General features: G+C 33.1%; 6 protein-coding genes and 1 long non-coding RNA gene across 10 annotated transcripts; 3 read left to right on the forward strand and 4 right to left on the reverse strand.

Annotated features, from left to right (window-relative positions):
• Window positions 1-8,392: 8,392 nt before the first annotated feature.
• On the forward strand, window positions 8,393-30,631 carry LOC128182822 (uncharacterized). Of its 2 annotated transcripts, none has more exons than XM_052851575.1 (7): window positions 8,393-8,670; window positions 25,831-25,881; window positions 26,020-26,376; window positions 26,512-26,859; window positions 27,586-27,717; window positions 28,919-29,018; window positions 30,127-30,631. In XM_052851575.1, the coding sequence occupies exons 1-7, from the start codon at window positions 8,628-8,630 to the stop codon at window positions 30,401-30,403; spliced, it is 1,308 nt and encodes a 435-aa protein (XP_052707535.1). In that variant the 5' UTR covers window positions 8,393-8,627; the 3' UTR covers window positions 30,404-30,631. The 2 variants fall into 2 exon arrangements, with proteins under 2 accessions (XP_052707535.1, XP_052707534.1); XM_052851574.1 differs by having other exon boundaries at window positions 8,395-8,670; window positions 28,913-29,018; window positions 30,127-30,628.
• Window positions 30,632-31,771: 1,140 nt separating this feature from the next.
• On the reverse strand, window positions 31,772-39,812 carry LOC128185700 (beta-1,4-N-acetylgalactosaminyltransferase bre-4-like). The gene is made up of 6 exons (XM_052855329.1): window positions 39,392-39,812; window positions 37,327-37,739; window positions 36,953-37,140; window positions 33,828-33,950; window positions 32,076-32,171; window positions 31,772-31,965 (listed from the first exon to the last, which is right to left on the reverse strand). Exons 1-6 carry the CDS (start codon window positions 39,570-39,572, stop codon window positions 31,830-31,832), a joined length of 1,137 nt encoding a protein of 378 aa, XP_052711289.1. The 5' UTR covers window positions 39,573-39,812; the 3' UTR covers window positions 31,772-31,829.
• Window positions 39,813-52,998: 13,186 nt separating this feature from the next.
• On the forward strand, window positions 52,999-71,788 carry LOC128184138 (E3 ubiquitin-protein ligase listerin-like). Of its 3 annotated transcripts, none has more exons than XM_052853487.1 (32): window positions 52,999-53,067; window positions 53,182-53,373; window positions 54,737-54,940; window positions 55,291-55,389; window positions 56,554-56,784; window positions 57,204-57,256; window positions 57,461-57,641; window positions 57,984-58,157; window positions 58,717-58,907; window positions 59,164-59,308; window positions 59,619-60,323; window positions 60,508-60,727; window positions 61,348-61,490; window positions 61,892-61,973; window positions 62,198-62,348; window positions 62,573-62,720; window positions 63,031-63,249; window positions 63,549-63,667; window positions 63,910-64,011; window positions 64,364-64,506; window positions 64,949-65,087; window positions 65,351-65,495; window positions 66,193-66,409; window positions 66,728-66,965; window positions 67,231-67,299; window positions 67,698-67,887; window positions 68,380-68,524; window positions 68,876-69,005; window positions 69,279-69,366; window positions 69,764-69,958; window positions 70,208-70,375; window positions 70,786-71,788. In XM_052853487.1, the coding sequence occupies exons 2-32, from the start codon at window positions 53,320-53,322 to the stop codon at window positions 70,843-70,845; spliced, it is 5,148 nt and encodes a 1,715-aa protein (XP_052709447.1). In that variant the 5' UTR covers window positions 52,999-53,067; window positions 53,182-53,319; the 3' UTR covers window positions 70,846-71,788. The 3 variants fall into 3 exon arrangements, with proteins under 3 accessions (XP_052709447.1, XP_052709448.1, XP_052709446.1); XM_052853488.1 differs by having other exon boundaries at window positions 53,000-53,016; XM_052853486.1 differs by having other exon boundaries at window positions 53,001-53,016; window positions 53,151-53,373.
• On the reverse strand, window positions 53,694-54,593 carry LOC128184141 (uncharacterized). The gene is made up of 3 exons (XR_008243698.1): window positions 54,161-54,593; window positions 53,930-54,045; window positions 53,694-53,820 (listed from the first exon to the last, which is right to left on the reverse strand). It is a non-coding gene; the product is annotated as an uncharacterized LOC128184141 (long non-coding RNA).
• Window positions 71,789-72,469: 681 nt separating the features above from the next.
• Window positions 72,470-77,872, forward strand: LOC128184139 (uncharacterized). The gene is made up of 4 exons (XM_052853489.1): window positions 72,470-72,627; window positions 73,750-74,054; window positions 76,355-76,607; window positions 77,520-77,872. The coding sequence occupies exons 2-4, from the start codon at window positions 73,920-73,922 to the stop codon at window positions 77,726-77,728; spliced, it is 597 nt and encodes a 198-aa protein (XP_052709449.1). The 5' UTR covers window positions 72,470-72,627; window positions 73,750-73,919; the 3' UTR covers window positions 77,729-77,872.
• A 131-nt stretch (window positions 77,873-78,003) lies between these two features.
• Window positions 78,004-79,308, reverse strand: LOC128184140 (uncharacterized). The gene is made up of 3 exons (XM_052853490.1): window positions 79,071-79,308; window positions 78,438-78,721; window positions 78,004-78,103 (listed from the first exon to the last, which is right to left on the reverse strand). The coding sequence occupies exons 1-3, from the start codon at window positions 79,236-79,238 to the stop codon at window positions 78,004-78,006; spliced, it is 552 nt and encodes a 183-aa protein (XP_052709450.1). The 5' UTR covers window positions 79,239-79,308.
• A 4,349-nt stretch (window positions 79,309-83,657) lies between these two features.
• On the reverse strand, window positions 83,658-86,791 carry LOC128185461 (serine/threonine-protein phosphatase 6 regulatory ankyrin repeat subunit B-like; the record flags this gene model as incomplete). The annotated part of the gene is made up of 1 exon (XM_052855051.1): window positions 83,658-86,791. A coding segment is annotated over one exon (3,027 nt), but the record flags the coding sequence as incomplete, so codon positions are not given.
• Between the last annotated feature and the right edge of the window lie 57,388 nt (window positions 86,792-144,179).

Here is a 144,179-nt window from a genome sequence, read left to right on the forward strand (position 1 = left end):
TGTAAATAACATTTAGTAAAGTAATGGGACGCCAATTTTTCAGAAATTGTTTAGGTTTTCCAGATTTGGGAATGCATGTCATAACACCTAGTTTATTTATTTCTGAAAAGTTTCCTATTTGAAAAGAGTGGTTTATTGCTCTTGTGATAAATATTCCTAAGTCTCTCCAGAAGAATTTAAAGAACTCACTTGTAAAACCATCAGGGCCAGGACTTTTTTCATTTTTCATTTTCTTAAGGAAATTCAGAATTTCTGTATCAGTTAAAGGACCTTCCAGGGTATTTGACTCTTCACTATTAAGTTTAGGACACTTAATTTTTTTTAACTTTTCATGGAAACTTTCTTCATTTATAATTTCTCTTTTCTTATACAAGTGTTCATAAAAAGATTTAGTTTCTTTTAATATTTTCATTTGATCGAAAATAACCGACCCATCATCTTTTTCAATATTTGGTATTTGTTTACTTATGTAGTTCCTAGTATTTAGGTTAATGAAATATTTGGACGGCTTTTCTCCCTCGTCAATCCATTTAGACTTTGACCTGATACATTGACCTTTTAATCTATTTTTTCTTATGTTGAGAAGCTCATCTTGTTTGTTCGATAATAAATCTAAGGAGTTTTCCGTGAAGTTCTGCTCAAGACATGTAATCTCATTTTCTAATTCCTTTTCTCTTTCATTTGATTTTTTTTTTCTTAAAAGCAGAGTATGAAATGGATTTACCCCTTATTTCAGTAAGAAGAATATCTATAAAAAGTTGATCATCAATTATAAATTGGATATCTTCATTTCTTATATTATCTAAATTATCTATATTGTATATAGGACAAACATATTGTCTTTTTGCTTCCCTAATTATTTTTTTTATAGAGTTATTATATGTTGTATCAACTAATAGGGAATTGTTGAATTTCCAAAAGCCTTTCCCATTCATAAATTCATTTACTTTAAATTCAAGAATTACTGGGGAATGATCTGAACGATAGCTATTTTCAAATTGTACATGTGGTACTCTATTTGTTAGAGTTTCAGATATAAGGAAAAAATCTAATCTGGCTTGTTTTATAGGACTTTTCCTTCTCCATGTGTATCTTTTTAAATTTGCCTTATTTTCCCGAAATATGTCCACAAGATTAAATGTCTCCATTAATATCAAAACTTCTATTCTTGCTTTTGGGTTATTCAGATGTTTATAATTCATAGAGTCTAAGTCTTTATTCATTACTAAATTGAAATCACCTCCAATTATAATATGTTGTGTATTAAGATAAGAGTCAATTTTGTTCCTTAATTCTGAGTAAGAATTTGGTGTATCTGAATTTGGGCCATATATATTTACCAGTAAAAGGTACATAATTTCAACAGTAGTGTCTAATATAAGATAATTACCACTATCATCTTTATCTATGTTATGTACTTTACATTCAAAATTGTTATTTAAAAGAATTGCCACCCCTCTAGAGTTTGTTCTGAATGAGTTAAAGAAAGATTTAGTTCCCCATTGAGATTGTATCAACATTTCATCTTTTTCACTAAAATGTGTATCTTGCAAGAAATAAATATTGTGGTTTTTTATTTTAAGATTTCTAAAAACATCTTTCCTCTTATGGAAGTCATTAAGCCCTTGGCAGTTTACTGATAGTATTTTTAACTTGTTTTCTTTAAGTGCTTTGTTGTCCATTAGGATTATTTAATAATACTTTACCCCTGCAGAAGACAGTTAAAAGAGATATATAGTGAATAGAAGAGAAAAAAGTGCTATGACATAGCAAAGGTGTTGATTCGGCGCATGAATTGGTTTTGTTTATCATTTGTAAACATTGGCATGCTATACAGCTGCCGATAAACCTGTATATGTTAAAGTTATGTTCAGGTAGAGGTAAAAAAAAGTTTGAAAAATTTGAAGTATAGATATGTTTATCAAAAATAAAATTTTAGCATGAAAAATAGTTTAACTTTTTCTTTTGACTATTGAAAAAAGATAAAAGTATATTTTGCGTTTTTAAATCGACACAACTTGTCAACATTAGGAACAATTTACTTAAATGTGGAACCACGTCCGTTGATTGGAGATAACCATTTCAGAATTTCTAGAAAACTTCGTACAATAGACTATCTTTGGGAATTCATATTTTTCTGTTTAAGAAAATGAAAACTGACTCAACACAGAGTATAACAAGGCCAAAGAATCGTTCAGTATGAAAATGATGTCCATACAAGCTTGGTTATTTAAACAATAACTTGCGTTCTGTGTTTGTTTATAGGGGTATAAATTCAGGTAGCGAGTTAAATAAGGTTGAAAAAAGTCCATGAGTCTTGCCAGTTAAAATTGATCTAAAATGCATTTTAATCATACATGTATGGTTGTTGAAAAAATTGTCTTGTGATGCATTAATAAACATATATACTGAAGCTCAGCAGTTTAAAATAAACTAAAAAAAAACAACAAACAAACAAACATTATCACATGATTAACATTATCAATTGTTTCAGACTTTGTTTGATAATTAACGAAAACAAAGATTCCTGTTTGGTTCGTTAGATAAAATTCGTGACACAGTGACTTTATAACATTCGTAATGTAAAAGCCCTGAAAGATCATAAAACAAAAATATAATTTATACCAAAGTAATACATAAGTACAATACATGTATTTCCATCACGATAACATTTTTACATTATCTTTTTTTGTACTTTAAACATTTTAGCAGAAGGTAACTCTTATAATATAAATGAATTACATTTCTCCAAAATAAGTCATAAAACATATAAATAAGATAAAAATATTCAGAAACACTTTCTCACCATTCTATGGGAATTGATTTGATTGATTTGAACATCTTTTATTGCATTATATATTACAATGGGATTGGGCACAAGTTATAAAAACTTAATTCGCCCTCTCCCTATATGTAGAAACAAATACAATATTATTGCAAATACGTCACAGTTTGTACTTATAAAATAAAAATTACACCAGTACGTAGATAATTGATAAATGTAGTAATTCTAAGAAAGTCAAAGTTATCTAATATTACATGATTGCAAGGATGAACTAGATAAATAAATAAAGATAAAAAAGATATTATCAACAAGAATAATCAGATTTGTGTTTATTCAAATCTACCAGTACCTTGAATATAAATTTGAACAATTGAAAAAAGGTATTTATTTTCATCCACACTGAGTGAGTCGTCTCCCCAAAGTAAGGAACGAGAGTCAAGAATACGAATTTTGCCAAATCTAAGAAATTTATTAAAAAATTCTTCCCTGACAGTAGCATACTTAGGACAAAAGAAAAAGAAGTGATGTGCGTCTTCAATTTTCCCACATGAACAAAGAGGACTTGATATAATATTACATCTATAAAGATCTATGTTTAGCGCACAATTTTGACGGAGTCTTGTGTGTAAAATATTAGTACGTCTTTTCCCATAACTGAAATAAGGAGGAGCTACTACTGGAGAATTGGAAATTTTGTTTTAAATAAGGATAATGAACTCGAATCTCTGATATCCAAGGGTAAGGAATTCCATTCATTGACCACAGATGGAGCAACTGATGATTTATTAATTTGCAGTCTACTCACGGGTATATTGTAGTTTTGTGAGTTTCTCGTATAATAAGCAGATGCATTACATCGCATATCCGGTACAATGTCTAACAGATATTCAGGTACTAAGTTATTATGGATTTTATACGTTATATTTAACCTTTGAATTTTGCGTCTTGCATTAAGTGGTTCCCAGCCCGTTTCAAAATACAAAGATTCTCTAGAAGCAAAAATAGTTAGCCCAGTAACAATTCGGGCTGCTTGCAATTGTAGTTTCTCTAGTTTTTCAGAATCAAAAGCATGACACCCTCCCCATACTACTGACGCATATTCCAACTGTGGTCGAATAAACGAGGTATACATAAGTGAAAGAGTTTTACGATTAGCTTTAAACTTTAGTTTTTTTTAGCAAACCAATTTTCTTATAAGCGTTATTCAGTAAAATTTCTATGTGAGACGACCAACTAAGGTTTGATGAAAATGTAACACCCAGATGCTTATGAGTTTGAACATATTCTAACTGACTATCTTGAAAAATAAGCGTCGGTGGTTCTAAGTTTTTTCTCGTATTAAAAAATATAACTTTAGTTTTAGAGGGATTGAACTTTAGTAACCATTTCTTCGACCAATTTTCTAAAACATTTAGATCATGATTCAGACAATTTTCAATAGTTTTGATACATTTTGATGAGTACTGCAAACAGTTATCGTCAGCAAACAATCTACAAAAACTTGACATGTTGTGTGCTACATCATTCACATAAATCAAAAATAGTAGTGGTCCAAGTACGGAGCCTTGAGGTACACCGGCATGAATTTGTGCCTTAGTAGAAAATAAGTTTTTGTACATAACTCGTTGTGTCCGATTTGCTAAATAACTTTTGAACCAAATATACATCTTTCCATCAGTACCATACATTTTTAATTTATATAAAAGTCCTTTGTGCCAAACACGATCAAAGGCTTTGGATAAATCACAAAACACCATGCAACATGATTTCCCGTCATCAATTCTCCTAACAATATCATCATATGTTTCTAATAATTGAAAAACAGAAGAATGGCCTGGTAAAAATCCGGCTTGATATTTATAAAACATATTGTTACTGTGAAAATAGTTATATAAATGTTTAAATACAATGCGTTCCATTACCTTACCAACACAACTTAATAATGAAACTGGTCTATAGTTTGACAACACCGAAGGGTCATCTTTTTTTAAGAGTGGAATAACGTTAGCTTGTTTCCACATAATAGGAAAAACAGATTGATTCTTTAAGTGAGCGATTAAACAATAGAAATAATGGTTTGACAATGGTAAGTTTAGTAGCTTTCAACATTTTGTGACTAATAAGGTCAGCACCTATGGCCTTGTTTACAGGAAGAATAGATAGTATATCAATTATTTCTTGTTCATTAATACACATACTGTCAAATATACTGTCACACATAAATATTTCTTGAGGTAATACAGAGTTATCATCAATAACACAGGCGATTGAAGCAAAATATTCATTCAGTGAGTTAATCTTATCGACATCAGAAAAAGCACAAGAGTTACTATCTGTGTATTGTAGAGGAGGAATTTCCGAGAGTGGTTTTGTTTTAAAAGTGTCCCTAAGAATTTTCCAGTATAATTTTGTGTTGTTTATATTGTTGTCAGTGATTTGTAATTCAATGTTGTTATGATAGTTTTGTAGTGCATGTTTTTTCATGTTGTTAAATTTATTTCTAATGTGCTTGAATTTATCCCAGTCTAGAAGAGAATTACTTTTGAGTGCTTTATGTCGAAGTCTATTTTTTTCCCCTAAGTGTTATACGTAAGTCAGAGTCGAACCAAGGTTTGTCTTTAGGTCTAATCGTTACCGATTTTTCAGGTATACACTCTCTAACAAGTTCCAGATATTTATCTGTAAAAAGTTCAGTAGCCTTTTCAGTAGAAAAAGCATTACTTATAATTGAATCCCAGTCGGTATTTTCGATAATAGTATTAAGTCTTGTAATATCCGCATTCTTGTAGTCCCAAATTTTTCTAATATAACATTTACTTTTTATGATAGCCGTTTTTAGAAAAATATATGTAGCTTTATGATCGCTCAATGTATTGTCTGTGTTTATTACGCCTGAGTGGAGAGACACAAGGTCAGTGCTTTTCAAAATTGGGTCAATAAGGGTGTTCGTCGTGTCTGTAGTTCGCGTGGCTTCGTGGATAGTGTTTGTGAGGTCGTAATTCATCATGATATCACTAATGGGATATAAACGAGTATTTTCTAAGAAGTCAACGTTCAAATCACCTAAAATAAGGAATTTACTTGAAATATCTGACACTTTATCGAGTGACCACGAGAGTTTGTTCCAAAAGGACTTATCACTGTTAGGAGGCCGGTATACGCAACAAAGAAAGAAGTTACAGGTGGGTTCACATATTTCTAACCAAATACACTCAACTGATGAAGGTTCAAGGTCGAAACGTCGAGAAGCTTTAATAGAAAGGAACATAAATGAGAATACCTCCTCCGTGTGAGTAGAATAGTAACCGCTCAACAAAATATCATTATCACTAGCATTAGAATCTAAATGTGTTTCAGTAAAACAAAGAATGTCAAAATCCCAGACAAAAGTTTCTAAACTTTGTATTTTGTGGCGAATACTCCTAATATTGAGATGAAATATATCTAACGTGTGTATTTGACCCTCTGTGGCACTCGGGTTTAATTCAATGTCACCTGAAATCATATGGATCAAATAAAGAACTTGAAACCAAAAATGTAAATATGTAATATTTTCAACTAAAGTTTTCTTTATATTTAGATGTTTTAAACCTTTTTTACAAAACATTAGGAAAAATAAAAACAAATATATGACATTGAAGAGAGTAAGCACTTCCACTTTTAAAACACCCCTGCTATTACAATAATAAATTCCGATTGCGGCTCTGTATTGTACAATAGTGTTACCTGTCATTAAATAAAGTGGTTCGGAAGAAGTGCATAAAAGGATGTTTGAGCTGCAAAGGAAAGGTAAAAATAGGAGATTTGTGACGAATTGGCGCGAAGAGTACAAAACTGTCTACGTATGTGCATGCAAACAATAATTTGATTAATAAACAAAATGTGAAAAAATAATAAAATAAAACAAGGTGCGGTGGCCCCTGAGATGCAGTCACGAAGGGGTGACTGATTCTAATAAGGGAAGGGGACGGGGAAATTGCAAACAAAAATGAAACATGAAAACATAATATGAAAAGGTAAACTAGGTACCATAACGGTAGCCTATGTGGGTCAGTCATTGCTGACGTATGTACAAACATCTGTAAGATACCAACGAGAATAAAGAACCGAGCTTAAGAGAGAATAGATGTATGAGTCCACAATTTTGTAATAATAATAACCATATCAAAAATACTATTTGAAACAAAGAGCAAGCATAATTGTCTGTGTATTGGTATACATGCAAAGTACAGAATGAGAGTCTAAGATATGTACTTTATCTGTTGAGAAGTCTATTGATTTCGTCAAGAGAGGTGACTTCAAGTTTTTCACCGTTTTGCTCCATCTTGATATAGATACGACCGTCAAATGTCCAGAAGCTGAGGATTGATGTCAATGAAATCATTTATTCATGACGCTATAAATACCGCATAATTCATAAATGAGTATACCGGTGTCACCCCTGCGAATGTTATTGTCATTTAAGTTTAGACAACGTGGTTTTATTTGACCCCTTCAGTTTCGCGGTAAAAATCGTGCTTTGTGTTTATAGTCGATTTTCCTATAGATTAGAATCTATAGGTACTTTTAGTCACTTATAAAATCTAGACGTTTATTGACTTTAAACTTTTGCTTCATTAATTAGAGTATAAAACGAGTTTTAGAAATAAATTTGACAATAGAAAATATATGTTTTTTCTGATATTGCAACAATTAACATGCTTAGTAGCGGCACCCCTTTTAGGATTAATTTTGGATCTGCGCCTAACCTAGTAATAGCACCAATAGTGAAATAGAGTATAATATTTTATGCATGATGTTCCTTGAAAATAGCTCGATATACTAAGTTTTTATACAAAACAGATACCCATTCTTTTTTTTAAAAAAGCATGGTATTGCACGCCAAAAGCCTCAAACATGGTTATGATTTTATTAAACAACCCAATGTTTATACTTTCAACCACGTGTAAAGTGGTTGAACACGAACGATACCTCTGGTTTGAATATCATCGTTTAGTTTAAATAACCTTTAGATGATGGAATAAGACATATATCTTAATAAATTTTCATGTTTTACAATAAATCAAGGTAGGATGTGATATGAAAAATGACCAGTATTTACGTATTTTGAGAATATTATCCGAACACTTATACTTCCGCTCGAAATTTGACAGGAACTGAACAAATCTCGGTAAAGTCTCGTGAACTTTCATTCGAGCACTTCTGGATTTATTACATACTTAGCAATAATAAAGAAAACATTCTGAACACATTTGCAGGGATGTGTGTGAGTTCCTAAGAACGACGTCTTATTCTAACATTAACTATAATCTAAAAAGATTAACTTTCATATATTGTTACACACACAAAATAATGGATGCTTTTGGAAGTACCACATTACAAAAAAGTACGAAATATCTTTCAAACTTGAAAGGGGGTTGAGGATAGGGTGGTTGTTAAATTATATCACGCAAGGGTCTTTGTATTTTATCAAACCTTTTAAATCTTTGTTGATTTTTTGTGCCATAGGTTCTATTCAAATGAATAGAGAAATACCCATGAGGTGGATTGTGTAACCGTTCTATTCAATGACTATGATAATGCAGTTTTCAATGAATGGAACTTTATTTGACGTGTATTATTAATCCTTGTTAAAGGTCACATGATTGGTGTTTAAATGTAGACCAGTCGCAATAAACATAATTTTGAACTACATAAAGTAATGGAATGCGTATTTGGAACGGAAAGTGAGATCTGAACGACTGATTTGCTGGAATGAATGTATGAACGTTAAGGAATTTCACAAAATTAAATTTTGTGAAGATTTTAAACCAGTCTTAACCTTATCACATGTACAAAAAAGATGCAGCTGTTTGTCGCCATTCTTCTCATCTCTTTTGCAAAAGGTCAGTTTTTTTTATTTCACGAATTGATGAAATCATTAATGCAAACTTTTAAAGTTTTGGTGATTGCAGTAAACCAAATGGAAAGCAGTTAGAGTAATTAACTTTTAGTTGTCAAAAGGCTAGTTGGTAATGGTTATATTTAAGCTATGCAAATACGGTCTCCTTACGAAAAAAAGCTCTGTTTAAAAGCAAACGAAAACTCTAAAATATGAGTATGAATGTTTTTTTCACTTGATTATAGTTTCAAGATAAAATATACTTGCAACACTCTGCCGGATAATTATGCCATTGCCAAGGTGGCATTTTTGCACCCGCTTAAGATTCAATATAGTGTACAAATCTATTTATACCAAACAAAAGACCAAAGCCTAAAATAGTTTAAAACCCCTTTAAATTGTTATTTATATATCTCATCTGCCAACAGTGAGTGATAAAGATATACATAAAGTACAAGGGAATCCCCTATAATGAAGCTCCATCTCTGCTGCTCTAAAGCTCCATGTTTCGTTTTACAAACAGGCGGAAACTTAGTCGGGACTAAATTTAGGTTTAAATCTACGCCTACTAATGGGTAGGCGTCAGTTCTTAGTCTGTGTACAAAACTGGCGAGGGTTTTGTTTCTAAGGCTAAATAAACAGAGAATTTTAATTTTCGGGTTATTTTACGTATTATTAAGGAAAACACTCGCATTTATTGAAATATTTGTACATGTACGTATAACTTAAAATACCTACTGTTCGATAACTGTTCCTATTTCTAAATAAATTAAGATTTAACCAATTTTGAAAAATAATGGGCTTAACTTATTAAATGTATGTACAATGAAATATACATTACTACTCGTCAATGAAATTTACCTTAAGTATGAAGAATTAAAGATGGTATACCCCGATAAATGATCTAAACACAATAATTAAAAAAGATGCTATAATTCTAAATCAAACATGTATTACACAACAAGATAGATGCATGTATATAAGTACGAATAGCTTATTGATCTTTCAATAAGATCAAAAAGCCCCCTTAAGCATAGACTAGAATTTAATGTTTCTAATCAAATTTGCACCTATGAAACGAAACTGGTTTCAAAATATTGAGAATACGCTTTTAAATAGGAGCAACTCAAAATGTTTACATTGTAATTTTTCCATCTGTGTGGCTGTATGTTCTTTACCTATATTACTTACAATTTTACAATACATATGCATTCTCTTTTTCTTTACTCCTTTACAAAACATTATGAACTCTACATGTTATTTGAATGTCTATGAACTCGCATTTAGATACAATCAATTTTTGTTTGTTAAAATATTTCTTTAAAATATGTTTCAGATTGCAGAGTGTGTATTAATTTTAGGTCTATTGACTAGCGTTTGTTAAGGTTCTTGAAGATTCAAAAATTGCACATGCACACCTCCTTGAATATTTGGAAATCAAATTCATAAATCTTATTAATTTTCTAGGAATAAGTGATCAATTGCGTTCATATTTAACATCGATTATAAATCTCTTAAATTAGGTATGGTTTACTATCAATGATCTTTGTGCATATGCCTATGTGTCGATTATTTTTACTCATTTAATTGAATTCATCTTTAATTACTTCATAATTCAGAATAGTTGTGCTCTCGTTGTCGACTTGCAATACAAAAGACGTTGCTTTAGCAGTTTTACAACAGTGTTCATCATATACAAATTAAACTAGCTAGCATTTGGATACACCCCACCTCAATAACCCAAAAGCAGATAGGGAAAAAATAAGTCTCAAATGTACTTGTTAAAACTGCAAAGATGGAAATGTCTTATCCGGAGAGGGATAGGGAATTTTTTGATGCCTTTTCTATTAAACTGTTCGAATCCTTTTATTTATTCAACTTCCTTCAAATTGGTACGGGGTTCTTAGATGACTGCTTTTAGATCTATATTTTAATCAAGATACTGTATGCAGGGTGTTTTTTTTCGTCCTGTGTAATTTTCGCCCTTCTACACTTTCAGTTTCGCTCTCTCGTGAGTTGGTACTTCATTACTTAATATTAGACTTTGAAAATCTACAAGTCCTAAATTCGCCCGCTGACAATGAGGGTTATATGGTTGAATATTAAACGGGGCGAATAATTCCCTGTATACAGAATATATTACTTTCAATCCCCCGACCCCCGAAAAAAAACCCAATTAATTGAAAAAACCAAAAACAGGAAAGGGAGTAGGGGAGACCCTGGCCTCAAATGTTGATAATTCCTGTGTTGTTAATTGTAGACAAACTCTTTCAAAACTATATTATCATTTGAATCGCCGAAAATCAAGAATCGTTTCCAAGTCATTGTTTACATTCTTTCAATACTGGAACAGAGGATGGAACTTTTCTGCCCTCTGTAGACATAGACAAGGTTCATGTGATATTTATACAGTAATAATTTAGATTTCAGTTGGTTGCTGTTTAACTCATGGTCATATCATTTTCTATAAATACATGTAATATTGTGATATCATAAAAAAGAATCAAGCCTTATCCCATCATATGAAAGTGTCTAAATATCTATATGAAGCATTACTTACCATTCTGCATATGTACTGAACCCTGCCCCTGCATTCTAGAAATATTTGAATTTTACACGAATATTGGAGTTAATTTCTATGCATTGTTTCGATCAATTAATATGTACAATATTATGCCTCAATATCGTCAACAATACATTTAATTGTCACAGTCATAAATTTGGTTTCTGAAACTTCTTCTTATATGTGCCTCTTTCATATCAACTGTAGCCTACATGTATTTTTTAAATATTTTATTATGTTTAGAAGTGTATATCCATTTGTTCTACCTTCATTAATATACACTCTTATGAACAACTTGAAATATGCACATTCAGTTGTATAGCATACTAGTTATATGTGTACTTTCGAGTACATGTGCTATAAATGGGAAATATGTGCATATCGTATTTTGTTTTGCTTTGAGGCTTTGATTATATGTGGTGGATCAATTGTCCAATTCATAATTCATGTACCCGAAAGTACGCATGTTATACTTTACCATTGAATGTGCATAGTTCAAGTTGTTCATAAATTTTTATAAATGATAGTAGAACAAATGCCTATACACTTCTTAACATAATGAAATTTTTATAGAAAACAATTAAAGAGACAGTGCAGCTGAAAACACATGTGTGAATAACTTCAGATTTACCTATTGTATAGTTAGGAAAAAAGAAATAACGTTTATTGTAATAGTTGAAATACATGAAAATCCCTTTCACATACTTAATTAACGTAATTATGAGCTTCCGGGAATTCAAGGGTCGTACAAACCGGAATAATCTTATATCGTTTATTTGTACCACGTGGACTTTGATTGACAGTAATTAAAACGTGCTGAAAACTACAAGATCTTCGTCCCACTACGGTTATCATGAAAAGCGAGGTTAAAGCGATTCTCTAAATGAAACACATCCTTACTTACTCGATAATTTATAAATGGTTCACCAATTTAGGTTCATTTTAAAATGAAAAGACATAAATATGTCAAATAACCCTTCAAGGGGCCTCATTTATGAAAATAAATTTAGGTTGTAGCAACTTCTATGATAAACACGAAAAATACATGCTTACAAAATAAAAATTGTGGTTATATTAAAAACTTTGAACAGTTATTACCAATGAGAAGTAGAAAAGACATATTTTTATCAACAAACCAACAAACCTGTCCAGGAAATTCTTCGCGAGCCCTGCATGTGTTTTGCTTACAGTAAATACGCATGCGTAATAGTATAGAAGGCTGAACCCCGAACACGTTGCGATGTATTTATGTGATATGTTATAAGTAATTATCAATTTTAATGAAATAATTAGATTTATTGCATGGAGAACTTTATTTTTTTCTGAAAGTTTATACATTCATGAGTAGTACAAAAATACCGAACCCGATCGGAAATTTTTTTCAAGTCGGTGTTTTGATAAGATCCGCCGTACTGTCTCTTTAATATGAAAGAGGCATATATAAGAGGTTTTCAGAAACTAAATATATGACAATTGAATGCATTGTAGATGATATTGAGGCACAATGCTATATATTAATTGAACGAAACAATGCATAGAAATTAACTCCAACGTTCGTGTAAACTTCAAATATTTATAGAATGCAGGGACAGAGTACAGTAGATATGCCCGCATACGTTTGCAGAATGATAAGTCATGCTTCATATAGATATTTAGACACTTTCAGATGCTGGGATAAGGCTTGATTTTTTTTATCATATAACTATATATTATTTATAGACAATAGTATGGCCATGAGTAAAACAGCAACCAACTGAAATCGAAAATATCTACAGTAATTATAACATATACATAAACTTTGTCCATGTCTACAGAAGGAAGAAAAGTTCCATACTCTGTTTCAATATTGAAAGAATGTAGACAATGGCACGGAAACGATTCTTTTTTTTCTGCGATTCAAATGATAATAGTTTTGAAAGATATTGTCAACAATTAACAATATACAGGACTTATCAACATTTGAGGCCGGGGTCTCCCCAACTCCCTTTCCTGTTTTTTGGTTTAATCGATTGATTGTTTTGTTTTGGGGGTGTTTTTTTTGGGGTGGGGGGTGGGGGTTGAATGATTGATATATACTATATACAGAGAATTATTCGCCCTCGTTTAATTTTCAATCATTTCACCCTCGTTATCAGCGGGCCAATTTAAGACTTGTTAATTTTCACTGTCTAATATTAAGTAGCTTAAATAACAATCATGACTGGGCGAATTCACAACATAGCGAAACTGTTTGCAAGTGTAGAAGGGTGGAAATTACACGGGACGAAAATAACCCTGTATACAGTATCTTGAATAAAATATAGATAAAAAACCAGTCATCTAAGAACACCCTACATTTTGAAGAAAGATTTATAAATAAAAGGTTTCTAAAAGTTTAATGGAAAAGGCATCTAAAAAATCCCCTGTCCCCCTCCGGATAAGACATTTTGCATCTTAGCGGTTTTAACAAGTACATTTGATACTTATTTTTCACCATCTGCATTTGGGTTATTGGGGTGGTGGTGTATACAATTGTTAATATAACTAGACTCTTGTAGCAAAAGCAACAAAAAGGTCTTCCGTTTTGATATACATGTATCAATTTAACTGTAAGACATTGCTTCTCTCACATAGAAAAAAAAGTGGATATGATAATTATTGTGAATGATATATCCAGACGTTATTTACATGTAAAACATCGAGAATGAAAAAGAAATCAATTTTTGAAGTACTTTCTGTGACGACTGGAAGTAACGCCGAACTAAACAAAAATGTTAACCATTTGTACAATCATATGTCAATCTTTCCTCAAAGTTTTGTTGTTCACGTCTCTGCCAAGATCTCTTTGAAACAATATTTTTTGTCTCGGGACCGAAACGGACGAACGAAAGTGATTAATAAAAACAAAAGCTGGTATTTCTCATACATTTGCTTAATGTACATCACTGTTTATCAGGCTAGATGAAATTCCAAGAAAGTCAAATAAACTTGTTAAAAACAGGATTTGTTTGAACCCTTCCGGTAGGAACCGGAAGTGACAGTTGACAAAATTAAATCCGTTAAACACATCCCCAATCAAAATTCTATCAATCATGAAAGATTCGTGTCTCAATCACTTACAATGACGAAAATCTCGCGGACATCAAATTTGTAAAAAGGAAAGCTACATAGAGATATTTGAGATATCTCACCGGAAGTAAAATTTATTTGCCAATTTAACATTATATAGATGACATATGTAAGATTGTATACTGATATTTTCATTTTATGTAAAATGAACAAAACAAATTTTTGAAGTGCTTCCGGTGACGCCGAACAAAACAAAATAGTGTATACACATGTACATTCATAGGTCTATCATCCAACAAAGTTTGATCGTTCAAGTCGTTACCGTTTTTGAGATCTCCAGGAATCAAGGTTTTTTGTCTCGGGACAGGAAACGGACAAACGGTAGTGCTCAATGTAAATTGTAATTAATATTTTTTTTGTACTTGCCCTTTCTACTTAATTTTTCATCGACTTCACTACAAATATCAAAGGAAAACAGTTAAACTGATAAACAGCTTTATTTGTTTGAACTCTTCGTGTGTGGACCGAAAGTGACGGAAGACAAAACGAAACCGGTTAAACACATCTTCAATCAAATGTCTATTATCCATGAAAGTTTTGTGCTTTGATCACTTATAGTTTCTGAGATCTTGTTTGTACAAAACGTGTTTCAAAAAAGCTACCATAGATTTATACTTATATATTTATTTTATGGAAAAGGAATTTTATGCGAAAAAGTAGTTATTTTTGAAGTGCTTCCAGTGACTACCGAAAGTTACGACGAACAAAACAAAATAGTGTGAACACATCTACAGCTATATGTTTATCATCCCTCAAAGTTTGGATGTTCAAGTCTTTACCGTTTCTGAGATCTTGTTGATACAAGCTTTTTCAACGCGGGACAGGAAACGGACAAACGGAAGTGCTCAATCTAAATTGTATTTAATATTTCTTGTATACTTGCCCTTTGTACTTCATTTCTCATCCAGCACACTACAAATATCAATGGAAAAAAGTTGAACTGATAAACAGCTCGATTTGTTTGAACTCTTCCTGTGTGGACCGGAAGTGACGGAAGAAAAAATAAACACATCTTCAATCAAATGTCTACCATCCATGAAAGTTTTTGGGCTTGATCATTAATACTTTCGAGATATCATGGGTACGAAATGTGTTTCAAAGTTTCTGAGATCTCGTTTGTACAAAATGTGTTTCAAGAAAGCTACCTGAGATATTTGAGATATCTTACCGAAAGTAGAATTTTTTTGTTAATATAACATCGCATGCAAAACCTATGTATAGATTTATACTTATATATTTATTCTATGGAAAAGGAATTTAATGCGTAACAGTTATTATTTTTGAAGTGCTTCTGGTGACGACCGGAAGTTATGACGAACAAAAAAAATAGTTTAAACACATCTACAACTATAGGTCTATCATCCCACAAAGTTTGGATGCTCAAGTCTTTATCGATTTTGAGATCTCGAGGTGACAAGCTTTTTCAACGCGGGACAGGAAACGGACGACCGGAAATGATTTTTGACAAAATGAAAAAAAACGCCTATAGATATTGTCATTATCTTTCATGCCAGAAAATATCACAAAAATCTGTCCAACCATCTCTGAGAAATCTTGTGGACAAAAAAAAAGGGAAAAAAAAATAATAAAAAACATTACAATCACTATAAGGTATTCCGTTGGAAACGGAAGACCTTAATAAGTCTAGATGAATGTGTAAATAATGCACACGGTTGTAAAACTGCTAAAACAACGCGTTTGTATTGCAAGTCGACAACTTTGAAATAAAAAATAACATCCCTTGATATACATACATCTTAAATATGAAGAAAAAAACTATCATGAATTCAAGTAAATAAAGATCAATTCCGTTCAATGATACAAATAAACAGCACATATGCATACGCACGAAGGTCATTGATAGTACTTGTAAACCATACCTATTTAAAAGAATTACAATCGATGTTTAATATGAAGACAATTGATCACTTAATCCTAGAATTAATACGATTTATGAATTTGATTTCCGAAAGTTCAAGGAGGTTTGCATGTGAAATTTTTGAACTTCAAGAACCTTGACATACGCTTGTCAATATATCTAAAACTGATACACACTCTGCACGATTCTAAAACATACTTTTAAGTAATTTGTTAACAAAAATTGATTGTACATGTATCAAAATGCGAGTTCAAAAACATTTAAAAAACATATAGCTTTCATACTGTTTTGTAAAGATACTAGGAATAAAAAAATGAAAATGAGAATGTATACGTGTTGTAAAGTTGTAAGTAATATAGGTAGAGAATAAACAACTACACACAAGGACAAATTAAAACTGAAAACGTTTTGCGTTGCTCATATTCAAAGGAGTATTCTCAATATTTTGAAATCAGTTTCATAGGTTCAAATTTGATTAGAAACATTAAATTCTAGTCTATGCTTACTGAGTATGGATCTAATAATCAATAATCGATTCCTACTTATATATACATCTATCTTGTTTAATTTAAAATTATAGCATTTTTTAAATTATTGTGTTTATATCATTTATCAGGGTATACTTATCTTTAATTCTTCATACTTAAAGTAGATTTCATTAACGTGTAGTAATCTTATGTATATTACATGCGTTAAATAAGGTAAGCCCATTATTTATCAAATTGATTTAATCTTTATTTAGAAATAGGAAGAGTCATCGAACAATAGGTATTTTTTAAAGTTCTACGTACATGTACAAATATTTCAATAAATGAGAATATTTACCTTAATAACACGTAAAACAAACCAAAAATTTAAATTCTTTGTTTATTTTGCCTTAAAAACAAAACTCTTGCCATTTTTGTGCACAGACTAAGGACTTTCCACCTTTTTGTGAAACGCAACTTAGTCTGGTTTTGAGGTTTAATCCCTGATTTAGTCCGGACTAAGCTTACGCCTGGACGTAGGTCTTTTTGAGAAACAGGCCCAAGAGGTTGTGAGTTCAAGCGCCGGCTGGGTCAGAGATGGAGCTCCATTATTGTGAATTTCCCTGTGCATTATGTTTATCTCTATCCTTTCCTTTAGGCAGGTATATGTCAATTTGAGAGCTATTGCAATGTTTGATATATATATATATATATATATATATATATATATATATATATATATATACCATTTTTGAATAAGTTTTCTCGTTATGTCACAAATGAGATAATTTTATTACTATGCCCCGAAAATTGCTGAATCACACAGGAAACAGTTATATTGCCCTCCCGGAAACAGTTATATTTCACAGGAAATAGTTATATTGCCCTCCCGAAACTGTAATATCACCATCGCGTGCACGAATTCTGCATATTAATTACGTCGGGTTCGAAATTCAACGAGCCAGTTGCTAAGCAAACGTAAACATATCCGCGAATTTTAAACATGTCAGGCCAAATCTGCGGTTGGTTCATCTAAAATCAGATGAACTCGATAGTTCAATTGATGAAAAAAATTCGGCAAATACGACAAAAGTGATAAACTCAAGCGTGAGTGTTTTAAAAATATTTGCCTCTGCCTTGTGAATTAAATAAATATGTTGATAACCCGAGTTTGATTTGTTTAAAATAAAAAAATAAGTCCAATGCTCAAACAACTTTTATCTATAGCGCTTTCGCCCTACCGGGCTCTTCAGTAGATTTAAAAACAAAGTAAGCAAGAACATTATGACGCCAATCTCGTGACGTTAGGTAGGCAACGTTATACAAACAAACTGTTGAAGACGTGATTATGACGTCAAAACATAGTGACGTCAAAACATTATACAGTGCATAAAAAGAGTCAACACAATTATAATGATAAAAGTCCAGTGTCTTTTGTACATAATTATATACATGTATATATATGCAGATGTTAAAAATACAAAATATTAAGAATTTAACTTAGGTTTTAACAGTTTAACAAAATGATTTTCTTTAGCTTTACGCAATTGTTCATTGTTTTCGTTCACTTTATAAAAAGGGAAAATATAAAACATTCCCTTTCCGCATATATCGAAATGGCCGCTGCATGGTGTGTTCCTCACAGATGGGTCTCTAATCTGCATGCTGCTTGTGGACGCGCACTCTATCTGCGACTTTGGTTCCAGTTTGTCCTATATAGTTGTCACCACAAGTAGGGCACGTCATGCAGTAAATCAGGTTCTTGGATTTGCAATTCATTGTTGAATTAACGTTGAAATGCATACCGTTCTTGAACATTATGGATGGGCCGGTTTGTAGAAAAGGACATGTCCCGCATCGTGGATCCTCGCATTTAGATACAGTTGGTGTTACGGGGTTTGAAGTGAATTTGGCTTTGGTAAGAATGTTCTTCAGATTTGGAGGTTGCCGTCTGCTGTGAAGAATATCATTAGGCTGGATCAGTTCTTGTAAGTTTTCTGATTGTTGTAGAATAGGGAAAAACTATTTGGCTGATTTAAACATGTTGCGATTCCTCGGGTTGTGGGTGAGAACAAAGGGAATTTTGGTATTGCTTTCCTCACGTTGTTTAATTGATCTAATTTCTGCAATTGGTGTTTCTGTCGCCTTGCGTATTGCTGATTCGATGAGCTGTATAGGATATTTTTGTCTGGTAAGAAATGTTTTAAGTTCGGACAGTCTTGTTTTCCTCCGTTCTTCATCTACACCGATGGTACAGATTCGCCGGGCCATATTAAAAGGGATGTTTCGTTTTGTATGAGAAGGATGACATGAATCAAAAATCAAATATTGGTGAGAATCTGTCTTTTTGTAGAAAAGATCCGTAGTAATTTTCATTCCATCTTTTATCACTAAAATGTCCAAAAAGGGTAATTCTTTTTCACTAATTTCTATTGTAAATTGTAGGCTGTCATGTAGAGAATAAGGAATTTTGTGGAAATTTTGTAAGTCGTCCAGTGATTTTGTCCAAAAAATGAAACAATCGTCTAGGTAGCGTTTCCAGTTGTTTTTGATGTATAGGGCATTTTCTTCTCCAAAGATGTTTTTCACTCTAAAGTAAGCTTTTCTTCGAGGTAACCAAGAACCAAATTGGCGTAAGTGGGGGCGACCTTTGTTCCCATGGCTGTTTCTTTTGTCTGTAGAAAATATTTGTCATCAAAGAAAAAATGATTATTTTCCAGCACGAGTGTAATTCCCTCAAGAATAAATTCTTTCGAAAATCTTGTTTGTAGAATGCTTTCATTTTTGTTTATCCAGTAGTCAATGGCCTCAACGCCAGGTTGTGAGGTATGTTTGTATATAAACTAGTTACATCGAAACTCACTAGATGTGTATTATCTTTGATGGTATTTGGTATATGATTTAAAAAGTCCATGTCATCCCGAATATAGCTCGGTATTAATTTACAGAGCGGTTTAAGTATAATGTCTAGGAAATTGCTAAGTCTTTGTGTTGGATAGGAAGGACCAGCCACGATTGGACGAAGTTTCAAGTCTGTTGGACGCGGTACTTTAATATAAGGTTCACATAAGTTTTGTATTCCAGTTTGAATTTGTTTCGACTTGTGGATTTTTGGTAAACCGTAAAAGTTCTTGCTTACTTTGTTTTTAAATCTGCTGAAGAGCCCGGTAGGGCGAAAGCGCTATAGATAAAAGCTGTTTGAGCATTGGACTTATTTTTTGTGTTTATTCATCCCCTGTACCAAGAAAAAGGATTTATTGAATATATATATATATATATATTGAAACACAATAAAATCCACAGTGGTCGGCGAGTTATAGATAAAAATTAAATAAGAAAACACGAAAAACGTTCAATATAGCTTAAGCGCTTTCATTTTAAAATCTTCAGAAGCTATATATATATATATATATATATATATATATATATATATATATATATATATATATATATATATATATATATATATATATATATAGGGTTGGTCTGTCATTTAGGGACGCGGGTTATTAGAGGGACGATGTAAATGTATTTGGTGTAGGGAATACTACATGACTGTACTAATCTCTTTACACTTTTTAGCTCACTGAGACGGAGTCGGGGCAGCTTATGCTATACCCCCGGTGTCGGCGTTCGAACCATGTAATAGTGTTGTTGCAGGTCCCGTATCTAAATTATTATTTGTCCTATCTTCACTAAACTTGCATGGATGATGCATCTGGACCTACTTATGGTCTAATAAACAGGGATGTTGAAACAGGACTATGAATAACAGCTGCTTGAAAAGGTTAATGTTTTTGGAGCAGGTTAAATTTTTTTGAGCAGGTGCCCGTTGATAGCCCCTTGAAGTTACTGCTGGTCGTAACTTCACCAAACTTGCATGGATAGTGCGTATATTGATGAACTGACAGGCTTGATACTGAATTTTAACTAAAGGTTTCGGATGCTGGAGGAGGTTAAGTTTTTTAAGCTGTTTTAAGTTTTTGGAGCAGGTGCCCTCTAATGATTATTATTATTATCTTGGTTTGCACTGGTCCTAGCCTAACTAAACTTGCATGGATTGTGCGTCTTATGATACTAATACTATTGACAGACATGAATGCTGAATCAGAGCCATAGGTTTCGGGTGCCGAATGAGGTTAAGGTTTGATAGAGAATAGTACTTTTTTAAACATGCATGGTTGAATAACTAAGATATAATTTATATGAATCGCAGAAGTAGCTTTAGATACAGAGCCTGTTCTCCATTATCAAGGATGCTAAAAAAAACCCTCCTCCCCTACTCAAACTTGCTTGATAGATGTGTTTGTTGTTAAATTATATAATATGATTCCTTTAATATAGTATGATATGATACACTATTGTATGATTTGATACAATATTTATCCAATAATATTATATTGTGAAAAATTGTATGATACAATATATGATATTGTATCAACTTATTTTGATATATTGATATGATATTGTATCCTATGGTATTGTTATATAAACTATTGTATTTTATGATACGATACTGTATGATATAATTTTTTTATATTCTTGTATCGCATAACAATGTATCAAATGATACTGTAATATATAAAATTATATCATATGATATAATAGTATGTTACATAATTATAATATTTATCATATGATATTGTATTGTATAATATAAATTGTAGTATATAATATATTTTGAGTCGCATAAGGTTGTATCATATGCTTTTGTAGTATGATATATATAGATTATTACGTGGCAATTTTAATATCGCAATCTATATTAGCACGAGGTTGCGGTATATCAGCCGAGAGCCGTCAGACTAGAGGGCTGATATAAAACGACCGAGGACTAATATAGGATCCGATATAAAAATTGTTATGATTTTTATATCATATACTTATAGAAAATATTAAAGAAACAATAAAAAACATCATGTGATGAATGATTATTGTTAACAAATCGCTCCGTGTCTATATATTCCATCTCTGATAAATTTCTATGAAATTTTTGCGCCAGCTGTTTGAAAACCAGGTTTAAGTCGACGTGACTTTTTGACGTCATACTCGGAGATTGGAGTTGAACGACGCAGACCGAACTCTACGTCATAATAGTCGATGATGAACGAAAAGGGGTGTGATATAAAATCCGAAGATAGCCGGAGAGGGGTGTGATATATAGAGGATATCTATATTGTGCGATTTTATACTTGCTTTATCCAAAGAGTTGAAATGGTGTATATATCCGCGAGGATTGCCGAGCGAATATAACCATTTCAACTCGTTGGACAAAGCAAATATAAAATCACATAATTAAAGATGTTCTATTTATATCATACAATTTGTTTATATCATGAAGCTTTTGAAACAGTCCTTATATGACCCGAATTGATTTTTTTCAAAGATTAAAAACGATGATGCAACGTTGTATTATGCGGTTATTGTGACCTTGCGCAATACAATTTAGAACGTCATTTCTGAGATAAATCTAACTGTTTTTATGTAAAGTTTCACTGAAATAAACCTTTAAATAATTCTTTAGCTCTAAATATTTTTTCTTAGAGCTTATTCACTTGATTAATGGGAAATACTGATCAGAGGACTTGAATAATTAAGTATGTTGACATACACAAAGTTGGGAATGCTCGTTAGTTTGAATTGACTCGAACGAGGAAGAGTTGTTGATGTTTTATAAAACAGACACTTGCCCAATGATTCGAAATCGAAAAAAGTGATTATGGATGCTTACTGGCGGTGGAATAAAAGTCTTAATAAACATTTTTTCGGTAAGTTCTTGTATATTAACACAACCAGTACGCTCTATTTTCATCGCGTCGTCAGGATGAACTCTTTGATAGTTAGCATAAATTGAAAGTGGGAAGGAGGCTAAACTTATAAATAAAATCTTGACAAAGAAGAAAAAAGGGTCTTTTGGGTACGGTCATGTATTAATTTGCAAATTAATTGTTGGGGGGGGGGGGCGCTAAGCCCTCACCCCCCGGTTCCGACGCCTGTGCTACGCAGTTATGTGTTTTCCGTCATATTTGTAATTTATATCTTTGACAAAATCTATTTAATATTAATTTTTGTAGTAGATATAGTTATGTTGAAAGTACTAGCAAATCTTTGAAAATAGGTCACTGAAGCGTTAAAGCGAGGGTCTGTGTCAAAAATAGTTCGACATATGATAAACGATCTTGGGTCAAACCACACTACAGTATCCATGAATATCCAAGATCATTTTCTATATTATATACTATAATAAAGGTGGTCTCATACAGGTAATGTCACATAAAGATGATTCCTAGTCTCGGTGAGCGTTGTAAAATGTGATTTCCTATGTTTAAAGCTTAAGGAAGAAGTTCTTCTTGTTATCAAACATACTTCTAATAATAAGAAATTCATAAAAGTTTGACACAGTAAAGAAGATCATATAAACAAATGATTCTATCAGTTTAATCAAATTTGACGTCCTTGTTTCGCATAAAGGTCAAGTCAAGGTCTTTACCTCTTTCCTCAACGTAAAGGATAATAAAAATAAATGCAGTACATTATTGCAGTTATGTAGACATCTGTTTAAGATATGATGATTCTATTCTTCAATGAAATGATAGGATATCAGAATGTCTATCAGTTATACTACTAAATTGGAAAAAATATTGAAACTAAAATTGATATTGCTTACCCCGCATTTTTTTATGCTTCCAATATTAAAATATTTCTAAGTTTTACAAATAATTATGACTTCATATAAAGATATAAATTGGCAAAAATATAGACCATTTAATAAGAAAGAAAAACTGATTTTAGCGATATTTTTTCACACAAATCAATGTATAGAATGGGCGCTTAAAAAGCTTTTAAAAATGCAATTTGTTAGGCAAATCTTATTTTAAAGACAAAATCGAACCCAAGTATTATATCATTAGTTCACATTTGTTAAAAATCCAACAATTATGTTATTGTTTTAAAAATGCTAAAACAGACTCATTTATCTACAGTAATTCTAAATTGCGAAACGTGATATTTTCCTACGCCAATATTCCGCCAAATATATAGTTTTTCTTAGATTTTAAACATTGATTACTATTTCTACGCCAAAGCTGTATGATAGTTAATCAGAAAGAAAAATATACTATTTTGATTTCCTTTCATATTGATTTAATGGACAATTCACCAAACGTTTGACAAGTCGAAAACCAGAAAAGACTCATTCCTAAAAGAGACTACATGCAGCTGAAAACACATACGTGAATAACTTCAGATTTACCCATTGTTTCGTTAGGAAATAAGAAATAACGATGATTGTAACAGTTGAAATAGATAAAAATCCCTTTCACGTACCTAATTAATGTAATTATGAGCTTCCGAAAATTTAAGAATCGTACAAACCGGAATAATCTTATATCGTTTATTTGTACCACGTGGATTTTGATTGACAATAATTGACACGTGCTGAAAACTAAAAGATATTCGCCCGACTCCGATCATCGTGGTATACGAGGTAAAAAGGAATCTCTAAACGGAACACATGATCACTTTCTCGATAATCTATGAATGGTTTTCCAATTTCGTTTCATTTTAAAATGAACAGACATTAATTAATGAGTCAAATAACCCCTCAAGGGGCCTCACTTACAAAAATGAATTTAGCTTCTAGTCAACTCCTATGATAAGCACTGAAAATACATGCTTACAAAATAATAATTGTGTTTATTTAAAACTTTGAACAACTATTACATGGGAGAAGTAGATAAGACATATTTTTATCAACAAACATGTACAGGAGAATCTTCGCGAGTCCTGAATGTGTTTTGTTTACAGTAAATACGCATGCGCAATAGTATAGAAGGCTGACCCCGCAACCCGTTGCAATGTAATAATGTGACAGGTTATACGTAATTATTAATTCTAATGAAATAATTATAATTTTTTAATGGAGAACTTTGTAATTTTCTGAAAATTTATACATTCATGAGTAGTACAAAAATACCGAAACCGATCGGAACATTTTTTCAAGTCGTTTTTTTGATAAGATGCGCCGTAATGGTTCTTTAAATAATCAACAGGATACTTGAACAAATAATTTAATGCCCGACATACAGTAAAAGACACTTTGTAACAATTTTGCTTTTAAAAGTCATGCATAAATGCCTACTCAGAAGATAATTTATATCTGTTGATATTTTCCAATCAAGATTTAAATGTTTCTTTAGTTGCTGCTCTTTAGAGAATTGGAAATTCATTTATGACCGTAAATAGACTGAGTAACTTATAAACCCTAAGTGATGTAAATGAAATCACATTATATGTATATTTTTCTTATTGCTTATTTTAATTTTTAAAAGACAGTTTCACGGTTTTGATAAATGTATTCATATGCATGGGTCTGCAGAATAATTATAGAAACACCCATCACGAAAAATTTTAACAGTTAAAAAAAAAACAAAATGAACATATGTTCCAATGAAATTCATATATTCGTTTTATTTCAAAATCGTTTATCAATCGGGAGATATATATAAATCTTACATTGTAATTCCCGCCTTCCTTTTATATTCTTCTGTAAAGAAGAATAATCGAAGCAGTTCTTCGTTATAGACATACATGTGATTATTTATCTAAGTATATACAACGTCGTTTAACACATACAGCAAATATCCACTACTAGTTAATGTCTAAAAAAAAAAGTAACAGTTCAGTATATATGCATCAATTGTTTTTAGTTCAGTGAGTCCGTAATTTATATATCATGTACGTCATTAAAAGTTTTGTAAATGTATTCCTTTAATAAAACTCCCTGGACGATTCAGCATATGAGTCGAAGGGGATTTAATTCAGAATGTGTTCTTTGATACGTCTATGATACAACAAATAAACTAATTACAGATAAGATATATACATGTACCAAGGAAAAAAGCTCTATTAAATACATACAAGTATCTTAATCTAAACTTAGCTTTGTTGAATTCGCGATTGATCCACAGGTTTTTGAAAAGTGCAGTTAACAAAACTTAAACGAATACCAGAAAACAAAAGCTTAATATAAAATTTCCTATATTAATAAGTAGCATACTCATTTTTTTAAATCAGAATTTTAAATTGTTTATTCATACACTCATAACTGGTAAAATGAAATAAAATATATTTATCTGCAACTTTCAGGGGTTGCTGGTCAGTTGAGTTTTTGCGCTCAGTCTTCCTCGCCTCTTCCGGGTAAGAAAAGTATGCAAATAGAGAAATATTTGTATGTTTGTAAAAATTACTTTAAATTTCAGCAATTATTTTAAATCAATTATGTTTTTATAATTTATTTGTCATGTACCTATATTGTTGTACCATTTGCTTTAACAGTGGCCACCATGTGCAAACCGACTTCAATCTTCGGTAATCACGTTGTGATTGACGTCACTGAAGCAGGGGAGAGAATGGTGGATGGTATCAATGTTTGTACCTGTTACCTCACCCCTGTTATAACCAAAGAGAAAGCTAGACTTTACGTACTCAAACAGAGTTCCCTGGAACCTGGTTATAATGGCTGTGGATCTAGAATCGATGTTATCATCGACAGTACGCAAGAATCTGGAATGAATCGAAATGTGTGTTTTTTGAATGGAAATGTGGAGCTAAAAAATAACACTGTTGGAAATATCTCATTTGTTAAAGAGTTTTATCCAAACGACGACAGATACTGCATTGGCCTGCGATCAGGTAAATCTACTTTGAAATGTCGAAATTATCATTTACTCAAAATATGATACATATTGACGAATTTATCAATGAATATGTTGTGTCACATTTTTAAAGATATATAAATTATTTTATTATTCTTTCATGTTTACCTAGATGATTCTAGTGCCCGGTTACAAGTACAATGCTTTGCTCCAGGAGAGGAAACGTCTTTTCTGACATCCTTAGCACCAGTTTCTACCACCAAGGAAACAGTTGAGTCCATTAGAACATCAACGAAAGAAATTTACAATTTACCAACACAGTCAGCTACAAATATTGCTCAAAATCTGAAGACAACGTTGTCCGTCACAATGGCAGAAAAAATACCTACTGAAATGTCAACCCAATCATCAACAACTGCATCTCCTGAACCAACATCCACATTTCCATCAGAAGCTGCATCACCAAATCCAATAACACCATTGACAACTTCTTTACCTGGAACAACTCAAACAACAGCGTGTTTGTTAATCAATGAACTCTGTGCCAGATGATTATGGCATTGCCAAGGTGGCATTTTCGCACCCGTCTCAGCTGCATGTATCGAAGAATTCAAATATGCATTATGATAGATTATTACTTTAAGAGTTTATTACCACCTTTGTTGTTTAGGTATTCCACCTGTCAGGTGAGATATTTACCTTTATGAAATAAATTCCTACAGGAAAATATTTTTCCCTCAGGAAAAAACAATTTTCCTTCAGGATATTTGAAATTTAAATTCCAGTAAGATTTGAACATAGGATTTTTAAAATCTACCTGTCGAATTCAATTTCCTACAGGAAATCCCTTTCTCCTTTCATAGAAAATATGATTCCAGTTTGATTTTAAGAAACATCTGTAGGAAATTAGATATAGGCGAGACACAGTAAAAACACAGTAAAAACACAGTAAAAACAAATGTGGCAATTATACTTTAAAGCCAAAGGTCTATCATTTAGTATATGGATTTTTACGAAACTGCGTCTTAAGCGGGGGGCAAAATGCAACGCTGGTACTGGCATACTTATCCTGCACAATGTTAATGTTAAAATCAAATTTGTTCTGAAAGCAATTTTTTGACACTAAGCTTGCATAGAGTGAGAAGAATTCACACATTTTAAATGAAATATTTTCAGATACAGGGAGTAAAAATACAGTATTGTATTATTGCAGCAAGCCTAATTCTTCTTAGTATTTTTTTTTTAGTTTTTACCACTGAGATAACAACTAAGTCCATTGGAACACTAGGTAAAGAAACACAAAGTTCACAAAAACAACCATCTACAACGATTGGTCATATTCCAAAGACAACGCCTGTCACAAATAAAGAGCAATTGGGTAAAAAAGACATTAAATAAATTTACACTTGAATTAACCATAACCAGCAACAATTATATTATTACTACATTTTTTTCTTATAAATGACAAAACAGAACCAGCAACAACTAGGCACATAGCATTGTTTTTGAAAGGGGGAACGTGCTCATCCAAAAAATCTTGACAAGCCAAAAAAAAGGGAAAACAGGAAATTAACAACTTTTCTAAAAGCGTGACAAATCCTTACCCGTTAGGGGGGCGTACTCTACCTTTACATATAACTGTTAATCTCCTTTCTTTCATTTCAATCCTGTTCATGCTAACCTAAAAGTGGGAGAGGGAGCAACTTCATGTCAATTCACTTTTTATATAGTCAATTTGAGAAAAATATCCTTCTCTACCCCCTCTGATGCTACGTGCCTGACTATAACATCTACCTTAAAACATCATAACTATTATCAACAATGATAATAACTTTAATGACAACCTCATAATCTCCATCAATAACTACATCGCTATATACAGCACCGACTTTTTCATCCAATTAAATATCGCCATTGCCTACCTTTACTCCTGCTAAAATATCAACCCAATTATTAACAATTACATGAAAACCAACACAATCACCAACAACTACACTCCTCTGAACATTTACCATTTAATCAACACCTACAAAACAAAACATTCAACAACTAACTACAACTACTAAAAATACAACCTAATCATCGACAACTACAACTTCTTAAACATTAACTCAATCACCAAGAACATTGCACAACTGATAATATAACACCACACTTATCAACAAATACAACTGCTAAACTATTAACCCAATTATAAATTCATTAAACCAAAATAGGGCAAAAACTCAGTTAACAACAAAAACATCTATTTCATGTCAACACAAAGATCAACAAGAACCAGTACTGAAGCATCAATACGATGTTCAACAAATGCAACTTCTATAATAACAGCGCCATCTTCATAAACAGTTACATTACTAAAAACATTAACACAATTGGCAACTTCCTTACTTGGCAATACGTATACGCAAAACAATGTTCAAATGAGATTTTCCCTAAAATAGTATTATTGACATAAAGCTTGCTATTACTTAGTAAAATAATTACTTATACATTATAAATATTATGAACAATATAATCAAAAATGTAAATTAGAGGTAAAAAACAAACATTTATCAACGGCATATTTTCAGATACAGGTAGTGAAAATGCAGCGATCATTGCAACAAGTGTAATACTTCCTGTGATATTTTTCGTTCTGTTAGTATTGGCTCTGATGATTTTTCTACGACGAAAAAGGTAACTTTCATATAGTCATTTTTAAAAATTGATATAATTCTAAACCGAGATATTTTAGAATTATTTCGCTTATCAGCGGCTGAGTGGTATATATTACTACATGTAGTGAGGTGAAAGGGACTAACAATTTAGGGGTTTGATATTGAAAAGTTCTTCGAAGGGTAGATGTAAGCTTAAATGATAGTTTTATTTTTAATTTTTAGTAATACTGAAACCAGTGAGAGCCATAGAGAAACCATAAAATGTTAGGGTGACTTAATTTTGTATTGGAATATCATTCACAAAACTTTCAAGAAAAAATGAAGGCTGTAACCTATTGGTTTAAAAAATGCTAATGAATTGGTAAATATATAAGTTTAATTATACCCTAACTCCATGTGGTACTTTATAGGATCTGGGTGTCGAATAAAACATTTACATAAAAGTTGATTGAAACAATTAAGTTAATTCAAAGCATAATTGAACTTGGTCAAACGGGTGATAATTTGAGATCCATTAATTATTCATGGAAAAAGAACGTACTTATGAAAAGTTGGGATACAACAATTTTTGAAATCATCAGTTAATCGATTTTTCCAGTAAAATCATTTATGAGAAAATGATTTGTTTTTATTGTCATTTTTTTCACTTATGAGAAAATGATGACCGACTTTTAGTGTCAAGAAATTCTTCCCTCTCCTCATTTTCGAACTATATCTGATACAAGTAAATACAAATGTAGATGTCTAGAGAGTTTGTAGCTTTAAAAGAAACTATACGTATCTGTGTAATTTTGTACAAACTCGTTTAACTTTTAATATTTAATATAAAGAGTTTATTTGTCTTTCAACAAACATGACTCTGGAGGGGCATGTACAATCTAATTTTATATATTGAATTTCAAAATGAATGTGTTATTCTTTTGCAAATTAAGTAGATTTTATTTTTTATTTGTGGACAAAACTTATAATTGCATTTGTTTTATAGGTTTCTCTATTTCTTCCATTTGATATAGAAAGGCTGGCTGGCTTCTTTGGTCAAAGATAATAAAGACTTGGTTAAGTAAATCAAGTGCCTCTTGTTATCAAAACTAGCTATCAAATAATTTCGTATTTTGTTACTTTTTCAGACGAAATTCTTCTCAAAATATAAGTAAGCAAAAGTATATACCTTCTGTTGACAAACTTGTGCAAGAGTCAGCAAAAGAAAATAGAGACATTCTCAATGTTTGCCATTCCAAGAAAGACAGTATCTACGATACTATTGAAGATGAAGAAGGCTACCTAAAGAGTTTCCCTGTAAGAAAAATTTGTAATCTACCATATACAAAATCCCCCACTTCGCTTGTTCCATCTAAGGAAGAGGATGAAAATATCAGTAATGCATATTTATATATTTTGGAATAACTTTGCGCAATCTTATATTGTCTGAAAAATATTTTGTTTTATTCAGTTTCCATGATGCTATTAGTGAAATGAAAATTACTGAATTTGATAAGACGTTAAGTTTTAGTTAGTCTATTTATGAATCTTACTGTGTTAATTGTTTTATTATCAAATACATGAACCTGTATCAAAAATGAAATTTAAAATATAAAATAGTTTAGATATTTTGTCGATAATTTGAAATAAAGTTAAAAGAATATTTTTAAGACGAACTTGTTCATTTGGGTTTTTTTAATTTTATATGTAAAACCACATCTTTTTCATGAAAACAACTTTTTGGAGGTTTCTTAAAAACTATTGATGTTCCTTACTTAGAGTTTATATTTTCTGGTAAATAAAACACAAACTGTCAAGTTTTACAAAGATATGTGGTCGTGTAGTAAAATAATGACGCTTCAATAAACCTGTTCATTCAAAAATATACACTGTAGGACTAAGTTTATAATTCAACAAACTGGAAATCCTCTAGATCTTGAGGCTCCTTTCTTAATTTATTCGATTTAATTGTGTCAAAAACGTTTAAAGTTCATATAAACACTTTTTATTCCAGATTGTTGTCTTGATAATTCGATAAGTTTTAAAATATCCATTTGGTCATTAAACACGAACTGATCTCGCATATTTAATATTCTCCCCCCCCCCCCCCCCCCCGAATCATCTCTTAGTAAAAGGAGACGTGTACTTGTATTCGTACAAACTTATATGAGTTTTACTTAGGACTGGAAGACGATTTAGTTTTCTCGAAATTTGATCAGTGTTTTAAAAAAAGGACGACGATGATGACGACGATGATAATGATATATAAACATTGAGAAATTACATGTATGCCAAGCTTTAACTTGGAGAAAATCGGCAATACAACAAGAAGTGCGTAATTTGTAGAGATGCATGACATAATTCACTATTCAGTTTTGTTTATTTGATGCTTTGATCGTGATTTATTCTGTGTTTATAAAAAAATGAAATACATAGAAGACACTTGCATGTAGATCTAATAGGGGAAATGGGGCAATTTTTAAATCTAAACTTTTGATTTTTCGTTTTGATTCTTCTGGCTGGTTTGTATACCTCGACATTCGTTATATAATCTAAATTTAAACTCACATCATTTTAAACGTTGTTGACTTACATAAAAACACATTTAGATATGTTGTTTAGAAAAATATGAATTTCATAAACAGTCAGTCGTTTACACTAGCGGACAACGACTACTAGTATATCCATATTCGTATTATTTTTTTGCGTTGGTTTTATTTGATGACGAAAACAAAACATGGTGGTACTGTGCAGAATAGTAATACAATGTACTATAAAAATAAAAATTAACATCAGATTTCACAATTTTATGTAGAGACACTCAGTTCTGATTGTGCAATTAAATATATAGTTAAGATTTCGACCTATTAAACAAGACTTCAAATTTGGTATAAAATGTATACAGATGAACAGAGACTATATGATAAGGCACGTTTTTAAGTCCATCAGTTCTCATTCTTTCCTTTGATTTCCGTAAAAGAATATATCTGCAAAAAAAAAAAAAAATTGACAAATTATTTTAATCTAAACAATAAAACCTTAGTGTAACGACTTTAACATTGCACATATTTTCAGCGTACATTTGTTAATGCCAAACCTTTTAGCCCACTTTTTACTTCTCGTATGGTTAGCCATGGTATATCGGGCAGTTTCAGCAGATGGGCGTGTTATCTTCAGTCCAGAATAAACAATTCTGTAACGAAATGTCATATTAAAATCTTTACTAGTGTATTAAATCATGGATTTCAAGGCAGTTAATTTAAGCAATATACTTGTATATTTGGCACATTTTTCATTAAAAATCAATTTTTATAAAACTTTGATATTTTTTTTAATAGATTCGGTCCGAAATGGGCTAATTTTATCTAGGATAGATGGTCAAGAAATTTACCATCAGATGTGCCTAAAATTTTGAGATATGATTTATTGAGCTATAAATTATCATTTAGTAATGAAAAAATCCATATACTTCACTTTTTGAATTTGTGTACTGTCCTGTATTTTTATAGAGAGTTCTCTGTATGATAGAGATCAGTACACTGACAGTCTATAAATGACCATGACCACGGAGCAGTCTTAAGAAACTATAGTTAGAGTTGTCAGGACCTTACACTCTATATTTCACATCTGTTCACCATAATAACGCGTTAATCTATGTTTCAGGACTGCGTTTTACAAAAGACCTTACGACTTACGACCAAATTAACGGATGCACTTTGCTAACAAGTTAATCAGTGTCAATTTAGTTCCATTAAAATATAATTATAGAAGTCAAAATAGTTAGTGATTAACGGTTTTAAATAAATTTTGTTTATTAAAGATCAATCTATAAGACTTAAGATATTTATAACTTTGTCGTAAGTTTATTTTTGTAATACGCAGCCAAGAAGTGTAAAATAATAATAAACACTGGAATTAACCATTTGCTATTGCAAATCATAGTTTATCTGATAAATATAGTTTTACGATTGTGAAACTATGATAAATGACTATTATCAATAGTAATTGAATGTGAATTAAAGTTTACAGATGTTAAAGTTATTTGCAGACAGATAAACTCATTCGTATCATTAATCGTAAACAAAAAGGTTAACAACCTTTTAAAATGGTTTTATAGACGGAAACTATAGTTGACGAATCGTAAATTATAGTGAACGAATGGTTAAGCATAGTTTACGATTCGTAAACTTGAGTTAAAGTAGATTAAGTGTTCTGGATTTAATATTACTTTTAATATTTTTTATTCTTTCATTTCAGTATTTGGAATTATTGTTTAGTTCGAGATATTTCCGCAGCTTAATTTTATCCTGAAGTTCCAGTTTTTTATACGCTATATCTATGCTTAGGGAAAATAAGTCTTTTTACGACTTTTCTTTCAGTTGTATGTCTGAATGCCATAAATTTTCTTATCCCAACAATCAATTTAAAAATCTGTTTGTAGTTTTTGTTTTCTGACGCAGTTAACAATGAAATTAAACCAGATAGACAAGTTACTGCCTACAAAGATTTTACTTTTAACATATAAGTACGGTTTTCTGATTCTAAACTATAGTTAACAGTCGATAAACCTATTTTATCATCTGTTAAACTTTAGTTAACGCCGTTAATCTATATTTCATATCATAGTCAACCATTATTAATACGAGCATCTATGTTTCAGAAGTGTAAAACTACATGTATAATTAAAACTATCATTAACACTGAAAACAACCATTTGCGACTGCCAAAAGCCGAAAACCATAGATTATCGACTAAAACTACGTTTAGCTCATTTTTATGAATTTGGTGTGCCATACCGGATGTAGTACCAGGTAAAGCAGACAGAACAAGGTAGCACGGTTTCTCTTACCTGACCGCCATGTCGTCATCCTCTCCTCCCCAGCCCCAGAACTCATTGGAGTAGCCATTAACGAGACGGAAGTGTCTGGGTCTGAATGCTAGTACCCCTCCTACCAAGTACTGGTACATCAGCCTGAAGGAAATGTAAGTATTGTGAATATGTTACTGATGAATTATATCTGCAAATATTCATCAATCGTGGGAAGTTCTCAAAGTTCTCCTTTCATCCATCATTCGATACTGAGTGAAAATACTTTAATATTTTTGCATATAGGCATGTGCATTTTTTTACTGTTAAATTCTAACATGCATTACAATAAATATTTTGCTGCTTGTTAAAAAAAGACTTCCTATCATTTCTGTGAAAGACCTAAATAGCAAATTGAATCCAGTAGGGAATTTAGATTTTAATGTATGCAGACCGGTCTCAATCAATAGCATCTTAGTTAATATTGAACACAGGCGCCTGACATAAAAATAATATTTAATTTTATAATAATATTTACCCCCGTACAATAATACTAATCTTATTACTAAAGGAAACATTTCTAACGCAAGGCGCCTATGATGCAACTATAGATGCCAAGAAACAAACACAATATACAATGTCTGTTCTCCTTATCACTCAAATAGAAGACTAATTAAAGCATTTTCGGTCGTCTTCTAACGAAAGAAGATGATGTATCTGGTACAACAATTTTCAATACTCTTTGTATGATTCTAGAACAAGCATCGCCTAAAACCATTTAAAACCATGCCTGCCATGAAATAAGATCCCCATTGATACAAAATTACTCTGAAATCATCAGACTCAATTATGCATTCGTCTTTTAAAAAATGTTCAGCATCAACTTGATCACGTTACATTAAATCATGTAATGCGAGATTTTCCTAAAACACTTCTCACGTTCAGCAAAAACGTTGCTGCTTCTGTGTATTATAGCAATTACTAAGATTTCCCAAAGGAATCCGTCGCTTAAGACCTGGTCAGAATGGCCAGACAACAATAAACTTATAAAGCAAAGCACAGATATAGGAGCAACGGATCATCGCTGATTATATAGTCCGCTTATTTGTATTCTCCAGTGACTCGCGAATTTTCAAGCTGATTAATTTCGACGCGAGGTTTTTGACTGACTAAAAAATACGAACCCAAAAGACCGTGATTAGAATTGGTAAAGAACATGATCTATATTCCCTCTTTGAACTTGGTGTATTAAGAATAGGACAAACAGACAGCAAATTATACGGAATGTAGCAGATGGCAAACGTTTTAAGCTCAAGTGTACCCATTGAATAATGGATGAAAGTATCCGTATACTGCAGATTAAGGTTATTAATATATTGTACAATATAGATCCATGTATCTGTTTCTTTTCAAAATTATGACAAAGACAGACTGATTAAAACCTCTTTTCCCCTCTCCTGAGTGAAAAAATTGTTTGCTTTTATCAAATTGTAACTCAGAATTCTAGAGTAATTTTATGTCTTTAATGTCTTTAGGAATAGAACATTGAGACAACCTGCGATAAAGCCGAAAACAGCAGTTTATACATATATTCTACCGTAACATTGATGGATGAAGGTCTCCAGGGCTGTTACAATTATAAATCTTCCGTAATAATTTGTACCTCTCAGTAAAAAAATATACATTAGTTTTCTGTTTCTTTGCAAATTTAAACTATAACGCAGATCACTAGGAACTTCAAGGAAATCAACTAGTCTAACACGCCATGTTGATATATCGTATAGTATATAATTGGTTATCATTTGGTTCTTAATCATATCGTGAGAAAAATGACGTTAGTGAACATTTAGATATCATCTAGTGTATTGAAATAATGCTCTTAAAATGTAAACGCGCAGCCAAGACGTCAGAGCTTCCCTTTGTTATAGCTATTGACTGCAAACTCACATTAGTTTGTGACGAAAACATCAGATTCCATCTTAGGCAGGGCCTTTGGCATCTAGAATGACTTTGCTTGAGCACCAGTGTCAAAATGAAATATTGCTCCTTTATGTTTGATTAACGTCTACCAGTAAATAGAGCATTTGCTTTACTGTACCCTTCATTTTCATGTCGACTTTGACTGCATATAGTAATAGCGGAAAAGCAAGGTACCGACCAGAGATGATAGCATCTGCACAGCAATTTTTACTTTGATATTTCCGTTATTTCTATAAGAAATAGTTTGCAAAAAATTATGGCTGCCTAAAGGGTGATTACTTGGGAAGTTGTTTTCTTTTTGCGTAATATGTATAAATAACTTTCCACTTTCCATATTATTATTTATACTCTACATTTTTACTTTAGTCAATGAATGCACACATTATCAAATCGCGGTAATGAAATTTTTATTTTTTTTTACTGAGATAGATTAATTTTATTCTTAAACAATATTTGCATGTGGTCAAATCGCAGTAATACTAATCATTTTCAGTTATCTTAAGGTGGTATCATAACGAAATACTACAGAAATTGGTTAAAGTGCTTTGGCTGGACAGGATGATTCAGAGGGTTCAATTTAATATAATATTTTATTTTCAGAGTTTTTGTAATCAATGTTTATTGTTATTAATTATACAGTATATTATATTGTGGAATTTAATCGGAATGTTTTATAATTAAAATACTTTGAATAAAAGAACTAGTCAACTGGAAGCTGTCTTTTGCCTCCTCTTTTTATAAAGGGAAAAGGGCTGCTCCCCGGGTAGAGGAGGAGATAATTCTGGGTTATATAACGTGTCACAGGCAACGCCAGGTGTATGGTCAAGGACGAATAAGGTCCCGAGGATCAAATTAACTGAAATATTGTATTGAGTGAAATCCTAGTACGATAGTGGTATGGGACATCTGTCGATATTAATGTGGATTAAAGTACATTATGATTAAAAATACTTTGACTGGTTTAGAATTTTCTCCAACATTTACCCAAAAATACGTTTCAAATGGTTTTTGGAAAGGTAAACATTTTAAATCCTCATAGGGATTCGAACTCATGATTTACAGATCCATAGTGATCGAACGCTCTAACCGATTGCGCTTCGGTGTTAGATGTCAGATTTTCGAAAGAAACCATTTATAAAAAGTTCACTTACTTGCATATTTAAGTTTAATTACAATTAAGTACTTACTTGTAGTTGTGAGTATCTACTGCCACCGACAGGTGGCGCGGTTGGTCAGTACATTGGTATATATTCTGGTCATTCTCTGGTAACAGATCTACGTCATGGAAAATGACGCAATCAAAATTAAACATCTTCGTTGCTTCCAAAAACCCAATGTTCATTAGCCTTCCTTTGTTAAAACTACTTTCATCGACCTAAATCAAAGAAAAGGATACCGATAGATAGATAGATAGATAGATAGATAGATAGATAGATAGATAGATAGATAGATAGATAGATAGATAAAATGGATTGATAGATAGATGGATAGAATTCATACAATTTAATCACGTTTGCATATAACACTAGTAATCTGACGTCTACAAAATTTCAAATTTTACCTGCTCAACGACAAAAATTCTGAATTCATTTAATTGTGCAGTAAGAACTGGTATCAGATTCTTCAAGAGAACGCAGAGGTTTTCATGACGATCCCTGAACGGAATGATAATAGCTATACGGCGTAATGGCTGACAATGTGACGGTTTCCAGTGTCCTCCAAATTGGCCCAATAATGCATGATGGTGCCCAGAGAAAGAAATGTCAGTTACTTCACACTCTGTGATGTTATGTTTGCTTTGATTTGTGTATGTTACTGAAGGCGATCCAATTTCGCCGGAACAGCTCGCAATTTTACAGTCTAAGTTTGAGCAATACCCCATATTGCAGTTTTCCAATGCGATGTTTCTATGTTTGTCACCGATTTTGCACTCATCCATGACACATGAATCCAGGTTTAATTTTCTAAGCCCCTCTGTAAACAATAGGAAGAAGTATATGAAATGTACAATACTTCTCCAAACCATTACGTGGGAATAATTTTGTGAATGAAAGTTTTTCTACTAAAAAAAATGAATTTATCAAACTATATGTGTGCATTATACAAGTATATTAATATTCGTATGATATCAAATATTGTAAATGCATGATGTTTGACCATTAAGCCATCGGCTACTACATATCTTTTCTAGATATTGCAGGCCTTATTGCCTCATTCAGTTTGTAATATTTTGTTTGCGTGTGTATTTTTTATATTACTGTATGTTCTGTTGCTTAATAGCTGAGTAGTTCCCAGAAGGCAACTTGAATAAATTTGTAACATCTTTTTTAGTTGGTTTTATATAAATGCATGCTGTTTGACCATTGACCACTACCAAAACTAATGCTTTCCGATATCATCCATACATGATTCGACTAAAGCTAATGCTTACCAATTTCATCCGTACATGATCAATACAAAGGTCAGCTAAGATCAGGATCATCCAAGCGATAGAAATTGAAACTGAGATAAGATTACATATCGTAATGGAAATGACATGTCAAAAACAAATTACGGCTATCTTCTAGCAGGCTGAATCTTTATAAACGATACGCATCAAATAAATTTGATTAGGGACCTGTTGCTAGCATAGGAATTTATTGATTACAATTTCGTCTGCTTGGATCCACAAGTTATATTTGTCATCAGTCATGACCAAGTATTGCAAGAGGAGGAAAACAATGGAAAAAACTAAATCCGGAGCTGGAAATTGTCGTAAAACTTGATGGACATGGAGCGGACAGAATAAAAGAAAGAACTTAAAACTAATTATCATGAAGAAAGCGGCTTCTATTATAAGCCATCTCCATGGATTAGTGTGCCATGAAAAGAACAGAAGTTTGAATGAAATTTATGGAGAAAACGATACAGTTCCTTCGCAGAGTTGATCATGCCTTTACTTGGTAACCGAAAGTTTGACTACACTTTGATTTATGTTTATCCATGATTTCATATCAACCACAAATGTTCTTGTGCACCTAGAAAATACAGATATCAATAATTCCAACCAAAATGCATCTAATCTAGCATTTCAGTCTGCGAGGGGTAGGGGTTAGGGTACGGGATTACCGTTTTTGAAGGTTCAGGATGGGGGATGCTTCTGTTATAGGTTGATGCAAAGTTGTTTGAAAATCTTATGGTTATCGGCTACCATAAACATTCATTACAATTTTTTTCATCCTACAGTAGTAGCAACGTCTTGTCTAGGCCGTGCATAGAAACCAGGCAATGCGATGAAGAATAGTCGATGGTGGGATTGGCATAACATGCAACAATAATGATATTATAACCGATAAACTTTTTAATGCCCATTACGTCAAGAAAATATCCATTTCAAAAAGTTTGCATTTCTTGTACAAGCTCCAACAAAAAATATGAACAGCATTGTCTTTAACTTTTTCTGGCACTTTGTGAACAATCGGAAGCATTATATAAAGCGTGGTCTTCATTTGATGACTAAATTTTAAAAATTAATTGACTTGTAGCACAAACTTACTTATAAAATTACAAACCTTTCATAATATAGCAAACACTCTAGATTAATTATATGACATTTTTTAAAAAGATCATTATAGTTCTTTACTTACTAAGATATGGCGAAATCATCGGACAGATGTGCAAGGATGTATTACTTGTCCCGTTTAAATCCTTAGCATCAGTGCGGACTATTCTTGAAGTTTTCTCCAACATCCCAAATATATAGATCAAATATAGGGCTCCTACACATACTGCAGCAACACGTAAGTAATCGCGCTTACATCTGACCATGCTTTCAGTTATAGCTTGGACCCTTTTTGGTATGCTCTCATCCTCTCCAAACTTCACGGTTGCTTTTTATATAACGGAACGATTTTTTTTTCAAAAATCAATGTGTGAAGCTTATCTTTTCTCATGGAGAAGTTTGTCTTGGTGAACATAACCGTTTTACCATAGTATTTTCACCATTTACAAATATATTGATCACCAAAAAACAATACATGCATTGTCGCAAGCGTTAAATGAACGCGTACAAGTAATTCGACAAGTATTATTGACATTGTGAAGCACAAGAGAAGTGCCCATGTAAACAACTCTAGGCATTAAAGAAATCAAATTTGAAAATTTGAGGGTATCAAACCGCGTCTATGCAAACAGGTGTAGGAATGCAATGTTCAAATGTAACCGACTTTAGTGTTTTTGCATAAAAAACGGAGTTTTTGTATTATTATTTTTTTTTATATTCTATCCTCAGGGTTATTTTTTTAATGAATTCATTGTACTAAATGTACGTTTGTGATGCTCCAAATAAAAAGCAAATTTTGTTGCATTTTAACATCTTGAGATGATCCCTTTTAAAAACGGAGATAGCAAAATTTTCTGTTCCCTTTATATAAGCAAAAAAATGATACAATTTTTTATCATATACGTTAACAATTTGGAAAATTTCAAGTAACAAGCGAAATATAGAGGAAAGAAGTTGTGATGTATATAATGATTTGGAAAATTTCAAGTTACAAGCGAGATACATCGGAAGGAAGTCGTTGTTATGTAAAATAGAAAACAACTCGAGTCTTATATTTGTTTACAAATATTGAATGTAAAGTAGAGATATTAATTACCATTTCTTTGACGAACTTATACTTGCGGCAAACAAGATAAACTGATTCAAAGTGTTCATAACTAATTTTATCAATAAAAGAAGCAATAATTAATAGATTGAAACTTATGCCGATAAATGCAACCAATATGCAATCAATAACAGGACTAGAGCTTAGTTTACAGAACAAAGACTTAATGTAACATCTGTAACTAGTTTAATTTTAACTCGATATTTGGCTTTCAAATTTTACAAAACATTAAAAACATCCATATCGTACGAAAGACGAATAGGGCCACTTAAAAATTTTTTTTATCTCGTAATTACGAGTTAATTATCTCGTTATAACGAGTTAATTATCTCGTTATTACGAGAAAAAATCTCGTAAATACGAGAAAAGATCTCCTTATTACGAGTTAATTCTCTCGTTATTACGAGTTAATTATCTCGTTATTACGAGATAATTATCTCGTTATTACGAGAAAAGATCTCGTAATTACGAGAAAAGATCTCGTTATTACGAGTTAATTATCTCGATATTACGAGAAAGGATCTCGTAATTACGAGAAAAGATCTCGTTTTTACGAGTTAATTATCTCGTTATTACGAAAAAAGTTCTATTTGAAATGGCGCGTTTCATTATTCTATTCCTTTTATTTAAAGTGTATGAACTACTGCAATGTCTATTAATATACACATACTTAGCATAATCATCGTTTAAAAGCGTATGCATAATTAGATATTAAATCGGACTAAGCAGTTTTAAAGAAATTTCAGAAGAAGTAGCAAAGCAGATGGATTAATAAATTCATTGAACTATTTATCAATAATTAAAAAGGATACGTGTAATTTGTTTTCAGACTCCATTTCAGACAAAAAAAATGGAAAAACAAAATTTAAAAAATTCGAGTTCAAATCGTGTCGAAGTCCCTTTAATTTAATGATTGAAAACGCAAAAATACGTATTTAAGCACCTTTCCAAAAATCATATATTTTTCTGTAATTAACATCAATTTATTTACATGCTCCTAAATTGTACAAAATTATTTTGCATTTTCATAGGTCTACTATATCTATAGGTGAATGTCATAAGTTGAATGGAAGAACATTTGAAGAGATTTATTTTCTCAGAGATTTTTTAAAAGAATTTTCTTTAATACAGTCGTTTGACCAGTTCCGAATTTTGACCAGTTCCGAATAGTTCAGAAGTTAAATAGCAAAAAATTAATGAAATAAAAAATGAAAGAAAAATCAATACCTTTATTATAAACACGTATTAATGCTTGTTTGAATTCTGCTGTAGTGTCATTTTTTGCGGTCATATACAGTATGTATTTGATATCGGTCTTAGATTAGTCAACCTATTATAACCGCCGGGTTTGTACCGTATGGGGTATTTTCTGTCCCGGGCGATTACTAGGGAATTAGCTCAACACTCGCTGTATTTTCCACATTTATTCCAGTTAATAACACAATTATACAAACAGTTACTCTTCACTCCGTACACATTAAAAAGGGGGAACTCGCTTATTAATAATTCTAACTTAATGTTAACCTACATATGACAGTGAGGGAAAACGTAACGGATTAGACGGACGACTTGTATCTTGACTCTTAACCTCTATCTATCGAACTCTGACTCTATTCAACTAACCTACCATCATCTCTAAAACATATATTATTATTTTACTGGCGTGACCCTCTAAATAATTGACATATATAAATCACCCAATCAGAGAATATATTTCTATAATCCTAACTGACCATCGTCCAGGTAAACGCCCATTTATTCACCTGCGTTAATCCGCTAATTGTTATGTAATTGCATTAACTCTATTAGTGTCAAACACACATTTCTTAGCTGAAACCATTGTCCTTCAATGCTGCCTTTCTAATAAGTATCTTTCCCAAAGCTACACTTGATTACTTTGATGTCCTATTTCTTTGTTACAGTTAAGACGTTTGATAAACTCTAATTTACATTCTATCACATCACAGTCAGGAGGAATTTCACGATAATTAAGAAGAGTAAATAACGATAATTTACCAACAAGCTAAACTATAGAAAATGTTCGCAACATGTTGAATATACATTTTACATGGTGATAATACCCTCTTGTCCCCAAAGGATTCTCCGAATCCGTAAAATTTGAAGAGAGAACCATATAAATATATATCGTAGTAGTTAATAAAATTAAATAAAGAGTGAAAAAAAATGCAAATTAAACGAGTTATTAGAAGAAAAAAAAATGGGGTGGGTGCAACATATTGGGTCAAAAATTGGGTAAAGTAGAAAAATGTATGGAACGGAGTGGAGCATAAACATGAAAAAAAAAATGCATATAATTACAAATGATGGATATTATTTTAAAATTGTTCATAATCAGTTTCAAAAGAATTATTCTATAAAGTCTTATGTCACATGCGTTTAAAAAATAATCACTGTCATGTTCCTCATTCATCTAATGAAGGTATTTTACACGTACGCTCGAACACATCATAGTATAGCGTACAAATTAATTTTCACAGTTTTTGTCCGGAAACAAGCGTGGAAGGTATCACAGTGACGTCGCATGTGTCCACGGTAGGAATTTCACGGTCCTGGAGCTTCCGTAAAATGAGTCATTAGAAATTATAAATCTTGGTAATATATGTAGTTATGAACGTTCAATCTTATCATAATTCAATAAAATGACACACATTTTAAATATTCTGTAGTAACACCGTAATCATCAATTGATATTTTATGACAATACGAAAAAAAATGAATACAAGTATAACAGGAAAGCATGACCATTTGCATAAACACTGTCGCTGTTTGACTGACACTTTAACCGTTAATCATTAACAATTTTAATTTATTTTCTAAAGTAAACACCAGCACTTGAAGTCACAGTATCAATATTACTGACCTATATTTAACCTGAGAGAAAAAAAAATGTTCAAGACTGATGACATGAATTGACTATGTAGATCACTAACTTGGAAATGGGAGACAACAAACAGTAACAATTCTACGATTCTTCTTTTTGAAATAGAAGTTAAAATTACCTCGTTATTATTTAGAAAAGTCAACAAAATAGGACTTGTGCATCACTTGCAGTCAGTTGTAAATATTTGATTTTTCTAGTTTGGCCTATACATCATGTATTTATTTATATAAAAAAATTGTGAGACTTTTCTACTTGTTTATTGATGCTGTGTCTGAGTTTAGACGACCAAGCTCGTCACTTCTTGCTCGCTAAACCGTTAACAGAGTCAGAATATGGGTGACGAGTCCATATCCTAAGACTGCTTGACAAACAAATTTTATTATTTAGGGATTGTAATTTTAAACAGATATTAGACTTGATCAATTTCTATGCCGTCTTTGCCTCCTACGCTCACTTTTGACTCGAAAGTACTCTTGTATTAACGCATTCGGAATGTTTTCTTCCGGTTCCCACGAATTATGTTTACTACTGAAATTTTCCCATTTTATTCGAAAGTATCTTTTTCCGCGCATAATTTTGTCATTCATGATTTTCTCTACATTATATCGGCGCTCATCATCGTCCGAACTCTCGCTTTCCGCGTCGGAATTATTCTCGACATTCTGCTCATCATTCTCCTCTGACGCTGTCGACTCATCGTCGCTAGAACTCACTCCTTCATCCTCTTCTTGGAGCGGATCTAGTCTGTTTGTAGGGCGGATTTTAGGATCATGAAAAGGTTTCAGATCATCCGCATGCGCCGCAGACTTTAACTCCGTGTTATTCTCACACCATCTGAAATTGTACGTGTTGTTTCTATTGTCTGCAATAATGTAGAAAGGACCAATCCATTTGTCACAGAGTTTAGGAGACAGACCAATCTTTTTCTTCTTAGTCCTTAGCCATACTTTATCGCGTATGCTAAATTCTGGGGGTACCGCTCTTTTGTCATGCTGCGCTTTGTATTTTCTTGTGCTTCCTCAATATTTTGCGCCGCTAATTCTCTAGCTTTTCTGAGTTCTGCATGTAAACTGTCAATGTACGCCTTGGCATTTTCGCCGACAACTTCTGCAGGGTTCAAAGATGTATCTAAGGGTGTTCTGCATTCTCGTCCAAACATTAGATAGTAAGGGCTGTACTGGGTGGACTCTGTAGCTATCGTTGTATTCATAGCAAACGTGATAGGGTCTAGCAGTTTTGGCCAATTTGTTTGTTCTGCATCAGTGTAAGTTCTAAGTTTAGTCAAAATAGAACCATTTGCTCTTTCTACTGCTGCATTTGTTTGAGGTCTGTAACTCGACGTTTTTAATTTTGTAATTTCAAAAATTTTGCAAATCTCGGTCAAAACTTTTGACATAAATTGTTGTCCACGATCTGTAAGAATTGAGTCGGGACTGCCATATTTACAAATAATTTTTCGAAAGAAAATATCTGCTACTGCAATAGCCGAAATATCTTTAAGGGGAAATGCCTCTGTCCACTTTGAAAATGCACACGTGATAACTAACACGTGCGTGTATCCCTCTGGACTTGTTTTTAACGGACCTAGCAAGTCAAGATGAACCCTTGAAAACACATCGTGTACTGGTAGAGGTCTGAGGGGAGCTGGGTGTTTATGTTTGTCATCCTTTGCACGCTGACAAGAAATGCACGTTTGAACATACGTGCTAATATCTGCATGTAGCGAAGGCCAAAAGTACTTGTAGCGTATTGTCTGCTATGTTCTATCTTTGCCTTGATGACCTCCGAGGAAGGAGTCGTGATAGGACCTTAACACGTCATCTCGCAGCTGATGTGGTACAGCTAGCTGTTTGACCAGTCTGTCAACGCAATGACCTCTACCTTTTGGGTAATAGAAATGATATAGAACACCTTCATCTAAAACATAGTCTTGAGACTCTAGGACGACTCTCCTGTCAACACGTCCTCTGTTTGGTAGTTCTTTGTCTACAATGTATCTAATAATGTCTTCAAAATCAGAGTCATTCTTTTGAAATTCTATCAACTCCTCTTTCGAGACTGTTGATATCTCATTCACACAAGCCAGTGGATCAAAATCTGTGTAAATGGCCTCTGTCTGAACCTGCATGTTCTTTGTCTTGTTCTCGCCCTGAATCATTGCAATGTGTTGATCCTGTGGATACTCCCGTCTACTGAGAGCATCTGCATTTGAGTGTATTCTACCCTTCTTATGAGTGATATCAAACTGATAACCCTGAAGGAATATAGCCCATCTAGCCAACCTGCTATTTGTTTCTACTTCTTTTAATTTCTTGACAAACGTGATTGCACTATGATCTGTGAAAACCTGAAATTTCTTATTTGCTAAATAAATTCTATAGTGTTTGATTCCCTCTACTAAAGCTAGGCACTCTCTATCAGATATCGACCAATTTCTCTCGGCCGGTCTGAGTGCGCGTCCACCGTAAGCTACAACGGTCTCTCGCCCTTTAGCATCTTTCTGTCCCAAAATGTAAGAAATTGAAAATCCTGAAGCATCCGTGTACAAAATAAATGTTTTATTGAAATCAGGGAATGCCAAAATTGGTGCTTCAGTAAGTAGTTGTTTGAGTTTGTCAAATGCCTTTTGACATGGTTCGTCCCAACAAAATTTTGTTCCCTTAACTAGTAGCCTATTGAGGGGGGTAGCAATGTCTGCAAAACCATGAATGAATTTGCGGTAATAATTCGCAAGTCCCAAAAATGCTCTGATGTCAGTTGTATTTTTCGGTTCCGGGAAAGATTTGACAGCTTCTACTTTTGACTTATCTACAGATCTAGAAATTCCATCTTTTGAAATAACATGGCCTAAATATTTAACTTCCTTGACAGCAAAATTGCATTTTGATGGTTTGAGGCGCAAATTTGCCTCTCTGAGTTTTTGAAAAACTTGATCTAAATGAAATAAATGTTCGTCAAAATTCTTTGAGAAAATGAGAATATCGTCCATGTAAACTAGTGAATACTTCCAGTTTACATCACGAAGTACATCTGACATCACAGACATAAATGCGCTGGGACTTCCCTGTAAACCAAAGGGGATGCGCTTGTATTGATACAAACCTTCATGACATACAAAGGCCGTTTTGTGTTTTGTTCTGGGGTCTAAATTGAGTTGCCAATACCCAGAGAACATATCAAGAGAGCTGAAAATTTGCGCATTGCTCTCTCCCAGTGTGTCAATAATATCTTCCATGCGCGGCAACGGAAAATTCATCGGCTTTGTTACCGAATTTAACTTCCGGTAATCTACGGCAAATCTGTAATCGCCGTTTTTCTTCCGAACAAGAACTACGGGACTTGACCATTCGCTGGTTGACGGTTCAATTATGTCGTTGTCCAATTGTTCCTTGACTTGGCGCGAAATTTCCGCGCGTGATCGCGGGGATGCGCGGTACGGTCTTTGTCTAATCGGATTAGCGTTTCCCGTGTTAATTATATGCGGATGGCGATTTGATTGACCTAACTCTGATAAATCTTTGGCAAAGACGTCGCGATTTTGACCAAGCATATCTAAAAGTTTTTCTTTTTCACTAACTGACAAATCACACTGAGAACAATCAATACCCATATCTATTGCTTTTTGAGCGTTTGAAGTTTTGCATTGTTTATCTGAAAGTGACACACAAGAAATCTGTTTGTTTTCATTTCCAATTTCTGAAGTAACATTTTCAATTTCATAGAATTTGCCTACAGAAAAGTCTTTTGATAAGTTTATTTCTGAATTAGTCGGGTTCATAACTCTTGCTACAGATTTGTTGTCTTTCATTTGAACCAAGCAAGTTGCTCCTACAACCGAATGAGTACCAGTCAGTGCGGAATTCATTTCAATGACACCAAATTTTGACTTTATGAAATCTTTGTGATTTGATTGAACTGGTAAAATAATTTCAGACCTGGGGGGAATTTTCACACTGCTGATCAATGAAATATTGCACACAAAACTTTCATCTTTTCTCAGAAATGGGACAACTGAAATACCTTTCTGCAAAATCAAATTTCCTTCAGAAAAATCAATTTTAGCATTTTGTGTCTTGAGAAAATTTAGGCCTAAAATCAAATCTTGAGAGCATTGATCTGTGACATGAAATGACTGATGAAGCTCAAGGTTGCCGATTTTAACTGGAATTGTAGTTTGACCATTTATTTTGAGATGAGTGCCAGTAACACCTCGTGCAAACGTAACCGAATTTTGAAGAGGATAATTTCTGTGCAATTTCGCCTTTTTGTATAGCTTTTCAGATATGATAGAAATGTCCGCCCCTGTATCAACTAAAGCTGAAACAACATGACCGGCAACCCTAGCTTTGACCTTGTTTTGATGTTCATTGCTAGAAACGGACCCAACAACTTTTTGTTTTTGACGGGGCTTCGAACGTTTGAATTTGGATGGGCACATTATTGCAATGTGTCCGATTTTCTTGCATAATCTACACATTCTAGTAATACAGCGACATTGTGAAGGAAAATGGTCACACTTACCACAACGAAAGCATGGTGTTCTGTAATGTTTGGGCGGTTTTTTCTGTTGATTTGCACAATGGGACACATTTGTATTAAAAGATACAGATTCGCACTTTTGATATGGTAGCACATTTTGAAAATTTTGATTTACACAAACATTTTCGGAATATTGATAAGGTGGCACTATTTGATTTTCTTGATCACAAACTTGATTCACACACTCTGTATCACGAAGCACTTTATTTGATATTTCGTCGACCCTTTTCTGTAGATTTTCAAACACTGAATTGATCGCTTCCACTTCACTCGCCTCCGCTTTCTTCTTTCTTCTCTCTGCAACCTCAGCAACTCGGAGACGCTTTTCTATATCCTGTGGTGTCTTCCCGTCGTCATGTCCAACGGCGTGCATGATGTACTCTGGACGGGTATGGAACATGAATTTATCCATCAGGAATCGGTCAGGCAATTGGCTTCTCCTTGCTAATTCTGTGACGTCATTTATGTAGTCTGTAACATCTTCGTCTTTGCGTTGTTTGCGTTCAACAGCTTCATCGTATGCTACTAATCTGTCCGCGTTTGTTGTTCCATATTTTTCAAGAAATGCACTTGTTAAAGTTTCTTTATTCACTTTCATTTCTTCGGGTAGATACTGGTACCATAGTAACGCATGTTCATCAAATAGTAGAGGCAGGAACTGTAATATTTCTTCATCGTTAAGTTGTGTCGCTCTTGCAAACAAGTTAAATTGAAAAATCCATTTTTCTGCGTTTTCTTTAAAATTCCCTTTAAACTTGGCTGGCGCGAATTTCGAAATATCCATATTGAACTTCATCTTCACTGCGTTTCAGGCGTTGTCCGTTCGGTTGTCCGTCAATTCTCGTCCTACCGTTCTTACACGTTTCCTCATGTCTAGGATGAAATGTCTGTTTTTCCTGTGAGAGGTACATCTTTGGGAAATCGGGATACTCCACCAATTATAACCGCCGGGTTTGTACCGTATGGGGTATTTTCTGTCCCGGGCGATTACTAGGGAATTAGCTCAACACTCGCTGTATTTTCCACATTTATTCCAGTTAATAACACAATTATACAAACAGTTACTCTTCACTCCGTACACATTAAAAAGGGGGAACTCGCTTATTAATAATTCTAACTTAATGTTAACCTACATATGACAGTGAGGGAAAACGTAACGGATTAGACGGACGACTTGTATCTTGACTCTTAACCTCTATCTATCGAACTCTGACTCTATTCAACTAACCTACCATCATCTCTAAAACATATATTATTATTTTACTGGCGTGACCCTCTAAATAATTGACATATATAAATCACCCAATCAGAGAATATATTTCTTAATCCTAACTGACCATCGTCCAGGTAAACGCCCATTTATTCACCTGCGTTAATCCGCTAATTGTTATGTAATTGCCTTAACTCTATTAGTGTCAAACACACATTTCTTAGCTGAAACCATTGTCCTTCAATCCTGCCTTTCTAATAAGTATCTTTCCCAAAGCTACACTTGATTACTTTGATGTCCTATTTCTTTGTTACAGTTAAGACGTTTGATAAACACTAATTTACATTCTATCACATCATGCACAGTCAGGAGGAATTTCACGATAATTAAGAAGAGTAAATAACGATAATTTACCAACAAGCTAAACTATAGAAAATGTTCGCAACATGTAGAATATACATTTTACATGGTGATACTATTTTCGCTTTGTAATAAATCCAGGTCATTGCAACGCTAATATGCACGTAAAATTTTCTGTCGGTGCCTTAAATTTTCACTTGTAACAAGATTTCTTTTATTAAACATAGGTTTAGTATGTATTCTAACATACCCAAAAGCATACAGGATAAAAAATAAAATAAAACGCAAGTGGAAGCAGAATTTTATTGAGCCGTCATTTTACGAGTTCAGAATACCCAATTTGTTTCCCTCTGTTTAAGGATTTAATGAAGGGATTGATTAAAACAAATATTTCTGGAATTCATTAAATGTCTTTCTCCGTCTTAAATAAATCATATTGTACCACAATAATGATAAGTTGAGGGGCTGCGACTGTATTCCGACAAGATGTTAGAAACCAGGCTAAATTATTGTTACGGGGATTTTGTCTGTCATTTTCGTGCAAATCAAACTGTCTTGTTAAGAAAATACCAATAACTGAGATGTTTGCATTAAACCTGTTATTCAACAGGTTCAATGAATAGTTTTAGGGCTGAAACTTTTTTATCTACATTCCATATGTATAGAAACAATTATGTTATTCGGAACCCATCGGCTTATTCGCAACTGGTAAAATGGCTTCCCGCGTAATTTGTTAGCATAAAATTTTATTTAAAAAAATTAAATGCAGCAATATTGCATTTATATCAGAAGGGATATGGTGTATATTGGCCAAAAAATCAGATCTAAAAATAACACCCAGGAACATTTACAGCACCTCCTAATCTGTACCCTATTCGGAACTGGTCAAACGACTGTATAAAAAAAAATCTTTTATATTTTTAGATATACATATATAAGTTAAATTGGTTTAAACATTAATATGTTATCAGTAAAGTCATAATGATGTATAATATTTGCTCTTTTTAGTTATTACATATCATTACGGGTGACAACAACTTTTGTGGATTTATGCTTACATCCAGTTTATAGCGAGCGCAGCTCGCCGGCGCGCAGCGCCGGCGCGAAGCGAGCTCTACCGGCAAGGCGTGTGTGAATAGAAAATTCGGACTATTTGCACATTCATTCAACGGATTTTTTTGGCGTCAGTAAATCGCATTGGCGGATCCAGAGGGGGGGTTCCGGGGGTTGGAACCCCCCCCCCCCTTTCTCTGGGACATCTGATTTATTTTTTAAACTTAAAATTCTAACTGGAAGGATACGATTATCCAACATAAATGCTTTAGAAATCGCTTACTAGTATTTAAAAGTTGTTCGTACAACGGACGTAATTTATTTCTTATAAACAACACCCTATCGATATTTTATTGAAGTAAAGTTATTAGTTAGGTTCCCGAGACTCCTCTGTTTTTATTATTGGGGTCCCAAATACTAAAACAGAGGGTACTCGGAAACCTGACTAAAGTGTTCTTCTTCAGCAATCGGTGTTTATTTCTTTTAGTAAGCATGTGGAATTTTTTTTTTAAATTTCATAAAGCATGCAATATCGCTTAGGTATTTTCTTCTTTATGCCTAAAGAAAATCGATTGTACTTAATGAAACGCATGAATTGCATTTTATTTTTCAAATGCTTAACTGAAATTCTGTGGCAAAATACCATAAGAAGGGTTAACTTGAGACTTATTGATTATTAAGGCTACAAATTATCAAAATCCTTACCAAAACCAAAATTAATTTACCCACGGAAAATGTTAAAAAAGTCGGGGGGGGGGGGGGGGGGGGGGGTCTTTACGAATAAAAGGTTAAGTTGGTATTGGACATCTCCATATTATGACGTACTTCCTATTGAAATAAACAATAAAATCAAGTATAATTTTATTAAAGTTTTCTTTTCCAAAATTGCTACCTAACAGCGTAGTGCAATGAGTTTGAGTGTTAACTACGAATGTTAGTTATGAGTTCAAATCCCGTTGGGGAAGTTATGATATCAACCTTTCCAGAAAATTTTAAAATATATTTTTTGGTCAAATATTGTAAAAGTTGATTTTTTTTAACCGCTGAAAGTATTTGTTTATAATTTACTTTTATCCACATTAATATCGACCCTTACCACCTTAACTAGTGCTGAATTTTACACGTTTTGATATTTATGGATTGGAACCCCCCTTTCCAATTTTGCTGGATCCGCCTCTGAATCGGACCAGTAATGCCTTGTTTTAATCGTCCCAGTAGTTCCCTGTAATTATGGTTTCCCATTTCACACTCTCACGAGAACAAGATAAAAGACTATGTACATGCATTGTAAATATACTGCCATCGTCGGAACCCACGGGTTTTCTAAGCAGTGTAACGGATAGAAAACCCGTGGGTTCCGACGATGATATACTGCTGACACAACGCAAAATCCATTTCATAAGACGAACGGAGTTATCGTCCTTTCGAGTGATGTCACAATGGATTTCTTACACATTGATCAGACAGAATTTTTCGGCGTCAGTAAATTTCGTTCATTTAATTTCGACCCAATGCATTTCCTCAATGTCGGTCGATCTCACTAGACTGGATACCATCTCGCGAGAATCAAAGTAGAACTTTTGAGAAAAGAGACAGACGACACTTGACTGACGTGAACGTTGACGTCACAATAAGGGGAAATTACTCTAAGTAGTAATTGTAAATCTGCTGAAATACAAATACCAAAATCTTCTCAAAATCTTGCAGAGCTAACGAATGGGGACATTTCTTCAAAGATAGGAAACAGCTGTAACTTGCTCTCATTTGGATGAATGCTCACATTTATTTTATTCACTATATTAATTTACGGTAATTTCCAGGAATGTTTTTTAAAAGGGGGCGTGGCAACATCATTAAAAAAAATCTTCGCAAGCAAAAAGAAAAAGAAATTCTCAAAATCAGGAAAATTCTAATCCGGGTGAAGAATTGGGGGTGCGTAGTACGCCTTTAGCTCTTTAGCTGCTCAATAGTGTCTTTATTTTCACTTCCATTTATTACATGCTCCCGGGGGATCCATTTTCCTTATATGATCAGCAATTTTTTTTTTACACGTAAATTTGATTTTTTTTAAACGGGGGACTCTGTGATAAGTCAGTTGTTTTTATGTAAGTTTAAGAAAAATGTCTGCTGCAAGAAAAGAGGAAATAAACTGTTATGTACATTATGTCAAAATCATTATTATTCAACACATTTTATCCGAGATAAATTCTATATATATAAATGGATAACAAAATCTTATGAATTATGAATAATGAAAATTTACTGGAAAAAATAGGCATGTTTATTTTATTCTGCATTCAAATTCATTTACTTTACGTCGCTACTTTTATTTTTATTGTTTTATCATAATTCAATCATTATTTTATCACATGCTGCGCTCGCCCCCAACGGTCGCACCGTAATACATATTAGTTTTTTAAAGATTTTTTAAATATTAAAATGTATTCTTATCTTTAATGTCTTTAAACCGACTTATTTTTTCATCGACTTAATGAATCCTCTCATCACTTCCGGTTTTTGTTGGCCGCTTATATCCACATGGTAATATACATGCCATGAATGATGAAAGATGAAAATATTGTTTCTGTGATGGTTTGTCTTTAATTGAACTGATTCTAAGAAAGTTATGATTATTTTAATTCTCTGTTGTCTTTAAATTATTTCTTAACTTTCAGAACTTTTTAATGTCGCATACTTTCTATTTAGAACCAGTACAGATGTTTCACAACATGTGATCAATACCAGCTGAAAACCTGTTGAACGGCGTTTTATTACATGTACACTGTAATTCATTTCATATCCACGGTGTATGAACCAGGTTTATAGAAATTTCTTTCACACAAAATGCCGGGACATAGTAGTAAAAAACAGTCTCAGAGAACCAAGGGAAATGCAAAGGTAACTTTATCTATCTTGTATATCTTGATGTTCCAAAATAATTAGTCAAATAAATAAACACTTAGTACAAACGAACCATAAGTATAAGGTTATAAAGCCCAATAAAGGTCATTGTAAGACTTGAATTTTTTTCTGAATAATGAAACTTACGAAATTCTTGACCTGTTGCATACATGCCAACTTTTGAAAATCTTCATGGGGGATTTTTCGCGAACGACATTTTTCATGTCTACAAATTCGCGACATTTAGTCGTAAAAATATAATTTGTGTTTTTTGTTGTTATAAGAATTTATTCCATATATCCAAACAAGCTAACAACTATAAAACAAAAAGGTTTATTCTTTAACAACAAATGTAAAACTTTCAACAAGCGTGCTTAAAATTCAGGTCCATGGTAAAAGAATCTGCAGCCAGGAAACATATGCTCTCTTTCTTAAGACAATGGCCTACAAAAAATATGATACATATGTATTATTAAATGCAGTGTTTGTCATACTGTTAATGTTATTATACAAATGGTTTACAATTATACAGTTAACAATTTATTGTACTAACCTTTATCTTGGTCCACATTTTTTCCAATGCAAAACGTTTGCATTCCGACTTCTGATTGACCTGAAGCGTGGATGCATTTACATGTATGCCATTCGCTGTAGCCACCATGGTTAACGCTAGAAAAATAGTTACGCTGAGCTTAATTTAATTCTTTAAACAGTTTAAAGACTAAAAAATTTTAAAGGAATTTTTAATCATAGTAAACTTTAAAGTGAAAATGTTTTTACTTACCATCACTCGGAAACATTTAGTGATTTACAAGCGATCGGTGCTGTCAGCATGGTCAGTTGCTTCATTCGTTCTTTATCTATAAAACAATTAACTTCGATCGCCTAGGTCGTTCTCTCTGTGTACAATACATGCCGATTAATTACTATCAACACACGCTCTCAGTTAACTCCAATTAACCTCCCAACACATGTTCACACATCCCAAATCACGACATGTGCCACAGGTAAACAATAATGGCAACCCTAAATCCCGATTTCTGATTGGCTGGCCAAACAGAAGTCGCGCGAGATATAAAATTCATGTCGGAAATCGGGATATCTTGTCGTAATATTTACGAAATCGGGATTTCTGTACAATTTACAAATCCCGATCGGGAAATCGGGATCGATGCTTCAAATCGGGAAAATCCCGACTAGATCGGGAAGGTTGGCATGTATGCTGTTGTGATTATTTTGGTCTCTAAAGTTAAGTTAGTGATGAGCATTTGTTTGAATGTATTAAAAAATCTAGATACATAAACAGAAATTCACAAATCATGAAACACTCTTCTTTCATTAAATTTATAACTATTTTCAGCCCTCCAGCAGTAGTGAAGCAGCCAAGCTTCTGCTCGAGGCTGGTACAGCTCCCACTGGATTCATTGGGTTCGGTTTCCAGACCGGTAGTCCAGGGTATGTACCGGTCAGTCAGAGCTTAGATGATGTAGACACAAGTCTGGATGCAGACATACGAATGGTTCTAAGAAAGCTCAGCAAAAAAGATGCTACTACAAAAGTTAAGGTACAAAAAAAAACAATCATTGAATTCATAAAGGATATGCTTGATTTTGTCAATTTCATTTTTACTCTGTTTTCTTCATAAGGTATAAAGAATTTGCAACAGATGCAGCATTACTTATTCATGACCAATAAAATATCCTTTAATAGGATTCAAAACTAAAAAATTATATAAAAACAATGTGAAATTATTCATAAACTTTAATATATGAATTTGTTTAACTCTAGATCTGAAGAACAGTTTTTTGCATATAAAACACAAAAGGTTAAAGCCATTTACTTTCCCCTATTCAATATCAATATGTTTCCAATGGATTTTTTCTCAATAAATAATGGCATATCTACACATTTTAGGCTCTACAAGAATTTAGCAGTCTGTGTAAAGAGAAAGATGAAGAGAGTGTAAAGGCTGTGCTCCCATTTTGGCCACGAATCTACAACAAAATGGCCATAGTAAGATTTGATTAATAGCGAGCGCAGCTCTGCGCGCCGGCTAGCGAAGCGAGCTCTTAAGAACCAGTGTGCGCGGGAAAAAGAACAAGCTTAACCTACAGTTCATCAAGCAAAAGTTTTTGTCTACGTCCCATAATGCTCTCTAATGTTTTCACCCGTGGTGCTATGCCAAAAATGGCTGACTTTTAACTTGTAATTTACGGTGTCGTAAAGTTTGAAGACACGTTTGAGTACCGCATATACTTTGGCGAGACTCAAAAGATTTGTTACATGCTTCCATACCTTCGTATTGAGTAAACAAACGTAAACAAAGATGAACAAAGTCATGGATGACGTCACAGTGCTCTCGCGCGATAAATTTAGAGGTGGATCAAACATCTGTAATGAGTGTACTTGAGTTAGCTATTTCAGTATAGACTGCGATACCTGCCTCATTGACGTATGATTTGTTTTTCATTTTTTTTAATATAGAGATTATATAAGAGCCATACTTTACTGTCATATCGATCCATTTTTTAGCTAATTGTGCATGTGTGTACAGTAAGTTTATGAGTAGGGAGGAAATAAACAATTAAGACATTTTGAACTAAATAAAAAGGAATAAAATGAAAAAATAAACAGTTAAAAAATGTATGTAGATATTGCATATCGTCAGACCATTTAATTTAAAACTAAGTGGGAAATTACACACTGATAAACAGGGACCTCTCTCTCTCTCTCTCTCTCTCTCTCTCTCAGGATAGGGGGTTGCGCTGTATGTATCATAACCATTAAAATTAGTACTTTTGGCATACCTATTGTAGAGCAATACTCTCTCAAAAATTCACACTAGGTTGACAATAATGCAAGGTATGTGTAATTCTTGCTGCGCTCGCCAGAACGGTAGCACCGTAAAACATATTATTTAGAAATATACCTTTTTTATCATGACTTCTTTGTATATAATTTAATTTCTGCTGTAGTAGTATTAAGTTGTCTTGATCTATGTCATCTGTGTTTGAAAATATTTATTTACCGTAGTTGTTTTATCATACGTGACTTCGAATATCTATACAAATGTCAATTATGGGTTTTCTTTTTGATCAAAGACAAATGTAACTATCTAGCTGCTACTATGTTTAGTCCAAAACCTAGACATTTACATTGTGTTTCATTATTATTAAGGATATAGACCACAGGGTAAGGGAGATGACCCAGACTTCCATGAACACATTGGTCCTGAGAATGAGAAAGAACCTAGCCCCCCACCTAAAGAGCTTGATGGGGGCGTGGCTGCTGAGTCAGTGTGATACCTACCCTACGGTAGCCTCTGCCGCCCAGCAAGCCTTCCAGACCGCCTTCCCTCCGGTCAAACAGGTGGATGCTCTGGTATTTTGTAAACAGGAATCTGCAGAGGTATATAATTCTCTTTAACTCTTTCCTTGGTCTAAATTATTCATGTTCCTTGTAATTGATGCTCTTTCACATTTATCTCTTTAAATAATTAAAAATCTTTGTAATATACATATACACGTGTGTTCCTCAAAGAGGACTTCATAATATAGTGGATTTAATTGACATTATATACTTTTAATTGGATTATAATTTCTCTTATCTGCTGTAAATAAAGTCCAGATTGTACTATTTTCTGTAGTGAGTGTACATGTATTTTAATTAATGCTCTGCCTTTTAAAATGGCAAATATTTATGTAGCTTTCTACATATGCAATATACATGAATTTTTCTGGTGTTGATTGAAATGTGAATATGTGCTGAATATTTCCTGAAGAATTGATTAATTGATAAGTTTTTATTGGTTTTATTCTGATTTTCAGTTTCTTATCGACAACATATTAAGACAGACCCCAACCTCATTAAGCGATCCGAAGTAAGAGTCCTTACACTACAACAACAATAACAAAATTAAGAGAATGATTTAAGATAAAAAAACATTTAATATTCAGTGTGAAGATAAGAGATTAGATGAATAAATATTGATTTTGTCTTATTGCAGTTTGCATTATCTAACATGGGATTGATTTAGATCTATATTTACTTGTAAATGGATATTATTTTATTTACTATTTTTAAGGACTACAGAAAAAGAAGACATGGAAAACAAATACAATAGGGTGATGACCTCATCGCTACTGGCCATCAGGAAACTACTGACCTCTCTCCCATCCAATCAAATCTCTTCTTTGTCGGAGACTATGGACAATCTACTAAAGGATCCCAAATTTTGGAAACATGGGAAATCACAAGTCATTAGTGTATGTTGTTTTTACTTTTCTCTATATACATTTATAGAAAACATATGTATTATTACATTATGGATTTCATTAAGTTACATATCTTTTTTTGAATGGGTAGATATCCATTTGATTTAAAATGAAGAGATAGGAGAGAATAAACACTGATGAAAAGTGATATATACAATTTGAATCACTCAGAATGTCATTACTAAGCCTTGAAAGTTTTCAAGTTCAGAAGATTTATACAAAAGGGTAAATGATGTGTAAAAGAAGCTTTGCCTTACTGTTTTACCTGTTCATCAAAGATAGGTGTCAAGTAAAAAAGACCAATTTTGATAAAGACTGATTTCTCTGGTTTAGGTTAGAGCCGCAGTTTATTCCTGCCTGGCGGGACTGTGTCAGACACTTCCTGACATCGCTACCCAGCATTCCAAGAAAGTGTCCACCCACATCCTGCACAACATTGATGAGACAGATGCAGTTATCTGCCCCTGTGTCTGGGAATCAGCTCTGTCCCTGGTCAGCTATGTGGATGTAAGTCTCGCACTACAGTGTATGTCTTTACCTTTGTAAATCTTGCAGTACTGTTTACTGTATACAGAGTTATTTTTGCCCCATGTTATTTTCGCCCTTCTTCACTTGCAAACAGTTTCACCTCCTTTTGGATTCACCCAGACAAAGTTATGTTTAAAAAGAGATAATTTGAGCCATTGCAATTCGCCCAGTCTAAAATTTGCCCATAAACAAGGAGGGCAAAAGGGGCAAAAATAAAACAAGTGCAAATATTTCCCTGTATACCTTATATCATTTCTGTAAGTTTAAGTCATTTTCTGCTGATAGAACTGGTACATGCTGAGGTGTAAATTAAGATAGTCAACCTTAATAAAGTTTGTTTATTAAAGAAAGCAAAATTTTCTGGGTCCCATTTAATTTCATCTCTAAGTACATGTATGTATACAGTCACATAGTTAATGTAAACAACCAAACTAACTGAATGTACACATGTATATGATAAATTATAGGTTTTGATAAAAGTTTCTTATTTTTTCATCTTGTATGTCCAAATGTTAAGTCACCATTTTCTGTTTGAAAGGACTGTTGGCAGCAAATAAATGTGGAGAAAGCATTCTGGCCCAAACTCAGGAAGTATCTAGAAAATGGTTGCTATGGGAATGCTTCATTGATGGGTGGTGATCTTCTGCCATTTCTCAGCAAAGTCCCTCAAACCTTGCTAGGAGAGAACAACAAGTTCTACATTGAGTTTTTCAACTACATGAAATCAGGGTAACTTTATTTTATTTCCATTTATTGATTTCAAACCAGTTAGATCTTTTTGTCTATATTTTTCATATTTCACTTATTTACAGACCGAACTATCATGTTTTAGGTGTGAATATGATTTTCTGACATTTAATATTTAGTCTGTAGCAAGTTTCTGAACCGTCAGTATTCATTTTTCATTAAAAAGATTTCTACAAGCCCAAGATATTACGCATGACTAAACTGAAAAAAAAAATGTTTATGGTTCACTGACTTTCAGATTAAGTAAGGAACAAGTGCAGTCTAGTGCAGGAGAATTAGGAGCTTTGGTGCGAGCGTACTTTGAATGTACTCAGTATGTGATTAATTCTACCCTCAAAACCAGCAAGGACAGAGGTTTTATAGAAATCATGATCTCTGATCAGGTAACCAATTTGTTTTATTATTTCACTTGACAAAAAAATTAATGTAAAGTTATATTTGTTGATATGAAAAACATAATGTTGACAACATATATAGCAATGTACCGGTAGTTATTAATGATAAATAAAATGTGTTATTCTCAATATTGTACAGCCAACAGTGGTCATTTCTTGAATGAATGAACACATGATTTAAAGTCTTGACAGATTTGAACAGGCTTATTTTTACAGATTGAAATGATTTTTTAAACAAAAGTCTTAGTTGGATTTGGAAAAATTTCTGTATTAATATATTTTCAAGAATTTTCTTTAGGTTATGGGAGTACTCAATGCCTCATTGTTTGAGGCCACATCAGCCCTCCATAAAACCTCCTTGTACAGCCTGATAGGAAATTTAATGATTGTCATGGAGACTGAGGCCAACTTTGAGGAGTTTGGAGACATTCTGTCCAACTTTTGGAAGGACTTTGGAAGTGGTGTGTCCGAGAGACTGGGATCAGGACTGTCCGAGGAGATGGGATACCTCACGGATAGATTGGTCCAGTTTGTCAGGTGTCTGATATACCCTGAGTGTAGTTTCAAGGCAAAAACTGAAGTGAAAGTCAAGGTGAAATTCGCTACTACAGAGACTCCAAGTATGGATTCCCTCTCTACCAGCAAGCCAGAGAGGAGAGAGTTAACACCTGGAGCAAAGAAGTTTGTGCATTTGATGACAATGAAATCTTTTGAGATGGCTCATAAAAGTCAGGATAAGCAAAATCTTCACCTGTTTGCAGCTTTAATTGAATTTTTTCCAGAGGAGGAGACCATTAAGGATATTATTGCAAGTTGTCATGGAGACATATCTACTGACCAATCACATTCGAGTTACTTTGTGTTTAATGTTTGTTTGCCATGGTTACACCAGTCTCAAGAGTTAAAAGACAGTGATTCTGGACAGTTGATAAATGTTATATGTAGCTTTATTCCTCTGCTTGAGACATCTGTGATAGACACATTGCTGAAGGAACTCTGCAAGGTTTGATATTATTGATTAGAAATTTTTCATAAACCAGATTATATTCAATTATCAAAACTTCTGAATCAGTAACTGCATCCTTATATTGATCAGTGATATACAAAGGAACATATATTAATAAAGAAAATATACTAGCATATACGTCACTGGACATACACTAACAAAGGATTATTTTGTGTTTTAGACAATAAGCAGTTTCTCAGTGTTCTACAGTCTGCTGGGTCAGCTAATAGTGAGGCAGTCTGTGGGGGTAGACAACTGGTTCCACAGCGATGTCCTCAGGGAGAAGGTCATGGCTGTGGCACACACAGTGTGTGAGGAGAGCCTGAGGAACACAGATGAGGACCACATACAACAGGGCTGGGATATCCTTACTCTGGTCCTCTCTGCTGGGATAGATAGAGGTGAGAAGGGTATCATATACATGTACAATGTATAATTATGAAATTTTTACATTGTGAAATGCTGCAGATTCCTAATTAAATGCAAGGAATTAGTATCCGCTAAAAATTACAAGAAGCACATCTCGGGGATTTTCAAATCTTGCTTTTATATTGCAATTTGATTATAATGACTTGACTCATGGAATTAAGGACTTAGTAAAATAAGGAAACTACAGTATTAGCATACAGTTGAACCGTTATATCTAAATATCTGTATTTCCAATCCCATGAGTTGGAAGTCCCAGCTTCTAGATGTACCTGGTAGTTGTAAACCTTCACTTTTTTAATACTGATAAGTTAACATAATTCCTCATATATCTCATTGTTTTGAATTTTGGCAATTTATTTAAAAGTGCATTATTTTGGTTCAAACTAAAATAAGAAAATGTTTTGGCTGTATTATTTGAAAGTATGTTTATGCTTTTGGGCTGAAAGTTTCGGCTATAACATATATGATTTTGTTAATAGTAATTTTGAATATAATTATATACATGTATTATTATAAATAACTTTAATCATCAAGTGAAGTGAACTTTTGCTTTTTGATCACTGTTAACAATGTGCTTTTTCCACTGTGACAGTGAAACCATCGACAATTCATGGAATTCTACAGACCATCCACAAGTCACTGCTTGACCTTGAACTAAAGAAGGACAAACAACAAGCAGATCTTGCAGTAAAATTTGTTGCCAAGGCAACCACAAGTTTTATACTGCATATAAAGGTAAAAAAATACTTAAATTTATTACAGTCAAACTTTGTTATCTTAACTAGATGGGACTGTTTGAAAACTTCGAGATATCCGAGTATTCGTGATATCAAGAGTAAAATACTTTAAAAAATAAGTGGTTGGGTCTTACAAATCACTTTGAGATATCAGTGTTGAAGATATCAAAGTCTGACTGTATGTAAATACTGTATACTTGTAAATGTAAAATTAACAACCTGAAGTAGTTTGAGAATGATCTTTTGAAAAATCATGTTTTACTTGTTGTTGTGGTACTACATGTACTATATTTCAGGTTCTTTTCTTAATAGATAACTGGAGATAGATTTAATATGCATATATTTAGGTACTGGGTTTTTCTTTTGATTAATTGGTTTTAATCTTATTCTGTGTTGAAGGACTCCAGCATGCTACACGCAGGAGAAGAATTGCTGCTGTCCTTGTTCACTATCTGCACTGATCCGTCCTTCCAAATATTGGGTACTCTTAACTTGTACACAGTCTAAACAGCTATTGGCATGGTGAATCATATCCATAAATATAAATTTTCAGTCCAGTATTGCATTTCAGAAAAATTACATTGTATGATTTGAAAAGAAATGTTAGTAAACAAAAGTAACTTTAGTATCAAGAATAAGACATAAATAACTTAAACTTTAATGAATAAAATGAATATCAGACGGTATGCATCTTATTTTAAAAAGATTCGACAAAGCAGGAAGCAGAAACAGCATGGACTTCTGGGATTGGTGCTGTTGTCAAGAAGACAGGGGGATATCTTACAGGAGACTCTATTCTATACAGATTCAAGGATGTTCTACACAAACAGCTTGTCAAAACTGAAAACATGGCATCGTAAGTCTGTGCTTTATAAAAAATCACATTAAATCACAATATTATGTTGCTATTAGAATACATGTATGCATCAAATGTTCAATGATCATGACATGAATACCAGTCATTGTTGTTAATACAGGTTATCAACATTGTATTATGAATTTTCTAGATTGATATTGCTTGTTGGTGTCTATACATGTACATATTAATGGGAGAACGTTTTTATTATCTATTATATATAGATTTCAGTGTTTATTCCACTCTGCTGAGAAATTACTGGATGTGATAAAGAGAAGTGTCCCAAGTGAAGATGCTGATGATGAGAACCCAGTAGTCACTGTGTACCTCAGTGAACTCTTTGTTAAAACTCAGCCAAACATGACAAAGTCGGTAAGCAAATACACATGTCAAATTATTTTGGATACTTAGATGGGATGCAAATTTTGGTTTTCCTCTGTTTCACTTTCAAAGTTCAAATTCACCACAGTGAAGGTTAAAATATAGATTTTAAATCATGGGGTTTTTCTGGACTTCATGCACAACCAAATAGATCTTAAAATGAGATTCTGTGTTTTTAAGGATTATTGATATCAGTTATACATGTATCAAAGAGTAACAAAGATCAAGAGCAATATGTATTATTTGTGAAATATTAAGCTAATCAACATCATATGTATATTTTGTTTATTTCTTTTTTCAGATGGCAGAATTCTGTTTTGCCAGTGGACGTCTATCATTCTGTGAGTTTCCTAACCGACCAGACAGCTTGCTCAATCTCATTCAGACTCTGTACACAACTCTCTTTAATACCGAGCTGTTGCTGATGTCGGCACATCGCTATGACAACCAGGAGATTTTACTCAGTGTGCTACAAAGCACATCCTTAGTGCAAGTGTACCAAGACATGGAGAAACGACTGGTATGGGACACAATTCTGTTACTGGTCTCTCTTGATTAAATTTATAAAATTGAAGATTTGGTAACAGGAATATAGTACAACCAGCACTTTTCCACAACAAACTCAATCTAATAACTATCTTTATTTGAACAAATTTATATATACATGTATAATTTTTTTATGTCTTCTTTTTTCTTTCCCACAATTAATTCAGTCTATATTTGAAATATTTATATACATGTATATTTGATATCTTTAATATTTATTTACATATGTATGTAAATGATAATGATAAAATTCAATTCAAACGCTGTTTTCAGCTGATCCGATTTACTGACACAATGAATGGAATAGATATCTTACAAGAGAAAATAAAACTCCTGGTACAGGGAATGCCAAGAGAAAAGAGGAATGCACACATAAACTACATCATGGACAGGTACTGATATAATGATAAATACCGTACATTTACTCCTATAGTAAATTGACTGCAGAAATCTTCTAAATAGTGGAATGACTTAAAAATGATCAAATTGTTGTACATGTAGCTGAGAAAGTTTCCTGATATATGTGAATTTAGTTTATTTAGTGGTTTCTCAATTGATAAAGCTCTGTGGTTTATTAATATGAGAGATGTTGAAAGGCAGAAAGTGACAATGAGATATTCTGGATCTCTTACAGGTGTACAGAGGATGGGTTGCTGAGTCTGTGTTTGAGTCAGGTCTTACCTGATGAATGGTCAAACTCTGAGGATCAAGTGGATGTTTACACCTTAATAGAGAGGTAAGTTACTTTAATACAAATAATAAGCTGATAAGCTCATAATAATTTTGAAAGCAAGGTAAACAATTATAGACATATTTGTGCTCTTTTAAATACATGTAATAGGTTAAGAACTTTTTTTATATACATGTACATGCAGTACATTTGTGTTTACAAGACATTGTTCACTGTACTTACGGAATCAAGAAATATTACTACTGTATGCAAATACATGGTACATGCCTACTTTTTACATTTACTTAATGTTCAGCTTTAAAGGAAAATTACAAATTTGCTGATAATTTTACAAAAATATAGCATGGTTAACTTGCACAGTTAACTATATTTAATATGTCATTATTGTGTGTTGCAGGTTCTCTGAGCTCACTGAGGCCAACATTCAGATTCTACAGACAGTGGCTCCTCATCTGAGTGTTAATGGTCTCACCTCCCTGGCAGAGGTGATGGTGGCCCGAATTATCAGCTGTGAAAGTCAAGATGTCATGGCAACCAATGGTAAATACAGGAAATGCGAGACAAAGAAATTTTATGTAGCTGAGTGTTTAACTGTTTACTCAAAATATACATGTACATGTAGAATTGCAAGATGGAGGGTTCATACATTCAAAACAGAAATACCATGTTGTTTGCTTTCCAATCATAACTAAGGTCATACATGTAATTCAAATGTGTTTAAGTCAAATTTTTGGAGAAAACCAGCTTTTGTTTTGTTTTAAAGACACTTTTATAAAGAGAGTTTCATAAAAACTCTTCCTTATTGGAAATATCACATTGAACTATATCGAAATGATTTACAAAGCAAAGGAATTTCCCAGTGACTATGAAAATACAAACTGGTGAAAATTCAATGAACTAGTAGTAATCCTAAATCAGTTTAATAAAAATGTTCAGATGTTATTTAGAGTTGTAATTTGACACATTCAGCTGTACATTTAAGGTGGAATATCAGCACTTGGAATCTTTAATGCAATACTGAGGTGTAAGGCAAACGAAGAAATATTAGAGTTTGGTGCAAGCGTCCTTACTCAGGTCATGACCTGGAAAGATCAGATGGATGACCTGCTGCTGTGTGAATGGTGGGTATTAGACTGAAGTGTGACTGTTATCCAATTGCAATCAGATATGGTCTTATAAGATTTTGTTGTGTAAAATTAAATGTTTAGATATTATTAAAAATAAATTTTTAAAGACAGAAATAAAAATGTGAAGATTTTGTGCCTCTGTAATAATGTTTAATGTTCTTCCAAACAAATTTATACTTGTTTAAGAAAAAAAGGTACACTTTTACTTTTAACTTAAAGTTAATTTTTTTTATTTAAATATTCGTTTATTTTTCTAGTAACCTGGCTGATGTGGCTGGAGTAAGGGTTCTTGCAAATGTAGAAATTGTCCGGTTCCTACAGAGGGCGGTGCAAAGTTTCCCCGAGAAACTATCAGACAAGGCCTGGGACTTCATACTATGTACAGCTGTCAGTCTTATACAGGTAGAGGGAGAGAATTATCATGGCTGGGTGGTCAACAAATTAGCTTCTGTAAATTCCTTATTTTACGCGAGTACTTAATTACACGATTTCACTGTTCTGTATAAGATAGCGAGAATATATAATCGCGATCACCAATGTTCTGCAAGAATTTACTATAGTTCAAAACTGTCTGAAAAATAAAAGCGAGATTTTAAAATCTGCGATTTTACGCGGAAATTAATTCTTCACGTTTAAATAGGAATCTACAGTGTCAGACCTGCCATAAAATTTAAGATATATCTTGGTTAGCTATAAAAAAGAAAGTTAAGAAAAAGTTTATATATTCAAGCTTTGAAATTTGAATGTTTTTCTATATCTTTATACAGAGATCTGCTAAACTTAATCTTGCTATTTAAAACTTGTTTCTCCAATAGCACCTGTCCAGTGCTTCATATATAATCCGTGATAATCTTTTTTAAGTTATAAAACTTTGGTGAATAACCCTGATGTTATAATTATGGAGAAAAAATCTTTGTTTACATTAATGTTGCATGTGTAAAGTTAACTTTAACAGACAAATGTTTTTGAAAGAAAAACTATAGGAAAGTAAAGTAATGTAATAATAGTGATAATATGAAATGTAAACTCGAATTAGATTTAAAAATTATTAAAAAACATTACATTAATATAGAATATCATTGAATTCTTTTCTTTATAGTCTGTAGATGAGAGTGAGTCGCAGCTGATGAGCTCTTTCCCGGTACAGGTATTCACCCTGTCTGTGTGTCAGCTGGTGTCAGAGGTCGCCCACACTGTGGAGGACGTGTTCCCAATCAGACAAGATGTCTGCCCCAAGAACCTGCTGACTGAGTGGGAGGAGTTCTTCAGCGAGGGGATATTTTCTTCACTGCTGCCACTGTTCCATAGACTAACTGGTGAGATATGCTGTTCATTTATATGCTACACCATACAACTATGCAACCAGCTAATGTTAAAAAGAATTTTGTGCTTCATATCTTATATAAAACTGATTCTGTTTTATAAATGTTTTGCTGTTTCACTGGTCTTCATAGTATTTTTTAAGATAAGCTTTGGAATAAAAATACATGTATTATGAATTATTTAAAGATATACATGTGCAGTATCATGTACATTTACTTATATTTAATACGGTTGTGGAAACTGATTGTACGAATTATACTTATTTTGTGGCCATATTGCTTACCATAACAGCTTACTTATTTTATATAAAGACAACATGAAGAAGAGGCCCCTGAAGGGAATCCTGGAGAGTTTACTGAGGGCTGTGGCCAGTGCCGCCTCCTACTGCCCCACGCAGCAGGTGCTTGCTCACAAGTTACCCGCCTACCTGATTGCAGACCAGTTGTCTCCCTTGCCAGACACTCTTCAGTCTCTCATTAACCACATCTCGCCACTGTTGATGTTCCCTCACAGAAGTGTGCAGATTGCGGCTTTCCATATTCTCAGAAGGTAAAGCAACAACCTCCTTGCAGAACTTTATCAATATGCAATTACAAGAATGGAGTATACCTTTCATCATTTTGGCTCTTTTTTTTAAAAAGTAAAACCGCAGCTGCAAAACAAGTTTTTAATCAATTTTATTGTTGTTGATCCCCGCCAAAAAATACACCTGATTAAAGAAGAGAATTAATGAAGCATGAAATGTAAAATATTGCTCTTTTTAAAATCTTTTACGACCACTTTGTATAATAAAATGCATATTTCACTATTTTAGAGTTATGCCAGAATTACCTGGTTATGACAAGGAGGAGACGAGTGATACAGAGGAGGAACAGACGTCAAAGTAAATGTCATTAATGTGTGCACATTACCATACTAAGTATATAATTCAGTGAGTAAATCTAAGTTCCAGTTGATAAGGAACTAGATGTGTACTGTGAATATAGATTGATGTAAATACAATGCAAATCTATGGAGGTGTATAAGTTAGAACTATATGTTTTATGTACATTTTAAAATTAAGTGGTAAACTAGGTATATGTACATTGTATGTACAGTGAATATATATAGTATAGGGAGAATAAATTATGCAGGAGATGGTAGAAATGCATTTTTTTTGGGGGGGGGGGGCTAGGGGAGGGATGACTATATACCTACAATATGAAGAGTGGACTTTTAACTGTGCTCACCTGAACTTGTACTTGTTTACAATGTTATTTACTTTAGTGTATACCATTACAGGAGTCCACCTGCCTGTCTGATGCAGATCATACAGAACAAACAGTCCACCACCCTGGCCACTGTGTTACTGGACCTCAGTATTGACCAGAAGTTTATTGTGGAGCCTTTCTCAGAGATTTATCAACATGTACTGGCATATCTGTTGTCATGGAAACTCCTACTGACCTCATTTAGGCATTCATCAGCAGAGGTATAAGAGGAAAACCCGCTTCCTCTAGTTAAAATTAGGAAATAGAACATCTGACTCTTCCGGGGATTATGAGTCGAAAGTGCATAGTGTAAATTTCTTCAAGACTGATTCTGAATGCTGAAAACCTTAATGATATATATCTATAGACTGATTTTGAACAATTCTTCTATATTTGACAGAAACATGATAAATTACTGTAAAGTTGTGGTAAATGATTTACTTTTTCATAATAATCACATAAAACTAGAAAATGAATTCCGTTTTATAAATTGCACATACATGACTGTATATAAGAATAAGGTTTTCACACTGTTTTGTTACTCTAAAATGATTGATTTATTTATTAAATATGACCAGTGTTTCTTGTATTAATTGATATTGAAATGTTAAAATTGAAGTAGAAATTATAGGAGACTCTTAAACAATTCTATGTGGTCAAATAAAACAATAGATGCAACATCATATGTGACTCTTTTTTCTATTTTTCTATAGTTAAGGTCCAAGTATGCGGCTTATCTACAAGAGAAGGGCTGCATTGACCAGTTTATGTCAGTAATTTTCCGGTTGATGCCAGAGATTCCATTCAACAAGGACAAAACTAACATATTTGAGAAAGCTTTCTGTCTTTATGCATCAGGTGAGATTATTGTTTGTCAGACAATGAATTAATTAGTAGCCAAAACTGTTACAGTTATTTTTATATAGGCAAGTAAAATACATTGTACCTATAGAGATTCATTTTTGGTATATCTTAACAACAAGCTCTGCATGTGTAAAACCATCCAAGCAAAATATAACAATCAAAGGTACAGTTCTGTGAATCATGACAATATTGTAACTAAAGTTTTCTATTTTTAAAACTTAAGAAAGGAAATTCTAAATGATCCAACTTGAAAGAAATTCTAAAAGGTCCAGAATAGAAAAAAATGTGTTTTTTCTTAAATTATGTTTATCTGAATAATTATTATCCTCCCATACCTTTCTGTAGGTGAGCCTGGTGTGTTAGAGGTGTGTGAGCTGGCCTGTAGTGTGTATAAGGACGCCCTCAAGAGGACCCCAGCCCTGGTACGACTGTGGTGGAAGGACCAGGACAGGAAATCTGTCAGTTACGTCGACAGGTAAAGATTGGTGTCATCATATATCGTATCCTACTATACCTTTTTGTAGGTGTTAGCTATGTCAACATACAGAGATTACATCATTGTCTATGTTTTATGACAGAAAAAATTAATATTTAAGTATTTCTGCACTATTGTTCAGGTGACTGCCGTGGCCTGTTGGCCTATTCTTACTACAAGAGTAATTATATAGGCATGTTGATTGGTAGAGGGCAGTTGCTATTTTTGATTACTATAAGCTGCAAATGCTTCTGTATTGCAAAAATATTTCAGATTTACCAGTAAATATGTCAGCCCTGTTTTGTGTACAGAGGAGATTTCTTCCCTGGATACAATAGACAAGAAGGATGTGAATTTCACTGTAAGTGACAACATGGAAAATAGTACTTTCAATGCAGTTCTAACAACTTTTTACATTAAGAGTTCTGAAAGGATGTCCAATCTAGAAATTATTTGCTGTAAGCTACACATATACATGTACGAGAAGTTAAAAAAAAATTGACAGATCGCATCAGACAGCTATCAAAACAAAAGAAACAGTACATTAATTTTAAAAAGCTTGTGTTCAAAATTCGAAGTATGTCATATTAGAAAGGTATTAGATTTGCCAGTTTTTACAGTAATTTGCCTAGTTTCTTAATCTACTGTAATTTGTGATTTGATGAATGTCATGAAGATTCATATGTAGATAAACATGATAAAGATTTGATAACTATAAATTTATACAACTATGTAAGTCTTCCTTCATTTACCAACAGGTAAAGACCCGGCCCTCCACCCGTGAAGTGGTGGCAATCCATACCCTGGAAGAGGTGTGTATTGAGGTGGTCATCACCCTCCCTCAGAACTACCCCCTGGGAAACATCACTGTGTCAAGTGAGAAGAAAGTGGGAGTGACCGCCCAGCAGTGGGACAAGTGGCTGCTGCAACTCAACATATTCCTACAGCACCAGGTACAATGGAGAGAGAGAGAGAGAGAGAGAGAGAGAGAGAGAGAATAACGGTATACTATACTTTTAATTTATATATTTATATAATTATATACAAAGCTCTGGCAAGATTTTATGTCTTTTTGTATAATCTGAGTGTCTATTACCTTAAAGGATGATAAAAGTCACACTGTAGATGTTAAGTAGAAGTTTGAAGGAATAGATGTATGAGCTACATGTGTCTAAGAGTTGGTTGTTCGTTAATTTGTACAGAATGGCAGCATCATGGATGGACTGAGGATATGGAGGAGGAACATAGACAAGAGGTTTGAGGGGGTGGATGACTGTATGATCTGTTTCTCCGTGCTTCATGGCACAAACTTCCAGCTGCCTCGGCTGTCGTGCAGGACCTGCAAGAAGAAGTTCCACTCAGCCTGTCTGGTAAGTCAGGAGTTGTCTCTCTTGAGCTGTACCACACAATATTTTTATTGGGAACATGCGCGGATCAAGAAATTTTTTCCAGCGGAATCCAGATGGTTATTTGATTTTGTCAAGAGGGGTGCGGGGTTCTGAGAAATATTTTTGATAATTTTATAATGTAATTTAAAGGAATTTGAATTTTGCAAAGGGAAGGAGGGGGGGGGGGGGGGGGTCCCTCTAGATCCGAGCATGGGGAAGATTGAGCTTGTTTTTGCATTTGTTTATTGCTTTTTTGTGATGAGGATAAGGAGATTAGGATGCATGGAAGATCAAATAGGAATCTATTTGTTTAATTTATCTATTCGATCCATCCTATATGTAGATTAGTTACATGATTCACAGTAATCGTAGTATGTTGTCTTGCCTTTCAGTACAAATGGTTTCAGACAAGCCACAACTCGACCTGTCCATTGTGTAGAAATCTGTTCTAGTCGCAAAACAATTGCTGTGTTTGAAATAGTCATTGGATCTAACATTTATTTATTATAAAGATACCTGTGTTAATCATCAGACAGACACTGGATATAAAAAGAGATCCTCTGTTATAGAGGGAACATGGTACATATCATTTGTCAAAAAGTTTATAAACAGAAGAATTTTACAAATTCAAAAAGAGTACATAGCAAACAAAATTTTAATCTATTGTATTGTTCAATACAAAATTGAATATAATATTATTTTAAATTTTACAATAATAAATTATCTGAGAAAGTTGACTTTATTTGTTTGAGTTTTATATACGTTATGGTTTTGTGTTCCATTAATTGTTTTGTTGTTGATTCATTGTTTAATAATTGTAAAATCCGTTTTATTAATTCAAACAAAGAAATATCTCTGTCAGATAAATTGTAAGGAGATGTTATACATAATTTGAGAAAACATGAGAAAATAAGATTTTAAATGTGTTGTAATAGGTTAGAAGTAGAGGACTTGAACTGTATAAGTAAAACTGGTTTTAGGAATGGATATCCACCTCAGACATTAGCTTGACCTTATATTTTCTGACTCTGGTGATGTCCTCCAAAAAGAAACTTCTTAAAACTTTATTTGATTTTAAAGGTAAATAATACACGTTTTAAAAAGTTCTTGAGATTCAGTATTGGAATTGTGAATTGGAAAACTATCTACCCTGAATATTTTTTCTTCTCAATTTTTATTAGAATTACTCTTAGCTTTTGAATACATATTTAGACAAGTATCACATAACCCATTAATTCTTCTTTTGATCTTCTCAACCTTATTATGTGGCGTATACAGTAATATTTTTGTAAATATAGTGCACAGAATACAATATAACGTTTGTGATGATAAGTTTAACGTAATATATTTTGAGGGCGAGAAATCAAGTAATTCTGTTTTGAAATCTCACTCTCTCTAAAAACACGCGGAAAATTGAGCAATACAAGAATGTAATGTACAAAAAAGTATTGAAATGTACATTTACGTACCTCGATATTTAGGTGTTAATAGCGTGTACTTTTATTGTATACTCCGATACAGATATTGGTTAATAGAACTATTTTAACAGGAGCTTGGACTTTGGGTAGTTGTGTCAAACAGCAATGTGACGTAGGCCTGTCTATTTCATTGCTGGCCACTCAACCATGGCTCTTTGAAATCGACAAGATTTGTCTGGCTTTTGAGCTAAGACTACGCAATCGGTGCATATTTCGCTTGAAAACACGTCATTTTTAACTTGTTTTGACGCAAGAAAAAGATAGTTACGTTCAACCGAAAGTCCAAGGACTTGTTAAAATGGTTCTATGTTCATCATGCATTGGAAGATAAACATTTTTTTTTAGAACTTCATTAATTTGATAGAAAATGGTATCGTTACTTGAATTATGACTGTATATCAACTCATTGTACATTTATTAAAATTATATTATCCATCCATGGTAAAGTGACTTTCTCAATACTGAAAAGAACAATGACATTTACAGTGTATATTTGATCAGAAGTAGCCGAGTAAACATCTTTATTGACACACTGATGTCGAGTGTGTTGACTTTTGTTAACGGGACAAGAAGATCTGTGTCAATAAGCTGTCCCTCCCCTCTCTGATTTTAACCCCTGTGTTTTTATCAACTACCGAGGGAGCGCCGATACTCACGTACATAACGCGAGGAGGAGTCATTATGGGGTATATACGTCACACTGAAAGATGACCGGGCCGATACAGAGGGGAGATTGAACTCGACGATAATCCAAAGGTATGTTAATGGGGAAACTATATAGACAAGATTTTTTTACCGCATTTAAAGTGTGAAATTTTAAAATAATAGATTTTCGGTTGATATTATGTGTTGAAGCGATGGGTTATTAAGGGATTATTGTGATATATGTAAGATGGCTAGAATTGTGTTTCTACAAAAGGTCTGGGTTATACCGAGTTTTACCAAGGTAAATTTCCGGTATATCCTAACATCTGCTGCATCAAATAATCTTTGAAGTATGTATTCTGACATGTATTGTTTTTGTCATATTGATTTAGATTTATAGATTACGTACGACGTTTATGTTTCACACAAACATGTATTGACTTCTAAACAAGAGGAGGAAAATAATTATGTTCAAATGATACATGGTATGATGAAAAAACTATGTAGTGGTGACAATCAATAAAATAGATCAATTTTTAATTAAATCAATTGATATATCGCCGGATAAATACCAGACTGAGTTTCACTTTTAAGAAGCAATTTTGTTGTCTTAAAAGATTTTGTCAGTGAAATATAATTGGAATTTTGTTTTTGTAATATCCGCGTTCATACATTGTTTGGCATTGTCTAATAATGTAACAAAACAGGGGAAAATAAGTCGAGCGAGTAAATACAATCATTCCAAAAAAAATCTGAGAATGAAGCTCATCAAGAAAAAAGTCGTCGTTTGATACTGTTCCAACATCGCTAACGTTGCTGAAAACGCCAAAGTGTTTCTCAGACAGTGTGTGGCCAAATCGTGAGCGCAAAATGTCAGATGTTTATATTATATACCACAGTTGAGTGCAGAAAAATCGGAAAACAATATTCTCTCAAATTATATTAACGATGTCAGGATGTGCAGAAGCAACAGATAAAATCGGATAACTAGTGAAACGTAGCTTTTATCCCAACTCCCATCATCAGACTTTAAAAAGCAGTTAATAATTTAAAAGCGAATGGCGCCTCGCTGCGCACTAATTGTGTTCACCATTAGCACAACTCACGTGTGATCTCCCGATAATACCTGGCCCAATCTTTTGTCTTCGACTCTTTGAAAAAAAAAGTACACGTAAAAGAATGAAATCGATGGTCGTTCAGGCATACATTCATTGCTGGTATTGATTTTTTTAGGGAGGCGATATGTCAAATACAGACAAAATGGGTGCCGCTGCGTGTTGAACACGGCAGACTAACTTAATGAGGATTATATACGAACAGAATCTGGTTGGAGCAGCTTCACACATTATACCAACAACTGATTGAGGCAAACAAGTAGTTTTTTTTGTTTCCCTGAAGAACGAATGTTCGCTATGAATGACATTGGACCGGAAGTCAGCTGTTCACCGGAAGATGCGACGGTCAGTTGTGTGGCCAAGGATTACCTGTGTATTGTAGACAGGGTTAACTGTAGTTTACAGAAAATCAAGTCGGAACTGGTGAGTAATATATTAGATTTAAAACGAGACTTCATTTTATATACATGTAAGACACTTTAATTTATAATAGTACTAGTTTTTTATGTGTTAACAAATTACAATGTGCCTTTACATGTACGTGTTCATTATTGTTTGGTTATTTGGAGGGACCTTCTGACTCCGTGACGAAAAGTACATGTATAAAAACCCTATTTTATCAAAGTTTGACTAGATCTTTTGAAGTCCGATGTTTTATGTGACTGGCTGAAATAATTTGAAAATTAAGACTAAATAAATTTTCAATCTGAAATTTTAGTGTTTTATACTGAAAAGAATGAACATGATATTTCTTTACGGAAATTGTGTGGGGTGTATTCATTAAAATTTCATAATTTTTCACTGGTGTATCCAAAAACACAAATCACGCGTTTACAGTCACCATTGACTGCGTTTTATATTGATAGTATAAAGCAAATTAACATTTTTTTCATAATGTATACAGAGAGCCGTCGGTAAGAACAAAAACAAATATGCATTTCAGCTGTATAAATATAATGTGTATTTTCTTATTTATTTTAGAAATATATGACGGTTTAATCACCTTTAACTGCTTTACGTGTCCCTGCATGTTTTTTGATCGATGATACTATTGTTTTAATTTCAAAACCATGTAATTGGTTCAAAATATCTCTGAGACTGAGTTTTATTAAATGTCGCATCGAAACCGATTCTATAGAAAGTCCACAATAATGTGGGATACATGTGCTATATATACTTTGTGAATATACATGTAAATTTTACAATTCAGTTCAAAATTTTGATTCTGGTCTTTAGATATTATATTTAAACAATAAAATGCTTTCTTTTGTGATTCATGCGGGATATGAAGGTGGCGACATTTTTTGCAATGATCGCTATGTACATTCATAACCCGCATGAATCATCAAAGAAAGCATTAACTTTATTGTTTATATTAACATCTTTCTTTTAACAAATTGATTAATTGATTGTGAAAAGTAAGTGAAATTAACTTAATTATTGTCAATATACATTAGTACATTACTAAAAGAAACAGCCAAATCGTCGATCTCCTATGGGAATTTGAGTGTGACATCATCATGATTATTTCGTGCATTCCGTGATTTTTCTTAGGACGCTCTGCATGTTGGTTGCGACCAGTCGATAAACGGGGCATGTAGATTTCAGTCCTGTTAGTTCTACAGAGCTATGAATTATACTAAGTTTTCGTAAGATATAGAGGGAAGCATACTGCAGTACTCGGTAGATGTAAATAATATATTATAATGAAAATAACACGAATTGTAAATAACATGATCACATCACCCCCCTCCCCCCCCCCCCCCCCCCCCCCCACGCACACATACACAGCTGTACCTTATCATAGTAAATTGACAGGAGTTTACTTTTGAAATTCTTTATTTCATCAAGTTACATTTTCAGTTCAAGAGTTCATTTATCTTCAAATTTAGTTTGAACAAGACCCGTCTGTTCCTTGATAATAAGTATTAAAAAAACTGTATAATTTTTTCAGCATTACATAATGTGGCAAATTTTGTATATAAAAAGCACATAACTCATTGGTCACAGGTGTTTAGGTGTTTGGCCAGTAACCCATTCGCATTGTCTCAGTCCACCCAAATGCAATTGATACCATACACTGGGGGGGGGGGGGGGGGGGGGGGGTAAACTGCGATTACTACATGTACTTCATTCTTTGCGTGGTCAATATACATAGGCGTCGGAACCGAGGGGGGGGGGGGGGTAGCTTAGCACCCCCCCCCCCCACTTTTTTTTGCAAAGTTAGACATAGGCATTAGGCACATAGCATAATAGAGGGTTCAGCCCCCCCCCCCCCCCACTTTTTCTTGAAAAGATTGAAATATTGAGAAGCTTGGATTTAAAGGTATACTACCCCCCCCCCCCCCCCCCCCCCACGGATTAGGAATTTCATAGTTTGGGGAAAAAATTTGGTAAGAAATATTTTTTTTGGAACTATAGGTAACAACTCCCCCCCCCCCCCCCCCCGGATTAGGATTTTCATGATTTTGGGAATTAGGTTTGTCAAGATTTCTGAGGATTTGTTTAGCCCCCCCCCCCCCCACTTTCAATTTGCTTCCGACGCCACTGATATAATTATGGTAAATTGTATCTCATCCGCATTGCACCCCAGAAACCAAACAAAGATCTAAACACAAGCATTATGAGCCGTATAGCTTGAAGAAACTTTAACTTCATTATGGAATTTTGATGTATATTAACTCCTAACTAAATATATTATCACTATTGTATTTTACATGTAGGTTGCACTTCGAAAGCAGGATGTGAAGCTGCTGAAACAATTGATTCAGATTAGTGAGGTCATACAAACGTTTTACCAAAGGGTGGATAAGAACACCAAGTCTGACGTCAGCCCCGATAGTGGGGTGGATGTGTCTGTAACCGACTTACCGCAAATACGTAAAACGCCATTGGTCAGACAACAGAGTGTGCCATACTACTGTAGGATCAACCAAACCGGAAGTCTGCTTAGTAGCGCCACCTCTAGTTTCGATGGTAGGTCTGTTTGTAAATCATTGTGGAACTTCGAAATCGGAGTTACTGTAAGTCTAATCTTTAGCTGTCTGGAGTCTATTCCAGAACGTAAACAAACAAACGCACAAAATACATATATTAAGATTTTAAGTTTACAAGAAATATCGTTTTGTAATGGTTTAAGTTTTTTGAGAATGTTTAAAGGCAAAAGCAGATGGGATTGAAATTCATTTCACGTGTTTATCACTCAACGCCTATTTACAATTGAGAGGTCTCTTTAAATTCTAGATTACTGTGACTCGAAACCTTGTGTTTAAAATGACCGAACTCTAGGGTTTCGCTACTTTCCTAACATCTTAGAATATTTGTAAGACAATATTGTAAACTGACCGCGATAGCTATTGGAGGATTCTAATACATAACGTATTAAAGATCATACTGCTGCTGAGGACTGATGAGTCACAGTTACTTCTTTAACATCAATCTTAATCGCTGATATTTATCGAGAGTTTATACGCGAATTCGTTTGTGCATTGTAAGTCAAATCGTGGGTTCGCATGCAAAGTCATATGTTTGCATAAGATGCGGTTTTATATTGATTCTTGTCGACTTCTTGGCAATTGCAGCAACTATATACTCTATTGAACCTAAACAAAGGTTTCCTTGAGGATGTAATTCATGAAAATCAATTAAAATTCAATGCCAGATAAAGAAAATTATATTTACAATAAAATAGAAAATATATTTTGATGTACTTGTTTAAGTGAATAAAGAACTGCCATAGTCTTTTGTGGAAACGAGGAGAGAATAACTGCGTGTTTAAAAAGCAGTGTTCGATGTGTTCAAGTTTTATAAGGGGAAAAAACATGCAATTGTAAGTTGAACCAAAATTTTGAGATAAATTTGCAATTATCGTTGATACATTTTTTCCAGATATTTCCGAGGAATCTGCAGACGACAACGACAGTTTATTCTCCCTGAGTCTTAGTGGCCATTTCCCGCCAGCCTTCTCGATCACGTTAAATCGCGCGAGATCTCTGTCCTACGAGTCGCCAACAGCCGACGCCGAAACCGATTCCTACTTCGACGAGGTGTTACGAAAAAACGTTGAGCTATGGAAACAATCGGAAACAGTGACTTAGTGATCTATTATTGAAATGTGTACTGCAAATTGTCTGTGTATGTTTTGTTATGTCTGATAAACAAACTACAACGAGTTGTATCGATTAGAACTGTTTTATGCACACAGTCATCACAAAAAAGGAAAAAAAACCGAAATGCAAATCCTGACTTGTATATCAATGTATATTGAATTCTAGTCATTTAAATGCATTTTTTACAAGTATCAATTATTAAATGAAGATATGTAATACTAAGCTTATTGTGAAATAAATATAGTAGTACTGATTAAAAACAACTAATGAACGGGGTTTTTTTGTAACCATGGCGGCAGCGCGCGAGCTTTTGGCCACTGGAAAGCGTGCATAGCTTCAGTTGCAATGGTAGATTCTTTGAACCTGAAAAAAATGATCTTGACCGCTGGAGGTTTGCTTCCAATTATCACATTTTGATATTAAATTAAATACATGTATGAATGGTTCTCCATGTGTGTTTTATGATGATTTTTTTTCATTGCGTGGCGAATCCCTGTTTTATATGTACGTCACAATTAACGCAAACGAATTGTGAATAATGAATTAAAGCAATAGTCATATTTATATAATTAAGCATTAAACATTGTAAAAATTGCATATTAATTGCGCCAACATCCTTGATATATATTGTACAACTACCTGCAAGAATTCCTCAATCCTTTGCACCAAATAACTCCAACCGTATAGACTAACTTACCGAATGGGCCCGGATCTGTCCCTGACTCTTCTGATGACCCCCTGACTGCTGGGGCCGGCCTCTAAGATCAGGGGTCGGTAGTCCAGTCTGTGCCTGGTGACCGGGGGGAGCGTCTCTTGGTAGTTAGTGACGCTCCTACCCCCATGGAGAGCCTTGTTGATATCGGAGCTCTGAAGACAGCGCTGACGGATCCTGTCCGAGATCTCCTTGTTATAGAGGGAGTAGTGCTGTTTGGTGGAGGTCAGGAATCTACTGTCTGCACTGTAGTCACTGACCGGTAGCACCTGAAGAAAGGATAAAGACGAACAATTATTATATACTTACATGTATAGGCTTAGATGCAAAACATACACGCTAGATACAGGGACAGTCTTCCATGCATCAGTATGCATGATATGCTTTTCTATGTAGTTACAACGTATAAAGTTGTCCCAAGTTTGTCAATTGTACCAATAAACCAATAAATACTAATTTTTATTAAGCAATAAACAGAAGTGTCCAAGCTATATATAATTTTCCGATAAAAAAAACTCTCATGAAACCAAGTTCGTTTTAGAGCTTTACTTGTATATATACGGTATTTGTCATTTGAGACCCAACAAAATTGAATCTACATAGTATGCTGTATCTTACCTCCACATGTGTTTGAGGCCGGTGGCCTATGGATGGTAGAGGACACGGGATCAGGGTGTCCGGACCGTAGTCTCTCCAGTAGGAAGAAATCTTCCCCGGGGAATCGTTTCCGAAACAAAGATGCGTTTTTCTAAGTTTTTCTTTGTTTATTAAACCATTCGCTGCCATGATGATAACTTCAAGTAGGTATATCAATTGTTACGTCATAAGCTCTATGACGTCACAGACACGTTGTACGCTGTATTGATAAATGTGTGTGGTGTATAATACCCGTATGATAAACCTTTCCTTATACTTAATAATACTTCCAAGCCGAATTTTTTTTTTTTGACACAGCGCTTTAGTGACCTATTTTCGAAGAAACTTTTGACAAGTTTAACCCCCACTTTCAGTGTAGTTTAAAAAACTGCAAATCGCGTTATATAGATCTAGATCTAGCAATCAAAGAGTTCATCCTGACGACGCAATGAAAACAAAACGCGTTGGTTGTGTTCATATACAAGAACTTACCGAAATAATGTTTTTAAGACTTTTAATCCACCACTAGTAAGCATCCTTATTCAATATTTTCAATTTCGAATCATTAAGCTTGTGTTTGTTTTATAAAACATCAACAACTGTACCTCCTTCGAACTGTTCCTCGTTCGAGACAATTCAAACTAACGAGCATTCGCAACTTTGTGTATGTCAACAAACTTAAAATTGCATGGTTTATCAACTCTTCTGATTGGTATATCCATTTAATCGAGCGACTATATATAAGCTCTAAGAAATATTTTTTGAGCTTAAAAATTATTTCAAGATCTATTTCAATGAAATTTTACATTAAAACGTTTAGATTTATCTCCTAAACGACGTACTAAATTGTATTGCGCAAGGTCACAATAACCGCATAACACAACGTTGCATCATCGTTTTTAATCTTTGAAAAAAAAAAATCAATTCGGGTCATATAAGGGACTGTCTTAAAAGCTTCATGATATAAATCAAATTTTTGAGATAAATAGATCATCTTTAATAGTGTGATTTATTGTTGCTTTATACATCTCGTTGAAATGGCTTTAGGCCTATTGGCCTTACTCGCTCGACAAGCTTCGCGAATATGTAAACCATTTACAACTCGTTGGATACATCCTCTATATAGTCTGTCCCAAGATATTTTTGCCGCATATTTTCTTAAATTATTCGACATTTATGAATACCTCTTGATTCAGACGATGTTCATTTAATAATATGGGAAAATCCCATGATTTCCCGGTTTCAATACACGGCTAAAAATAGAAACTCTACGGAGATTCAGCATTGCATCAGCCATAATGAAGCCCGGATGATAACGCTGAAAAATTGTGCGAGGTAATCCGAGTGACTTCCGAACGAAGAAAAGATGTCAACATTTCCCATAATGTTTTTGTTCCTGTGAATTTTTACGAGGGAACAATGATAATGTGTGATTGAAGTTATCTTTGAAAACTTCCCTTTCATTGATTTCAATTGCTCTTTTTTCACAGTTATGTGTATTTTTATTAAAAATCGTCCAAATGTGCAGCAGACAGACTATCATAACAATGATCACTCATAAAGTCATAAGATATTTAAAATAGGTAATAAATGCATTAAACCAGTAATTATTTATTGGTATTATTCATCCATACTTTTTTATTCATGATTATGCATAGAATGTTTAGTAACGTTGTCTTTGTATAATGAAAGTCCGCTTATGATCACATACATTGAGATGTTTCAAGATGCCATTTAAAGGATTCCCATTTTAATTTTAAGTCAGGTGCAATAATTTGTGGAGGCTGCTTAATTGCTCCGTACGTTTATCATAAGGCACAGGATATCGATTCTTATCCGAAAGATCGATTTACCATAAAATTTAAATTCAGAAACTGGGAAAGAAAATAGAAAGGTATCTTTAATAGAAAAGCAAAGAACCATATCAACGTTGTATATGAGATCTGATGTTATTGCTTTTTTTTGTTTTGATTTTGCAAATTCTTGTATTCGCATTATATATTTTTTTAAAAATTTATAAGAATTTGTGGATTTGTAAAGGATTGGACCCCCCCCCCCCCCCCCCCAAGTACAATATGTTAAAACAAAACTGTTCATCTTGGTTCCCGTAAAGAGTTAAAGTATGAACACGCCATAAAACGACAAGACCCCTTTCCGCGATTATGTTCTCTCTATGACCTCAAAGGTTATGTAAACCGTATGATCTACGGTCTCCTTACTGGCTTCCGTGAATATGTTCGTTTTAGATTATCATAACTTATATTTTTCATTACCTAGCTAAACATTCAAAACACCACAGAACTTCTTGAAAATATAAACTTACGAAATTACACTATTATAAACAGTGATATATTTTTTAAGGCTGATATGATGGTTAATTTGTTCATCAAGTTGGACCAACCTTCTTAGAACTCTGTTCATCGTAGCACACTATACTTCAGTCGGTGATCAAAGATGCACTGTATTAACTATTAACTTTTATAAATAAATGCAGTTGAAACTTTGTATACGTAAACATGTTTAACATGAAGAAAAATGACCACTAGGTCTTTTTTTTTTATAAATCTAATTGTTTCACAGCTGGGGGTCACTATTCTACGTCGAAAAATGACCCACGGTCATTATTCTATGGGGGTCATTATTCTTCTTTACACCGGGCATCCTTTATACATGAAAAAGTTTTTAAATTTTATTTCAGAATTTTATTTTCTTTTGTCATAATCTCAAGTAGAACATACATAATTAAGTATTAATGTGTCACATTTACGAAATAATCACGAGGCACAAAATACTAATAAACATAAGGTCACTGTAATTTATATATATTTAATCAAAGTGCGTTTACTTTGACGATCAGGTCAAAAGACTGGGTTTTTTTTCTGACAGAAACTTGCAGGCTTCAGTTCAGATTCTTGTAACTTTTGAATAAATAATTATTATAACCTAGTTTAGCTCAAGTGGAAATTAATATAGAACCAATGGAGTTTTAGCTACCGGTATTACCTAAACAGTTCCTTGATGAAAAAGTTTTCTTATAAGCTCACGTGGTTCAACAATTTACAATTGTGGAGCAATATATCTATATTTTAGCAAGAAAAGTATTAAAAGTATTAGTCTGATAAATATTAAAAAGGAAATGAACTGATTTGCTCTGCCGTGAACTTTCCTTCCGTTTTTTTCTAAATCTTTTTATTGAGTGAATATGTTTACTACAGATGTACTCCTTTAGGAAGCATCTCTTAATACTTTGTTGAAAACATTTGGCTTTGACAAAAACAAATATGATTTATTTTAAGAAGATAAATTTCTGGTTTACCTAATGCTTATTTTGAGTTAATATTGCTTTAATGTACAGTTAATTAATTAACAGTTGTACATGCAACTCTCTATAATGAAATGATTTGTTCGGTTTGAATTAGAAAAAAATGGGTTTATACTTGGACAGCTACAGATCATATCAATTGTTGAAAAGTATCGTTAACTCAAGTACGCTAAATGTTCATGGAAATTGATATCAAATTACATGTTTCAGAGTGAAGAAAATAGACTTTTTCCTTAGTTAGAAGGCAGAAATTGCGATATCAAAGTGTGTTGATTTTTGCCCTAAACCTTTTATAAAGTGCGTTGGCACACTGCATGTTTGTTTTTTAAATGCATATTGGGCATTTAATTATTTAGATGTTTACAATACTGCTGTAGACTATACTATTTCATAAGGATTTCAGACGTACAATTTTAAAAAAAAGTGACAAAACACCAAACTTTTCAAATATTACAATGCAACATACAAAAACGTAGAAGACTTAGTTCATGTTTGGTACCTTTCATCCAAGCATAGATATCAATTTAAAATACCTGCACTTTTGTTATGTAAAGTTGCATGTCTATCATATTAACAAGCTCCATGAAAATGACTGTCCATCTTTCATGCATACATGTATATCAGCTTCATTCATCACTAAAATCAGTAAAATCATGTCTGTTTTGACAAGCTTTATATATAGGATGAAAAAATGACAATAACAAACTGTGACTGGCTCTATTTTCATGGCACTTAAAAATAACAGCTTTTATCAAAAGTAAAAAGTTCAACAGAGTCATCACGACCATAAAAACAAGCTACGAAAAAAGACTTAGTCTAGTTCCATCATTCATGCACAAACATATGACTGTTCAATTACATGTACTACGTTATAACTGTATGGAGCTATTATGTCCATTAAGCACGCTACATGTGTACAGGGGACTGAGTTCGCCTTCATCACATAAATTAAGTTAAGCTCTATTACTGAATATATATTTATATTTTTAATGCATTTGCCTGTAATAACACTACGAACCTATTATGTAATGTGTTGGCCAGTACAGTTCATCAATTACTATCTTAATTTTTCATTGTACGATTGCAGAAAATTATATACATATAAGAAATATGGAATCATTCTTTGAATATTATGATGTGATCAAATACGGTCGGGGCATCTTCGCATGTCAATAAAAAGATTTGGGAAGATGAGTAAACCTTGACTTGTGAAGTTGGGTGGGGGGGGGGGGGGGGGGGGCGGGGGCGGGGGCTACCAAATCTATCATAGAATATTTCGAGCTTTATTGGATTTGAGTACCCCGACCGTCTTTGTTTACAAGCTGTTTAAATAGCACTGTCTTTCATACACAAACTAATGTCCGTTCTTTTTTTTCATCAACAGTTCCACAATATCATTATGTTTGTTTTGACAAGCTATAGAGAGAGGACTAGTTCCGCCTTCCTCACATAAATTGATTTGTGCTCCGTAATTTAGTAAATGCTGTACAGTAGTGAAATGTCCGTTTTGACAAGCTCTAAAGAGTGGACTGTCTCCATTTTTTCTACACAAATTTACGTCTGCTTTTTGACGGAGTAAGAGTTGGACAACGTCATCATATCCACCAAATGATGCTATCCAGAGAGGACTGGTTCCGTCTTCCATGGTATGATTAATTTTTGCTCCTTTACTTATTAATAACTGTACAGTAGTGTGATGTCCTTTTTCACAAGCTATATATAAGGGACAGGCTCCGTTTTTCTTACACAAGTTAATGTCTGCTCCTTTTTTCAGCAACAGTTCCACAATGTCATCATATTTGTTTTGACAAGCTATAAAGAGGGGACTTACTCCGCCTTCATCACGTAGATTAGGTTTTGCTTCAGAGTTAAGTAAATGCTGTATAGTGGTAAAATGTCCGTTTTGACAAGCTATAAAAAGTGGACTGGCTCCATTTTTTCTGCACAAATTTACGTCTGCTTTTTCACGGAGTAAGAGCTGTACAACGTCATCATATCCATCAAAAGATGCTACCCAGAGAGGACTGGTTCCGTCTTCCATGGTATGATTAACTTCTGCTCCTTTACTTATTAAAAACTTTGCAGTGGTTAAATGTCCGTTTTGACAAGCTATGAAAAGTGGACCAGCTCCATTTTTTCTATACAAATTAACGTTTGCCTTTTCCCGGAGTAAGAGCTGTACAATGTCGTCATATCCGCCAAGAGATGCTACGTAAAGAGGACTGGTTCCGTCTTCCATGGCATGATTAACTTCTGCTCCTTTACTTATTAATAACTGTGCTGTGGTGCAATGTCCGTTTTGACAAGCTATAAGAAGTGGACTGACTCCATTTTTTGTGCTCAAATTTACGTCTGCTTTTTGACGGAGTAAGAGCTGTACCGTGTCATCATATCCGTTAAAAGACGCTACGTTAAGAGGACTGGTTCCGTCTTCCATAGTATGATTAACTTCCGCTCCTTTACTTATTAATAACTGTGCAGTGGTGCAATGTCCGTTTTGACAAGCTATAAGAAGTGGACAGACTCCAGTTTTTGTGCTCAAATTTACGTCTGCTTTTTGACGGAGTAAGAGCTGTACCGTGTCATCATATCCATTAAAAGATGCTACGTAAAGAGGACTGGTTCCGTCTTCCATGGTATGATTAATGTCTGCTCCTTTACTTATTAATAACTTCACAACGGAGAAATGTCCGTTTTGACAAGCTATATAGAAAGGACTTGATCCGCTTCCATCACATAAATTAATTTTTGCTTCAAAATTTAGTAAATGCTGAACAGTACTGCAATGTCCGTTTTCACAAGCTATATACAAGGGACTGACTCCATTTTTCTTACACAAATTAATGTCTGCTCCTTTTCTCAGCAACTGTTCTACAATATCATTTCGTTTGTTTTGACAAGCTATAAAGAGAGGACTTGCTCCAGCTTCATCACATAAATCAATTTCTGCTCCATTGTTAAGTAAATGTTGCACAGTTGTAAAATGTCCGTTTTGACAAGCTATAAAAAGTGGACCGGCTCCATTTTTTGTGTCTGCTTTTTCCCGGAGTAAAAGCTTTACAACCACGTCATAGCCACGGAAGCATGCTATCCAGAGGGGACTGGTTCCGTCGTCCCTGGACTTATTTATGTTTGCGCCTTTACTTATTAATAACTGTACAATAGTGAGATGTCCATTTTGACAAGCAATAAAGAGTGGACTACCCCCATCTTCTCTGCATAAATTTACGTCTGCTTTTTCACGGAGTAAGAGCTGTACAACGTCATCATATCCACTAAAAGATGCTACCCAGAGAGGACTGGTTCCGTCTTCCATGGTATGATTAACTTCTGCTCCTTTACTTACTAATAACTGTGAAGTGGTGCAATGTCCGTTTTGACAAGCTATAAAGAGTGAACCATCTCCATTTTTTCCATACAAATTTACGTTTGCTTTTTCACGGAGTAGGAGCTGTACAATGTCGTCATATCCACCAAGAGATGCTACGTAAAGAGGACTGGTTCCATTTTCAATGGTATGATTAACTTCTGCTCCCTTAAGTAACAATAACTTTGCAATTGAGGAATGTCCGTTTCGACAAGCTATATACAAGGGACTGGCTCTGTTTTTCTTACACAAATTCACGTCTGCTCCTTTTTTTAGCAACAATTCCACGATGTCATCATGTTTGTTTTGACAAGCTATATAGAGAGGACTTGCTCCAGCTTCATCACATAAATCAATTTCTGCTCCATTGTTAAGTAAATGTTGCACAGTGGTGAAATGTCCGTTTTGACAAGCTATAAAAAGTGGACCGGCTCCATTTTTTGAGCACAAATTTACGTTTGCTTTTTCCCGGAGTGAAAGCTTTACAACCACGTCAAAATCACCAAAAGATTCTCTGTGGAGAGGACTGGATACGTCTTTCATGGTATGATTGACTTTTGATCCTTTACTTAATAATAACTGTACAGTAGTGCTATGTCCGTTTTCACAAGCTATAAACAAGGGGCTGGCTCCGTTTTTCTTACACAAATTAATGTCTGCTCCTTTTTTCAGCAATAGTTCCACAATGTCATCATATTTGTTTTTACAAGCTATATAGAGGGGACTTACTCCGCCTTCATCAGGTATATTAAGATTTGCATCAGAGTTAAGTAATTGCTGTACAGTGGTAAAATGGCCGTTTTGACAAGCTATAAAGAGTGGACCGGCTCCATTTTTTCTGCACAAATTAATGTCTGCTCCTTTATTCAGTAAAAGTTGTACAGTTTCATTATTTCCTATTTCACAAGCTTTATAGAGATAGCTCGTTCCATCTTCATCACGCAAATTAATGTCATTGCCATTGCTAAGGAAAAGCCTTATGGATTCAATGTAGGAAAGTTGTTGGTCTGATGAAATGTTAAAATGTTAAAAATACTGTTGATGCATATAACACAAACAGAGATTTTCTTCAACAAGAAATCAGTTAATATTTTTTTAATTTTTGTCATCGACAAACATTAAATACAAAGTCAAGGCAACACTTTCTTAATTCAAAACACAATTAAGAGGTTGTCAATGTAATGTCAGACATGTACGCCTTTTATGTCAGTGGTAAATGAATTAATTTGTACATGTCAGATCAGAATATTATTTTGATAGTTGCCATGTGACCATCTGTTATAACTATTTTCATTTCAGTTTAGATTTTTCAACTCTGCCAAAACATCTTAATGTGTCCAGCCAATATAAGCTGCCATGCAGATGTTTCTTTATTTCAATTTTAAAGAATAGGTTAAGAAAGCAATAAAGAAAATTTTGGGACACAGTACATGTATATACAAATATGAACAAAATACTTAGTATATGGTTCAACATATTAAACACTGTACATGAATCATATTAATGTGTTAAGCATTAATTCCAGCGCTCGCGCGGGATATCAGCTAGTATAAAATATGTTTAGATAAGATACTTTTTATTTCCTCCAAATTAATTGAGAGTATTGCATAATCAAACTATAAACTCGGGTGATGATTAATCAGAAACAAAACATATTTATATATGTACATTTTTGGATAGACATTAATAATTTATGGCAATCAATTGCTAAGAAACATCTGTTTTTATACAACATAAATGCAATGATTAATATGATCTGTTTCCATTTTTATACGATTTATTTTTAAACCTTCTACCATTGACACATCCAATAAGGAACAAGAACTGTATTTCTGGATCTCGATTTTCAAACAATATATATTCGTTGATATAAAGTAATTCTTCAATGTTTTCAAGCATAATTTCTCTGCCTTTAAAAAAGTAATAACAGATTAAAACAAGTTGCATATTAAACCAAGCTGAAGCTAGCAGCCACTTACAGCAGCCACTAAGCCCGTAGAAGCTAGCAGCCAAAAAGGACATTCATCAAAGTACTGAGAGTACTCGAGCAAAAAATTATATTTTACGTTATGATCGGCATATTTTAATTAATATCAAGATAATTAATGCTCAATAATTTGTACGAGAATTGACGACCTCGGAGGCAGTAAAGCTCGCCTGAATCAATTTTAAGAATGCGTCTTTGTTGAATAGAAATCAAATCAATATTGACAGTTGTCTATACGGGTCATAAGTTATGAAATGAAAATACTGTTATCCAAAATGTAGTCTTATAATTACAAATGGAAAAACTAAATGCATCGAATAAGGTGATATGCCAACGTATCATTATGTTTGTTATATAAGCATTGCTAAATTAAAGTAAATTAAAAGGTGTACAACAATATTTGCTGTATATTCAAACCAAATCTCACATAAACATTGTCAATTGAACGCGAACGTTTGGAAACAATATTTTGATAAAAAAAAATACAATAATTACTATACATTTAAGTAGACCCAACCCCCGTAAAACCCAAGCCATGATCAAAAAATCTAACAAACACAACAGAAGACACATACAATAAAAACCGAAGCTAATCCAAAGTTTCAAGATACATCGAAGGTGAAAATGTGCGTGTTTAAAAGTATACCCTCGGGTGTTTTCAACAACATCAATCAAAAATTAAAAAGACATCGTATTATAATATTACAAAAATGAGACAATAAGACACCTAACATTGTGATTTTATTCAACAAAATATTAGAATTTGTCGCAATCAAAAACGGCAAAAATCCTCAGGTGAAATTGGGATTATTTTGTCTCAGCCATCTTTCGAGAAATGCAATAATGTTAATGAAAAGTGTCTTCAAGTTCTGTTGATAACTCTCAAGTGAGATATAAAGCCCTAAAATGAGCCAGAACCCCTGGGAACCACTTGGTAGTACCCCTACAGCCCGAATTTGAGACCGGGAAACAATAGTCCCAGAGGTTCCCTACACTGCCCTGGTATCCGTTTGATGCACACTTCAAAGGTAAAAGAGATAATTGCCCGCCTTTCACCCCTATTTTATTATGCAATGCTAAAATATGACAAAGTTCGGGTGAGCTAAACCGACCCTTCTCATTGCCATATCCTACGAAAGTTTACGTCAAAATATGGCTGAAATAAAATAATCCCAAGTTCACCTGAGGATTTTTTCCGTTTTTGACTGCGACATATGATAATTTTTTATGAGAATAAAATCACAATATGCTAGGCGTTTTATTATCTCATATTCGTAATAATACGATGTCATTTTAATTTTCTATTGATGTTGTTTCCGGGGGAGTGAAAAGGCCCGAGGATAAATTCTTAAACACGCACACGTTTAACTTCGATGTAAACAAATTATCTTGCCACACTGGATTGCATAGGGGTTTTTATTGTATGTGTCTTGTGTTGTGTTTGTTAGATTGTTTGTTTGTTATGGGGGTGTGGGCTACTTAAATGTAGAGTAAATATTGTATGTTTTATCAAAAGATTTTTTCCAAACGTTCGCTTTCAATTAACAACGTTTATATGTGTTTTAGTTAGCATATACAGCGAATATCGTTGCGTGCCTTTTAATTTACTTTATCTCTTTTATCTTATGTCTTATATATCATAATATGTTTGCATATCACTTTATACGATGCATAAAGTTTTTCAATTTGTATCAAAAAGACTCACCTAGGATAACATTATTTTCATAACCTATGACCCGTGTAGACATATTTCATTTCTAATCAACAAAGACGCATTCATAACCTTGATCCAGGCGAGCTTTACTGCCTCCAAGGTCGTCAATCCTCGTACAAATTATCAAGCATTAATTATCTTGATATTAATTAAAAGAATGCAGCTTTCGGCAGCTCCCTGCTACCCAGTTGCGCATGCGCAATTGAACTTCGGCTTTCACTTTTTCAGCATAACACGTTAGACGCACAGGAAGGGTTCAGCGAGGTATGTACGATTTTTAAAAATATTTTATTGTCTTCTATGGATTATATATGCACAATTTTTTCTTGTGTCTAAAGAAATAATGTTATCTTGATAAATTTTATGATATTTGTATTCATAGAAGTGTATTTTAGATAATTATTTAAGTCGAGCAGATATACAGGTCCTGACCATCATTGGGTTTTGACTCAATCTGTCAGCATGTTACTTAGATTGTGTCAAATCCTTGTGCTAATTATGGACCCTGAATAGTGATTTAATCTTGGAGCCTATTAAATGTTTGCCCCTATCAGTGGTCTAGCATAATGTAATTAATAATAATACATGGAGCCTTATACTGTAACAGGGGCCTAATAGCAGTTACTTAATAGAGCCTAATGGTCTAGTTATTTCGAGTAAGTCGACATCTATAGATGAATTAGCCAAATTTAGTCATGTAAATGTTTACAGGACCTATATGTTATCCATGTGTGTGGGTTGTACCATGTACCTATGATCCTTACCATAATGAAGGTACATGTGTATATTTATGTATAATTATGTACATAATCTATTTTACTGATGTCTTAAATTGTCTTTATCGTCATTCATTATGCTTATTTCTAAATAAAGTGAACCTAATTAGTGAAAATAGAGTTTTGACTTGCCTAAAGAAATAGAATAAATCTGTGATAAATCAATTTTCAATGTAAAATGTTACAAGTATACATGTATTACAAGTACAGTATATTCTTTTGTAAGATTGGTATTTTTAAATATTTTATAAGCTTTAAGATTTTAAAAGCTGACAAAAGTTTTTATGTATATAAAATAATCCTGAATAGGCATCCATTGTAGAACTCTAAAAATATCAACAGTGGAAGTTTGAGTAGCTTTTACATTCAGTATAATTCTAGCTGCCATTTTCAGTAATTTAAAATTTTCTAAAAAATAATGGCCAAATTGAGAAAATTTTATTGATTATGATATCAAATCAGTGCAAATATATTTATTAATAAATGTGTATATTTTATCTGCATTCTTTATCTATGTGTCTTATACTTATTGTTGTACATATGTTTTATACAGGACCACAATGTAAACTAGTACTTTGTCACTAATTGTGCTATCCTGTCTAAATAAAAGACTTTATAAAACCCTTTTGTTATTCTACGGTTTCTTTTTCTTTATTAGGGTTTTCCGTTTTCAACGGAAAACCCTTCTGTTATTCTACGGTTTCTTTTTCTTTATTAGGGTCTTCCGTTTTCAACGGAAGACCCTCTTGTTATTATTATTCTTCTTGTTTTTCCTTCTGACTTCTTTTTTGCTTTATATCTCAAAAACTATTCAACCAATTTGCAAGAAATTTTCAGGGATTATTTTAATTTCTTGTCCCTTGAAGCCTTCAAACTTTTAGTCATTAAGTCACTTCCGGTTTCTAGTTACGTCATTTTAAAAATTTTCAAAAAGTGATTTTGTCCAGCACTTTTCTCGTAAACGGTTGTTTATAAAGACTTGAAATTTTCTGTGATTGTAAATCTGCGGATTGACTTATGGCAAATGTACAGAAAAAATTATTTTGTCACTTCTGGTCGAAACCGGAAGCGAAACAAATTTTTCGAAAAAATGAATTTTCTGATCAAATCAAAAACGAATATGTGTTTTGTAGAGCTTATAAAGCTGAATCTAACACTGAAAGCCGTTTCAAAATCGGACGATGCATAACAAAGATATCGGGGTTTAAAAATTGATTTTTCCGGAAATTTTGATTCCGCTTCCTTGGTTTAAAAAATAGCGTAATATTCAAAGTAAAATTAACTCGTACCAAAAATAATTGTTAAGTCGTACTTGAACACATTCGGATTTTTTTTGTTAAGTCGTTCTTGAAATCGGAACTGTTTTTGTTAAGTCGTACTTAAAATCATTCGTATTTTGTTAAGTCGTACCAGGAATAATTCGATTTTTTCATCTTTTTATTTTCGTTACTCTTGTTGTTGGTTTAAGAGCTCTGCTTCTGACAGGAACTTCCAGCTTTACTTCTGACATTAACGGAAGACCCACTCGTTGCTTTGCAACGAGCTTTGCTCTAGTTATTATACTTTTTTTTCTTTTTCTGACTTTTTTGGAGCGTTATTTCTCAGAAACTATTCAACCAATTTACACCAAATTTTTAGGAGTTATAAAGCATCAATGTCGCTACTGATTATTTAAATTTCAAATGATTACGTCACTTCCGGTTTCAGATATGGACGATTTTGAAAATTTTTAAGGGTCATTTTGTCCACGCATCTCCTCTGAAACTAATCATGATAGAAGCTTGAAATTTGCAGGGATTGTAGATGAATGTCTGTAGATTTCCCTCCATGCTTCCAATTGCAAAAAATGCGCAAGGCCTAGAAGCTCGCCTGAACTCGAAAATTAGCATCAAATTTTTTCACAAAATTTTTGCACATTTTCCGTAATATCTTTTGACGTATAAATATTTTGTTAAGACATGTAATGCAAAAAATGTTTCAATTTGCACAGGCTTTTATTTGGTATCAAGAAAAAGGGGCTGGTCCCTCAAATTAGGGGCCAAAAGAGCTCTAAAGTCTATTTGCAATAACTTTTTAGTGAACAATAATTTGTTATCAATTATAGAAGCAAAAATGTTCATTGTACAGCTGTTTATCTATACAGTACCATACTTAAGTCATATATTACGTAATAAGGGGTTTCAAGGGGCCAGAAGTTGAAAACTTTGATCATTAATATCTGAAAAAGGAGAAATATTTTGAAAAGCAATGTAGAACAAAAGTTGTTCAAAATAATGTTTTGTACAATATGCTACTTTAAATGTTTTTGTTTATGACCCCATTTAGGAGTTAAAGGGTCGGCCCCTAAAACACATTTGTACAGATATCTCAAGAACGGTAAACATTTTGTGATAACTTGTTAAACAAAATATGTTTATATTTACAAGACCTTTCATTTGATGTCAAGAAAAAGGGGCTGGCCCTTCAAATAAGGGGCCAAGAAGGCTCTAATGTCTTCTTACAATAACTCTTTACTGAACAATATTTTGTTATTAATTATAGAAGCAAAAATGTTCATTGTACAGCTGTTCATCTATACAGTACCATACCTAAGTCATATATTACGTAATTAGGGGTTTTAAGGGGCCAGAACTCAAAACTCTGATCATTAATATCTGAAAAAGGAGAAATATTTTGAAAAGCAATGTAGAACAAAAAGTCCTTCAAAATAATGTTCTTAACAATATGATACCAAAAATTTTGTTGTTAGTGGCCCCAGTAAGGGGTTAAAGGGTCGGCCCCTAAAACGCATTTGTACAGATATCTCAAGAACGGTTTACAATTCGTGAACACTTGTAGAATAAAATAAGTTTATGTTAACGAGACCTTTTATTTAATATTAAAAAAAAGGAGCTAACCCCTCAAATTAGGGGCCAGAAGGGCTACTAAGTCTTTTCATAATAACTCTTTTCTGACTAATAATTTGATATTAATCATAAAGCAGCAAAGAAGCTTTTATTAAGCTTAATTTAAAACTGAAACCCATTTTAAATCGGACGATGAATTACAGAGAAATTGGAGTTTAAAAATTGAGTTTTCCGGAAATTTTGATGCCGCGCACTTGGTTTAAAAAATAGTGCAAAATTCACACTGAAAGTAACTTCTACTGAAAATGATTCGTACTGATCATAAAACTTGATAAGAAAACATAAAATTATATGCATATAGTAGAGTTAGCAACGCTTAATACAAAACTGAAATTTGTTTTAAAATCGTATCACGTATTGCAGAGATATCGGGGTTTAAATATTGATTTTTCCGGAAATTTTGATTCCGCGTTATTGGTTTAAAAAATAGTGCAACCTTCTCACTGAAAATAACTCCTGCTGAAAACAATTCGTATAAGTCATTTAAACGAACTCCTTTTTTTTTTAATGTTAATCAGAGTGTTTATTGAAACGATTTCCTTACTTCGATCGATAATTACGTTGTTAGTTTTTGTTAGTCTAATAAGTTTTAATCGAAATAATTATCGTACGATCCTCCATGTCAACTCGCCATGTTTTGACTGCGAACAACAGCTGATAGCGGTGTGTCAACATTTTTAAAAGAAGCATGGCCTGCAAGACGTCGATAGTGGAAATTTCAGCTCAACTAACATATGACAGATTATAAAGGTATGTTACAATATAGGATATGTCGTATTGACTTTCTCTTTTCAAAGTATTTGCACTTTTCAATCTAATCCGAGATTCCTCTGACTCTAACCTCCGCTTTTGACGTGCGGCACAACTTGAAAGCGGGCGTTAGAGTCAGAGGAATATCGGAATATTATCTGTCCAGTGTATTTTCACGTGTATGTTTTGCACACCACTCTTTAATTTCTATTTATTATTATGTATATGCATTTATTATTTTGTATTGCACAACACTCCACACACTGTAAAACAGTGCAATTAAAAGGGGTTGGGGTCCTAAAGTACACAAGATTAGAATGTTTTAATTAGAGTGCATGTTTGCATGATGATAACTTAGCCCTAAATATTTGAATATACCAAATCTTTTCCATATCGCCTTCACTTATTTAATGAATTTTAAAACTCAGACAGGCTTGTGCTTAATTAAATAAATATATTGGACATTGTAGATATTCAATCTAATTAAAATTAGAACTTTCGTCTGGCTCTCCGTTATATGTGGTTCTCGTCTGTGAAAGAGCATGTAAAACAGAGTGCAAGATGAAAAGAACTTCAAGTTCAGACTTTAGGTTAATGTTACCTGATATTTATAAAATATTCTTCTCAAGATTTTATTATTTCACAGAAGCATTGTATTTTTTTAAGATTAATTTACCAGTATCTTTCATATATATTGAATTTCAATGATTCATTTTAGTATAACTTTACATGCATAACACATCTACATTGTAAACAATTTTTACAGTAAGACAAATGTATGTAATAGTTTTTATTGCATGTGCCTCAACAAAAACCCAGTAGAATTCATTTAATAAGAAATGGTATAGCAGAAAATTATAATTTGATGATGTTCGGATGAAATACTGTAAGTCGTTTAATTCCTCGGTGTTAAAATTTCACGATTTCTACTAAAGTACCAATTGTGATGGTTTTAATTTCACGGTGCTTAAAAATTCAATTGATCAGAATATTAGCATTTAAACGTTTTTTTAAAACTAATGATAGTATTCACGATGGGTCCTTTAATTTCGCAAGAAAATATTAAATCGCAAACGTAGTAAAATTAAAACCATCGTGATTATTTTGCCAATTATGTACAATATTCCTTTATAGTTGACGAATTGAAAAATTGACTGTTGCACTATGAGAAAAACTCTCTCTCTCTCTCTCTCTCTCTCTCTCTCTCTCAATTTGATATGTGTCTATGCCTCAGAAAATTTTTAAATGCTATATTAAGACTTGATATGCAATTTTTTGTTTTTGTAGTGACTAAATGATAATGTCATGTATCGGGATATGTCATACAAATTACACTGCATGGTCAGTGTATTTTTTCAGAAATACTATGAATATGTTCATATAAACACAGCTATTATTAGTACTTGTTTTCCCTCGGACTGAAATGTCACACTTTCATTGGATTAAACATGGCACGTGATTGCCTCATATATCTCTATGTAGGTTCTTTGAGGATTAATATTAGGCAATATGGTCGTCATTGGCCGCCGCCTCACCTACTCATCTCGATATATCATATTATTTAACACAGAAATCGTGTTCAGTAAGTCCTTAAAATATTTAGAGTAGTTGCCCTTTGGAATTATTTTTAAATTAGAGTAGTTGCCCCTTGAATATTGACGTCACATTGTTATGTCTGGAGCAGAGCAAAATGGCAGCGTCGAAATTTGCTCAAATCTCTGCAGAGGTTTAAAATTGAATAGCAACAAAACATTGTAAGTAATATGCGAAGATTTTTTAAGTGTATTTGAAAGGTGGTATTGATCATTTTTAAGAGTTTAAATTAGTTTAACTGGACGAGATGTAAAGCATCTTGTACATTGCTTTGCGTAGATCACCGCTATTTGTGAATGAATATGTCGCTTGATAGTCCTTGGGAAAACAAAACACTTATTGGTTAGTTACTGACTCACTACGGAAATATATTGGGTTGATCAATCTCATAGACGGCTCGGCTTCGCCTCGCCATCTATGAGATTGATCAACCCAATATATTTCCGTAGTGAGTCAGTAACTAACCTAATAAGTAATAATGTATGTTAACACAGCTTATTGATTTTTTTTTTATTTCAGCAATTGGTGGCCACATGGTTTTCACCTGTTGATTCTGTTCAGCTCTTGAGGATAACCTGTCACCTCTACCCACATGCATATTCCTTGTGTTCTACTGACTATTTAATACCGGTAATTCAAATTAAATCGGATAATTCATGAATTTACAGCTGTTAGCTGTGAAAATTTGTTTTCAATAAAAGTATTCAATTATGTTTGCTTTATTTTGTTTTTTATAATTTTATAATGATCAATATTTAGATGTGTTTACATGATTTAAAAATCACCCCACTCTTTCCGGTCCAATTGTCACCATTCAGATTACATGAAGGATATGTGAATGTAAATTTGACCTTCAAATAACATCTGCCATGATAATAACTTTTGAAATGAACAAGAAACAACGAATTCTTACCTTATAATGTATATTATTGCATAGAAATGTAGGAAAACTTGTAGTAAAATTTGATCATTTTTCATGGAAGTCTCCCTCATCTCCAGCTACCCAGGTGTGTTTGAATTTAACTTTAATATAAGGCAGATGTTGAACTTGTAGGTCTTACTGTTTTAACGAAGACAAGAAACCAGAATAGATTAAATATTCACTAAATATGATTGTTAGCACACTTTTTTTCATGGATAAAAGAATTCACATGTAGGAATACATGTCTATTTGTTAATTATAATGATTATTCAATAAACAAAGAAAAAGATCAAAATTTAGTATCATTGATGATTATTTTCAAATATGTGTGAAAAGTGACTCAGAGAAATTGCCACAAGTTTCATAAAATTAGGTAAAAAATTTCAAGCAATGACTTTTTATGAAAATCAAAAGATTGGGAGGGGGGGGGGTATACATGTAATGATATTTCTAAGTGATGTGAAGCTTTTATCATAATATATATATAATATTATAACGTAGATGCATGTTGTATTGAATAAGGTTTCTTTTTAAAGGTGGTTGAACAACAATTGACCTCTAAAAGGTCAGGTAAAGATGTTTTACTATGGAGATCTGTGTTTACTATTAAATGGAAATTGGAAATGGGGGGTTCACTTAAATGGCCATATTTTTATAAAACCTCAATGGAATTTGCAATATGTGATATTCTTTTTCTCAGAATTGCATTAGCTTTCTTATTCTAGGACAAACCGTCTTTTCATAAAATGTTAGTGTACTAAGTTAAAGGTACAAGGAACAGTTTCGGATAAAGAACCGTCAATATTTTTGTAAAATTGATAGTGACTGTACTTGAAGATTTACCAGTGTTGTGTAGATTCATGAAATGAATTTTAATGTTTATCAATAGTTAATGGGATGTCTCTTGTTGGAATTGGTAAGCAATATTAAGGTCCCTAATTTTAAGTACATGAGAAGCAGTAATAAATTTTGAAACTTGCAGCTTTGACTGTTGTGTTGACTTTACACAGTGAAATTGAAGTTTACAAACGGGAGGTTATATAACATGAAATGGAGGTGGATGGGATATTATGTGCCTATTTAGTATCTACTGGGTATGAGGACAATAGCAAGTTTATTGTCCCCCAAGACAGCAACTATTTCATGAGGCAAAACCAAGGGAAATAATTGCTGTGGGGTGGGACAAAAAACTTGCTATTGTCCAAATAGTCAGTTAATTGGTATTTTATTATACTGAAGAAAACTTTATTTGTCAGCAATGCAGAATTTCTTGATGATAAACAAATTAGATTTATCAAACTTTGTATTTAATGCGGTGATCTGATTAGGTCAGAGGTGTTCCGAGTTTAAAAAGGAGGGAAATCAAATTCTGCTGATGAATGGTTTTGATGACTATTCACCATGGGTAGATAGCATGGATACTATTTCAAATTAGATAGAAAAGCAAGTTTGTGTGGGCGCCTTCTAGTGATCACTTTGTCCGTCTGTCCATCCGAGATTGCTTGACCGGAGCATAGCTTCTCTCCCCTTGGCCCAATCTGGCTCATACCTCATCCACAGGGTTCTTTTGGGTTAAGGATGTGCAGTGACCTTGAACCATGTTGTTAGGTATAAGGTTAAGGTCATAGTGGAATAAGATATATAAAATCCTTGTCTGGGGCATATCTTCTCTCCCTTTGGTCCAATCTGGCTAATACTCACAGACTGTCTCTATCGTTAATCGATGTGCAGTGACCTTGCATGAAATTTCTAGGTAAAGGGTGAAATATCATCGGATCATGCAAAAATCCTTTTTTCAGAGCATATATACTTTCTACTAACCCCTATTTGGCTCAGACTTCACATAAGCAGAGCTTTTGAGTAAAGGGTGTGTAGTGACCTTGAACCTATTTTCAAGGTAAACTGTGAAGGTCATAGCAGAATTATATTTAAAAAAAATCCTTGTCTGGAGTACATCGATCTTCTCTCCCTTTGCTCCAATCAGGCTCATACTTCACCCACATGATGCCTTTGATCAAAGGATATGCAATGACCTCGAATGATGTTTGTAGATCAAGTGTCAAGGTCATATCAGATCACACAAAAATCCATATTTTAAGAGCATATATATACTCTCCTTTTAGCCCCTAATTGGCTAATATTTTGCCTAAACAGAGCTTATTGGTTAATGGCGTGCAGTGACCTTGAACGATGTCAAGATTGTTAAAACATGTAATGTAAAAGCTGTTTCAATTTGCACGGGCTTTTATTTGATATCAAGAAAAAGGGGCTGGCCCCTCAAATTAGGGGCCAAGAGGGCTCTAAAGTCTATTTGCAATAACTTTTTAGTGAACAATAATTTGTTATCAATTATAGAAGCAAAAATGTTCATTGTACAGCTGTTTATCTATACAGTGCCATACTTAAGTCGTATATTACGTAATAAGGGGTTTCAAGGGGCCAGAAGTTCAAAACTTTGATCATTAATATCTGAAAAAGGAGAAATATTTTGAAAAGCAATGTAGAACAAAAGTTATTCAAAATAATGTTTTGTACAATATGCTACCTTAAATGTTTTTGTTTATGACCCCATTTAGGAGTTAAAGGGTCGGCCCCTAAAACACATTTGTACAGATATCTCAAGAACGGTAAACATTTTGTGAACACTTGTTAAACAAAATATGTTTATATTTACAAGACCTTTCATTTGATGTCAAGAAAAAGGGGCTGGCTCCTCAAATTAGGGGTCAAGAGGGCTCTAATGTCTTCTTACAATAACTCTTTACTGAACAATATTTTGTTATTAATTATAGAAGCAAAAATGTTCATTGTACAGCTTTTAATCTATACATTACCATACCTAAGTCATATATTACGTCATTAGGGGTTTCAAGGGGCCAGAACTCAAAACTCTGATCATTAATATCTGAAAAAGGAGAACTATTTTTAAAAGCAATGTAGAACAAAAGTTCTTCAAAATAATGTTCTTAACAATATGATACCAAAAATTTTGTTGTAAGTGGCCCCGGTAAGGGGTTAAAGGGTCGGCCCCTAAAATGCATTTGTACAGATATCTCGAGAACGGTTTACAATTCATGAACACTTGTAGAACAAAATATGTTTATATTAGCGAGACCTTTTATTTGATATCAAGAAAAAGGGGCTGACCCCTCAAATTAGGGGCCAGAAGGGCTACTAAGTCTTTTCATAATAACTCTTTTCTGACCAATAATTTGATAATAATAATCAAGCAGCAAAGAAGCTTTTATTAAGCTTAATTTAAAACCGAAACCCGTTTTAAAATCGGACGATGCATTACAGGGATATTGGGGTTAAAAAATTTATTTTTTTCCGGAAATTTTGATTCCGCGTCCTTGGTTTAAAAAATAGCGTTATGTTTTAAGTAAAATTAAGTCGTACCAAAAATAATTGTTAAGTCGTACTTCAACACATTCGGATTTTTTTTGTTAAGTCGTTCTTGAAATCGGAAAGGTGTTTGTTAAGTCGTACTAAAAATCATTCGTATTTTGTTAAGTCGTACCAGGAATAATTCGATTTTTTTTCATCTTTTATATTTAAGTTACTCTTGTTATTGGTTTAAGAGCTCTGCTTCTTACAGGAACTTCCAGCTTTACTTCCGACATTAACGGAAGACCCTACTCGTTGCTTTGCAACGAGCTTTGCTCTAGTTATTATTATTATTATTGATTCTCTTCAGTGCTGAGACAAGTATTTATTACATGCTGTACAGTATTGGGCTGTGTGCCCTAGCTTCTACAGCTGCTATTCTACATTGATTAAAGCATGCTTTTCTTGTTTCAGAATCCTCCTAACCAGTCAGCCAGCTGGAGGTGATTCTTTATAAGCATCCTGGTCAACCAGTGGATAAAATCTGAATATAAATCCTTCTGCACTCCCCAAATGTGACCTACACAATATCAGTGTCTTACATTTGCGCAGTAGGACTGCTGACTTAAGAGTGGTATGGCATTTTGTTCTTGCTAAATTCTTGTCAGACACGCGAATAGATGAAGTGGAAGACATGATTCTTGTTTGTGCCAATGCTGATTGAAAGATTTCTATTTCTTTTTCAGGGACCTTGTATTTTCATCTGTTACCTTTCTATTCACCTTACTAGGCAGAATAAAACAATTAGGTAATCCACATGGAGACTTCTCTAGAGCTTCAGTATGTTATTGTAAGTTTGTGTTTTAAAGAGATTCCTATTATTACAATTAGTCATTGACATTCTCTTAACATTATTTACATGTATCTTGATTCAAATTCTTAGGTTTTACATGATCTCCATTTATGTCTCATTTGTTTTAGCTCTCACTTGATCCAAACAGTGACATAGCTACAACTACTCTCCGAGTATGATAACTCACATGCTCTATAAGTTTCAAGTTATTACATCATGCGGTAGGTTCAAGATATTTAATTATATTCCTGCATATCATAAATGTAAATATTCGTAATGTGCACACAGTCACACTATATGACACTAAAAGAAATTGATGTACTGTAATTCAGAGGAAATCTAATTGTAACATGTATCTATTTCTCTAAGTGTTAAAAAAGAACATTTACTACTCAATACATTAGCATACTATAAGTCCTTTAGTTTTATTCACATTGCTCCTATCAGAACTGGGGTAATGTGCAGTGGTAATGCATTGTAATCATTACATTTCTTGATATTAATTAAAATATGCCGATAATAACGTAAAATATAATTTTTTGTTCGAGTTTTTTAGTACTTTGATGAAATTCCTTATTAACTGCTAGCTTCTACGGGCTTAGTGGCTGCTGTTAGTGGCTGCTAGCTTCAGCCTTGTGCATATTATAGTTATTTGTAGCGTAGCCTAATGAAATAAAGGACAAGAGTTACAAGAGTTACATACAGTATTCATTGATGAAACTTGTACTAAAAAGTTGATCAACAATGTTTTTTGAAGGATCCTCTTTAACAATCTGCCATTCGCATGTATTTTACTTCTCCTGTAAATGTTTCAAACTGATGTTCTTCTTCCTCGGTATTCTTTTTGCAGATTGAAAATACTGACTCTAAAAAATAAAAAGGATATACCCTTTCACCATAATTTGCTGGGACCATGGACGAATTTATTTGAAAAAGAATAAATGATAAAACTTCTTACTTTGTCTTGAACGACAGATAACCAACATGCAGGTTACTAGAAATAATACGGAAGATACAGATACGACTGCTACAATCCAGACCCAATCACTCTTGTTGTATATTGGGTTAGAAGTGGTCGACTTACTGTTGACATATTTATTGTAAGTTCGTTAATTCGTTAGTTTTCATAAAAACCATAATTGCCTTTTATGCCATATTTCATTTTATTCAAACTAATGAAAACTTATAAAGATACACTATCGATATTCGATTTAATAGAATTTTTACAAGGTAATTTTATACACGTCAATGTATTATCATTTTTTCGATAATCATTTTCTTTAAGCGTCTTTATAAAAAAGTTAACAATACCAAGCTCAAAAATCATACCTTTCACAGAATGGTTCGGCAAGGAAACAGCCATTTCCAATAGCTATACAAGCCGGGTTTGTATTTAATCAAAATATTAAAAACAATGCCGACTTCTGTGTCGGTATGCGCGTAATTAAGGTCACAATTTTGGTCAAAAATTATTTTTCCGATTTTAATATTTACAATGAATCATAAAGGCATTTTTAATAGGCAACCAAAATTTGATTGTCATTTGTTGAGTTATAAGCGAGTAACAGAGCTTTTTAAAATTCTTCGCTTTGTAAACAAAGCGTTTGTTAACATTTTGTACGTTGAAGTGAAAATTTCAGTTTTAAACCTAAAACGAATGTTTTAAACGTTAGGAACTGTTTATCTATGCTTAAAATAAATAACAAGATAGACAAATAAGCTGGAAAAAGGTTCTTTACTGGTATATTGAACCTATGTAAAAAAAAAAAAAAGGGCACGAGCCTTGTTTACATGACAAAGAATTGTGAGCCCTGTATCTTGCTTAGAACTCTACGAATGACTCTCAGATTTTATTTGATCATTAGTAATGCATTCCTAAAGCAAATGCATTGTAAATAACAAAATCATAAAAATAGAATTTGACCAAAATCGTGGCCATGCCCCATTAAAAAAAACCTTAACTACTTCAGTTCCTCACAATATTTGAATCGGTCATTTATATATCCAAACGCAAAATTATTTCGGTCTAATTGGTGTTTGTTCCCATCGGGAGAACGCACCTTATGTACAGGGTGTCCAAGAATGTTTGATTCCATTGAAAATTCATAAAAATTAAATAATTTTTGGCAAAAATTTTTAAATTGTGAATCAGGTAAAAAGTTAATCTTTTAAAAAAATTGTTGCCACGAAAATGTTTAGGCCAAAATCGTACCTTTGATTGAATTATGATGTCACAAAATCGCATCATATTTCTTTCGCTGAATAAAGCTTAATTAAAAGATGAATCGGACAAGAGAGCAGGCATATTCCGTTTAAAAATGTATTTTGAAACACTAACTCCATGGAGTCGTACGAATTAAGAAAAAACAATACCCTAGAGATAAAAAAAACCAATTCAACAAGCAACAGGTGCTTTAAAAAGTGAGAAGATTCGAGAAAAAAAGGAACCGTACAGCAGTTGTTGACAGGAATTGTACTAATCAAATTGACGTTGTCATTGATAAAAAAGACGTCAATGACGCACTCTCTTTTTTGTTGTGTTTTTATAAACAATGCTGAATTGCGTCAAAAACGTATCAATGTTTGTGAAATTTATTGAGTGAAAATTTACCTAATTTACAGTTACGAAAATGCAATGGATATTTTATTAAATAAATGAATTCAATCATGAGTTATGTAAATAGTAAATGTAATGGTATAAGATATTCTGGGACACACTCTATCATTGAATAAACAGTGAAATTCGTTGATGTGTTTTTTTTTTTTGCTAAAAATGTATAAAGAAAATTCTTTGTTTATCGTTTTTACATATTTGTGCTTTTATAATATATTTTCATAGAGTATGATGATCGTGAACGTTTTAGGCTAAAGGGTTATTCCCACTTAGCCAACATTCCGAAACTCTCAATTCCCACCTAGCCAACATTTTGATTTTCACACCTGAGTCATCAGGAGGCTATAGTCTGTTTTTACATGTTAATGTATTTGTTATCAATTACCTGAGAATAGTTTTTTGAAAAAAAAAACAAAAAACAATATAGCATTTTGCCTATAACATTATAATCATAATAAACAAATAAAAATAACCATTTTTTTTTTTGAAATGTAGATCAGCAATTTTCTGCAAGATCATTACACAAAACATTTTTTTATATGTATAAACCAATACGGGTACTTGCATGGTTAAAACGTTAATGTAAATAATTTTAACGTGTTTAAATTGAATGTATATATATATATATATATATATATATATATATATATATATATATATATATATATATATATATATATATATATATATAAGATCGATCAGCAGTTTTTAAGGAATAGACTAGAAAAATGTATTACTATGTTGTAATATAGTATTATATCTAATTAGACCCTTGACGTTACAATTTAACGCAAATAACACAATTTTGTACCTCATTTTCATGTGTATTTGAATGGTTTGAGAGAATAAACAAATTGAAATTGAGAAGCATTATTATGGCCATTAATTTACAGAATCAAAAGCCTGAACATTATGAGTTCTTAATTGTTTTATGGACTGTTAGTTGAAAAGCATAAAAAATCAAAATGCTCAATCTTCAGGTGCAGGTCAACTTCATAGAAAACGACAACGGAGGATTTTATCTTCATAACTAATGATACAATGAATCCTATTAAATGTGAAGTATACCCTTTAAAATTTTAATACAAGCACTTTACGCTAGCGTTTTTGTGTTTTATTAATTTCATATTCTGTAGATTGGAATCAATCAATATAATCAGAGAAAATGAAAAAAAAATTGAAATATGACCCATATGATGTATAGTTAAAATTTCAAACGCGATTCTTATAATTACAATATTTTTCAATGCTAAGTATAAGTTAAGTCAGCTTATATAATTATTTCTATGATGAAAATAGACAAAACAGTACTGGGACAGAAGCTCAATTCATATGTATTCCTCTGTAGGCTAACAAATATATATTTATTTATTCCTCCTACTTTCATATGAAAACAGACTATAGCTTACCTATAATTAAATTCATTTGTTCTCCACCTGGACCCCATTCCCACTTAGCCAACACAAATCTACCTGTATTTTACCTGTATTTTTTCAAAATGTTGGCTAAGTGGGAAGAGGAGGGGGGGGGGGGTCACACCTCCAGACTGGTAAATTGATTCGTATATAATAAGATTCTGAATTATTATCAGAAAAAACATAAAAATAAATAAGACTGTAAATTCAGGCGTTCATAAGCAAATACATGTGTATAGTCTGCCAATCAAACTGTCAAAGCGTAACCACTAACCTACTTACGTTCAAAATAAATGCCTTGATCGTTACTTATTTACTCGCTCTTAGAATAACGAAATTTATAATTCAGCCATTCTAATCTTTTCAAAAATGTAATTAAGTATTTCGGAAGTTGACATTCAATTTAGTCTCAATTTCTTATCTAATAAAGTGTAACAATCTTTCGAGTGTCATATTTGGTCAGCAGTTATATACTCCAAGTGTTTATTTTATATGCGTACTGTTTTGATTGTTATTGGTTCGAAATAAATATTAATGAACAATTGGGCGACATACATGTAGTGGTAATTTTATGTCTCATATCTCGCGTTACCTTTTACAAAATATGTATAATCAATATTATTAATAATGTCAAAGACAAATAATCCGAAAAATGATAATATTAACAGAAAAATATGTTTCTTATAACAATAGTACCATGATTGATTGTCATTTTGCTACATAAACTGTAAAATTTTATGCGAAGTGAATTACATATTAGACTTAATAGATGAATCAACCAATTTTCAGAATTCAGCATTTTTGTACGATAAAACAAGAGTTTAAACTCAAACAACATTTTATTTAGTCATCCTGTGTTGAAAAGGAAATTAAAATTCAGAATCAACTGTTTATATATCGATAAAACAATGCAAGAAAACAAACAGTTTTTATGCAATTTTTCTGTTTCTCATGTAGCGGCGTTGACCTTATGACGTCACAGTTCATCTCGCGCCAAATCGGCTTGATTCAAAAACCGTTCAGGTGTGAAAAGCGGTTTTCCCCAAATATCTTGAAAAGTACTTATGCGATTGCAGTAAAATGTTCAGCATTATGTTTTTTTACACAGATCTCAATACTATCAAAACAAAAAACGAAAAGAAAAAAAAAGATTGGCACTGCAGGTACCCTTTAAATGAAATCTATCCTTCTTTTGGCTACGTAATAGTATTGAGATAAGTAGACAAGCTATCATATCTACGTTTGATATGTGTCTGACTGAATATAAGCAAAGTTAATTACGGGCGGGATATTTTGTCTTACGTTCATATATTCTGGTGCTGAGGTAAGAGTAATTATGGCATCCATAACTAAATTGGCTGCACTCGTATGTATTCACCTTCGATACGCTCTTGACCAAATACATGTAAAAGCAGTAACCTGAAACAAATCAAAGCATATCTTTAAAGGAGTATGAACCAATGATCGATATCAATCTTCTACATAAATATAATGTTGTAACTGTTCTAACTAAAAGAAACTGGACGTTATTACCTTTATGCCAAGGTATGCACTGACATGCTCAAAGTTTGATAAGAGATTTGCTAACAAATAAATTTGTGCGCAAAGTAAGAATTTTGGATAATTTGTGTGTACCTTTTAGAATCCACAGTCTCGGCTCTGTGTAACAGAACTCTAACAGTTTTGTCAAGTTTTCGTTTGGCATGCACATGTAGCCATTTCTAGCTGTACAATTGATGTCAATGGACCTATTTTCCCACTCTGTCTTACTTCGTGGACAAAATGAGGTTGAATATACCGGAAAATTATATCCGTCAAGCTTTTTCTGAAAGTTTAAAACGTTCTAAGAATCACAACTATTCTTCAATAAGATTTCCGTTTTATCGAGGGAGCTAGCAAAAAGATATAAATTTAGTTATTATACATTTTCTAAATAGCATGAGTGTACTTCCAAGATACAGGTAGCTGTTACTCGAGCCTATGTATTTTTTAAAAATCCAAATTATATTTTAATAGTAGTTAAAGATAGCTGACTCGCAATATGGTTGAATCAATAATTTCTTCAGAAGAATATCGTAAAATATGTATTAGCAAAACGTCCTTCTAAAATATATGGAAAAAGATGGATCTCTATTCTTCCTTCAGAGTTATGGCTAATTTAATTTCAATATTTAATAAATATGCAATAAAATTGCACAGCATTAACTGTTTGTATTTCAATGACTACATGTAATAAAATTAATCGATTTAAGTTATGCAAAATGATCAGATATAAAAACAAAAACTATTTTCTGCATTAAGATGGGCGGTTTTTTTTATTACCCTTTTTAACTTTAAGTTAGTTTTTTGAATTATTCAAAAAGATCAAAGGTCAACCATTGTCTTCTTTACAATAAAAAGAAAAAGAAAAAAAAAATGGATTCAGATAATGCATTTTTTAAATTCGAGTTAATATTCTTACAAAACTGTCTCAAAAATATCTGCACTTTTTAGCAAGGCTTAACGCTGAACTTAGTTAATCAAAAATTCTAATTTTGATTTCTAAATGTTAAAAATGACCTGCGATTCGGTTACATGTAGGCTTCCTTTAGGTTATTTAAATTCAAAGATTGTCTGCATTAAGAAATCATATCATTATGTAGAGTTTTTTTTTTACCTCAGCAGGATAAATTTTCTCCCCATTTCACTCGATGATAAAATCAATTTATTTAAATCGCGTTAAAATGACCTCAGACTAGTTTTGCAACATGATTACTAAGTTGCGCTTACAATTCTGCGTCTGATGACATCTTTGTTGAATTGATTGGATGGTTTTTAAATTTTTTGAAAATTTTAAATTTAATTAAATCGTGTTTAAATTACCTCAGAATAATTTTTAAACATAATATCTAAGTTGCGCTTAGAATTTTGCGTCTAATTACATCTTTCTCGAATTAATTAAATGAATTTTTAATTTTTTGAAAATTTTAAATTTAATTAAACCATGTTAAAATGAGCTGAGACTAATTTAAAAACATAATATTTAAGTTATGCTTACAATTCTGCGTCTGATGACATCTTTTTCGAATTGATCGAATGAATTTTAAATTTTTAAAAAAAATTAAACTCATTTAAATCGCGTTAAAATGACCTCAGACATATTTCAAAACATGATATCTAAGTTGTGCTTACAATTCTGCGTCTGATGACGTCTTTGTTGAATTGATTGGATGATTTTTAAATTTTTTTAAAAATTTTAAATTTAAGTAATTCGTGTTAAAATGACCTTAGACTGATTTCAAAATATAATATTCAGGTTACGCTTACAATTCTGCGTCTAATGACATCTTTCTCGAATTGATTGGGTTAATTTTTTAAATTTTTTAATTTTTTTTAACTCATTTAAATCGCGTTAAAATGACCTCAGACATATTTCAAAACATGATATCTAAGTTGTGCTTACAATTCTGCGTCTGATGACGTCTTTGTTGAATTGATTGGATGATTTTTAAATTTTTTTTTAAATTTTAAATTTAAGTAATTCGTGTTAAAATGACCTTAGACTGATTTCAAAATATAATATTCAGGTTACGCTTACAATTCTGCGTCTAATGACATCTTTCTCGAATTGATTGGGTTACTTTTTTAAATTTTTAAATTTTTTTTAACTCATTTAAATCGCGTTAAAATGACCTCACACTAATTTTAAAACATAATATCTAAGTTGCACTTTAAATTCTGCGTCTAATGACATCTTTCTCGAAATGATTGGATGAATTTTAAATTAAAAAAAAAAAATTAAATTTAATCAAATCGTGTTTAAATGACATCAGAATAATTTTTAAACATGATATCTAAGTTGTGCTTACAATTCTGCGTCTAATGACATCTTTGTCAAATTGATTGGATGATTTTTAATTTTATGAAAATTTTAAATTTAATTAAATCGTGTTTTAATGACATCAGAATAATTTTTAAACACGATATCTAAGTTGCACTTAAAATTCTGCGTCTAACGAAATCTTTCTCGAAATGATTGGATGAATTTTAAATTATTTGAAAATTTAAAAAAAAATTTAAATCATGTGAAAAAAAAATTATTGAACGGAAGACCCACTCGTTGCTTGCAACGAGATCGAATCTAGTTGTTATTATTAGGGTCTTCCGTCTTCAGCGGAAGACCCTTCTATTATTCTATTGTTTCTTTTTCACTTTTTAAGGTCTTCCGTTTCCAACGGAAGACCTTATAGTTTTCGTACTGTTTCTTATTAAGGTCTTCCGTTTCCAGCGGAAGACCTTATAGTTTTCGTACTGTTTCTTTTTATTTTTTTTTTCCAAATTTTGTGCAAGCGATTTCTTGAAAACCTTTTGACCGATATCAATCATTTTTTCACAGATTATTAGGTGTGATCTAAACTTCATACATTTTTTTCAGTTTTTGTGTCGTCACTTCCGGTACCGATTTATCGGCTATTTTGTAATTTTTTACGACCTATTTTGTGCAGAGCTGATCTCAGAAACTATCAGAGATATAACTATGAAATTTTCAGGATTGGTAGTCTATAGTTTGAAGTTGTGCACTATTATGTTGTTTTACGCTAGTGGTGCCATTTCTTGGACCTCGCCTAGGCTCGAAAATTGGGTACGAATTTCATTCAAAATTTTAACACGTTTTGATTTTTATCTTTTAATCAGTTGATATTTTGTTAAGACATATATAACAAAACTAGTAGAGAATCAAAAGTTCTTTCCAAGAAAATCAAGAAAAAGGGGCTGGCCGCTTAAATGAGGGGCCACGGCACTCTTAAACTCTATTACAAATAACTTAAAAACGATAAAGATTTTGTAATGCATTATAGAGGCAAAGTTGTTGATCGTACCAAAATTAAATAGAAAAAATCATTGTCACGCCCATTTATTACGTAATTAGGGGCCAAAGTACTTAAACTTTGACGCATTATATCTAGAGAAGAAGACACATTTTGTTAGACATCATAGAAGAGAAAATGTTTGCATTTATGATTTAAATCGATTCCGCTTATCAAAACCCGAATTTTCGTCCCCATTAAGGATATAAAGGGCTGGCCCCTAAAATATTCAATCATTTGTATCTCTAAAATGATCAACAATTTTAGATGGGTGTAAGAACAAGAAATGTTAGCATTCTTAAGACCTTTTCAGAGAAATCAAGAAAAAAGGGCTGACCCCTTTTGGGGGGGGGCAAGAGACTCGTAAAGTCTATTACAAAGTACATAAAAACGATTAAGATTTCGTAATGCATTTTAGAAGCAAAGTTGTTGATTGTAGCAATATCTATCTGGAAAACTCATTGCCACACCTATTTATTACGTAATTAGGGATTTGTATACATTATCTGAAAATGTGTGTGTGTGGGGGGGGGGGTAATTCTGAAATTGTATCGATTATTCATGGTATGATTTAAAACAGAAATCGCAAGGAAGACCTACTCGTTACTCTTAACGAGATCGTATCTAGTTATTTTTTTTTTTCCAAATTTTGTGCACGAGATTTCTCGAAAACTGTTCAACCGATTTCAACTACTTTTTCACAGAAGATATGACTTGATGTAAACTTAATACTTTTTTGAGATTTTTCCTGTCGTCACTTCCGGTACCGATTTATCGGCCATTTTGTAAATTTTTACGACCTATTTTGTGCAGAGCTGATCTCAGACACTATCAGAGATATGACTATGAAATTTTCAGGATAGGTAGTCTATAGTTTGAAGTTGTGCACTATTATGTTGTTTTACGCCAGTGGCGCTATTTCTTGGAGCTCGCCTAAGCACGAAAATTGGGTACGAATTTTTATTCAAAATTTTCATTCGTTTTGATCTGTATCTTTTTATCAGTTGATATTTTGTTAAGATATATATAACAAAAGTGGTAGATAATCATTAGTTCTTTGCAACGAAATCAAGAAAAAGGGGCTGGCCCCTTTTTTTTAGGGGCCAAGACACTCTTAAACTCTATTACAAATAACTTAAAAACGATAAAGATTTTGTAATGCATTATAGAAGCACAGTTGTTGATCGTACCAATATCTATTAGAAAAGATCATTGCCACGCCCCTTTATGACGTAATAAGTGATTTTTAGGGGCCAAAGTACTTAAACTTTGACGCAATATATCTTGAAAAGGAGACATATTTTGTTAGACATCATAGAAGAGAACATGTTTGCATTTATGATTTAAATCGATTCCACTTATCAAAACACGAATTTTTGTCCCCATTAAGGATCTAAAGGGCTGGCCCCTAAAATATTCAAACATTTGTATCTCAAAAATGAACAACAATTTTAGATGGGTGTAAGAACAAAAAATGTTAGTATTCCTAAGACCTTTTCAAAGGAATCAAGAAAAAGGGACTGGCCCCTTTTTTTTGGGGGGGGGGGGGGGCAAGAGACTCGTAAAGTCTATTACAAATTACATAAAAACGATTAAGATTTCGTAATGCATTATAGAAGCAAAGTTGTTGATTGTAGCAATATCTATCTGGAAAACTCATTGCAACACCCATTTATTACGTAATTTAGGATTTGTATACATTTTCTGAAAGTGTGTGTGTGTGTGGGGGGGGGGGGGGTAATTCTGAAATGATATCGATTATTCATGGTATGATTTAAATCAGAAATCGCAAGGAAGACCTACTCGTTACTCGTAACGAGATCGTATCTAGTCTTATTCTTATTAGGGTCTTCCGTCTTCAGCGGAAGATCCTTCTATTATTCTTCGGTTTCTTTTTCACTTTTCTTATTATTAGGGTTTTCCGTTTTTCAACGGAAAACCCTTCTGTTATTCTACTGTTTCTTATTATTATTTTTTTTTCCCCGCAAATTTTGTGCACGAGATTTCTCGAACATTTTTTGTCTGATTGCTATGAAACTTTCAGGGTATGTAGATGATATCAATATCTCTAGACGTTTTTTTCAAATTTTTAAAATTCACTTCCGGTTATGAGTTATTGCCCTTTAATTGAAAATTGGGGGGTCTTTTGTCCAGAGTTGATCTCGGGAACTACAGATGATAGATGCATGAAATTTAGCGAAATTGTCGGTAACATTTTATAGTTTTGCTGGCATGAAAATTTTGGTAATTTCTTTGTTATTTTTTGAGCTATTTGTCGCCAAAGTTTAAGATTTTTTCGGGGCTGAAATTTTGTTGCTTTTTGTATTATAACCTTTAAACTAAAAATATTTTGTCAATACATAAAGAACAAAAGTTGTTTAGAATAACGTGAGCTTTCATTTAAAATTAAGAAAAAAGGGCTGGCCCCTATAATTAGGGGTCAGCAGCTCATACACGTATTTTTCTGATAGCAAAAATCGTTATCATTTTATGAAAAGAAATTAATTCAGTTATTGTTAATATATTAAATAATGTCATTTGGTATCAAATTAAACAAGTTCTGTGCTATATTTTTTTTTCAAATTTCATAAAACAAATATGTGAGAATCGTACATGAACGAGTTAATATGTCTACATAGACACACAAGCGAACAAATGCCACATTAAGGCCCAGGCATTTACTTCATTACGTTGTGTTGCGTCTTAGATAAATTGTTGTGATTCAATTTCATTTTTTTCATCTATATCATTTATGAATTCAATGAACACACATTATTTAAACGTTCTATGTGCAACTATGTGTCGGGGCGCCCCTGTTTGTAACCCCCGCGCGCGCGCCGAATGTAAACAGTAACGAACGGCATTGTAGAAAAGAGAGAGCCGTAATGCAGAAGAGAAGTTGTGTATTCTTTCGGTGTACACATGCATTTTCAATTTGCTGTGAAACATATGAACATGCACAGGGAACAATACTACATATTTGTTTAAGGAGGATATTTTTCTCGTGTGAATCGTTTACGAGGAAATTCTGACAGCCACACTTCTGTCGACGATCAGCCGTTGATAAACTACGAGTAATAAATTAGAAAAGATGGACATTAAAGTGTGTGATTTATGTGGATGTTACTGAAGAAGGTGAGGCTTTTACTCCTTTTAAAGTTTCTTGTTAACTGGTTAAAATTTAGTATATAGTATAGATGTACATGTAAGTACGTGCACACTGTTAGATGTTTTTGTTATGGTGTGGGTGTTTGTTTACTAACGTGTAATTTTTACATGTTTCATGGATGTTTAGACTCGCTCGAGGTTCATGGGGGACTGGAAAGGGTAACTGAATTTATCTATTTAAAAAAATAACAGATTGTGAATTTTCAACTCAAAATTCAAAGCAGGGTCTAATTAGAAACATATCATATATTCTTGTGCAGAAGACTCCAAATGTAGTCATGAATACCCTGTAGATATAACTTCAAGTAAATAAAATTGTATACTTCAGACTTCAGAGTTAAAACATGACTTTAATATCTTTAAAATGCCGATCATTGTATCATTAAAGAGGTTTAGCAGACCAACGGGTACCCGGTACATGTACTTGTACATGTAGGTAACAAGTTAGAACTATGCCTACCATTCTACCAGTTCACATAATTTTTCTTGTTTAGCAGTTATGATGTGTACTTAAATTGTCCTTGTTAATGTTTTAAATGTAATTTTTTATTCTCTTTTTTTAATCTGACTACTGGCAGTACTGGCGTGCGAGCAGTTCTCGCCGAGGACCATTGCTCGCTCGTGCACCGTTACATCATATTTTCGTATATAATTTTATGTGTTGATAAAATGACGTAACAATGCACTGGTGAGAAATGGTAATCGGCGAAAACTGATCGCACGCCAATATTGATTAATTACAGACAAAAACTGAAGGTTGCGAGTGTTATTTTTTTATTGAACAACATTGTTTAAAATAATTCTTTATATATGTGACGATCAGACCGGTTTGAATACCAGTGCCAGATAGCTCAGTTGGTAGAGCACCTGACTAGAGATTCAGGGGGCCCAGGTTCAAATCCCGGTTTGGTCCTTCATTATTTCTCCCATCCTGTTACAATATTGGTGTTGTGACCAACCCCTGGAACTAACAGGTTAACTCGATCCTGCCAGGGATGATCTTCGAGGGTGAAGATCATTTAAGGGGGAGGAATGTGACAGTCGGACTGGTTTGAATACCGGTGCCAGATACATGTAGCTCAGTTGGTAGAGCACTTGACTAGAGATTCAGAGGGCCAGGTTCAAATCCCACTTTGTTCCGTCGTTATTTCCCCCATCTTTTACATATACATGTATATCAGATATATGACAGATGATTAAGGTCATCACATGTTTTGCAAGATGCAATAAGTGTTAAAAACCTTTACTTTACAACAGAATACATTTAAGTGAATATTTATGTTTCTTGTTATTATTTGGTGTGGTTTTCTTGACAGTGTCGCATAAACAATTTACCCGCTCCTAAAACACAAACTTTCTTTTTGTGGATTCAGCTTACCGCTGATTGGCTGCTGTTGCAGCAGACAAATAAAATATGCATGCACAAAACACAATGAACTTATCAGAGAATGAGTTGAGTTTATTTAAACTGTTGGAATTTGGGTATTTTTTTTTAAAATGTATACTTGTGACAAAACATATATGTGGTACATACAGCTGTAGCTTTATGAAGAAAATTTTAGTTAGACCATATATACCTATCATGCAAGTAAATGATATTTACAAAAAACGTGCAATTTATGGCGCACGAAATATACGCTAGTTTTATAAAGATTGACATACATGTAATGTACCACATTCTTTGAAAAATAATCTATTAAAAATTCTTCATTAAGTTTACTCATACAAGTTTTATGCTTATTACACGTAGTATTGTTTTTAAAACATGTAATTTATAAGAAAATAAACAAAAACCCTCGCTAATTTTATTTGCAAAAAAAAAAACACAGTAGAATTGATAAAAAATGGTATACCAGAAGCTAATACCAGTACATGTACTTTGACGCTGTTCGGTGGGTAATATTCGTTTGTAATTTACGAATTGAAATATTGACTGTTACACTACAAGTACGGTATTAAACTCTCTCTCTCTCTCAAACCCTCTCTCTTTCTCAATTTGATAAGTGTTCATACCTAATAGTATGAAAATTTTTTAATATTATATTATGACTTGATATGCAGATTTTTGATCTTGTACTGCCTAATATTATGTCATGTATTGGGATATGTCATACTTATTACACTGCATGGTCAGTGTATTTTTTACAGAAATACTATGCATATGTTAATGTAAACACAGCTATTATTAGTACATGTATGTAAACACAGCTAATTATTTTTTTTTATTTATTTCAGCTCAAAACAGACTCTTGTTACCACATGGCTTTTACGGGTACCTGTTGTAAAATTAAGGCTGTTTAAAGAAATTCATAATTGCTGTGAAAATTTGTTTTCCAATAAAAGTATACAATTATGTTTCCTTTATTTTTTATTTCATAAAGATATTAAGATGTGTTTACATAATTGAACCCCCCCCCTATTTAATTGTCTGCATTAAGATTACATGTAGGATATGTAAATGTACATTTGACTTTGAAATAACATCTGCTATGATAATTACTTTTGAAATGAACAAGAAACAACCTATTTCTACCTTTCTAAGGTATATATGCATAAAAAAGTAGAAAAACATGTCAAATTTGAACATTTTTCATTGAAATCAACTCTGTCTCCAGCTACCTGGGTGTGTTTGAATTTAATTCTAATTTAAGGCAGATGTCTAACTTGTAGGTTGTAACTTACTGTTTTAGCATGGTTAGAAGAAGACTAGAAATCAGAATAGATTAGATATTCACTAAATATGATTGTTAGCTTACTTTTTTCATGAAAACAAGAAATCACAAGCAGGACAGCTGTCTATTTGTTAATTAAAATGGTACAAATCATACAATAAACAAATAAAGATCAAATTTTAGAATCATTGATGATTGTTTTCAAATATGTGTGAGAAATGACTCAAGGAAATTGCCACACGTTTCATAAAATTAGGTAAAACATTTCAAACCATGACTTTTTATGAAAATCAAAAGATTGGGGGGGGGGTGGGGGGTATACATGTAAGGGTATTTCTAAGTGATGTGAAGCTTTTATCATGATTATATCATGTAGGCATATGTTGTATTGAATAAGGTTTCTTTTTAAAGGTGGTTGAACAAAAGTTGACCTCTAAAAGGTCAGGTAAAGATGTTTTACTATGGAGAACCCTGTAAATCTGTGTTTACTAAAGGAAATTGGAAATGGTGGGTTCACTTAAATGGCCATATTTTTATTAAACCTCAATGGAATTGGCAATATGTGGTATTCTTTTTCTCAGAATTGCATTAGCTTTCTTATTCTAAGACAAACCGTCTTTTCATAAAAATGTTAGTGTACTAAGTTAAAGATACAAGGAACAGTTTCGGATAAAGTACCGTCAATATTTTTGTAAAATTGAGAGTGACTGTACTTGAAGGTTTATCATTGTTGCGTAGATTCATGAAATGAATTTTAATGATTATCAATAGTTAGAGGGATGTCTCTTGTTGGAATTGGTAAGCAATATTAAGGCCCCTAATTTTAAGTACATGAGAAGCAGAAATAAATTGTGAAACTTGCGGCTATGACAGATATGTTGACTTTACAGTGAAATTTAAGGTTACAAACGGGAGGTTATATAACATGAAATGTAGGTGGATGGGATATTATATGCCTATTTAGTATTTACTGGGTATGAGGACAATAGCAAGTTTATTGTCCCCCAAGACAGCAACTATTTAATGAGGCAAAGCCAAGGGAAATAGTTGCTGTGGAATGGGACAATAAACTTGCTATTGTCCGAATAGTCAGTTAATTGGTATTTCATTATACAGAAGAAAACTTTATTTGTCAGCGATGCAGAATTTCTTGATGATAAACAAATTAGACTTCAATCAAACTTTGTTTTTAATGCGGCGATCTTATTAGGTCAGAGGTGTTCCGAGTTTAAGGTGATATGGGACACTTCCATGTTGTGACGTATTGTTTATCGAAATAAACAATAAAATAAAGTGTAATTATATAAGTACATGTAGTTTCTTTTCAAAAATGGTCACCTAACTCCTTAGCACAGTGGGTTAGTGGGTTTACTAGGAACCTGTAAGTCATGAGTTCGAATCCCGCTGGGGTTTTTACAATTTTTACCTTTTCAAATATTTTTAAAAGCTATTTTTTGGTTAAATATTGTAAAATTTGAAAATTCTAAACCGGTGAAAAGTTTTCAATTATATAGTACTTTAATCCACATTAATATCGACAGATGTCCCATACCACCTTAAAAAGGAGGGAAATCAAATTCTGCTGATGAATGGTTTTGATGACTATTCACCATGGGCAGATAGCATGGATACTATTTTAAATTAGATAAAAAGGAATGTTTATGCGGGCGCCTTCTAGTGATCAATTTGTCCGTCTGTCCATCCGAGATGGCTTGACAGGAGCATAGCTTCTCTCCCCTTGGCCCAATCTGGCTCATACCTCATCCACAGGGTTCCTTTGGTTGAAGGATGTGCAGTGACCTTGAACCATGTTTTTAGGTATAAGGTTAAGGTCATAGCAGAATTATATATATAAAATCCTTGTCTGGGGCATATCTTTTTTCCCTTTGGTCCAATCTGGCTAATACTCACAGAGTGTCTCTATGGTTAAACGATGTGCAGTGACCTTGCATGAAATTTCTAGGTAACGGGTGAAGATCATATCGGATCATGCAAAAATCCTTTTTTGAGAGCATATATAATTTCTACTAACCCCTATTTGGCTCAGACTTCACATAAGCAGAGCTTTTGAGTAAAGGGTGAAAGGGTGTGTAGTGACCTTGAACCTATTTTCAGTGAAAAGAAACTGTGAAGGTCATACCAGAATTATATTTTTAACTAGATACGATCTCGTTACGAGTAACGAGTAGGTCTTCCGTTCAATTTTTAAACGATACGATTAAAATATAAATGAATTTCCCCCTCAACCACTCCCTTTCAGATAATGTATACGATTGTCAATATCCCTTGAAATGCTTAACAAACAGTTTTGCTTTTTCACATACAGCACATTTAAGGTTTAAGATTTTAGTCCCCTAAAATCCCTAATTACGTTATTAATTGGTTTAGAAATTCGTTTTACAAAGTGCTATTGTTGCGACCAACAACTTTGTTTCTATAATGCATTACAAAATCTTTATCGTTTTTAAGTTATTTGTAATAGACTTTACGAGTATCTTGGCCCCTAATTTAAGGGGCCAGTCCTAGTTTCTTGAGTTCATTTGAACGGTCTCACGAATACTAACATTTTTTGTTCTTACACTTATCTAGAATTGTTGTTCATTTTTTAGATACAAATGATTGAATATTTTAGGGGCCAGTCCTCTAGATCCTTAATGGGGACAGACATTGGTGTTTTGATTAATGGAATCGATTAAAATCATCAATGCAAGCATTTTCTCTTCAACAATGCTTAACAAAATATGTCTATTTTTCTAGATAAATTGTGTCAAAGTTTTAGTACTTTGGCCCCTAAAAATCCCTAATTACGTAATAAATGGGCGTAGCAACAATCTTGCCTGATAGATATTGTTACGGTCAACAACTTTGCTTCTGTAATGCATTACAAAATCTTTATCGTTTTAAAGTTATTTGTAATAGAGTTTATGAGTGTTTTTGCCCCTAATTTAAGGGGCCAGCCCCTATTTCTTGATTTTGTTCGAAAGGACTTTTGATTATCTACCACTTTTGTTATATATGTTTTAACAAAATATCAACTCATAAAAAGATACAGATCAAAACGTATGAAAAATTTGATTCGAAATTCGTACCCAATTTTCGAGCCTAGGCGAGCTCATAGAAATGGCGCCACTGGCGCTAAAAAACTACATTGTGCACAACTTTAACCTATGGTCTACCTTTCCTGAAAATTTCATATTCCTATCTCTGATAGTCTCTGAGTTTATGTCACAAAATGGGTCGTAAAAACTGACAAAATCGGCCGTAAATCGGAACCGGAAGTGCCGATTTCAAAATTTCAAAAAACTTCTAGAATTATGACCACTGGCAATCATCTGTGAAAAAATGGTCGAAATCGGCCGAATAGTTTTCGAGATATCGCGTGCACAAAATTTTGGGAAAAAAATAATAATAATAAGAAACAGTACGAAAACTATAAGGTCTTCCGTTGGAAACGGAAGACCTTAAAAATCCTTGTCCGGAGTATATCTTCTCTCCCTTTGCTCCATTCAGCCTCATACTTCACCCACATGATGCCTTTGTTCAAAATATATGCAATGACCTCGAATGATATTTGTAGATGAAGAGTCAAGGTCATATCAGATCACACAAAAATCCATATTTTAAGAGCATAGATATACTCTCCTTTTAGCCCCTATTTGGCTAATATTTTACCTTTACAGAGTTTATTGGTTAATGGCGTGCAGTGACCTTGAACCAAGTCTGTCAATGTGAAGGTCATAGCAGATCTTTTTAAAATTAGTTTTAAATAGTAGATTATTTTCCAAATATGCTTAATCTTGGTCAGATTGAACAAAAATGCATGTATGTTAGGGGGAATGAAATTGAATTAAAAGTTCTATGCCACCTGCAAAAATTTCAAGTTATAGGTCAAGGTCAAAGCAGAATTCTCTGAAATAACATAAGCGGGGCCCTTTGAAATGTTCACCATTTCAATGTTGTCTGGTTCATAGTAATTTTACATAGAAAATATTCACAGAAGTACAGTAAAGTAAACTTTACATCGATAAGTTTCTGACAATTAATGACGCAACGAGCACACAGTAGGAAAGGTCAACCTTTTGAAAAGCAGTGAAGAGGAAAAGTTGCTCAGAAATTACCGTATGTTTTAAACAAAATTGATTTTTTACATAAATTTTAATTTTGTATTCTGGGTTAAGAAAAAAGATGTTAGTTCAAGGTAACGTAAACTTGTACCTAAAATGAAATCAAATTTGTTAAGTCGTACTTAAACACATTGTTTTTTTTTGTTAAGTCGTTCTTGAAATGGTTAAGGGTTTTTGGTTAAGTCGTACTTAAAAACATTCGGATCATGTTAAGTTGTACCAAGAATCATTCGATTTTTTTTTATCTTTTTGTACTTAGGTTTTTTTGTTACTAGATTAAGAACTCTGCTTCTTAGACGTACTTCTAGCGTTGCTTTCGACATTAGCGGAAAACCCACTCGTTGCTTTGCAACGAGCTTTGCTCTAGTTATTATTATTATTATTATTATTAGGGTCTTCCGTCTTCAGCGGAAGACCCTTCTATTATTCTTCGGTTTCTTTTTCACTTTTATTATTATTATTATTAGGGTCTTCCGTCTTCAGCGGAAGACCCTTCTATTATTCTTCGGTTTCTTTTTCAATTCTATTATTATTAGGGTTTTCCGTTTTTCAACGGAAAACCCTTCTGTTATTCTACTGTTTCTTATTATTATTTTTTTTTTCCCGCAAATTTTGTGCACGAGATTTCTCGAATATTTTTTGTCTGATTGCTATGATACTTTCAGGGTATGTAGATGATATTAATATCTCTAGACGTTTTTTTCAAATTTTTAAAATTCACTTCCGGTTATGAGTTATTGCCCTTTAATTGAAAATTGGGGGGTCTTTTGTCCAGAGTTGATCTCGGGAACTACAGATGATAGATGCATGAAATTTGGCGAAATTGTCGGTAACATTTTATAATTTTGCTGGCATGAAAATTTTGGTAATTTCTTTGTTAGTTTTTGAGCTATTTGTCGCCAAAGTTTAAGATTTTTTCGGGGCTGAAATTTTATTGCTTTTTGTATTATAACCTTTAAATAAAAATATTTTGTTAATACATATAGAACAAAAGTTGCTTAGAATAACGAGAGCTTTCATTTAAAATTAAGAAAAAAGGGCTGGCCCCTATAATTAGGGGTCAGCAGCTCATACACGTATTTTTCTGATAGCAAAAATCGTTATCATTTTATGAAAAGAAATTAATTTAGTTATTGTTAATATATTAAATAATGTCATTTGGTATCAAATTAAACAAGTTCTGTGCTATATTTTTTTTCAAATTTCATAAAACAAATATGTGAGAATCGTACATGAACGAGTTAATATGTCTACATAGACACACAAGCGAACAAATGCCACATTAAGGCCCAGGCATTTACTGCATTACGTTGTGTTGCGTCTTAGATAAATTGTTGTGATTCAATTTCATTTTTTTCATCTATATCATTTATGAATTCAATGAACACACATTATTTAAACGTTCTATGTGCAACTATTTGTCGGGGCGCCCCTGTTTGTGACCCCCGCGCGCGCGCGCCGAATGTAAACAGTAACGAACGGCATTGTAGAAAAGAGAGAGCCGTAATGCAGAAGAGAAGTTGTGTATTCTTTCGGTGTACACATGCATTTTCAATTTGCTGTGAAACATATGAACATGCACAGGGAACAATACTACATATTTGTTTAAGGAGGATATTTTTCTCGTGTGAATCGTTTACGAGGAAATTCTGACAGCCACACTTCTGTCGACGATCAGCCGTTCATAGATATGGCAAGAAATTAGGACTGCGTTTTAAGGTAACAGTTTTGTACCCAAGGGTACACCACTATATAAAACATGAGTTAAAAGTTACAAACAGGGTACACTATATATTTCTACTAAAACTGAAAGTAGGGGAGTCAGGAAGGATTTTAGAGAATCGACTTTAAATACCTATATAAAAGGTTACAATTCTATGAGAAAGTGATACAAGGGATTAGAAGTCTTTATTTTAATCTAAGTTAAAAAATCAAATATATGAGCTGAAGGAAAGGGTACAGTGGGTACAAAGGGTACACTTGGATACAGGGTAGGTTACAACACTATGAGAAAGTGATACAAGGGTTAAGGAGTCTTTATTTTAGTCTAAGTTTAAAAATCAAATATATGAGCTGGAGGAAAGGGTACAGTGGGTACAAAGGGTACACTTGGATACAGGGAAGGTTACAACACTATTAGAAAGTGATACAAGGGTTAAGGAGTCTTTATTTTAGTCTAAGTTAAAAAATCAAATATATGAGCTGGAGGAAAGGGTACAGTGGGTACAAAGGGTACACTTGGATACAGGGTAGGTTACAACACTATAAGAAAGTGATACAAGGGTTAAGGAGTCTTTATTTTAGTCTAAGTTAGAAAATCAAATATATGAGCTGAAGGAAAGGATACAGTGGGTACAAAGGGTACACTTAGATACAGGGTAGGTTACAACTCTATGAGAAAGTGATACAAGGTAATTAGAAGTCTTTATTTTAGTCTAAGTTAAAAAATCAAATATATGAGCTGAAGGAAAGGATACAGTGGGTACAAAGGGTACACTTGGATACAGGGTAGGTTACAACTCTATGAGAAAGTGATACAAGGTAATTAAAAGTCTTTATTTTAGTCTAAGTTAAAAAATCAAATATATGAGCTGAAGGAAAGGATACAGTGGGTACAAAGGGTACACTTGGATACAGGGTAGGTTACAACTCTATGAGAAAGTGATACAAGGTAATTAGAAGTCTTTATTTTAGTCTAAGTTAAAAAATCAAATATATGAGCTGAAGGAAAGGATACAGTGGTACAAAGGGTACACTTGGATACAGGGTAGGTTACAACTCTATGAGAAAGTGATACAAGGTAATTAAAAGTCTTTATTTTAGTCTAAGTTAAAAAATCAAATATATGAGCTGAAGGAAAGGGTACAGTGGGTACAAAGGGTACACTTGGATACAGGGTAGGTTACAACTCTATGAGAAAGTGATACAAGGTAATTAAAAGTCTTTATTTTAGTCTAAGTTAAAAAATCAAATATATGAGCTGGAGGAAAGGGTACAGTGGGTACAAAGGGTACACTTGGATACAGGGTAGGTTACAACACTATTAGAAAGTGATACAAGGGTTAAGGAGTCTTTATTTTAGTCTAAGTTAAAAAATCAAATATATGAGCTGGAGGAAAGGGTACAGTGGGTACAAAGAGTACACTTGGATACAGGGTAGGTTACGACACTATTAGAAAGTGATACAAGGTAATTAGAAGTCTTCATTTTTTGTCTAAGTTAAAACATCAAATAAATGAGCTGAAGGAAAGGGTACAGTGGGTACAAAGGGTACACTTGTTACAACACTATAAGAAAGTGATACAAGGGTTAAGGAGTCTTTATTTTAGTCTAAGTTAGAAAATCAAATATATGAGCTGAAGGAAAGGATACAGTGGGTACAAAGGGTACACTTAGATACAGGGTAGGTTACAACTCTATGAGAAAGTGATACAAGGTAATTAGAAGTCTTTATTTTAGTCTAAGTTAAAAAATCAAATATATGAGCTGAAGGAAAGGATACAGTGGGTACAAAGGGTACACTTGGATACAGGGTAGGTTACAACTCTATGAGAAAGTGATACAAGGTAATTAAAAGTCTTTATTTTAGTCTAAGTTAAAAAATCAAATATATGAGCTGAAGGAAAGGATACAGTGGGTACAAAGGGTACACTTGGATACAGGGTAGGTTACAACTCTATGAGAAAGTGATACAAGGTAATTAGAAGTCTTTATTTTAGTCTAAGTTAAAAAATCAAATATATGAGCTGAAGGAAAGGATACAGTGGTACAAAGGGTACACTTGGATACAGGGTAGGTTACAACTCTATGAGAAAGTGATACAAGGTAATTAAAAGTCTTTATTTTAGTCTAAGTTAAAAAATCAAATATATGAGCTGAAGGAAAGGGTACAGTGGGTACAAAGGGTACACTTGGATACAGGGTAGGTTACAACTCTATGAGAAAGTGATACAAGGTAATTAAAAGTCTTTATTTTAGTCTAAGTTAAAAAATCAAATATATGAGCTGGAGGAAAGGGTACAGTGGGTACAAAGGGTACACTTGGATACAGGGTAGGTTACAACACTATTAGAAAGTGATACAAGGGTTAAGGAGTCTTTATTTTAGTCTAAGTTAAAAAATCAAATATATGAGCTGGAGGAAAGGGTACAGTGGGTACAAAGAGTACACTTGGATACAGGGTAGGTTACGACACTATTAGAAAGTGATACAAGGTAATTAGAAGTCTTCATTTTTTGTCTAAGTTAAAACATCAAATAAATGAGCTGAAGGAAAGGGTACAGTGGGTACAAAGGGTACACTTGTTACAACACTATTAGAAAGTGATACAAGGTAATTAAAAGTCTTTATTTTAGTCTAAGTTAAAAAATCAAATATATGAGCTGGAGGAAAGGGTACAGTGGGTACAAAGGGTACACTTGCCAAGTTGGATACAGTAAAGGATATACCTGTAACACTATTTAGATCGAGAGATCATACATGAATTTAGCAGTTTTTATTTTTTCTAATATATCCCATTCTAAGAAGATGGGTGGATAAGGTGTGTAAAATGCCCATACATGGTCGGTCAAGCTACTGAAAAATTAAAATATCAATATATCCGATATTTAAAAAAAAAAATCATTTAAAACAATCTACATTTTACATATCATTGATTTTTAACCTATGAACTATTTCAATACTTGGAATATGTTGACTCAAACAGGGGTATATGAATCAAAACCTGCAAATACTGTCATGTTTTAGAACTTCAAGGTATTTTCTTTTATAGAGTGCTTCTGTGCTCCATATTTTTAATTATAGTCCTGAATTTTCAGAGTGTGTTTCCCATTAAAGTAATACCACCAAAACAACTCTTTCCCCTCTCTCTCCCTCTCTGTAAATTCTCTCTCGCTACCCCCTCTCTTTTTCTTTGTGTAAATTCTCTCTCTCTCTCTCTCTCTCTCTCTCTCTCTCTCTCTCTCTCTCTCTCTCTCTCTCTCTCTCTCTCTCTCTGTAAAACCTTACATTCAATCCTAAAGGCCTTTTAGATGAAAGAATTCTTTAGTAATTTTTGCTTTTTATATTTGACTTAGGATACTTTTTAGCTCACCTGAGCTGAAAGCTCAAGTGAGCTATTCTGATCACATTTTGTCCGTCGTCCGTCTGTCCGTCTGTCCGTCCGTCCGTCTGTCCGTCTGTCCGTCTGTAAACTTTTTACATTTTGAACTTCTTCTCTAAAACTGCTTATCCAATTTCAACCAAATTTGGCACAAAGCATCCTTATGGGAGGGCGAATATAAATAAGACTAAAATAAAGACTCCTTAACCCTTGTATCACTTTCTCATAGTGTTGTAACCTACCCTGTATCCAAGTGTACCCTTTGTACCCACTGTACCCTTTCCTTCAGCTCATATATTTGATTTTTTAACTTAGATTAAAATAAAGACTTCTAATCCCTTGTATCACTTTCTCATAGAATTGTAACCTTTTATATAGGTATTTAAAGTCGATTCTCTAAAATCCTTCCTGACTCCCCTACTTTCAGTTTTAGTAGAAATATATAGTGTACCCTGTTTGTAACTTTTAACTCATGTTTTATATAGTGGTGTACCCTTGGGTACAAAACTGTTACCTTAAAACGCAGTCCTAATTTCTTGCCATATCTTGAACGGCTGATCGTCGACAGAAGTGTGGCTGTCAGAATTTCCTCGTAAACGATTCACACGAGAAAAATATCCTCCTTAAACAAATATGTAGTATTGTTCCCTGTGCATGTTCATATGTTTCACAGCAAATTGAAAATGCATGTGTACACCGAAAGAATACACAACTTCTCTTCTGCATTACGGCTCTCTCTTTTCTACAATGCCGTTCGTTACTGTTTACATTCGGCGCGCGCGCGCGGGGGTCACAAACAGGGGCGCCCCGACAAATAGTTGCACATAGAACGTTTAAATAATGTGTGTTCATTGAATTCATAAATGATATAGATGAAAAAAATGAAATTGAATCACAACAATTTATCTAAGACGCAACACAACGTAATGCAGTAAATGCCTGGGCCTTAATGTGGCATTTGTTCGCTTGTGTGTCTATGTAGACATATTAACTCGTTCATGTACGATTCTCACATATTTGTTTTATGAAATTTGAAAAAAAATATAGCACAGAACTTGTTTAATTTGATACCAAATGACATTATTTAATATATTAACAATAACTAAATTAATTTCTTTTCATAAAATGATAACGATTTTTGCTATCAGAAAAATACGTGTATGAGCTGCTGACCCCTAATTATAGGGGCCAGCCCTTTTTTCTTAATTTTAAATGAAAGCTCTCGTTATTCTAAGCAACTTTTGTTCTATATGTATTAACAAAATATTTTTATTTAAAGGTTATAATACAAAAAGCAATAAAATTTCAGCCCCGAAAAAATCTTAAACTTTGGCGACAAATAGCTCAAAAACTAACAAAGAAATTACCAAAATTTTCATGCCAGCAAAATTATAAAATGTTACCGACAATTTCGCCAAATTTCATGCATCTATCATCTGTAGTTCCCGAGATCAACTCTGGACAAAAGACCCCCCAATTTTCAATTAAAGGGCAATAACTCATAACCGGAAGTGAATTTTAAAAATTTGAAAAAAACGTCTAGAGATATTAATATCATCTACATACCCTGAAAGTATCATAGCAATCAGACAAAAAATATTCGAGAAATCTCGTGCACAAAATTTGCGGGAAAAAAAAATAATAATAAGAAACAGTAGAATAACAGAAGGGTTTTCCGTTGAAAAACGGAAAACCCTAATAATAATAGAATTGAAAAAGAAACCGAAGAATAATAGAAGGGTCTTCCGCTGAAGACGGAAGACCCTAATAATAATAATAATAAAAGTGAAAAAGAAACCGAAGAATAATAGAAGGGTCTTCCGCTGAAGACGGAAGACCCTAATAATAATAATAATAACTAGAGCAAAGCTCGTTGCAAAGCAACGAGTGGGTTTTCCGCTAATGTCGAAAGCAACGCTAGAAGTACGTCTAAGAAGCAGAGTTCTTAATCTAGTAACAAAAAAACCTAAGTACAAAAAGATAAAAAAAAATCGAATGATTCTTGGTACAACTTAACATGATCCGAATGTTTTTAAGTACGACTTAACCAAAAACCCTTAACCATTTCAAGAACGACTTAACAAAAAAAAACAATGTGTTTAAGTACGACTTAACAAATTTGATTTCATTTTAGGTACAAGTTTACGTTACCTTGAACTAACATCTTTTTTCTTAACCCAGAATACAAAATTAAACTTTATGTAAAAAATCAATTTTGTTTAAAACATACGGTAATTTCTGAGCAACTTTTCCTCTTCACTGCTTTTCAAAAGGTTGACCTTTCCTACTGTGTGCTCGTTGCGTCATTAATTGTCAGAAACTTATCGATGTAAAGTTTACTTTACTGTACTTCTGTGAGTATTTTCTATGTAAAATTACTATGAACCAGACAACATTGAAATGGTGAACATTTCAAAGGGCCCCGCTTATGTTATTTCAGAGAATTCTGCTTTGACCTTGACCTATAACTTGAAATTTTTCCAGGTGGCATAGAAATTTTAATTCAATTTCATTCCCCCTAACATACATGCATTTTTGTTCAATCTGACCAAGATTAAGCATATTTGGAAAATAATCTACTATTTAAAACTAATTTTAAAAAGATCTGCTATGACCTTCACATTGACAGACTTGGTTCAAGGTCACTGCACGCCATTAACCAATAAACTCTGTAAAGGTAAAATATTAGCCAAATAGGGGCTAAAAGGAGAGTATATCTATGCTCTTAAAATATGGATTTTTGTGTGATCTGATATGACCTTGACTCTTCATCTACAAATATCATTCGAGGTCATTGCATATATTTTGAACAAAGGCATCATGTGGGTGAAGTATGAGGCTGAATGGAGCAAAGGGAGAGAAGATATACTCCGGACAAGGATTTTTAAGGTCTTCCGTTTCCAACGGAAGACCTTATAGTTTTCGTACTGTTTCTTATTAAGGTCTTCCGTTTCCAACGGAAGACCTTATAGTTTTCGTACGATTTCTTCTTATTATTATTTTTTTCCACAAATTTTGTGCACGCGATTTCTCGAAAACTATTCGACCGATTTCAATCATTTTTTCACAGAAGATGGGACTTGATGTAAACTTCATACATTTTTGAGATTTTTTCTGTCGTCACTTCCGGTACCGATTTATCGGCCATTTTGCACATTTTCACGACCTATTTTGTGCAGAGCTGATCTCAGAAACTATCAGAGATATGACTATGAAATTTTCAGGATAGGTAGTCTATAGTTTGAAGTTGTGCACTATTATGTTGTTTTACGCCAGTGGCGCCATTTCTTGGAGCTCGCCTGGGCACGAAAATTGGGTATGAATTTTCATTCAAAATTTTCCTACGTTTTCATCTGTATCTTTTTATCAGTTGGTATTTTGTTAAGACATATATAACAAAAGTAGTAGATAATTAAACGTTCTTTCCAACAAAATCAAGAAAAAGGGGCTGGCCCCTTAAATTAGGGGCAAAGACACTCGTAAACTCTATTACAAATAACTTAAAAACGATCAAAATTTTGTAATGCAAGATAGAAGCAAAGTCGTTGATTGTAGCAATATTTATCAGGTAAAATCATTTTCACACCCATTTATGACGTAATTAGGGATTTTAAGGGGCCAAAGTACTTAAACTTTGATGCAATATATCTTGAGAAGGAGACATATTTTGTTAGGCAATGTAGAAAAGAAAATGTTTGCATTGATGATTCTAATCGATTCCACTAATCAAAACTCTAAAGTCTGCCCCCATTAAGGATCTAGAGGGCTGGCCCCTAAAATATTCAATCATTTGTATCTCAAAAATGAACAACAATTTTAGATGGGTGTAAGAACAAAAAATGTTAGTATTCGTGAGACCTTTCGATTGAACTCAAGAAAAAGGGACTGGCCCCTTAAATGAGGGGCCAAGACACTCGTAAACTGTATTACAGATAACTTGAAAACAATCAAGATTTCAAATATCTTTGGTACCAGCGAGATTTTAGTCACTGTAAGTGATTGAGACACAGACTTTTATAAATGATAGACAATCGATTGAAGATATATTTAACGGGTTTTCTTTTGTCAACCGTCACTTCCGGTACTCACCAGAAGAGTTCAAACAATTTATTTTTTTCCACAAGTTTAACTGATTATCTTTGGTGTTTCATCTTCCATGATTAACAGTGGTGTACACTAAACAAATGTATAAAAAACCTAGCTTTTATTTTCATAAACCTCTTTTGTTCGTCCGTTTTCGGTCTCGAGACAAAAAACCTAGATTCACCAAGATCGCAGATTTGGCAGAGAATATCGATATTTCATCGTATCATATGAAAATAAAATCGGGCGGAAGACCTAATCGTTACTCGTAACGAGATCTAGTTAAGGTCTTCCGTTTCCAACGGAAGACCTTATAGTTTTCGTACGATTTCTTATTATTATTATTTTTTTCCACAAATTTTGTGCACGAGATTTCTCGAAAACTATTCGACCGATTTCAACCATTTTTTCAGAGAAGATGAGTCTTGATGTAAACTTCATACGTTTTTGAGATTTTTCCTGTCGGCACTTCCGGTACCGATTTATCGGCCATTTTGTACATTTTTACGACCTATTTTGTGCAGAGCTGATCTCAGAAACTATCAGAGATATGACTATGAAATATTCAGGATAGGTAGTCTATAGTCTGAAGTTGTGCACTATTATTTTGTTTTACGCCAGTGGCGCCATTTTTTGGAGCTCGCCTAGGCACGAAAATTGGGTACGAATTTTCATTCAAATTCTTCATACGTTTTCATCTGTATCTTTTTATCAGTTGATATTTTGTTAAGACATATATAACAAAAATAGTAGATAATTAAACGTTCTTTCCAACAAAATCAAGAAAAAGGGGCTGGCCCCTTAAATTAGGGACCAAGACACTCGTAAACTCTATTGCGAATAACTTAAAAACGATCAAAATTTTGTAATGCAATATAGAAGCAAAGTTGTTGATTGTAGCAATATTTATCAGGTAAAATCATTTTCACACCCATTTATGACGTAATTAGGGATTTTAAGGGGCCAAAGTACTTAAACTTTGATGCAATATATCTAGAGAAGGAGACATATTTTGTTAGGCAATGTAGAAAAGAAAATGTTTGCATTGATGATTCTAATCAATTCCACTAATCAAAACTCCAAAGTCTGTCCCCATTAAGGATCTATAGGGCTGGCCCCTAAAATATTCAATCATTTGTATCTCAAAAATGAACAACAATTTTAGATGGGTGTAAGAACAAAAAATGTTAGTATTCATGAGAACTTTCGATTGAACTCAAGAAAAAGGGGCTGGCCCCTTAAATGAGGAGCCAAGACACTCGTAAACTATGTTACAGATAACTTGAAAACAAGCAAGATTTCAAATATCTTTGGTACTTAGCCTTTTTTACAAAATTGATACCAGCGAGATTTTAGTCACTGTAAGTGATTGAGACACAAACTTTTATAAATGATAGACAATCGATTGAAGATATATTTAACGGGTTTTCTTTTGTCAACCGTCACTTCCGGTACTCACCAGAAGAGTTCAAACAATTCATTTTTTTCACAAGTTTACCTGATTATCTTTGGTGTTTCATCTGCTATGATTAACAGTAGTGTACACTAAACATATGTATAAAAAACCCTAGCTTTTATTTTCATAAACCTCTTTTGTTCGTCCGTTTTCGGTCTCGAGACAAAAAACCTAGATTCACCAAGATCGCAGATTTGGCAGAGAATATCGATATTTCATCGTATCATATGAAAACAAAATCGGACGGAAGACCTACTCGTTACTCGTAACGAGATCTAGTTATTATTATTTTTTTCCCAAAATTTTGTGCACGCGATATCTCGAAAACTATTCGGCCGATTTCGACCATTTTTTCACAGATGATTGCCAGTGGTCATAATTCAAGTTTTTTGAAATTTTGAAATCGGCACTTCCGGTTCCGATTTACGGCCGATTTTGTCAGTTTTTACGACCCATTTTGTGCAGACATAAACTCAGAGACTATCAGAGATAGGAATATGAAATTTTCAGGAAAGGTAGACCATAGGTTAAAGTTGTGCACAATGTAGTTTTTTAGCGCCAGTGGCGCCATTTCTATGAGCTCGCCTAGGCTCGAAAATTGGGTACGAATTTCGAATCAAATTTTTCATACGTTTTGATCTGTATCTTTTTATGAGTTGATATTTTGTTAAAACATATATAACAAAAGTGGTAGATAATCAAAAGTCCTTTCAAACAAAATCAAGAAATAGGGGCTGGCCCCTTAAATTAGGGGCAAAGACACTCATAAACTCTATTACAAATAGCTTTAAAACGATAAAGATTTTGTAATGCATTACAGAAGCAAAGTTGTTGACCGTAACAATATCTATCAGGCAAGATTGTTGCTACGCCCATTTATTACGTAATTAGGGATTTTTAGGGGCCAAAGTACTAAAACTTTGACACAATTTATCTAGAAAAATAGACATATTTTGTTAAGCATTGTTGAAGAGAAAATGCTTGCATTGATGATTTTAATCGATTCCATTAATCAAAACACCAATGTCTGTCCCCATTAAGGATCTTGAGGGCTGGCCCCTAAAATATTCAATCATTTGTATCTAAAAAATGAACAACAATTCTAGATAAGTGTAAGAACAAAAAATGTTAGTATTCGTGAGACCGTTCAAATGAACTCAAGAAATTAGGACTGGCCCCTTAAATTAGGGGCCAAGATACTCGTAAAGTCTATTACAAATAACTTAAAAACGATAAAGATTTTGTAATGCATTATAGAAACAAAGTTGTTGGTCGCAACAATAGCACTTTGTAAAACGAATTTCTAAACCAATTAATAACGTAATTAGGGATTTTAGGGGACTAAAATCTTAAACCTTAAATGTGCTGTATGTGAAAAAGCAAAACTGTTTGTTAAGCATTTCAAGGGATATTGACAATCGTATACATTATCTGAAAGGGAGTGGTTGAGGGGGAAATTCATTTATATTTTAATCGTATCGTTTAAAAATTGAACGGAAGACCTACTCGTTACTCGTAACGAGATCGTATCTAGTTAAAAATATAATTCTGGTATGACCTTCACAGTTTCTTTTCACTGAAAATAGGTTCAAGGTCACTACACACCCTTTCACCCTTTACTCAAAAGCTCTGCTTATGTGAAGTCTGAGCCAAATAGGGGTTAGTAGAAATTATATATGCTCTCAAAAAAGGATTTTTGCATGATCCGATATGATCTTCACCCGTTACCTAGAAATTTCATGCAAGGTCACTGCACATCGTTTAACCATAGAGACACTCTGTGAGTATTAGCCAGATTGGACCAAAGGGAAAAAAGATATGCCCCAGACAAGGATTTTATATATATAATTCTGCTATGACCTTAACCTTATACCTAAAAACATGGTTCAAGGTCACTGCACATCCTTCAACCAAAGGAACCCTGTGGATGAGGTATGAGCCAGATTGGGCCAAGGGGAGAGAAGCTATGCTCCTGTCAAGCCATCTCGGATGGACAGACGGACAAATTGATCACTAGAAGGCGCCCGCATAAACATTCCTTTTTATCTAATTTAAAATAGTATCCATGCTATCTGCCCATGGTGAATAGTCATCAAAACCATTCATCAGCAGAATTTGATTTCCCTCCTTTTTAAGGTGGTATGGGACATCTGTCGATATTAATGTGGATTAAAGTACTATATAATTGAAAACTTTTCACCGGTTTAGAATTTTCAAATTTTACAATATTTAACCAAAAAATAGCTTTTAAAAATATTTGAAAAGGTAAAAATTGTAAAAACCCCAGCGGGATTCGAACTCATGACTTACAGGTTCCTAGTAAACCCACTAACCCACTGTGCTAAGGAGTTAGGTGACCATTTTTGAAAAGAAACTACATGTACTTATATAATTACACTTTATTTTATTGTTTATTTCGATAAACAATACGTCACAACATGGAAGTGTCCCATATCACCTTAAACTCGGAACACCTCTGACCTAATAAGATCGCCGCATTAAATACAAAGTTTGATTGAAGTATAATTTGTTTATCATCAAGAAATTCTGCATCGCTGACAAATAAAGTTTTCTTCTGTATAATGAAATACCAATTAACTGACTATTCGGACAATAGCAAGTTTATTGTCCCATTCCACAGCAACTATTTCCCTTGGCTTTGCCTCATTAAATAGTTGCTGTCTTGGGGGACAATAAACTTGCTATTGTCCTCATACCCAGTAAATACTAAATAGGCATATAATATCCCATCCACCTACATTTCATGTTATATAACCTCCCGTTTGTAACCTTAAATTTCACTGTAAAGTCAACATATCTGTCATAGCCGCAAGTTTCACAATTTATTTCTGCTTCTCATGTACTTAAAATTAGGGGCCTTAATATTGCTTACCAATTCCAACAAGAGACATCCCTCTAACTATTGATAATCATTAAAATTCATTTCATGAATCTACGCAACAATGATAAACCTTCAAGTACAGTCACTCTCAATTTTACAAAAATATTGACGGTACTTTATCCGAAACTGTTCCTTGTATCTTTAACTTAGTACACTAACACTTTTATGAAAAGACGGTTTGTCTTAGAATAAGAAAGCTAATGCAATTCTGAGAAAAAGAATACCACATATTGCCAATTCCATTGAGGTTTAATAAAAATATGGCCATTTAAGTGAACCCACCATTTCCAATTTCCTTTAGTAAACACAGATTTACAGGGTTCTCCATAGTAAAACATCTTTACCTGACCTTTTAGAGGTCAACTTTTGTTCAACCACCTTTAAAAAGAAACCTTATTCAATACAACATATGCCTACATGATATAATCATGATAAAAGCTTCACATCACTTAGAAATACCCTTACATGTATACCCCCCACCCCCCCAATCTTTTGATTTTCATAAAAAGTCATGGTTTGAAATGTTTTACCTAATTTTATGAAACGTGTGGCAATTTCCTTGAGTCATTTCTCACACATATTTGAAAACAATCATCAATGATTCTAAAATTTGATCTTTATTTGTTTATTGTATGATTTGTACCATTTTAATTAACAAATAGACAGCTGTCCTGCTTGTGATTTCTTGTTTTCATGAAAAAAGTAAGCTAACAATCATATTTAGTGAATATCTAATCTATTCTGATTTCTAGTCTTCTTCTAACCATGCTAAAACAGTAAGTTACAACCTACAAGTTAGACATCTGCCTTAAATTAGAATTAAATTCAAACACACCCAGGTAGCTGGAGACAGAGTTGATTTCAATGAAAAATGTTCAAATTTGACATGTTTTTCTACTTTTTTATGCATATATACCTTAGAAAGGTAGAAATAGGTTGTTTCTTGTTCATTTCAAAAGTAATTATCATAGCAGATGTTATTTCAAAGTCAAATGTACATTTACATATCCTACATGTAATCTTAATGCAGACAATTAAATAGGGGGGGGGGTTCAATTATGTAAACACATCTTAATATCTTTATGAAATAAAAAATAAAGGAAACATAATTGTATACTTTTATTGGAAAACAAATTTTCACAGCAATTATGAATTTCTTTAAACAGCCTTAATTTTACAACAGGTACCCGTAAAAGCCATGTGGTAACAAGAGTCTGTTTTGAGCTGAAATAAATAAAAAAAAAATAATTAGCTGTGTTTACATACATGTACTAATAATAGCTGTGTTTACATTAACATATGCATAGTATTTCTGTAAAAAATACACTGACCTTGCAGTGTAATAAGTATGACATATCCCAATACATGACATAACATTTAGGCAGTACAAGATCAAAAATCTGCATATCAAGTCATAATATAATATTAAAAAATTTTCATACTATTAGGTATAAACACTTATCAAATTGAGAAAGAGAGAGGGTTTGAGAGAGAGAGAGAGTTTAATACCGTACTTGTAGTGTAACAGTCAAAATTTCAATTCGTAAATTACAAACGAATATTACCCACCGAACAGCGTCAAAGTACATGTACTGGTATTAGCTTCTGGTATACCATTTTTTATCAATTCTACTGTGTTTTTTTTTTGCAAATAAAATTAGCGAGGGTTTTTGTTTATTTTCTTATAAATTACATGTTTTAAAAACAATACTACGTGTAATAAGCATAAAACATGTATGAGTAAACTTAATGAAGAATTTTTAATAGATTATTTTTCAAAGAATGTGGTACATTACATGTATGTCAATCTTTATAAAACTAGCGTATATTTCGTGCGCCATAAATTGCACGTTTTTTGTAAATATCATTTACTTGCATGATAGGTATATATGGTCTAACTAAAATTTTCTTCATAAAGCTACAGCTGTATGTACCACATATATGTTTTGTCACAAGTATACATTTTAAAAAAAAATACCCAAATTCCAACAGTTTAAATAAACTCAACTCATTCTCTGATAAGTTCATTGTGTTTTGTGCATGCATATTTTATTTGTCTGCTGCAACAGCAGCCAATCAGCGGTAAGCTGAATCCACAAAAAGAAAGTTTGTGTTTTAGGAGCGGGTAAATTGTTTATGCGACACTGTCAAGAAAACCACACCAAATAATAACAAGAAACATAAATATTCACTTAAATGTATTCTGTTGTAAAGTAAAGGTTTTTAACACTTATTGCATCTTGCAAAACATGTGATGACCTTAATCATCTGTCATATATCTGATATACATGTATATGTAAAAGATGGGGGAAATAACGACGGAACAAAGTGGGATTTGAACCTGGCCCTCTGAATCTCTAGTCAAGTGCTCTACCAACTGAGCTACATGTATCTGGCACCGGTATTCAAACCAGTCCGACTGTCACATTCCTCCCCCTTAAATGATCTTCACCCTCGAAGATCATCCCTGGCAGGATCGAGTTAACCTGTTAGTTCCAGGGGTTGGTCACAACACCAATATTGTAACAGGATGGGAGAAATAATGAAGGACCAAACCGGGATTTGAACCTGGGCCCCCTGAATCTCTAGTCAGGTGCTCTACCAACTGAGCTATCTGGCACTGGTATTCAAACCGGTCTGATCGTCACATATATAAAGAATTATTTTAAACAATGTTGTTCAATAAAAAAATAACACTCGCAACCTTCAGTTTTTGTCTGTAATTAATCAATATTGGCGTGCGATCAGTTTTCGCCGATTACCATTTCTCACCAGTGCATTGTTACGTCATTTTATCAACACATAAAATTATATACGAAAATATGATGTAACGGTGCACCAGCGAGAAATGGTCCTCGGCGAGAACTGCTCGCACGCCAGTACTGCCGGTAGTCAGATTAAAAAAAGAGAATAAAAAATTACATTTAAAACATTAACAAGGACAATTTAAGTACACATCATAACTGCTAAACAAGAAAAATTATGTGAACTGGTAGAATGGTAGGCATAGTTCTAACTTGTTACCTACATGTACAAGTACATGTACCGGGTACCCGTTGGTCTGCTAAACCTCTTTAATGATACAATGATCGGCATCATAAAGATATTAAAGTCATGTTTTAACTCTGAAGTCTGAAGTATACAATTTTATTTACTTGAAGTTATATCTACAGGGTATTCATGACTACATTTGGAGTCTTCTGCACAAGAATATATGATATGTTTCTAATTAGACCCTGCTTTGAATTTTGAGTTGAAAATTCACAATCTGTTATTTTTTTAAATAGATAAATTCAGTTACCCTTTCCAGTCCCCCATGAACCTCGAGCGAGTCTAAACATCCATGAAACATGTGAAAATTACACGTTAGTAAACAAACACCCACACCATAACAAAAACATCTAACAGTGTGCACGTACTTACATGTACATCTATACTATATACTAAATTTTAACCAGTTAACAAGAAACTTTAAAAGGAGTAAAAGCCTCACCTTCTTCAGTAACATCCACATAAATCACACACTTTAATGTCCATCTTTTCTAATTTATTACTCGTAGTTTATCAACGGCTGATCGTCGACAGAAGTGTGGCTGTCAGAATTTCCTCGTAAACGATTCACACGAGAAAAATATCCTCCTTAAACAAATATGTAGTATTGTTCCCTGTGCATGTTCATATGTTTCACAGCAAATTGAAAATGCATGTGTACACCGAAAGAATACACAACTTCTCTTCTGCATTACGGCTCTCTCTTTTCTACAATGCCGTTCGTTACTGTTTACATTCGGCGCGCGCGCGGGGGTTACAAACAGGGGCGCCCCGACAAATAGTTGCACATAGAACGTTTAAATAATGTGTGTTCATTGAATTCATAAATGATATAGATGAAAAAAATGAAATTGAATCACAACAATTTATCTAAGACGCAACACAACGTAATGAAGTAAATGCCTGGGCCTTAATGTGGCATTTGTTCGCTTGTGTGTCTATGTAGACATATTAACTCGTTCATGTACGATTCTCACATATTTGTTTTATGAAATTTGAAAAAAAATATAGCACAGAACTTGTTTAATTTGATACCAAATGACATTATTTAATATATTAACAATAACTGAATTAATTTCTTTTCATAAAATGATAACGATTTTTGCTATCAGAAAAATACGTGTATGAGCTGCTGACCCCTAATTATAGGGGGCCAGCCCTTTTTTCTTAATTTTAAATGAAAGCTCACGTTATTCTAAACAACTTTTGTTCTTTATGTATTGACAAAATATTTTTAGTTTAAAGGTTATAATACAAAAAGCAACAAAATTTCAGCCCCGAAAAAATCTTAAACTTTGGCGACAAATAGCTCAAAAAATAACAAAGAAATTACCAAAATTTTCATGCCAGCAAAACTATAAAATGTTACCGACAATTTCGCCAAATTTCATGCATCTATCATCTGTAGTTCCCGAGATCAACTCTGGACAAAAGACCCCCCAATTTTCAATTAAAGGGCAATAACTCATAACCGGAAGTGAATTTTAAAAATTTGAAAAAAACGTCTAGAGATATTGATATCATCTACATATCCTGAAAGTTTCATAGCAATCAGACAAAAAATGTTCGAGAAATCTCGTGCACAAAATTTGCGGGGAAAAAAAAAATAATAAGAAACAGTAGAATAACAGAAGGGTTTTCCGTTGAAAAACGGAAAACCCTAATAATAAGAAAAGTGAAAAAGAAACCGAAGAATAATAGAAGGATCTTCCGCTGAAGACGGAAGACCCTAATAAGAATAAGACTAGATACGATCTCGTTACGAGTAACGAGTAGGTCTTCCTTGCGATTTCTGATTTAAATCATACCATGAATAATCGATATCATTTCAGAATTACCCCCCCCCCCCCCCACACACACACACACTTTCAGAAAATGTATACAAATCCTAAATTACGTAATAAATGGGTGTTGCAATCAGTTTTCCAGATAGATATTGCTACAATCAACAACTTTGCTTCTATAATGCATTACGAAATCTTAATCGTTTTTATGTAATTTGTAATAGACTTTACGAGTCTCTTGCCCCCCCCCCCCAAAAAAAGGGGCCAGTCCCTTTTTCTTGATTCCTTTGAAAAGGTCTTAGGAATACTAACATTTTTTGTTCTTACACCCATCTAAAATTGTTGTTCATTTTTGAGATACAAATGTTTGAATATTTTAGGGGCCAGCCCTTTAGATCCTTAATGGGGACAAAAATTCGTGTTTTGATAAGTGGATTCGATTTAAATCATAAATGCAAACATGTTCTCTTCTATGATGTCTAACAAAATATGTCTCCTTTTCAAGATATATTGCGTCAAAGTTTAAGTACTTTGGCCCCTAAAAATCACTTATTACGTCATAAAGGGGCGTGGCAATGATCTTTTCTAATAGATATTGGTACGATCAACAACTGTGCTTCTATAATGCATTACAAAATCTTTATCGTTTTTAAGTTATTTGTAATAGAGTTTAAGAGTGTCTTGGCCCCTAAAAAAAAGGGGCCAGCCCCTTTTTCTTGATTTCGTTGCAAAGAACTAATGATTATCTACCACTTTTGTTATATATATCTTAACAAAATATCAACTGATAAAAAGATACAGATCAAAACGAATGAAAATTTTGAATAAAAATTCGTACCCAATTTTCGTGCTTAGGCGAGCTCCAAGAAATAGCGCCACTGGCGTAAAACAACATAATAGTGCACAACTTCAAACTATAGACTACCTATCCTGAAAATTTCATAGTCATATCTCTGATAGTGTCTGAGATCAGCTCTGCACAAAATAGGTCGTAAAAATTTACAAAATGGCCGATAAATCGGTACCGGAAGTGACGACAGGAAAAATCTCAAAAAAGTATTAAGTTTACATCAAGTCATATCTTCTGTGAAAAAGTAGTTGAAATCGGTTGAACAGTTTTCGAGAAATCTCGTGCACAAAATTTGGAAAAAAAAAAATAACTAGATACGATCTCGTTAAGAGTAACGAGTAGGTCTTCCTTGCGATTTCTGTTTTAAATCATACCATGAATAATCGATACAATTTCAGAATTACCCCCCCCCCCCCCCACACACACACACATTTTCAGATAATGTATACAAATCCCTAATTACGTAATAAATAGGTGTGGCAATGAGTTTTCCAGATAGATATTGCTACAATCAACAACTTTGCTTCTAAAATGCATTACGAAATCTTAATCGTTTTTATGTACTTTGTAATAGACTTTACGAGTCTCTTGCCCCCCCCCCCCAAAAGGGGTCAGCCCTTTTTTCTTGATTTCTCTGAAAAGGTCTTAAGAATGCTAACATTTCTTGTTCTTACACCCATCTAAAATTGTTGATCATTTTAGAGATACAAATGATTGAATATTTTAGGGGCCAGCCCTTTATATCCTTAATGGGGACGAAAATTCGGGTTTTGATAAGCGGAATCGATTTAAATCATAAATGCAAACATTTTCTCTTCTATGATGTCTAACAAAATATGTCTTCTTCTCTAGATATAATGCGTCAAAGTTTAAGTACTTTGGCCCCTAATTACGTAATAAATGGGCGTGACAATGATTTTTTCTATTTAATTTTGGTACGATCAACAACTTTGCCTCTATAATGCATTACAAAATCTTTATCGTTTTTAAGTTATTTGTAATAGAGTTTAAGAGTGCCGTGGCCCCTCATTTAAGCGGCCAGCCCCTTTTTCTTGATTTTCTTGGAAAGAACTTTTGATTCTCTACTAGTTTTGTTATATATGTCTTAACAAAATATCAACTGATTAAAAGATAAAAATCAAAACGTGTTAAAATTTTGAATGAAATTCGTACCCAATTTTCGAGCCTAGGCGAGGTCCAAGAAATGGCACCACTAGCGTAAAACAACATAATAGTGCACAACTTCAAACTATAGACTACCAATCCTGAAAATTTCATAGTTATATCTCTGATAGTTTCTGAGATCAGCTCTGCACAAAATAGGTCGTAAAAAATTACAAAATAGCCGATAAATCGGTACCGGAAGTGACGACAAAAAAACTGAAAAAAATGTATGAAGTTTAGATCACACCTAATAATCTGTGAAAAAATGATTGATATCGGTCAAAAGGTTTTCAAGAAATCGCTTGCACAAAATTTGGAAAAAAAAAATAAATAGAAACAGTACGAAAACTATAAGGTCTTCCGCTGGAAACGGAAGACCTTAATAAGAAACAGTACGAAAACTATAAGGTCTTCCGTTGGAAACGGAAGACCTTAAAAAGTGAAAAAGAAACAATAGAATAATAGAAGGGTCTTCCGCTGAAGACGGAATACCCTAATAATAACAACTAGATTCGATCTCGTTGCAAGCAACGAGTGGGTCTTCCGTTCAATAATTTTTTTTTCACATGATTTAAATTTTTTTTTAAATTTTCAAATAATTTAAAATTCATCCAATCATTTCGAGAATGATTTCGTTAGACGCAGAATTTTAAGTGCAACTTAGATATCGTGTTTAAAAATTATTCTGATGTCATTAAAACACGATTTAATTAAATTTAAAATTTTCATAAAATTAAAAATCATCCAATCAATTTGACAAAGATGTCATTAGACGCAGAATTGTAAGCACAACTTAGATATCATGTTTAAAAATTATTCTGATGTCATTTAAACACGATTTGATTAAATTTATTTTTTTTTTTAATTTAAAATTCATCCAATCATTTCGAGAAAGATGTCATTAGACGCAGAATTTAAAGTGCAACTTAGATATTATGTTTTAAAATTAGTGTGAGGTCATTTTAACGCGATTTAAATGAGTTAAAAAAAAATTTAAAAATTTAAAAAAGTAACCCAATCAATTCGAGAAAGATGTCATTAGACGCAGAATTGTAAGCGTAACCTGAATATTATATTTTGAAATCAGTCTAAGGTCATTTTAACAAGAATTACTTAAATTTAAAATTTTTAAAAAAATTTAAAAATCATCCAATCAATTCAACAAAGACGTCATCAGACGCAGAATTGTAAGCACAACTTAGATATCATGTTTTGAAATATGTCTGAGGTCATTTTAACGCGATTTAAATGAGTTAAAAAAATTTAAAAAATTTAAAAAATTAACCCAATCAATTCGAGAAAGATGTCATTAGACGCAGAATTGTAAGCGTAACCTGAATATTATATTTTGAAATCAGTCTAAGGTCATTTTAACACGAATTACTTAAATTTAAAATTTTAAAAAAAATTTAAAAATCATCCAATCAATTCAACAAAGACGTCATCAGACGCAGAATTGTAAGCACAACTTAGATATCATGTTTTGAAATATGTCTGAGGTCATTTTAACGCGATTTAAATGAGTTTAATTTTTTTTAAAAATTTAAAATTCATTCGATCAATTCGAAAAAGATGTCATCAGACGCAGAATTGTAAGCATAACTTAAATATTATGTTTTTAAATTAGTCTCAGCTCATTTTAACATGGTTTAATTAAATTTAAAATTTTCAAAAAATTAAAAATTCATTTAATTAATTCGAGAAAGATGTTATTAGACGCAAAATTCTAAGCGCAACTTAGATATTATGTTTAAAAATTATTCTGAGGTAATTTAAACACGATTTAATTAAATTTAAAATTTTCAAAAAATTTAAAAACCATCCAATCAATTCAACAAAGATGTCATCAGACGCAGAATTGTAAGCGCAACTTAGTAATCATGTTGCAAAACTAGTCTGAGGTCATTTTAACGCGATTTAAATAAAATTAAAATTTTTGAAAATTTTTAAATTCATCCAATCAATTCGAGATGGATGTCAATGGACGCAGAATTCTAAGCACAACTTAGATATCATGTTTTAAAATTCGTCTGAGGTCATTTTAACGCGATTTAAATGAGTTTAATTTTTTTTTTAATTTAAAATTCATTCGATCAATTCAAAAAAGATGTCATCAGACGCAGAATTGTAAGCGTAACTTAAATATTTTGTTTTTAAATTAGTCTCAGCTCATTTTAACATGATTTAATGAAATTTAAAATTTTCAAAAAATTGAAAATTCATTTAATTAATTCGAGAAAGATGTCATTAGACGCAAAATTCTAAGCGCAACTTAGATATTATGTTTAAAAATTATTCTGAAGAAATTTAAACACGATTTAATTAAATTTAAAATTTTCAAAAAATTTAAAAACCATCCAATCAATTCAACAAAGATGTCATCAGATGCAGAATTGTAAGCGCAACTTAGTAATCATGTTTCAAAACTAGTCTGAGGTCATTTTAACGCGATTTAAAAAAAATTAAATTTTTTTAATTTTTTTAAATTCATCCAATCAATTCGAGATGGATGTCAATGGACGCAGAATTCTAAGCACAACTTAGATATCATGTTTTAAAATTCGTCTGAGGTCATTTTAACGCGATTTAAATGAGTTTAATTTTTTTTTAAAATTTAAAATTCATTCGATCAATTCAAAAAAGATGTCATCAGACGCAGAATTGTAAGCGTAACTTAAATATTATGTTTTTAAATTAGTCTCAGCTCATTTTAACATGATTTAATTAAATTTAAAATTTTTAAAAAATTGAAAATTCATTCAATTAATTCGAGAAAGATGTCATTAGACGCAGAATTCTAAGCGCAACTTAGATATTATGTTTAAAAATAGTCTGAGGTAATTTAAACACGATTTAATTAAATTTAAAATTTTCAAAAAATTTAAAAACCATCCATTCATTTCAACAAAGATGTCATTAGACGCAGAATTGTAAGCGCAACTTAGTAATCATGTTTCAAAACTAGTCTGAGGTCATTTTAACGCGATTTAAATAAAATTAAAATTTTTGAAAATTTTTAAATTCACCCAATCAATTCGAGAAGGATTTTATTAGACGCAGAATTGTAAGTGCAACTTGGATATTATGTTTTAAAATTAGTCTGAGATCATTTTAACACGATTTAATTAAATTTTGAAGGTTTAAAAAAATTAAATTTCATCCAATTTATTCGAGAAAACTTTCATTGGACACAAAATTGTAAGCGCAACTTAAATATTATGTTTTAAAATTAGTCTGAGGTCATTTTATTACGATTTAATTAAATTTAAAATTTTCAAAAAATTTAAATTTCATCCCATCAATTGGAAAAAGATTTTATTAGACTTAGAATTAAAGTGCAACTTAGATATTATGTTTTAAAATTAGTCTGAGGTCATTATAACACATTTAATATGAGTTTTAAAATTTAGCTTCCCTACTCGGAATTTCCAGACAATGATTTTTCTCGTGATGCTAGACTATCATGTCCTCTATCATTCCTGAAATTTTCAGCTTTCTATCTTTTCTCGCTTTAAAATAGATGTGTGGACAATGAAAACTCATCGAAAGTGTGTTCTATATCTTGACCCCGGCTAGCTTCCGTACTCGGAATTTCCGGACAATGATTTTCCTCGGGAGGCTAGACGATCATGTCCTCTATCATTCCTGAAAATATCAGCTTTTTATCTTTGGACGTTTTTGAGGAGATGCGTGGACAAGATGTTTTCGTCAAAAACGTGTCCTATATTTTGACCCCAGCTAGCTTCCGTACTCGGAATTTCCGGACAATGATTTTCCTCGTGAGGCTAGACGTTAATGTCCTCTATCATTCCTGAAAATTTCAGCTTTCTATCTTTGCTCGTTTTTGAGGAGATACGTGGACAAGAACTTTTTAAAAAATGACAAAATGGCGGATAAGTCCGAACCGGAAGTGATTTTTACAAAATAAAAAAAAGCGTATTAAGTTTATATAATAATAAATCGATGCTGAAAATTTGACAAAAATCGGACCACCCATCTCCGAGAAATCTTCTGCACAAAAATTGTAAAGAAAAGAAAAAGAAAAAAAAAAGTTAAAAAGAAACATTACAATAATAGAAGGGTCTTCTGCTGAAGACGGAAGACCTAACTAGATTCGATCTCGTTGCGAGCAACGAGTGGGTCTTCCGTCCAATTTTTGAATAGATAAGATTAAACTTATCAAATCAAAGATAAAATCGTAGATCTAAGCGAAAAAAAGGGAAAAAAAATTTGCGGCACTCGAGGCTTGAACCCGGGTCGCCTGGGCCATATCCACGACTATAACGACTGAGCTACTCGGACTCCGCTTCAGAACTTTGACGCTTAATTTCTCGAGAATGCCT

This window comes from Crassostrea angulata, chromosome 5, assembly GCF_025612915.1.
Source record: "Crassostrea angulata isolate pt1a10 chromosome 5, ASM2561291v2, whole genome shotgun sequence".
Lineage (NCBI taxonomy): Eukaryota > Metazoa > Mollusca > Bivalvia > Ostreida > Ostreidae > Magallana > Magallana angulata.

Coding starts and splice junctions, on each gene's coding strand:
- LOC128182822 (XM_052851574.1), top strand. CDS start 8,628: ATGCAGCTGTTTGTCGCCATTCTTCTCATCTCTTTTGCAAAAG. Junction 25,882..26,019: donor GTCTTCCTCGCCTCTTCCGG/GTAAGAAAAGTA, acceptor TTGCTTTAACAG/TGGCCACCATGTGCAAACCG. Junction 27,718..28,912: donor CACAAATAAAGAGCAATTGG/GTAAAAAAGACA, acceptor GCATATTTTCAG/ATACAGGTAGTGAAAATGCA.
- LOC128185700 (XM_052855329.1), bottom strand. CDS start 39,572: ATGGTCAGATGTAAGCGCGATTACTTACGTGTTGCTGCAGTATGTGTA. Junction 33,951..36,952: donor GTAGATACTCACAACTACAA/GTAAGTACTTAA, acceptor CATTTCCTTCAG/GCTGATGTACCAGTACTTGG. Junction 31,966..32,075: donor AGTAAAAAGTGGGCTAAAAG/GTTTGGCATTAA, acceptor TTTTTTTTGCAG/ATATATTCTTTTACGGAAAT.
- LOC128184138 (XM_052853487.1), top strand. CDS start 53,320: ATGCCGGGACATAGTAGTAAAAAACAGTCTCAGAGAACCAAGGGAAAT. Junction 58,158..58,716: donor CCCTGGTCAGCTATGTGGAT/GTAAGTCTCGCA, acceptor TCTGTTTGAAAG/GACTGTTGGCAGCAAATAAA. Junction 61,974..62,197: donor TCCGTCCTTCCAAATATTGG/GTACTCTTAACT, acceptor TATTTTAAAAAG/ATTCGACAAAGCAGGAAGCA.
- LOC128184139 (XM_052853489.1), top strand. CDS start 73,920: ATGTTCGCTATGAATGACATTGGACCGGAAGTCAGCTGTTCACCGGAA. Junction 74,055..76,354: donor AGAAAATCAAGTCGGAACTG/GTGAGTAATATA, acceptor TTTTACATGTAG/GTTGCACTTCGAAAGCAGGA. Junction 76,608..77,519: donor CGCCACCTCTAGTTTCGATG/GTAGGTCTGTTT, acceptor CATTTTTTCCAG/ATATTTCCGAGGAATCTGCA.
- LOC128184140 (XM_052853490.1), bottom strand. CDS start 79,238: ATGGCAGCGAATGGTTTAATAAACAAAGAAAAACTTAGAAAAACGCAT. Junction 78,722..79,070: donor GGCCTCAAACACATGTGGAG/GTAAGATACAGC, acceptor TCCTTTCTTCAG/GTGCTACCGGTCAGTGACTA. Junction 78,104..78,437: donor GACAGATCCGGGCCCATTCG/GTAAGTTAGTCT, acceptor CATTTTTTTCAG/GTTCAAAGAATCTACCATTG.